General features: G+C 34.9%; 5 protein-coding genes and 1 long non-coding RNA gene across 8 annotated transcripts; 4 read left to right on the top strand and 2 right to left on the bottom strand.

Annotated features, from left to right (window-relative positions):
* Positions 1–3,472: 3,472 nt before the first annotated feature.
* On the bottom strand, positions 3,473–4,460 carry LOC145959133 (uncharacterized). Its single transcript, XR_014434894.1, has 3 exons — positions 4,284–4,460; positions 4,055–4,157; positions 3,473–3,953 (listed from the first exon to the last, which is right to left on the bottom strand). It is a non-coding gene; the product is annotated as an uncharacterized LOC145959133 (long non-coding RNA).
* A 15,794-nt stretch (positions 4,461–20,254) lies between these two features.
* Positions 20,255–23,617, bottom strand: LOC109818146 (uncharacterized). Its single transcript, XM_083070410.1, has 6 exons — positions 23,603–23,617; positions 22,529–22,564; positions 21,750–21,854; positions 21,084–21,570; positions 20,931–20,993; positions 20,255–20,531 (listed from the first exon to the last, which is right to left on the bottom strand). Exons 1-5 carry the CDS (start codon positions 23,615–23,617, stop codon positions 20,983–20,985), a joined length of 654 nt encoding a protein of 217 aa, XP_082926536.1. The 3' UTR covers positions 20,255–20,531; positions 20,931–20,982.
* A 1,986-nt stretch (positions 23,618–25,603) lies between these two features.
* On the top strand, positions 25,604–26,812 carry LOC145955538 (uncharacterized). The gene is made up of 2 exons (XM_083070408.1): positions 25,604–25,789; positions 26,173–26,812. The coding sequence occupies exons 1-2, from the start codon at positions 25,604–25,606 to the stop codon at positions 26,797–26,799; spliced, it is 813 nt and encodes a 270-aa protein (XP_082926534.1). The 3' UTR covers positions 26,800–26,812.
* Positions 26,813–34,896: 8,084 nt separating this feature from the next.
* On the top strand, positions 34,897–36,276 carry LOC145955537 (uncharacterized). The gene is made up of 2 exons (XM_083070404.1): positions 34,897–34,990; positions 35,777–36,276. The coding sequence occupies exons 1-2, from the start codon at positions 34,897–34,899 to the stop codon at positions 36,274–36,276; spliced, it is 594 nt and encodes a 197-aa protein (XP_082926530.1).
* Positions 36,277–36,687: 411 nt separating this feature from the next.
* LOC114915339 (uncharacterized) lies at positions 36,688–50,286 on the top strand. The gene is made up of 12 exons (XM_083062504.1): positions 36,688–36,996; positions 37,371–37,783; positions 38,285–38,747; positions 40,218–40,292; positions 40,763–40,845; positions 40,944–41,020; positions 43,566–43,622; positions 43,759–43,871; positions 44,997–45,076; positions 45,202–45,288; positions 48,467–48,547; positions 50,083–50,286. Exons 1-12 carry the CDS (start codon positions 36,858–36,860, stop codon positions 50,284–50,286), a joined length of 1,872 nt encoding a protein of 623 aa, XP_082918630.1. The 5' UTR covers positions 36,688–36,857.
* A 21-nt stretch (positions 50,287–50,307) lies between these two features.
* On the top strand, positions 50,308–101,111 carry LOC109791779 (secreted RxLR effector protein 161). 3 transcript variants are annotated; one of them, XM_083062515.1, is made up of 17 exons: positions 50,308–50,447; positions 50,911–50,983; positions 51,075–51,193; positions 53,236–53,316; positions 53,422–53,559; positions 89,576–89,840; positions 89,934–90,172; positions 90,256–90,451; positions 90,588–90,669; positions 91,269–91,318; positions 92,195–92,328; positions 92,793–92,859; positions 92,966–93,025; positions 93,111–93,270; positions 98,343–98,432; positions 99,210–99,263; positions 100,251–101,111. In XM_083062515.1, exons 1-6 carry the CDS (start codon positions 50,403–50,405, stop codon positions 89,588–89,590), a joined length of 471 nt encoding a protein of 156 aa, XP_082918641.1. In that variant the 5' UTR covers positions 50,308–50,402; the 3' UTR covers positions 89,591–89,840; positions 89,934–90,172; positions 90,256–90,451; positions 90,588–90,669; positions 91,269–91,318; positions 92,195–92,328; positions 92,793–92,859; positions 92,966–93,025; positions 93,111–93,270; positions 98,343–98,432; positions 99,210–99,263; positions 100,251–101,111. The 3 variants fall into 3 exon arrangements, with proteins under 3 accessions (XP_082918641.1, XP_082918634.1, XP_082918635.1); XM_083062508.1 differs by lacking the exons at positions 50,308–50,447; positions 50,911–50,983; positions 51,075–51,193; positions 53,236–53,316; positions 53,422–53,559 and having other exon boundaries at positions 75,095–89,840; XM_083062509.1 differs by lacking the exons at positions 50,308–50,447; positions 50,911–50,983; positions 51,075–51,193; ... (1 more) ...; positions 53,422–53,559; positions 91,269–91,318 and having other exon boundaries at positions 75,095–89,840.
* Positions 101,112–110,544: the final 9,433 nt, after the last annotated feature.

Here is a 110,544-nt window from a genome sequence, read left to right as displayed (position 1 = left end):
TAAAAGTAAATTTACCTAAACTTACTTCTTCTTACTCTAAAAGTAAATTTACCTAAACTTACTTTATTTAATAATTCATGTTTTACATCAAATTTTAACGATTCAACCATTGAATTTAAAATTCTTAATGCATATATCAAGTCTATAAATTTTTAAAAATTTTGAAAATCATTTTATATTTCATTATATTAATTTAAATTAACGGATAATCATAAAATCATTTTATATGTTGATTTAAATTAATGAAACGAAATATCAAATGATCTTCAATTTTTTAAAAAATTTGTAAACTTAATTTATGCATTAAGAACTTTAGATTCAATAGTTGAATCGTTAAAATTTAATTTAGAACATGAGTTATTGAACATATATATATCTTTTTTTTATCAATTTTATCAATTATCCGTTAGTACCTTAATTTTGAGTTTACCCTTCTCTTGGACTTTTTTTTGCTTAAGCATTTGCCTTCTCGCACTTTTTGAATGCTTGATTCTTAATTATCATGCCACTCTAATTAGGTGACAATCTTTTGATTGCATATTATGTTGTGATGGGAAAATTAAAGTTTTATCTTTTTTAATAAATGGTGCCAATGTTGTTAGTCGAGTTCCACCACAAATATTGAATTATTGGTCATGTTCCTTGTAAATGAGACGTCTACCCTAAATAATGGTAATGACAATTGTAGGAACATGAAAAAAAAATATTTCAATCCTCAAACTATAAAAAATGTTGTAGATATGAGTAATTGAAAAATCAAAATTGAATGATTATATTTAGGGTTTGTCTCTTTATTTAATGTTGGTCTTCATAAAATAAATGAAATAAAATCCTAGACATAAAAAAAAATCTTATCCCTTAAATAAGGATAAATTTGTTTAATTATGATCTAAAAATATTTATTTGGATTATAATATACAACAAAAATATGAATATTTAATAGTTGTTTACTATATATTATTAATTAGAAAAATCAAATTTAAGTGTACTCATGGATAAGAAAGAATAAGGTAAAAGAACAATTGAGAAGAGAGAAAAAAAAAAGTATTTGATTGAAGAGATCAGTCTAATAAGAAGGATGTAGAGAGGAATAAAGGAAGATACAACTAATAGAGAAAATATATCAATGATGAAGTTCCTAATGAATCTTGATCCTTGTTTTAGGTTTGAAAATATTTCAGAAGAAAAATTATAAGCTTACTAAACATATATGAGTATTGACATGTTTGCTCTCATGTCTCATAAAGGCTTACAACATATAGCTCAACTCCAACTAACTCTTAAAATGTTTAGAAAACAATAAAATTCCATTTGAATGCATCATCAAAATATTGGTGTAAGCCTTAATGGCCAATCCAGTTTGCTCAGAATTATTTTTTAATATCATAACTTTCATTTATAAATGTCAATACTATTGGTTATCTAGTTAATAGATCTTCATCGATTGTAATTAACTTAAAGACTCCTTAAGAGGTGGTAAACTAGTTAATTATTCTAGCATATATATTTGGTTGTCTTGTTTATGCTTATGTTAATGGTAGTAAACTAGAGTCAAGGACAATGAAATTAATGCATATTTTTAGGGTATGATATAAGTTAAAGAGTACAAGTTGTGGAGTACTAGAAAAGATAAAACTCCAAAATTTGTTCTTTGGGGAGATGTTACATTATTTCATGACTTTAATATTTTATCCATAAAGAAGAGATTAATAGTCTTGCAAGGGAAAAAGATTACAAAGCTAACCAATAGGTGTAGTTTGATTAATTCAAAGAAGAAAATTTTGACCTATGTAGAATAGTTTAATAAAGAGCAAGATGTGGTGCAAGATGAGTCACGCAATATAACAATAAGGATAACAAGATGTGAAATTAAAAAATAATAATAAAACATGTGAGGTTTGTAGATTATGATGTTATTTATACTAGTTTTGCTTATGCCTTGGTAGTTGGTGAGAGCCTCTATTTTGATGATCCTAAGTCATATAAAGAGGCAATAAGAAGTAAATAAGCATTAGTGAAGTTAATTTCCATGCATGAAGAGATCATACAATCACTTGTGAAGACTCACAACAAGAAATTCATCATTTTGCGGGGGTTTTTTTTTTCATATTGCGGCGGTTTTTGCCCCTCTCAAAATAAGTAACGGCGTTTTATAAAAATGCCGCAGTTACGTTCGCCACTAGCATTATACGGCAATTTTTGCAGGCCTCCGCTACCTTTTCCATTCTACGACGTTATGTTTAGAGGGGGTTTTTGACCTCCTCAATTTGAATGATGTTTTTTTTTATTTATTTCACAATATATTTTATTTTTTGATCTGAATTACATTTAACCTGTATAGAAAAAAATACGGAGGTACTCATAATATATTTTATTTTATTTTACAATATATTTTATTTTTTTAATCTAAAATAAGGAGGTACTTATAAGAAAAAAAAAAGAATTTAAACTTAGCTAGTTCAATTTATTGCACGCCCTTTTTCATTTAAAAAAAAGGATTGTACAGGAAAGATAAATTTAAATATTAACTTTTCAAAATTGTAATTGTATATCAAAACGTATTTTCGGACACATTTGATCAATTTGACATTTACTAATTTTTTGTATATTTTTGTTAATCCACATCCAAGATTATTCTTACACATTCTACAATAAAAATCCGTACAAGGAAAATACAAAATTCAACCCATAATGAAGAGTCCCAATTTAGTGACCTTTACCACTAGCATAAGTTTCAAGTTTAAATTTTCACCAGTATTTTTATATAAGGGAAATTTTCTCTACCCCTTAACCTGAACTCTATTCCTTCTTCCTATTTCAAATTACTCATGAACTCCTAATATGTATCTTGTATCGTACCCTCACCAAACTTGCCGGGGAATTTATAGACACAGTAAAGAGAACAGGTAATATGTTCAACGAATAATTAAGCATAGCAAAGCAAAATAATTTTAAGAAAGGAATACAAAACATAAGTAAAAACTACAATAGTTGTCCACTAATTCTCAAATTGAAGCATCCAAGGCTAATGGAGACTGCAACATGTTTTACATACTCGCAAATTAAAGACTAAGCTTCATTGTTTAGAAGTTTAGATTAATTCACACACACACCAGCTAGCAAAACCAAAACCATAGAAATTTTAAGAATAAAAAAGTCATACCTAGCTAGCAATCAGAGTACGTAGAGCACACTACAAAATAGTCATAAACTTTTGTCAATTAAAATATTATGTTAATATATATTTAAAATCCTATTACTGAATTGATACAAATGTTCATATTATATTTGAAAAAATTTAGAGTTTAGTGTCATTTAAACAAACCTTAAGGCAGTGGATTTTAATTTACTCTATATATATTTATCAGCATATCAATTATATATTTATATGAACTGGTAAAACAAAGAACAAATGCAAATGTATCATATTTTATGTTATTAGCATTACTAATGTAGAAACAGAAATAAAGAACACAAAGGACAAACCAGTATTCATTCTATGTCTATCATTAAGCAGTTCCCAAGCAACACAAAGCACTTTTCAACAGTTGTGGAAGAGAAAACTAGCTTGCTCTTAATTTTCCAGAACAAGACAACATAGAGATATCATGCAAAAGTTTTTCAAAAAGCTTAAGGGAGATTTAGAGGGATTTCGTGTAAAATGGTAATATCAAAACAAACTGACCACCAAAAACAGAATTTATATAAATCTAATCCTGCAAGGGTATGCAGATTGAAGTACAACAGACTAAAAGTTAAATACTACATGCCTTATTTGACACTACGACCAAGATTGTTGTTTTCCTTCAATGGATCAATGATGTTAAGATGTTTCTGGGGAAATGCACGCAAATTTAAATCAGAGCCCCTTGAAGGTACTGAGAATGATTCCACACAGCTTCTAATGAATTCTTCAGTCAGTAGAGTATTCCCTCCATTTTCAGGCACCTTAGCTTCACATAGCAAGAAATAGATAATTAAAAAAAAAAAAACCCATAAAGCTACTTAATGATACAAAAAATAAATAAATTAAATTAAATTAAAAACTGCCTACCTACTACATTAGGCAGAGAAGATTTGCTAATTGGTTCCTTCAAACTAACACAATAATTGTCCCAATCAAATTTACTGAAGTAGTCCAAAAATCTGTAGAGAACCTGGAAAGGCATAGTGTACAAAATTCTTAGCGAAAGGATGCATCACGACCATCATCATGTGTTGCAAATTTGCTTTTCCATTTTTTCAAGAAAAAAGTATGATCCAACTAGATTTGATGAACTTACTGCTAGAGGACCATCTAAGGATACATGAAACTGATGGAAAATATACAGAACCAGTGTTTCCAAAGCATATGTTGAAATCAGACCATGATGGGCACCCAATACACGGCTCTTATAATAGCATAAAGCTTTAATCAGGATGATACTTCGTTTGAAGAGATGATCCTTGGCAACAAGTCGATCAATCTATAAATTATAAGAGCATAATTTACTTAATATCAGATACCAATGGGATGTAATATAATATAAAACAAAAAGAAAAGTCACTGTAATAATGCACAATATTCCAAACTATAATGTCAGTAAGCATATAGATGCTGTGACACAAAATAATTGTTTCAAAAGTCTTGAGACTCAAATAAAATAAAGAATCAAATAAATAAATTAAAATCATTCTGTTTTCTGAAATGTTAAGTGAAAATGCATAAAACTTCAAATTAAAAGCATTGTGTTACAAATATGGCCCTAATGTTGTCGTCTAGGGCGAGAGAGAGGGTTGAGCAGGAAACATACTTGAAACACTAGAAGCTAGGGCGAGAGAGAGAGGGTTGAACAGAGCGAAAATGTGGGAGATTGGCCCTAATGTCGTCGTCTAGGGAAAAGAATGTGGGAGGAGCGACTCACGGATGAACGAAGTCGCACGCTTGGATGAACGGAGCAGCGCGCAGATGAACGGAGCGGTGCGCGGCTGAGCGGAGCGGAGCGCGGCTGAGCGGAGCGACGCGCAACTGAGCGGAGCGGCGCGCGGTTGAGCGGAGTGGAAGTGGATGAGTTAAGTGGTGCGCTTGGATGAAGGAGGGGATTCAGTAAAAGGCAAACCATGGTGAAAATTAGAGGGATTGGCTGAAATTAAATTGCGGGGGAAAAGTAAAAGAGGGAAAATGGTGAAAAGTTTCCTGAAGAAATGTCTCTGAATTACGGACGGCATAAACCTCCTCAAAATATGATAAAAAAACGCCACTATTTTTATGATTTTGAGCGTTTCTCTATCTCGTCGCAAGTTATGTTAATTTGAGGGGTTTTTAAAGCCTCCGTAAAATAACCCCCACTAAATAGCATTTTTTTTGTAGTGACTAAACATGAGATTTAATACCATTAGCAAGGGGTTGAAACATAATGGGATGCAAATGGATGTTCAAGAAGAAAGAAGGGATTATATCAGAGAAAATATTTATAACAACCATAATTTGATCAACAGTTTTAAATACACACATAAAAAATCATACATTTCAAGGCATATATCATAGCAAAATATATATATATATATATCCAAGTAGCAATTGATATTAGAGAAAGAGTAGATCAAAGAGAGAAATCTACTAAAGTAAATACGCTCCCCCTGAAGTGGAGCATTAGTTCAAAGCAATATAAGACTTAAAAAGTTTATCAACAAAAACAATTGTTCATAGCAACGACAAAAATAAGTATATTACTCCCCTTTTGGCACCAGCAAAAACTAATCCAAAATTACTCATCTTCGTATGAGTTGATCTCCATGTTGAGTTTGGTAAGAAACTTTTAATACTTGTGTTCATAACATGTTTTCCTACAATATGAAGTGAGGAGAGATTCAAAAAGGAAAGCAATCATCACAATTAAAGTATTATCGTGTTCTTGTCATGATGGTGTTGGTTTAGGTTCAATAGTAAGGGCGGGGAGGAACCTTCAAGGAAATCATAAAAGAAAACAACATTTATAGGTAAGGAAGAAAAAAATTGAAAGTTAAACAGAGTGTCATAATGGAAATTATGGCAGGGCTAGTAGAAAGTGTTTTATAGTAGAGGGGAAAGTGTTGACAAGAGTTGGAGTCTGTTGGTAGCAAAGACCCATGGTATGGAGGGGATACTCCTTATCTAAGTTGGAAGCACCATATTGATGGCATTGAGCATACATCATATACATCCTTGAGATATTGAGTTTTCTTCTCCTTATCGTTGTAGACAAAGTGCTAAGTAGCCTTGGGTTTTGAATTAACAATGAAGAACTTTGTCCAAGGTTGGATCATGCATGGACTTCGTGGTCCATCAATCATTAGAGAAAGATTATGAGGGGTTCCCTCATAACTTAGCTCTAAATTAGCCTTGAAATGACGTTCATCTTCAAGCTTGTGACTTTGCTAATTGATAAGTCTCAGAGACTATGCATCTAGACGATACAATCCATATAGAACAAGTGGCCTCACTTTTATCACAATGGTAGTTATTGGATGGATGGTAATGGATTGTCTACTTGGTACTTGTGACACCCTCTACCCCACATACCTTATCATATAATAATGATAATGATAAAATGAATAAAAACACTTGTCATAAATAAAAACATCATGTTCAATATAGAGAGTATCACATCTTGTCTTAAACTAAAACAACAAAACTAATTAAAATTACATTAAAATAATGATTGTCTCAAAATGTAACAAATAGAAATAAACTCCTAACTAAGTTCGAATGTCACATCCTATCAAAGCATAACCCGTCGATGAGGACTAACTCTCATCATCAACATCCTTCACAGCATGCTGAAGGTCACTTGCAACAAAATCAAAAGAACAATACAAAATAAAAGGGAGTGAGAAAGGCTCACAATGTAGGTTGTAGCTAGGTAGTCAAACATAAACAATAGACAAAGCATAAACGTAATACTAAAAAAACATATTACAATTATCCTTAACATAATAAGTCAATACAATAGATCATTCATATGCACTATGCAATGGACATGAACTACATTTAATCATACATATGGCGTTAGTAAAAACATCACGTGGTGTATTGCCTCAAGCAAAACACATAGTAACTTAGGAATACATGTCAAGTCACACCTATATGCACTCTCACTAGGAGGAAATACTACCAAGATTTAGTTAAGACAGCAAATTCGCACAAACTTTCCAAACCCATTTGTCCTCAAAGACTGATCCCTGAGCTTTTACTCAAAAGGGCATTCCCTAGTGGTGTATTCTGTTTCATACCCTTAAAAATCTTTATGTATATAATGTATATCAAATATCACATTACATTATCATACCATTTTAATTGTCAATTGTTCCTATTTCATATAAGCCATCAACCATTTTCTCATGTCATACAAGTCATCAACCGTTTTCATTCATATACTATATAAATTCAAATACATTAATTTGGTAGTCACATTTAGTAGCATGAGAATTACATCAAATTAAAGAATTCAATGAATTAACAAAGAAAGGTCGCAACCACATAATAGTGTCTAACAACACTTGTTCCACACCCAGCTTAAGACCTCTAGAGAACCACGTTGCTCTTTCTCTAACCACGTCTAGCATTGTTAAGTTCATGTCTGACAAAAGTATCACAAGGAAGCCCCTATAGCTTTCGCATCCAGTGAGGGTCACCTCATGCTTGACGTAAGTGACTCCGAGTGCAATCTTTGTTCTCGATCTCGATAACACTTGAAAAGCCCAACATGGCATTGAACGTCATATTATAATTATAAAAAACACATATTATAGAATTGTGAATTTGTAAACCAAAGTATCCAATACACATAATTACATTTCAAATGGTAAAAGCATTCTAGTATACACACTAATCATTAACAAGGTGTAAATTACGGATACTAAATACATATTCAATTAATATCCACATACAATCACCAATATTTTCCCTTAGGGCTCTCACAGAAACCCACGGGGTAATAACATCAATTACAACATCCAAGAGCAACAGAGAAGACAAAGACACATTTTTGGGAAAATCCCTCACATACAACACAGACAACAAAGACATGATTGGGGATTAATCCTACTATTCAACATACATCTCATACCCAAAGTGAGACTATTCACTCTCCCTTACCTTTATGAGTGGTACAAGATGGACGTGGATCTCTAGGATGATTTCCCTCATACTCAAGTTTTCTCAAGTATGAAACGTGCAAGTATTCATGAAAAGAATGAGTTATAAAAGAAAACTAATAAAAAAAATTCTTTTAAAAACTTAACTCTTTATTAACCTCGATCGCAATCAAAAATAATTAACCCAAGTTACAATTCCTTCTTTCAAAATAATTAAATAAATAAATCATTTACTAAGAAAACTCTATAATATATCCATATAAGTATAGATAATTAAAACAATTATCAAAACAACCCAATTATTTATAATAAAAAATACAATAATTAATAATTAACAAATATAATTTTAATAGAAAAATTGGAGTGTTACAACTCTCTCCATCTTTATTGAATTTTGCCTTGAAATTATCGAAAATGAACAAATACGAATATGTTTCTCGCATGTGATTGTCTAGCTCCCAAGTAGCATACTCCTCAGTATTCCCTTCCCAAAAAACCTTGATTAAGAGAATTTCCTTACCTCTTAGTTGTTTCACCATTTTATCCTTAGTCCTCAAAGGAACAATTTCATAAGTGAGGCTATTCTTCAACTGAATGTTGTCAGATTCAACAATATGGGATAGGTCATACACATATTTTCTAAGATGGGAAACATGAAAAACATTATACAAGTTTGAAATAAATGGTAGCAAAGCAATTTGATAGGCTACATCACCAATCCTTTTAAGGATTTGGTAAAGACCAATGAAACATGAAGTAAGTTTGCAAGACTTAAGTGTACAACCAACTCTAGTCCAAGGAGTTACTTTTAAGAATACATGATTTTCCTTTTTAAACTAAAGGTCTTTCCTCCTCTTATCATGGTAGCTCTTTTACCTACTATAGGTTGTCCTCATTCTATCCTAGATTAATTTTATCTTTTAGTGGTTTGTTGAACTACCTCAATCCCTAACATGAAACTTTCCCTTGGTTCTGCCCAACATAAGGGTATTCTACATCTCCAACAATAGAGTTCTTTGTAAGGTGTCATTGTAATACTGAAAATGGTAGCTATTGTTATAGGTGAACTCTATCAAAGGTAGAAAACTATCCTACTATCCCTATGCTTAAGGACACATGCTCTCAACAAAACCTTTAAAGATTGAATGGTTCTCTTAGTTTGGTCATCTATTTGGGGGTGATAGGTTGAACCTAACCTAAGCTTTATAGCTAAAGCTTTATGCAAGTTCTCCCAAAATATATATGTAAACCTAGGGTATTTATCAAAAAACTATGTTAGTTGGAATCCCATGCAACCTCACAATCCCACCTATGTATAACTTGGTCAACCTCTTTATAGGGTATTTAATATTGATAAGGATAAAATGCGTAGACTTAACCAGTTTATCCCTATAATCCAAATGGAATATGATTCTTTGCAATTCTAGGTAACCCAACCATAAATTCTATGGAGATATTATCCCACTTCCACACTGGTATGTCTAAATGTTGCAACTTTCCTAAATGTTTCAAGCTTTTTGCCTTTTACTTTCGGAAAATTAGACAAGCATATACAAACTCTTCTACCTCTCTCTTCATTCTAGGTCACCAAAATATATTTTTACAGTCTTGGTACATCTTGGTGGCTCTTAGGTGGATACTAATTAAGACTACTCATATATCCTTCCTCTAGGATCATCTTCTTAAGCTCAAGTATCCTTAAGTCTCAACACTCCATCTACAACCACTTTAAACTCAATATCCTTCCCTTGATTCAACTTCTCTACTTGACTTAACAAAAAAGAATCTACCTTTTGTCCCTCTCTAATCTCATATATTAGGTTATTGGTCACTCTTAAGGTTTCTAATCTAATGCTCCAAGAATTCAACTTAGAAACCAAGCTAAGGTCTCTAAACTCCTCCATTAAATTAAACTCTCGAACCATTAAAGTGAATACCTATAGGGATTTCCTACCCAAGGCATTAGCCACTACATTAGCCTTACCAAGGTGATAGCTAAGTTCAAAATCATAGTCTTTAAGGAATTCTAACTATCTTCTCTATCTTATATTAAGTTCTTTTTTTTATCATAAAGGTACTTAAGGCTTTAATGGCCCCTAAACACCTCAAGCCTCAATCCAAACAAGTCATGTTTCCATAACTTCAGCACAAAAACTATGACAACTAACTCTAGGTCATGGATAGGGTAATTATGTTCATGAATTTTCAACTTCCTAGATGCATATGCTACTACCTTCCCTTTTTGCATAAACACCCCTCTTAAATCCATAACATCACAATATACTACAAAGGTCTCACTAGGATCACGTAGAACTAAAATTGGTGCACTAGTCAATCTTCTCTTAAGCTCTTGAAAGCTCTCCTCATACTTAGAGTCCCACACAAAAGGTTGTTTTTTCCTAGTCAACTAAGTTAAAGGCAAAGCTAACCTAAAGAGATTCTCTATAAACTGCTTATAGTAACTAGATAATTGTAGGAAACTTCTAATCTCAAAAATCGACTTAAGTACTTTCCACTCGAGTACAACTTCTATCTTAAATAGATCTATAGTTATATATCCCTCCAAGATCAAATGTCCTAAGAAGCTAACACTACTCAGTGAAAACTCACACTTGGATAACTTAGCAAAAAGCTACTTATCCTTGAGGGTTTGCAACACTATCCTAAGATGTTTGATATGCCCTTCCCTAGTCTCAGAGTATATGAGGATGTCATCTATGAAGACTATTATAAAGCTATCAAGGTATGGATGAAAGATCTTATTCAAGTAGTCCATGAATACTTTAGGTGCATTAGTCACACCAAAAGACAAAATTAAATACTCATAGTGTCCATAATGGGTCCTAAAAGCAGTCTTTGGAATATTCTCAAACTTCACCTGAATTTGGTGGCAACTTGATTTCAAGTGTATCTTGCTAAACACAAAAGTCCCAACTAGTTGGTCCATAAGGTCATTTATCCTAGGCAAAGGTATTTTATTCTTAATTGTAACCTTGTTAAAATGGTAATAGCCTAGACGCAACGTCATACTCTCAGCATTTTTCTTTATTAACAACATTAGTGCTCCCCAAGATGATACACTTAACCGAATGAATTATTTCTCCCTAAGCTCTTCTATTTATTTATTAAGCTCGACTAATTCCTTAAGGGACATCCTATAAGGTGCTATAGATATATGAGTTGTACTAGGTACTATGTTTATTGCAAACCCACACTCTCTCAAGTGGTAAGCTAAACATATTTATAGGGAAAACCTTAGGGAATTCTCTCACTAAAGGAATTTCGCTCAACTCATAAGCTCTAAACAAGCAAGAATCATGTATACCATTTCATCATCTTTCAAACAAGTTTTAACCTGATTAGCAAACATAAATTCTACACTCTTCTTACTCTCACCAAAAGAAATATATTTTTAAAAGAAATTTAGTAGGACATGATTAAAAGATAGTCAATCCATCTCAAGAATAGTGTCTAGTTAACTAAAAAGCAAGCAAATCAAATAAACTAGAAACTGTTTTTTCAAAAATCACAATGGGACAATTTAAATAGATACTAGAAGTAGTTAAGAGACCATTAATAAGGGTCTCCACAACTAAATCATATTTTAGACAACACATGAAAGTTTAGCTTTTTAACATAGAGAAGAGAAATAAAGAATCATTGCATCGGAATCAAATAATACTGTAACGACCCGCCATGGTCTCTACACTTAGTGGAATCGCACTACTACTAGTGAACTAAGGAAAATATTAAATTGGATAACTCATACTTACAGGTATAGATAAGAATAAAAATAACCAAATTCTTTAAATACAAAATAAAATGCCATATATGTACAGTCATCCCAAAAATAATATTTCCTAGTGCCGGTCAAACAGACAAAAATCGCTACCCAAAATGGTAACCCTAACACGAGGATCAAACTCCCCGTCTCGCAGCGGTCACCTCGACTCCAAGCTAGCCCTGATCTGCTCCCATACCAAGTATGATCATCGCAGTTCCACCACATGGAAACATAAGGGTAAGCTAGAATTCATAAAATGAATCATAATAATCTATACTACACAATCGTATTCATAGAGTCACACCATACACTCTATCCAATACTACTCATGCATAAAATATAATCCACCAGTCATGAAGTCAAACACCACACTTCATCATATTAATAATCATGCAATAAATGCATCTCATGACAGATATCAATGCATATCAATCATCTAATGCGTCGTCACGCATACACCTAGGAGATCTCCACAACAATAGAGCTGTATAAGTGACATTCCATCCTACCGAAACCACCCCAACCGTTTTCACGCCCAATGCGCCCGCTCGGTCACAGCTAAACAGGATATATAATCCTCCCTCGGGTTTACTCGGATGATGTCACTTACACAATTGGAAGTCCAGATCCACCGTCAGGTATAGCACAGCTGGGTACGGGCTTACCACGACCTTGGCATGCATTAACCAAGTCAATTGTGGAGTTCGCCCACCGACTATCCGCAAGGATCCACGCACCTTCCCGAGTACTTGGTTAAGGGAATAACCCTCGACCTCATACCCCGCTCCAACACTAGCTAAGGACTTAGAGGAGACTCACCCAACCCAGTGGCCTATCTGAGCACCACTCTCCCAAATCCAGTGGCCTCCCAGAGCACCACTCTCATATATCAGTGGCCTATCCAAGCACCACTCTCAAGAGACTCTATGTGAGCTCTTCCAGTTCGAAAATATTTTTCCTCTCCTCAAGTCCTAGGCTAGACTCATGCCATAGGCATCACATGCAATCATGCATCATACATCATAATGGTCTGCCCACCATCATGATCAACAATCATACACATGTCATAAGACATCACATGCAATAATGCATCATACATCATAATGGTCTGCCCACCATCATGATCAACAATCATACTCATATGAACATATACGCATGTCATATCATATTCAAACATTCATACGTATCATCACAAAGCATACATATGAATCACACCTCACCATACATCATATATCATATATACATGATCTAAAACTTTAACTTTAAACATGCATAAGCATCAATTCATTCATAAACTTATTCACGCTCGGCGTAGCCTGAGCTCGCCCAGCCTAATCCCAGCCTGAGAGTCCCAAGACTCATCCACGCCTAGCACATTCAACCTGCGCCCGGCCTAAATTCCAATAACAGAGTTCACAAACTCTCATCCACACCAACAAATCCAGCCACATGCAAACACAAAATACAATGCATAGACTTCATACAACTTAAATAAACCTAGAATCAACATGCACCCATCTGATGCATCAAATTCACCAGAACCCCCATTTTTTTCCAAGACTTTGAACAATTAGCGAATTCTCCGATCCAGCCATGGATCCTCAACTTCCATGCATCAATTAAGTTTCTAAACTCACATGCAACTTAAATAACAAACATTCTAGCTTCCCTTACCTGAAGATTGGCTCAGATAGCCAAAGACTGAACAAAAGTAGAATTTTCCCTCGAGGCTCAACTCGGAACTTCAGTCTTCCCAAAACAAGCTTTCTGATCTGAATTTCAAGAAAAGTCAGAAGGAGTTAGTGATCTAGAGGAGAAAAGGAGTCAAACAGAGAAATTTGGGAGAGAAAGGAGCTCACTGACCCAGAGACCTTCTCTCTAAAACTTCTCTCTAAAAACTCCGAAACTCCTGAAGGCCCCCAACCCCCTATTTATAGACTTTCGGATTGGCCCAGAACGGCCCGTACCGAGTTCGGAACGGCCCGTTCCGAACTCCCAAATCATGCACAAAATTAACGCCCAGAACGGCCAGTTCTGAAATCAGAACGGCCCGTTCCGGGACTCATCCGGAACGGCCCGTTCTCCCTCCAGAACGTCCCGTTCTCCCTCCAGAACGGCCCGTTCTCCCTCCAGAATGTCCCGTTCTCCCTCCAGAACGGCCCGTTCTCCCTCCAGAACGGTCCGTTCTCCTTCCCAGAACGGCTCGTTCTCAACCACAATATGTAGTTAAATTCAGTAGCTTGGAACGGCCCGTTCCAATTTGGGAACGGCCCGTTCTGGGCTACTGAATCAGCCTCTTTTTTTTTTTTTTTTTTTTTTTTAACAATGTTACAAATACGACACACACACACATACATATATGTATGTGTGTGTATGTACCCTAAAAGTTTTATAATTTTCTAATATTATCACTTAAAGAAAATTAAAATGATCTTTGAAATTCATGATTCTCACATAATAATAAGGAATAATATGTACCTTTTTTCATAATGGAAATCTCCTTTAATCCTTAGAGCACTTTGATCTTCTTAAGAAGAAAATCATGATTTCATTCCCTTTGACTCTTTTTTCTATCCTTTCTATCTTTCGTGATGACTAGAGTTTGAGAGAATACTTTCTGTTAGGGGTGTGGACCTTGTTTTACATTAATAGATATTTATAACCCCTTAAATATCGTTATTTCTATCAAATAACAATTATTCTCAAAACTACTCCATTAAGCCCATTTATATCATTTAGCCCCTAATTATTTAATTATTTATTTATTAGTCCATTTATACATCACTTGTCTCTCATATGAGACATAATTATATCTTACATATGTTGTATTAGATTCTCAAACACAATAGTTTCAACACTACTAAAAATAAATACTCTTCATGTAACCTTTAATTGGGCGCTCAAATTGAGAATTAGTTCCAACAAATCATGACCTTGGCATCATGACATTTAAAAAAAAAAAATAGTATACATGTTATGTTATCCTTTACCTTATGTTTAAAAAAAATCCAAAATTTTGCATGACATTTTTCTTATTTTAACAATCATGTTTATTTAACTAATTTATGACACGAGCGATAAAGTGTCACAAGGTCGAACATAGTTGGGTTTAGTCTCCAAAGATGAAAAACTTGTGGAGCTAGCCGTTAGTTAAGAAGAAAATTGTAGAATTCTAGTTAATTAAGGTTAGGTGACGAGTCTCTTTCGAGTTTCTAGCAAAACTAAAATGCGCTAGGGAAAAGGAGTAAAATTTTCTCTGACCAATATCAAACTTAGATCGCATAGTCCCTTAGTGTGTGTTTCATAGATGAAGAAAATAAATAGGCGAGAAATAAAAAGTGAATAAAAATATATAAAAAATATAGTAAAAGTTTAGTTGTTTGATTGAAAAAAAATAGGCAAAATAAATAAGTGAAAAATATGAGAAATAAAGTATGTACAAGAAAGAAGAGAGAGAAATAAAAGAGTGGGGTTCATCACCTCTTAATTTCTCTCTACTTTATTTTTCCTCAAAACCTCAATCAAACAACCTTACTTATTTCTACTCTCTTCATTCTTTTTTTTTTTTACCTATTTTTCCTCTATCAAACAGCACATTAATGAAGTTGATGACGGAGAGAGAGAGTTTTTACCTACCAATTGGAAAGAATAAAAATAAATGGTGTTCGCAACAGAAACATTCGATTTTGACCAAAATATTTGAAGAATTCCATTGACCATGAACTAATGGGAAAATGAAAACTCAAAAGGCCTATTAAGGATGCTAAAGAAGCTTCACACTTATTAAATTATAAATGACTATCTAAAGGAAGATAAAATTCGAAATTGAAAATGGTCCTATGGACAAAATTTAGTCGTGAAAAACTGTAACTATAATAGAACTGGAAGAGATATGCTAGGGTTTCACCCAAAAAAAACATTTGCTATTAAAAGCGTATTGAGGTTTAGAAGCAACGCGCAGCACATCCAGCGAACATAACAAGAATTTCCATTAATTGTAATAAATGTTGTTTTACCTTTATTTTTACTCAACAAAAATAACTCTTTCTTTTTTTTTTTCTCCTTTCTACATCGTTACTTCCAATCAAATATGTAAAATATTAGATATACCATCTTAGTGTAGATGGAAAAATGATAATTAAAGAGAAGTACCAAAATGGTCAAATAATTTTTTTTTTTTTATAGAAAAAGTCCAACGAACACATATGTACATATGGGGGATTTTCATACTTAGGTTAAAGTCTCTTGGTCAACTTTACAAGTTACATTGACTATTATCCAATAACTCTCTCTTTCTATATATATATATATATATATACACACACACACACATATATATATATATATATATATATATATATATGAGTTGTTATTATGGACATATCTATTTAATTTGTTAAGGTTGTTAAGAGAATTATTCTTCAGTTTTTAAATATTTAAAAAATTAAAAAGGTTGAGTCAATTTTAACATTAATTTTGGTAACTATTGTTCTATATATCAATAATAACTGAAAAATTAAAAGTAAAAAAATTATAAAAAAAAATATCATTAAATATTATTAACAAATCTTTGTTTCAATTATTTTTTGGTAAAAAATTTATTTACTAATTTGTCAACAATTCCCCTTCAATAAGTATTTGTTAATCCAAAAATAACATAAAATAATCTTATATTTGGGTTTTATTTTAGTGGAAGTTCTTAATTATGTTATTTAATCCCAAAATTATTGACATCAAATAATGTTCTTACATTCTTGTTTTCTTTTTAATTGTTAATCGCAAAATATGTTTATTCGACATTAAATAATCACACAATATTCATTTATGTTAGTCGTCCAAGCATATAAAGTTAAAGTCTTTTTTTTTTTTTGTGGAATTCATTTCCGTATAACAAACTCATTCAAAAAAAAAAAAACTAATAGGTATTTTAACCAGTTTAATTAATTATCCCATTATAAGGCCTAAACTAAAGTTTATATTTAAAATTTTAATTTAATACACCTTTTTAATTTTTTGTTTTTATTATTAAAAAATTTTACCAAAAAATCCTTTTTTTTAATAATAATGAATGTATTCAATAAATTTATACTAATTTCAATGATTTTTTTTTTTGGGTGGAAAGAGGTAGAATTCAAAATAGATGTAAAATATTTTTCTTAATTTTGTACATAAATAATAAGATTGCATTTAAATAATTTACAAAAATATTTATATTCATATTTTATGATTATAAATTTTAATAATAATAATAATAGTAAATAACATTATATCATGATAACATAATATTACCAAATAATTTATATTAATAACAAATAATTTATTAAAATTATAAATAAGATGTGAATATAAGTATTTTATTGGAGACTTAAGGCAAATGCTTTATTGACCTTGGACTTACACGACCTTTGCTGGTTGATAAGAATGTCTTTGAATCCTTTCTTTGACATGTACATTACTCAAGTCAGGCCTGAGTCTTGGAGACAAGAGCAATTGCTCCGAAATATTATTTTTAATTATCTATTTATTTAAAAGTTCTTAGATAATTTTTTTTTAAATAAAACACTTTGTAAATAAGTAAAGTGAAATAAAAACAAAATGTAATGAAATATCTTGCCGTGTATCATACAAAAAAAAAAATGAATTCATAAATATTAATGGCATCTGTAGCTGAATTGTCAACGAAAGGTCCTAGAGAAAAAAACTATTTAATTTCCCTCTCATATTAAAAAGTTTAACACATTCAAACAGTCAAAGATATAACTACTTCCATTAACACAAAACAAAGTCCTATGAACTGTGATACGCTGGCAAATGATATTTCCACGAAAATTAAGTGATTTCGACAACCCAGAGAGAATAAGCACACGGCACTACCTCATTTCATCTGTTTGAATCAATTTTTCTTTTTTCAAATGTAACTTTTATTATTTAGCTTTAGAATATTTTTTGCAAATAGCTTTAGGTGTTTATTCCAATTGGGAAAATAAAAATTAAGATGATTAAATAATATAATTTTTAAGATATTTTTAAATTAAAACGTACTTTTTAAATAAGAAGATGATTATAATAACATTAGTATAATTTTTACTAAGTATTATATCGCTCAACAACTTTATATTAAATGTGAATTTTGTAAATCTAATCGTTAGATTAAAAGCTTTTACTCTTAAATTATATATACAAAATTTTATAATAATTCAAGATGATTTGATATTTCATTCTTATAAAATAAAATTAATGTAATATATTCATTTTAAAATATACTAAATTATCTTCAAGTTATTGTTCAATTTTAACAAAATTCGATATACATATATAAAGTGATATGAACTTTCAATCCAATGGTTGAATTTACAAAATTTATATTTAATATAAAGTTATTAAGTAATGTAATACTTAATAAAAATTACACCAATGTAATTATAATCCTCTCTTTAAATAAATAGAAAAATACAAGCAAAATGTAATGAAATATCCTTTTAATTTACATCATTCAAATTTTGACTTCAGATATACAATAGGAGAATCTATCTGAACTGAATTGTCCACGAAAAAAGACTTGTCAAAGATAAAGCACTTTCCTCCATTAACACAAAACAAGTCCCATGCTGTGACTGACGGTGACAAAATTAAAAATAAGAATTTATCTAAGTTATACATAAACATTAAAGTAGCAAAATATTGTAATTGTGTGTTTTGTTAATTAGTTCTATATAGCAGAAAATATTATTTTCATGAAAATAAATTAAATATATTTTTTAATTAAAGACTCCATATTACAAATATTTAATCATTATTTTCACTTGTTATTTCAAAGCTTCATAAACCTATAATAAAAAAATAATATTTTTATTAACTATATTTTATAGGTTAAATATATGATAAAAATAATTTTATTCCTAAATTGCTCCTTTTCAAATACGTATAACTATAAAATTTTTAAGTGATGAATTATTAAAAAATAGATATATCTTGTTAATATAAATAATACAATTTAATTTCTTTAAATCTTCGTCAACTGCACAATATATTATAGCTAACTTTCATATATAAATCACTACTAGAATTTTCTTTATTATTTGAGGATTTTCATGCAAATTTTTCTCAAAAATTTGCAGGAAACAAGTTATCTGCAAAATTTCCTGCAAATTAAAATTTGCATGTAAAACCTTCGTGGATAACTCGTTTCCCACGGATTTAAAAATTCGTAAGAAATTTCTTGCGAATAATTTTTGCATGAAAATAATAAATTTTTACAGGAAATTTTGGCAAGAAAAATTATATTTTAAATATTTCCTGCGGCTTTTGCTGCAAAAAAATCCGTAGGTAAAGTTTCTTGAGAAAAAAATTGCAAGAAAATGTGTAGGTACTTTTCTACATACCTAAAATTTGCAGCAAGTTTTCCTGCAAATTTTAAAACCGCAAGAAAAGTCGTAGAAAAGTTACCTTCCAATTTTCAAAATCGCAAGAAATTGTTACGGAACTAAAATTTGCAGGAAACTTTCCTGCAAATTTTCTGCAAATTTATTCTGCAGGAAATTTTTGCAATATAAATAAAATATTTTTCGCAGGAATTGTGACCGCTTGATCCTCCATCTGAAATTTCCAGCTGCTTCCTATATATTGGTCCATTCCTATTCGGCCTTCTTCGTGCATCATGGTCCATAAATTTTATTTTTAGCGATGATTTTTTATTTATCAATTTAACAACCATAATGTATAATCGTGCAAAGTGAGCATGACTAGAAACTTAATTAGTATAGTTGTGCATGTTATTTTATGAAGTTTTAGGTTTATCTTTTGTCTCAACATATTTTTAATACTGTTGGGAATGATAGAGCATAAGTTTTTGAGAAAAGGAAAATAGAAAACGAAAAGCAGGAACAACAAAAATGAAAAAAAAATGAACTTGAAGCAGAATCAGGAAATAATTTGAGTAATGTTTTACATAAAAAAAAAAAAGTTAATAAAAAAGGGCTTGGTAGATATTTTTTGGAAAATAAAAAAAAATTGAAAAAGAGAATGATGAAGGAAGCACTGGAAACAATGTCGACATAGTAGATTTTCTCAAAATATAAAATAGAATATATATATATATATATATATATATATATATATATATATATAATACACATATTATTATTTGCCAAGTATAAAAGTTAAAACATGACCGGTGTTTGAACCTTTTCAACTAAACAGACTTCTAGAGAAATCATGACATGATTTATTTATTAAATTGGCTTAGCCTAGCTTGGGCTTAACTAGGTAATGCCATAAACATCCACCAAGTAATTTTATCTATTTTCACTTCTAGGATCTGTTTGAGTAATTTTTTCAGAAACACAAGATAGAAAATAGAAAGGAAATAACTTCTTCTATAAGCTAGAATTAGGTTTGTTGACTACTCTTTTCCCACCTAAACGTGACGATGGAAATAGTATTATCAATACCTAGTGAAATGTGTAGCATCATAAAACCAAGTTGACATTCAGATATTTTTTCAACAGGCAACACATTGATACAACTCAAGTTTTTGAGAAGACAGAGTCATGCTCAGATACAAAGCATATTGACCTCACAGAAGAGAATGTGGATAAAGCATGCCTGAGTGTTTTTAGAGCTATCCCGGTACCTGCAGAGAATGTAGTCCACATAGCAACAGATCAGGTGAACATTCAGGCAGTTGGAGGCAATGAATGGAGTGATATTCAGGCAACAGAGGCAAAGATAGCTAATGTAAGGGAAGTAGCACTTGAAACTGATGGAAACAACTTGGATATTCCTATGGTTAGCCAGCCAGGTACATATATATAGCAACTATTGAACCTAAATATAGCAGGCAATTCATCATATAGCGTATGCATGATAGTAAAATGTCAGCAATTCAAAGATTTATTTAAAATAAATGATATACCATATCCATGATAGTAAAATCAATTTCTATCTACAATTAACCATAACTTGTACCTACAATTAATCATGCCTTGCATAAAAATAAATGAAAAAATGATATAGCGTATGCATGATATACCATGAACTAGAGTCAACTTGTATCTACAATCCACCATAACTTGTACCTATAATCAACAATTCCCTGCATAAAAGTAAATCCTCTTTCATTTAAAAAAATGAAGATATTAAAGCAAAATCCTCTTTCAAAGAATGAAAAGGTATCAAATATCACCTTTAATATGATTACTATATTCATCACCATTGTCTTCATCATCTTCGTCATCACTTTCATTGTTATGTTGAGTTGACAATGGTGAATGTGAACAAGAACCAACAAATCCTAAGTGTTGCATTAGGGCTGCTAATTGTTTCCTAGTCTCGGTCAATTCCCTTCTCATTTCTAGTTTATCTTCTTGTTGTTTATACAATTCTTGCCTCATTTCTAATTTTTCTTGTTCTTGTCTCTGCAGTGATTCATTTAGTGCTTGAATTTGACTTCTTAAAGCACCATCATCCTCAAAATTACTAGAAAATCTTGATGATGTAATTAATGTTCTTCCTACGGACCCAAGGCCAGGAATCCTCCCCTTTTTTTTTCCAACCACATCTACCCAAATGTCTAAGTCAGATGGCATATGATCCATAGATGATTGACTATCTGCTCCATCGTCTCTTGAATTTTGAGATGATATCTCAATTTTTCTTTGCTGAAACTTGTCCTACATACAAACAGTTTTTTAACCATCAATAACAATAGATAAAAATGATAAAATAGATAAAATGATAGTAATGGAAGGATAATTAATAAATCACTATTTGAGAGTGAATTTATCTCTTAGAATATACAACAAAGAATTTAATTTGCAAATGAGATAAAAATTAGTGATTGAAAACTTACATAAGCAAATTCTGCATGAGGACCCACCCAACTATGATCCTTTTTCTGATGTGTACGAAAATAAAATTCACTCAATGATGGATCTATTCCTAACTTTGCCTCCTTCTGTAATTGACAAAAAAAAACTTAAGGAATTATTTAAAAAATTATTTTGGTATATAAATTATTTAAAAAATATCAATAAATTAATAATACCATTCTCTTCCAATGCACTCTATGAGGAATTGATCCACCGGTGTGAAGAGATGAACCATCTATAGATTCACGATTTCTTTTATTTATTTCATACCTGTTCTTGAAACTTAAGGACTCCCAATGTGCCTTTAATTGTGAACATTTACTTCATCTGGGTTAAAAATGACTCATTTTTACATTGCTTACACGGACACCTTATTTTACCTTCACTTGAATAATTTGGTGTTTGACAAGCAAAAGTCATAAACTCCGCGAGACCATTTAAAAACTCAATTGTATATCCCCTTCGACCAGGAAGAAGCCTATTATACATCCATGCTCGATGTGTTGACATTTCTATGTTCAAATTGACTCCAAAATGACTAGGAGACAAGAATCAAACAATAAATTCTCAATCTCAAAAGGTTATAATAATGAAAAACAACAAAATTAAAAGCATACCTCTAACATAAAGTAAAATATATTTTAAAATATATTATTGAATATTTATATCTAATAATAACAATTAAAATAAAATAAAATACAACAAGAGTAAATAAATTAGAAGCAGGACTATAATTTGGAAGTTAAGGAGGGAAACATACCTCTAATAGATAATTAAAAGCATCTAAACATCCAAACTATCATAAGGCACTTCATGGTACTGCATTATAAACTTAGATAATTAGAACTTTATCTTTGAGTACTACATAAACAAAATAAAAGTGGCCTAATAAAAAGGTTAATGACATAAGAAATAGAAAAAAAGTAAACACTCCTTTTAATTACTCAATTTAAAAGATGTTATTATATTAATTTTTAAAATTTACAAGATCCACTACACGAAGGGCAGTGTTTTAACAAGAACATTTATTGCCATATCTTTTTTAAAAAAATTACTTATATCTAGAAGTATAAAGAAAAGAAAAATGAATTAATATAATTTAGCAACTTAAAATGAATAAGTATTCGATATTTTTGTTATTAAAATTGTGAATAAAATGATTAAATAAACTTTATCTTACGTAAATTGAAGAAAATTACGTAGATATGTGATTTATAGCAGTAGTTTGCTGTCACCACTGCCTAGTTTTCTTTCCTATCCATTTAACATTTATTTTATAATGAAAATGAGCTCTCTTCATCTTACAGTGTCCCACTGAAATAAAAATAATTAATGTATTTTTTAAATTAATGATATAAGTGAGATATATAGTTACAAGGAATTATGAGTTTGGTCATAAATCATTCATCCAGTAGGTAAGGAATACAAGGAATTAATCATAATTTATTTTGACAAATTCTAGCTTCTACTACTCAATACCCGGTTCCCTCTTTTAGGCTTTCCAGAAATACATTCAATTAAAATACAACAGAAAAAAAATCATGTAATAGCAAACAGCTCAACTCACAAGACAATCCTAAACTTCTTGCACCAAGGCCAGGATCCAGAAAAACCACCTATTATAACCATTATATATTTAACTTTTCTACTAAAAAGAAAATGAGGAACTATTCTGCAATGGCTCACAATAATAGACAGATATATAATCTAAAGATAAATTACTAAAATTCTCATACAGAATAAAAGTAAAAACATGTTTTGATATTTAATATAGAATTATCGAGAAGGTTTTATTTAGACTGAAGAGTGAAGACAGCCAGAAGGTTACACATACATGATCAGGAGCCATAATTAAGATTTGGAGATCAAGTATACTGAAAACTTACAGGCGTATGACAAATTTTGATTTTCCTTCAACATCGTGTACCAATGGAGTCCTGCAGTTATACAGATGCTTTGAGTCACATTGTAGTGAAACAAAAAAAAAATCTATATTATACTTATACCAATAGCAAAACCATATGAATTATTGACAATATATCATACCTTGTGAATTTTTCATATGAAAACCATATGAATTTTTGTTTCATTTATTAAGAGTGTCAGCTACATGCCATTATTTGTCTTTAACCTTGGTTCCCAAGGGAACTAGTGTGATGAGTTTCCATGCGGATTGCACATGCACCAATCAATTTGGACATTTCTATTATTGTGTTCGATCTGAGATTACAAGCTGTAGTATAACCATTAATTTGGCAGCAATTAAACCTATTTTAATGCAATACTTAAGCTTCTGCTTTGTCAGCATCCCACTTATGTTATCTATGAATTATACTAATGACTTGACAAAATACTCCCCTTATACAACTAACTACGCTACTTTAAGTATGTGGTTCCACCTGTGATCCATGTCAGCCAATTTGGGTTCTTCTAGGACGCGTTGAATAATTATGCAGCCTAGGAGCTATTACAACTAAAGAACATGTAATCATGAACATACAACCACACTAGCTAGTTGGACCGAAGAACAAGAGAAACATGCATGCTCAAGGCAACTTTGTGTTTAGTAATAGCAACTAGTAACGAGTATGGAATATGAATTTGCTTGTTGCCACTTGAAAATTCGTGGTTTCTAAGTTGCATTTATTTTAATGACGTATATATGAGTTATCTTGTAAAACTTGTTACTTCTTCATAATTTACCGAAATTCAAAGTACTGCTATCACACTAACAAAAAACAATCATGATTCAAGAAAATTAAACATGGTACTTTAGCATTACTGACCATTTGTACGCCTTTTCACATGACATATCAACTTATTGGCACTAGTTAGAATACTTTTCTTAAATGATTTACGTTATTTAGGCCTATCACGCTAACAAAAAATAATGATGATGCAAGAAAAATTTTTATTTAGGTTTCCTTATTATTGGTTTAGGAGCAGCCGAGCAGGGTTCTAGTATTATGTAGGAGGACCAACAGAGCATAGAGAAGTTGGCCCCCCACAAATCACAATGCGAAAGTACATGAAGTTGGGAGTTCTCGGGGGAGGGGCGTGGGTGAGGGGAAGATGAAAGCACCAAATTTTTCATTCTTGCTCTTGTACATTATGCAGAATTTATACACCTGTTTGCAGAAAATTCAGAAACAGAGCCCAAGAACTTGGCTCTAGTTATTAACCATCTGCGCTACCTATGCCTAGCTATCAAACACTCCCCAGTCCCAGCAATTTTAAGGGTGCATGGTCCTGAATCGAAATGAATGTGCATGCATATATATTTATGTATCTGTTATCTCGGGAAACATGGAAAGCCCCAGCAATTTTAGAGTTTTAAGGTTTGGAATATGCATTTTAATTTGCTATAGTAGGATAAGATTCTTCACCCATGTTCTCAGAGTAATTTTCTGTTCCAAAAACCAGAGCATTTTCTCTTAAAATCAAACAAGTATGTGTAGTGGCAGTTTCAACTTAGATCAAAATCAAACAGGTTCAGAACATGGAAGAAAGCAAGGAAATCATATCCAACCAACATCTTACCTCCAGCCAACATCTACTTCTACATTTTTCAGATTCCAAATATTGTCTTCTATCTCATTGAGTTGGTATTTCAAATCTACATTCAAAAGCACACAAAAAATGAAGTGTTGTGCGGTGAGAAAAATTAGGAAAAGGAGAAAAAACGAAAACCCTAACAGAAGTGTTATGGTGTTGTGCGGTGCTCTTGTGGAAAAATAGTGTTACCGACGATGTTGCGGAGGTGATGTTGTCAATGCAATGCAAGTACAGGTGCGGTGCGAGAAAAGAAAAGGAGAGAAGACGAAAATCCTAACATATGCATGCGGTGCGAGAAAAGGAGAGAAGTGTTGTGGAGAAAAGGAGAAAAGGTGATGTTGTGCGGTGTTTTGGAGGTGATGAAGAACAGTTAAGAGAAGTGTTATGGTGTTACCGGCGGCGATGTTGCGGAGGTGATGTAGTCAATGCAATGAAAGGAATATGGTGGTGGCAAGGAGAAGACAGCGTGTGTAAACGAACGGAGGATTCAAAAAAAAAATTAAAAAATTTGCAGGAAATATTATTTAAAAAGAAAAACAAATTACCTGCGAATTTATATTTAAAACAAATTTTGTAGGAAAATAAAAAAATTCCTACAAATTTTTTTAGAAATTTTTATTTGCAACAAAAAATTTATATAATTAATATTTTGTAGTAAAATTTGCAAGAATTTTCTGCGAATTTAAAATTACAAAAATATTTGCAATAATTTATTGGAGATTTATATTTACAAGAATTTTTGCAATAATTTCCTACAAATATTTTTTTGCATGAAAATTCTTAGGTAAATATCATATTTATAGTAGTGAATAGAAAATCTTGTAGGTTTGATATTACAAATTATTACAGGAGGTGAAGAAGTACATGCCACCTTGTTTCGTAGAGAAGAGAAACTCCAATGGAAAAACACCCCGTGAACTATTCACTGAAGAACACACAGAGTTACTGACAAAAGCAGAAAGTTGGATGAAGAGCATGGCAAAGTCTTGTATGATCGTTTCAACCCTCATTGCCACAGAAGTGTTCACTGCAGCTTTCAGCATTCCACATGGCGATGATGACAAAAATTGCAATCCCATTCGCAATGCTATCATCTTCATAATATTTGCAATATCAGATGCAACTGCACTCGTATCATCTTCCATCTCCATTCTAATTTTCTTGTCCATGCTTGTCATAGCACGTTATGCAGAGGATGATTTCTTCAAGTCACTGCGTCTGAAGCTGATATATGGATTGGTGACACTGTTTATCTCCATAATAAGCATGATGGTAGCATTTAGTAGTGCCTTCTTCATAACATATTCCAACAGCATAAAATGGGTGCCAATTTTTGTTTCTGTGCTTGCCCTTGCACCAATCACCTTATTCACATTTCTTTTGTTTCCGTTGTGGTCAGACGTCGTCTACTCAGCCTACTTTTGTAGGTCTATATTTCGGCCAAGTAAACACGTTCTTTACTATGTGGATGGCTAAGTGGTTAGGTACATGCGCTTATATCTTGTAGGGAAAATTTGTGTAACATGAAATCTATATTTAATTCACATTAAGTGTAATGACTCATCAAGTCAATGATAATTATAGTACTATAAATAAAATTAGTTTCTAGTTCAAAGAAATAGTAGATACATGTTATAAGACAAAAACACTCTTTATTAGGAAATTTTACCATATATATATATGTGTTCAACAAGTAATTATTGCAACAAGTACTTATATTGCGATATATGTTAAATAAATAAGTACTCATCGCTACTTCATGAATTGTAATTATTGTGAATGATTAATGAGGATTGCAATATATGTTAAATAAATAAGTACTCATGGCTACTTCATGAATTGTAATTATTGTGAATGATGAATAATGAGGAAATTATTGCTAATAAATTAATGTTTTTCTTCTTATTTTATTAACATCCAATATTCCGCTTGTGACGCTTGGCAACAATGGAATCATTTGCGAAAAATTGTTTCTGTTGGATGCATTCTTTTATTTTCTTTTTAACATTATGAATGAAAATAGATTAGATCAAGTGAGAGTTTGTTAAACTTGACCTCAACATTAGTTGAATATGTCTAGTAAGAACTTGAGTTACATAAAAGTTTGACTTAGTCTTACTAAATAAAAGTTTAATATGTTCTACAAACTTATTTAAGAGCCTATATATATTTAATATCAATATAAAAATAAGAACAAATATGGTAAGTTTTATAAAAATCGAATCTTGAATCATCTGTGGTAAAACGATGACACAATATACAATAATACACTTTATGTCCAATAACAAGTGTTGTATAAAAGAAAACAAATTATTTTAACTTTATAATGCAATATTAATTATTTTTATTTATACTCTTAATAATATTTTATAATATTGTTGTTGTGCTACAACATTTCTTATATAAAAAATTAATAATAAATTTGATTTTATAAATATATATTAATTTTTCTTGGATTGTATAAAAAAAAATTTAAGGCGAAACGAAATTTATTGAAAGATGAAAGGAGTAAATGTTGAGAAATAAATAATAATAATAATAATAATAATAATAATATTAATATTAATATTAATATTAATAATAATAATAATAATAATAATAATAATAATACACCGAATCTTGAATTTAAATTTAATTCTTTCCTATTGTTTTTGGGTTATTGCAGAAAATTTTAGGGTGACTTACACAATTTCATGATTAGAATTATATTATTCTATTATATTTTTACAGCATTTTTTCTTGCAAATCATTTTTTCCCCTGCTTTTCTCCACCAAATCACTATTTTATTATACAAAAAAAAAATCCAATATAAATTCTCTTATAATCATAGTCCTATTATATAAATACTAATAATTGGGTTACTCAGGTTTAGAGCTTGCAACGTGAAACGTTGGAAGAATAACTTGTATTTTCAATCATGGTCCCACCATATCATCCCCTCCATATATCTATCCCTCACGGTACGTTCAAGAAAATAAACAGGCCAAAGAAATATGCAAATTAATGAATAACAGTAGTATTTGTCAAATTGTAACTAGATCCTGCTTGATATATTCTTTCTAACCCATAACATTAACAAATTTTATCAGACACCAACTTGCCTTTGCATGGTTTAATATGTTATAGGTTAAAATTCTTATTTGTTCTTTTATAATATATTTTTTTAATTTAGTCTCACTTTAATTTTTAGTTTTAATTTGGTCCCTAATAATTTAAATTATTGCAATTTGGTACTTCCGTCTAAATGATTTAAACGAAGTTAATTGTTGGCCACGTGAATGGCAGGTGGATGTCACGTAGATGCCACGTAGATAGATGCCAAATTTTTTTAATACACTTGGAAGAACGACCCGTTCTGAAATAAAAACGACCCGTTCTGGTTGCACTCTTAGTGTGTAAATTTTGTATCTGGAACGGGTCGTTCCAGATGCCAAATTTACACACCAATAGTGTAATCAGAACGACTCGTTCTGGTTTTAGAACGAGCCGTTCTGATTCTAGAATGGTCAATGCCTCTGGTTCACGGTTGTGAATCGTGCAAGAAAAAAAACCCAAGGTACAAAGTATTTCAAAGGCTAGATATGGTAATATTATCAATGGAGATTGATAACTTTAATTGCTAAATATTTGGGCTATACAATGTATCATTAAGGACGATGTAGTGTATCACTAAGGACAATGGTAGCAGGTTTTATTTCATTGTTAGTCAAACTAGAGTGAACCACTTACTACCAAATTAACACTATACAGTCAAGGATGAAACGAAACAATGTTTCCCCTTGACATCATTGACGATGTACCCCAACAATAACAACCTGTTCTTGAGGAGGTACAACATGAATTTTTGTGGTTTAGGGTTTTCCTTCAGCGTTACCTAGATGATTTCCTTTCTCAGTAATTTCTTTGAACTTTTTTAGTATATGTTATGTTCTTAATTTTTATTTTCAGTTTCTGAACCATATTTTTGTATTTGAATTTATGATATGTTATGAATTTTTATTTTTAATTTTTAAATCACAGTGCGACATTTTGATCAATGCATGCATGAAGTTGGCTTTTGGAACGGGCCGTTTTGAATCCAGAACGACCTGTTCTAAAATTAGAATGACCCGTTCTAATTTTAGAACGGTCCGTTCTGATGCACTCATGGTGTATTAAATTTGCATTTGGAACGGCCTATTCTAATTGCAAAATTAACACATAACATGTGATGCATAATGGGCCGTTCTGATTTCAGAACGAGCCGTTCTAGTTTTAGAACGGGCCGTTCTGGTTTCAGGTGTATTGATAAAATTTGGCATTCATCTACGTGGCATCCACCTGTCATCCACGTGGCTAACAGTTAACTCCGTTTAAATTATTTGGACGAAAGTCCCAAATTGTAATAATTTAAATTATTGGAAACCAAAAAAATTAAAATGGAACTGAATTGAAAAAAAAATATTATCAAGGATCAAATAAAGATTTTAACCTATGTTATATCAAACATAGTAAGTTGTCTGCTCTTTGTTCTTTCAATTATTGGAGCCCAAGTTTGTCCCCTGCTTTAGTGAAGCAACCATGTCCCTTACTGATTGAAAGAATTGACAACAACTGAAATCAGTCAGCTTGCAATATTCATGAAATTGAGGAGAGAGAGCATCCAATAATATTAAATAGAGAATACTAACCCATGGACTTATAATCGCATATAATGTTATTATTTTGAATATTGTTTCATAAAAAAAATTCTATGGCATAAATTATTTTATTAAATTATATAAAAAAAATATTATTTCACATCTATTGAATCGAGAGTTTATTATTAAGTTAACTATCAGCCTGTCTGATTTTGAATATTATATAAAAAAAATGTCATTTTAGGATAAGTTGAAATACACAAGAAGGCCCAGATTGTGTGTTTAAATATTTTTATTTAAAACTTTTTTAACCATGTTAGTTAAATGTGTTAGCAAGTAAGTCAAATGCACAAGTGAATCAGTTAAAAAAGTAAGGAAAAGAGAGAGAACACACAATGAATTTATATTGGTTCACTCTTATTTAAAGAACTTAACATGTAATTTCTTCTTACACTAAAAGAATTCATTACTCAACCATTAAGTATAAAATTAGGCATTTTCAACCTCTCTTGACTCTACAAATCAACTACCAACTACTAATACAATATGATACTTTTAAGTATTCTTTATTACCATGCCTATTTAAGCTTATCAATGCACAATGTTAAAGTTTGACAAGTGTTTAACTCAAAATGGTAGGTATAAAAGTTACAAAAGGTCTCTAATTACACTCATTACCAATAAGATTACTAGGAGTTTTGAGGGATAGTCTAATGAGATTGTCTACTCTGGATAGTTTAAGTATATGTAAGAATGATAGCTTTTTTTGATCAATCGAAGAATGAGCACTTAGCAAAAGATTACTCACACTTCGATTCTACATTCCAACATTGTAGTTCTTTTTATAGGAACACCGAAAAAGATACGTTAGAGGAGAGAACATTATTGAATCAAAGCGCTTTTGCAGGTCTTGCTTTTTGTATGTTGCAAAAGGTACAACAAGTGTCACATAGGAGAGAGCTCTATGATACAATTGATATTTGCAAGTGTGAGTATGCATAATACCATATTTGGTTAAGCATTATGTAAAATGTGTTCTGTTCTTAACCATAACGGTATGACTAGTACATAATCAACCCATAATTTATGCATACAACAAAATAACCCACACTATTATTTTTATTTAAAAGATGTTTGTTGGTAATTAATTGCAAATAAAATAATATACCCATACATTTCACGAAATCAATACATAAGGCATAACACCCATATATATAACACTTATGACTTTTTTTGACTAAGTTTCTTCCAAAGCACTTATATGAGAGAAGAATATGAAAGCAAAATGAAAGGAGTTTCTCCATAATTTAAAATTAGCTTACTCATAAGCTAATTAGTAGAAACTATCTTTTATTGACTTTTCCAAAATCTTATTTTAACTTGTGCATAAGCTATTTTTGATTTATGGAGAAGCTTATATTCCTTTTTCTTCCTACTTTTCTCTCTTAAAAGTGGTTATAGAGAAACTTATCTAAACATGTCCTAAGGGTCTTAGAATGTGGGTTTAAACCTAATTCAACTCTGCAAAATCGGCTTGTATGATGAGGGTTGTCTTTTCACTTAAAATACTATTTGTTTGTCCTTTCTCTAATCTTTTGAAACTTTAGTTTTTCCCAATATATTCCCTCAAGTCTAACACTATTAGACTTGGTGTATGGATAAATGGTGAGTAACTATTTTTAATGATTAGGACAAACGAGACTTTAGTTTTATCCAATACACCCCCTCAAGCAACACTTTTAGGCTTGATACATAGATAAATTTGGTGGGTGACCCTTTTAAAGTGAGTCTAGGATATTTCTGATACTATCTTAGTATGTGAGTTTAGGCCTAATTAAACCTTACAAAAATGAGACAAAGATCATTGGATCCTTGTGTATATGAAGTAGGAGTGGCAATGAATCCATTTATTCATCATCCATCATCCATTCGATCCATCAACAAGTAAATTTATTCAATTCATCAATTACAATAAAAATAAAAATAAATTGAATTCAATCCATTCATTGAATTTTATGGATGGTTACTGATTCATCCATTACTTTTTTAAAATCCATTGGATTAATATGAGATATTTATTGGATTGAGATTTAAAAGAGTACTTTGACATAAAAAAAATCTTATGAATTTTAAAAGACTATATAAGAATGAAATGACTTATAAAGAAAAAAGTGAAAAAAATATTTCAAAAATATTATTTAATTTTTAAAATATTACTTTTATGGATGGATTGAATATCCATACATGAAAAATTGTTGATGGATGGATTGTATGCCTTTTTTTATTACTTTAAATGGATATTGAATTTTATGTAATTTTTTAATAAATCTAAATAAATTAATGAATTATTTTTATCCGATCTATTATGATCCATCTTAAAAAATTATCCAATCTATTTATTTGTCACCTCTATCAAAAAGTTATTGGACGATCAATAGAAAATGTCGTTAGACATCGTAAATTTCTTTATGATAGTTCATTAAAACATCTATTTTATCAAGACTCTTAGAATAAAGTATTTAGACTCAATTTGTTATCATCAAAACTTTATGGAAATAGACTTTTATGTCTTTGGTTCTAACATTATTTCATATGTAGTTTTATATTTATTTCTTTTTATCCTTAAAATGTTTATTAAATTTCTTTTTTACTAGTTTTCTTACATAAATTAGAATGATATTATACTTTCTTTTGTTTATCTTCTTTCTCTCATTAGCTCATCCAACACACTAATCAATTAGTTGATTGTCACTCTTATCTTTTTCATACCTTTTTTTACTAGGTAATGCTTCCATATTAATGATAGCTTATAAATCCTTAGTCTTATAATAAGTGACACCCTAAATTATTTTACATAGATAAAAAAGTTAATAATAGATAAGAGAGAATATTGATTTTACAAAATTAACCTTGTGAATAATTTTTTATATAAAAACAATACAACATAAAAACATTTCTCTATATAATATTATCAGTGGTATAAATGGAAAGGAGATAATTAATACTGCATTGAAAAACTAACAATAAGATTCTTATTTTGTGACTTATTTTTTCTTCTAAAATAACACTTATTATGAAACAAATGAAGTACTACATTATTCTTTTTTAATATAGTATACAAACAAAAAATCTTAATCTATTAAGAAAACAAAGAAACTTAATCTTTTTTACTTAAAAGAAGAATTTAAAATAATCATATTTGTAGTTACATGAGTCATTTATTTACTTATGAGTGTAATAGGCTAGTAGCATGATATCGTAATAATTATTTTATTAAGGAATCAACCCATAATAATGAATTGAAATGACTTAGTTTCCTTAATCTTCCTTATATGCAAAAGAAGACTACATTGAGTAGTTAAGGTTAAATAAGAGTGCATTTGTAAATTCATAAAAAAAAATAATTAAATACAACATCTAATATTATTTTTGAATTATAAAAAACTGTCTAATGTTAAAATTAATTTTCAATTATTAAATATTATTTTAAAGAATTCAATTATAAAATATTTAAAAATAGACAAATATTTATTTTTTTTAATAATTTTTAGACAATACATAAAGTTTAAAATTAAATATTAATTTCTTGAATAAATATTTAAAAATGAAATGTTGCTTATGTGAAAATTGAAGTATTATATAAAAAAAAATAGTTTAAATCCAAAATTTTGAAATTACTCCATCTAAATAAAATATTTAAACAATAAAAGAATTTCAATTAAAAATAAAGAATTTTAAATTATCTAAAATTTTAAATTATCTAAAATTTTAAAATTCCTTACCCAGACACAAGCTTACATATTTTGAAGAATACGCGAGCGCTTTAGTTTTTTTACTACATAATTTTGAGTTGTTTTCCGTAAGGTAAAAAGTAAGAATAAAAATGTAAAATTATTGAATATAAGAGAAGGGTAATTATGACTTATGAGCCATTTAGAAGGCCTGACTCTACTACACTAGTAGACGACGTCGTATCATAAAACCGAAAGAAGTTCATATACCTGATTCGCGCGGTGCTCGTGTAACGGATCGTTACTTGCGAATATTGAAAAATCTCCATCATCGAGTCTACTACACTAGTAACAGCACAGAGTCGTATCATAAAACCGAAAGAAGTTCATATACCTGACTCGCGGTGCTCGTGTAACGGATCGTTACTTGCGAATATTGAAGAATCTCCATCTTCGCAAGAGCACAGAGACTTCTTCTTGTTCATCACTGCAGAAGCTAAAGAGGTCAATTAACTTTGTATTTTAATTTTTGTGAACTCCAATCCTTCACATTTCTTATGCTTTGAGTTTGGGGTTTTCGCATCATTCTTTTCGTATTCTGTTGCATCCTCGCCGATTAGCCATAGCTTTCTAATATAAATGAAATTAGAAAATGAAACTTGATGCTTGCGAGTGTTTCTTGTCTCTGATTCTTTTGTTCTTTTATGTCACGTTTTGCGAAATTACAGTCGGTTGATTATGCGTGATTTAGCAAGTGTGTTATTATTATTTTTATTTTATAAAGGATTGGAATGATTTAGATGATGTATTAGGTCTGTGTGTTCAATTTTGTGTCAGAATGAATTGCGTTTTTTATTTATTTATATAAATGTTGAAGGGATTATCGCATGTGTTAAATTGTGTGAATTTAAAGTTAAATTTTTTTATTTATATAAATGAATTGCATTCTTCTTTTTTTTATATCTTCAAAATTTAAAGCTAAATTTTAGCTGTGATTCACTTTCGAAGAAATTAATCATATTACTTTTCAGACATTGTTGGACTATTTTTATGGGCACTCTCAAAGTCAAAACGATTACATTTTTTTCTCTAGGCAAGACTCCAATGGATGATAAATATTAGAAGATTGTCATTTCGTGCGTATTAAAGTTGCTAACTAATTACTGAAAACTGAAAAGATATAACAATTTTTTTTTTGTATGTTCTCTTAACATTTACAGAAATGGCGGGAACAAGCTCAACATCTTTCCAACGACTATTTCAGAAGGCAGCTTCGGCTCTGTCTAGGACGCCTCCCCCTCATTTAGTTTCCACTCGTAAGTTACTAATCCATGAGATGGTTAATCTCTATAAAACTATATCAAGTTCTTATTTGAATAATTTTTTTCATAATTGAAAGTAAATAAATAAATAAGTTGAGTTTCATTTTAAAATTAACTTGTATAATTTAATTTTTGAGGAGTATTATTAATTTACTATCTATAGTACTATTTATTATTGGTTAAAATTTATTAAAAATTATAAAATTATGATTGAAATTCATTAAATAAGAAGTTGATGTTACAAAATTTTGTAATTTCTAATAAATTTTGACTAACAATAAAAAAAATGTGTTAGATAATATATTGTTAACATTTCTCTTAGTGTAATCTTTTGTATCTAATTTCTCCAAAGACTTGTAAATGATTTTAACATATGCAGAAAACTCAACTTTTTTAATTAGTAGAAAATAACAGTAAGAATCAAACATCAATTCTTATACATTAATCTCAATATCCTTAACCATTATGTTAACCTATAGTAGTTTGTGAAAATTAAACTCAATTAATTTTATATTCTTATTTTCTTCCTATAAATACGTATGAAAAACTTATTCAACCTGAACTAATACTGAGCCTGTCTATTTTGATATAAATTTACAAGAGTTTTTAAAAAAATTTACACGGAAAATAATTTCTAGTAGAAAAGCTTGGAAGGCTCTTTCAAACTTGTACCTAAACAAGCTTTATCAGTGATTCTAATCCCTTGAATGACACACACCAATGACACACTATTCCCTCCAAAATGTTTAGACCCTAGTTGAAATGTTACACTTGTTGCAGAAGAAGAAAGGCAGAGGTACCTGAGCCAGTGTGTTCCCCTCCACAAAGCAGCACTGAAGGGTGACTGGAAAGAAGCAAAGAAAATACTAGATCAAGACACCACGCTTCTCAACTCTGCCATAACAAAGGGTTGGGCAACAGTGCTCCATGTTGCAGTGGGAGCAAACCATGAACACTTTGTGGAGGAACTCGTCAAACTCATGCCACCCCAAGATTTAGAGCTGCAAGATGACAAAGGGAACACTGCTTTCTGCTTTGCTGCAGCAGTTGGTAACGTCCACATTGCTGAGATAATGCGCAGAAAAAATCAACTGTTGCCAACGTTAAGGAGTGGAGTAGGTGTCACTCCTCTTCACTTGGCTGTGTTACAAGGAAGAAGTGAAATGACATGCTATCTGTTTGATGAGTCTAAGGAAATTCTCTATGAAGAGGATTGGATTACACTGTTCTTCATTTGTATAAACACTGGACTCTATGGTAAGCATGTTGTGTACCTATAATCTTATATATTCCCACAATCAAGAAGACTGGATATTTTAGATAAGGAAAGGAAACTTGTATTATAAAAGTCAAAATGGTAGAATGTTTGAACAATGACTTTGGAAGCTTTTGTTAGAACAAATCCTGATCAAAATATAATATATAAATAAAAAATAATCATTATTTTATAAGTTAGTTTTAGAATTGAGTTAGTTACAATTCCACATCTCTAAGAGTTTTAGAATTGTTTCATTATTATCATATTGTTATTTGATTATCCATAGATGTTTAATTCTTGTGATATGTTAAAAATTTTATTTGACTATTGACAAAATAGAATATATAACTGAGGAGTAAACCTAGGTGAACAATCAATTCTAGTAGTTCTTGGAAGAGTTGTTTTTAATTTAATTCTTTAAAAGGCTGAATCCTTCCCATTAATTACTTATGCGAGTGGACCACACATACACACTAATTAACTAAATTAGGAAGTGTAATTTGGTAGATCCGAACAAATGTAAACACCCTCATTAATCTTAATATCATTAGAATTTGGAAACACCTTAATTTGGATCATATTCTTGCAGATCTGGCCCTGAAAATGCTAAATCAGAAGGAATCGCTGGCTTTTTCTCGAGGTGATGGTAGTGAGACTGGTTTGCATGTCTTGGCCAGAAAGCCTTCTTCAGTTTGTAGTTGCGGAAGTCAACTGCGATATCCAAGACACCTCCTGCATTTCTGTAAGGGCTTAATTTTAATCGCTTCTGTCAATAAAATCATGATGACTTTGGATTGTCTTTTCAATTGTTAATTATCTATTGATGTGGTTTTGGCATGTTCATCAGATCCTCGATTGAAATGGATTATTAGTTTTTACATTAATTATTTTAAAAATTATATCTAAAGTGATTTTTTATAATTGATTAATAATTAGAAAATTTTAGCAACATACAAAAACAAAATATTATTTTTTTAGATTGTTATGTTGATTTTAGTTTAACTATATGGAGTTTAATTTTCATACATCCATTGTTATGTTGATTTTAGTTTAACTATGGAGTTAGGCAAGTTACTTTTTCATTATGCAACTAAGTTGTTATATTGTGTGCCCTAGACAAGAAGGACCCTCCAGTTCTGAAACTTACAAAACGCATGTGGGAGATATTTCTTACCTTGGATGATTCAGAGTTTATGTATGCCGTAAAAGAGCCTACACAAGTAACATTCCTTGCAGCAGAAGTTGGAAATTTCGAGTTTCTATCTGTGGTGATGAGCACTTATCCTGATTTGATTTGGGAATTAAACACCTTAGGTCAAAGTATAATTCATGTTGCTGCTTTGCACCGTCATTCTAGCATCTTCAATTTGATACACGAAATAGGACCAACCAAAGATTTCGTATTAACATATATGGATGATGAAGGCAACACTTTACTCCACTGTGTTGCAAAATTAGCACCACAAGAACGACTTAATATATTTTCTGGAGCAGCTCTTCAAATGATGCTTGAGTTGTCATGGTTTGAGGTATGGAACTTATATGTTTTCCCAGCTTCTTAATTAATTTTATTTTCTATATTATTCCCTTTTATTTGTTTCTCCTTTTACGTATCATGATTACTTTACTTTTACATAATGGTAGAATTATATATAATCCATTTTGATTCTTTTAAGCTAGCTAGACATTTGCTTTAAGATATAACATTGCAATTCTATTCTCAAGAATACTACTGACTGACATTTAGTTAATGATAAAAAATTTATAAAAAAAAATTGGATTCAAGTTTACTTTTAGAAATTGATGTTTTAAAACAAACACAATCTTTAATTACCCACTTAGATTGACCTAATAATGGAGAATTTATTGAATGAGGTCTTAAATTTTATTCTTATTGCCATCATTGTACATAAAAAATAAAAAAAAAATAAAAAAAAACCTTAACTTATGCATGTATAGCTTAGTGAAGCAAATATATTATGTAGTTATACATAAATGACATTATGTACATACTCTTGATGTGGCAACAGGAGGTAAAAAAGATAATGCTACCATCATTTATAGAGCTGACAAACCATGAAGGCATTACTCCACGAGAACTATTCATCAAGGATCACCAAGAGTTGCTAAAAAAGGGAGAGTCATGGATGAAAAGAACAGCAAACTCTTGCATGGTTGTTGCAACCCTAATTGCAACAGGAGTGCTTTCTGCTGCCTTCAGCCTCGGTGCTAACAACGACAACTTAGCATTTCCCAATTATTTGACGATGAAACCCTGGTTCATGGTATTTGCATTATCAGATGCATTGGCATTGGTCTCTTCCTCAACCTCAATCCTAATCTTCTTGTCCATCCTCATTTCACGATATGCTGAGGAAGACTTTCTCAAGTCATTGCCATTGAAGTTGATATTTGGACTAGTGGCATTGTTTATCTCAATTATCAGCATGATGGTGTCATTTAGTAGTGCTTTCTTCATGGCGTATTACCATGGTACAATGTGGGTTCCTATCTTCATAACTTCACTTGCGATTTTACCAATAACCGTGTTTGTATTTCTGCAGTATCCTCTCTGGTATGACATATTGTATTCCACCTACATTTGTGGTTCTCTGTATAGACCAAGTAAACGCATGATTCACTAGAGAGGTTGTGGACTCGTGCTTGATAATAAATTTTCATTTTCTTTTGTCTGCGTCTAATTTTTAATTCTTACCATTGTCTTGTACTAGTACTAGAACTTCTAAACAAAGGAATGCGAGCTGATTTTTGTTCCTTATTGATGGTATGGGATTGTTGTTCCCACCTGTTTCACTATACAATATTCTTTTGTTATTGTTTACTTTTTTTTGTTGAGGGTACTATTGCTTATACTTTGTTTTTTATTGAGGGAAGTTTAAGGGACTGAGTCAAACAATTTCATGCATTTGTTTGGGGTGAATTGGTAGGTAAAAAATGTCAAAATTTTGCAGTTTCCGCCTGAATATTATTCATCTTACCTGAGGCATGATTTGACACAGAAAAGGGGTTGTTGGACACTAATGCCCTTCACTAGACAACTATGGCACAAATGAGAAGTAGTCTATCAACTTCTGTCCTGCCTAGTTCATTTTCATGATTAGATAATTCCTTGTGTTCCTACCACTAGTCTAACACCTAATTGCAGAAGTCGAATAGCTTTTCATGTAATGAATTACCAAACAAGTTAATACACAATAATGTATAAGTAAATTATCAAAAGGACAACAGCCACTACATCATAATAAAGAGAACGTGGTTATGGATTTTCCATGATGTAAAATTGATCTTGAATCATTATGCGCTAAGCCGCTAACTAGCTTTCATTGAAATAGCAATGAAAATAAAAGGGGAAGCATTTTAACAAGTGAGGAAACTGATAAATTCTGTTAACTGGTCAATTCCCAAATTATCCGAAATATCCAAGAAACAGAAATATGGTCTTTTACAATTACTTCTTATTTCTTTCCTAAATCCCTTCTTTATATCCATCAATCCAAGCAATATAAATTTTCATTCAAAATGCAATTTAATATTTTATTTCCTAACTCTTATTCAAACATGTGTTAGAAATTAATGTCTATGGAGAAATATTAGCCACTAATTGCTACAGGGTATGGTACCTGTACCTTGATAAAAATGGAAGAGTACTGAGAAACCTCCCCAGTTTTTAAGGTGATAATGTAGAGTGATTCCCCAAAGTGCCGGCGGATGAAGCGATATGGAAATGGAATTGGTGTAGAACTTTTCTTCTTACGAATTGATAGCAAAATTATTTTTTAAATAATCAAGCTAGATCTGAAATCTCCAGCTTTTCTCATGAGATATACGAGTTAAGTGTTTTTAATGATCAATTTATTTTGTTGGCTTGTTTCTATACTGTTGTTTTTATTGATATCTTTCATTGTTCCCTCACATTGTATCCAAAATTTGTTTGTTTCACAGAGCAAATTATACGCCAATATGTAAGAACTGTTCAGAGTGAGTTCTCTGCTTCACGTCAAAGGACTTTAGATAGAGGTATTCTTTGTTATGCATCATTAATAATTTTATACCATGGAATGTGGATGTAGTTGAGTTTCTGGTCTAAAAATTCTTTTTGTTACATAGTATCGTAATGTAAATTGATTTTCTCATTCGGTACATGGTGCCTTGTACATAGGAACTATTGAACATGTTATTATTCTAATATTAAATATTTCCTGTTCTTCTAATTATATGCACCTTCTTTCTTGTTTTTCTTCTTTTGAATGTTTAACATCTGTATTGAGGATTGAGATAAAGTAAAATATGTTATAACAATGATCAGGATAACCAATGTCATTGATAGTGTGAGAAGTTGATGAGAACTATAGGGAAAACATATACAAAATAGAAGTTTGTACATTTATCTTTTCTACACTAAAGCACAATGATATATGATAATTTAATATTTGTAGGTTAAATTTAATGATAACATTCTTATGTGCTAATTTTCTTTGGAATTGCAGCTTATGATGATCTCAGATATGTAAGTTCCAACCTTGGAGTGAACGATGATAATATGGCCAACCAAGCATTAGCTTTCTATAGAGTATGTTACTGTGTGAACTTCAGTGATGTCAGACTTTCTTTCTTTTAATAATACATTCATGTGATATTTTATTGAATCATTGTGTATGCCTAGTAAAGATAGCACTTGAAAGGAGTTTCACCAGGGGACGAAGATCAGAGCATGTACAGGCTGCTTGTCTATATATTGCATTCCGGTAATATTTCTTTTTGCTATAGGTTTGCAGCACGTGGCAGTATCTCTAATTTTCTATATATATTTGTCATTTGATAGTTTGCGCGAGTAAATGTATGAAAGGTCTCTGGTTTATAACTGCTAATCTCTGTTTAAATCATATATATTTTATTGTACAGGATACATTAAACACAAGGCTTGCATTCTGTTGGATATGATTGTCTAGCCTGGTGTTGTGTAGGTGTGTATGTGTATGTATGAATGCTTCCATTTGTAGGTGATTTGTCCAGTGATGTAGGAAACTGCCATAAACATCGAAAATGGTTGTTCCAAAAATACAAAAGGGAAAGAAAACTGTAGCTCAGTTGGATACGTTTGTATCACAAAACTCAGGAGAAAGGTTCTCATGAGGCCTACTAATCTGCAACAAGACATTCATATTACATTCCACTTTCTCAACAAAAGACTTGTCCTTAGTGGGAGCTTTGGAATGGGCTTATCTAGATGAAGTATTTGATACTTTGCAAAGGAGGGCAGGAAGTTAGAAACCTTTCTTGATTGTGTGGTTTCTCTTTAGTGCTATGCTCATGTATGCCTATAGATTTTTCATTCTCTATTTTTTTTTTTGGGGTGGTGCAGATTAGGTTTCCATTTCTGAGATGCTAAATACTGGATAGTGTTGCTGCATTCTTGCATAGAATAACAAATAATCCCAATTAGAAGCCCTAAATTTAAAATTAAAACCCTAAATTAAATTTCTGTAGTAAATACCTTTGATATTATTAGGATTAGATAAATATCTCATTGTATAATTATATATTTTCCTATTTCCCCTTTTGTGTTAGTTTCCTTATCTCCCTTAATAGGATTAGCCATATAGCCTCTATAGAGGGAATTAGATATTGTATTCAAAACACACAGATACAATTCAATTTTTTCTCTCTTCCCTCTATTTTCATGTTGGTATTAAAGTTCCCGATCCAGGGAGCTCTACTTCCACATTCAAATCATTGCCACCTTAATTGCAGTTCCTTTTATGCCAGCCTTAACTTTGTTGTGCCCAGGACAATTCTGTTTGTTGATGCTGCATTGCTACTAGCTGTTGGAAATTTTTTCCAGTGAAACCACCATCAGAGGAAGCCCATCCACCAATATACTAAGGCCCAAAATCTAGGTCCATCTGAAATGGCATGTGCTTGCAAGAGTCATGTCTTTGTCAGTTTGTTTTTTCGGTGTGTGAAACCATCATACCATCTTTCCAGGTTGGATGAATCATAGTGGAAAGAAATAGGGTAGATAGAGATAAGGTGGAGCTGGAGCACTACCCTTGTTTGGATGATCACAGAAATGAGGAGAGAGGGAAAAGAATGATTGTTGGATCCACTAAAACATTTCTCTCCATCTTAACCATGACTTTTTTGTACATAGGATAAAGCAGACATACTTGAACACCATCTTGTCTACTGATTTTTTTGTTCTGTGTTTTATTTTTCATCCTTTCTTTCATTCTTCTTCTGTGCACAACCACTGCCTAACCTCCTCCTCACTGGTTCACTTGACAAGATCATTCCCCTATGTAGATTCAACAACCTTTGTCATGGAAGGAACACTACACAACAGTTTCCTCTTTTTGTTCCTTCTTTCATTTTGCTTATGCATCTTGCTTTTGTCTCATATTCCCCAATCCCCATGATAAAATCCTTCCCAAATCACCTCACCAAGTCTTTGAAAATTTGCATGGTTAGTTGCTACTTGCGTGCACCTAGAAAAATACCCAAATGATGTAATTTTGGAATTAATGTCTCTAGCATGGTTATCTTGAGGACAATAATCTGGCTATCATATCCATTGTGGGCATTACTGATGCCACCCTATTTTGTTGTGGTTGGCAAAGGTTCCTCAGAATTTGGGTGATGGGAAGTAAAAGTGGCATGAAGTTGGGGAGATAATTTTTTTTAATAAAAATATAAAAAAAATCCCAGTGTTGGTGTTGTGGATGGCTCCATGTTCATCATCAAAATATTCATAAAAATAATTATTTTATAAAAAAATATTTTTAAGCATAAGATAGAAATCATAGAATAAGATTTTATAAGTGTTGAAAAATATTTTTTTCTCAATTAAATAAGAAATAATTTTTATGAGGTTAAAGATGTTGATACACAAATTATGTATTTCATTCTACTTTATTTTCAACTTATCCAAATAAGCGAAAAGAAAATTCTGATTCCTTCTTTATTTCTATTCATTCCAATTACATATGTTGTTTTTTTCCTCCCTATTTTTACCCATTTTCCAAACAAAATTTTAGGGCTTGTGTTTTTCAGTGTTTCCAATGATATAGTGGTTGCAGCTAGGACTTTGCCAATTATAGTTGAATTGAAGTGATAAGCTAGTGAGAGTAAATAATGGTCAGTAGTGCATTGTGCCTATGGTTCAAATGCAACATGAGTCTAATGGAATGTATTTTTTTCCCCTTTGTCATAATTTTTATGACTTTGATGTTAATGTATCTGAATTCTTTGCAACATTTCTTTTTTACACTGAAATTATATTTCTTCTTGCAGGGAAAATAATAAGCCATTCCTTCTTATAGATTTTTCAAATAATTTAAGGACAAATGTGTGAGTAAGCATTTCTTTAGTTACTGGATGTTTGATACTTCTTATATATTTTCCCCTTTGGTGTATTTGTATCTTGATTTATTTCAATTTTTCTGTTTCTGAATGTTATTTGTTCCTAACAATAACTGTTATGCAGTTATGTGTTAGGTGCAGTTTTTTTGCAGCTTTGTAAACTACTAAGTCTTGAAGAGCACCCAATAGTTCAAAAACCTATTGATCCTAGTCTTTTCATTTATAAGTATACAAATAGTAAGTAATTTTTTTAAGCTCAATTTATTTCACTGGGTCAATGACATATGTAATGTATGGTTACTAGCGTTGCATTGTGGGATATAGGTTATCTGCAGCAGACTAATACAGTACTTTTCCATACTTTGGAAATAAGATAGATATCTTTTATTGGCAAAGCAAGAAATGTGACTGCTCTTAAGTTCACATTTTCATTTGACATATGAGCTATGGGCTATAAAAGGAGGGAGAATAAATTTCATTATTGTTGGTAGTGTTCCATAATTATTGAGAACAAGGTGCTTTATGCTCTTTTATTCTTTTAGAATTATTTTATAGAAGACTATTTTGTAATCAGTGTTATTGAATCCTTGGGTACAATTTTTTTATAGATCTATGTTTTTGGTTGAATGACGTGATTCTAAACCTATCTAATGGTGTATAAGATTAAGAAGGGAGTAATGTGTGAACAAAAAATATAGAAACTGACTCTTATGATGTTCCTGTGAATAAATGTATAAGATAGAAATGACATATTTATTAAGGCTTAAGTATGTTTTTAGTCATTGTAAAATAAACAAGTTTTGATGTTGGTTCTTTTAAATTTTTTCTCTGTTTTTTCACCTCTTCAAAATTTGAAATTATTGTTTTTGGTTTTGATCTCTATAAATATTGTTTAATTTTCATCCTCTAATATCTAAAGTTACTATTTTTTAGTTCATAACATTCATTTTTAGGTAGAAAAACAGCATTTGTTTCAAGAATCCATAAAGATTTTTAAAAGTGTCATAAGTTGATATGGTATCACAAACAGTAGTGGCTGTCACTTGAGATCGTCACTTAAAGTAGTTAACAAGGATCATACAATAGTAGGGATTGAAAACAATGATTCCAAATTTTAGAGACATGAAATGATTTTTTTTTGGTACAGGATATGGACCGAAATTAAAACCTGCTTCTTTTATGAGGACTAAAAATGTATTTTAAGCCTATTTGTTAATTATTGTGTTGTGAAAACTTGTGTATATGAACTTGTATATATTTTTAGGATGGTATCTTGATTTAATGTACATTCTTTTCTTTTATCAAATTGTGTCCCAATTATTATCTGAGTGAGGAAACATAATTTGAGTAATTTGCATGTAGATTTGTTAAAGCAAAGGAAAGTGTTTGTCTCTGAAACTGCACTTAGTATTATTGCCAGCATGAAACGTGACTGGATGCAGGTAATGCGATGTTGATCTGGCATTTTTCGTGTCTCTCTCTCTGACTTGCTCTTTATTTCTTTCTTTTTCTGAATAGAATTATTCTTCTTATTATTGTGATGGGATTGCTAATGTTTGAAAAACAGACAGGGAGGAAACCTAGTGGGTTATGTGGTGCAGCAATATACATGGCTGCGCTTGCACATGGTTTCAAGTGCACTAAGTCAGATATTGTAAGTTAGGATTTCATTTTCTGCCTTATGATTATATGTTTCTAAAAGGGTTTAATGGGAAAGGATTTGCAAGTCACTGCAAGGGTCCTTTCTCCTTTGTTTTGGTTTTTTGCAGAGGCTTGCTTGTTTGTTCTTTGTTTTTCCCCTCATTTCCTCTGAAGAAGATTCCTTAGCCTTTTATCAGTCTGTGTATTTCTGTCTTTCACCCACCTAATGATATTTCCCCCTTGATTATTATTATTATTATTATTATTATTATTATTATTATTTATTTTATTTTATTTTTTTGGTAAAGATGTAGGTTTTGCAGTTCTCGAGTGTATTTGATGGAATTTCGTTTTTCCACTTAAGTTTACTATGGTATAGGATTGTATTTATGGTTTCATTTTGGGCTTATGCTCATGTCTATATCATGCATTGTTAGAAAAAACCAGACCAGACCACACCAGACCAGGTTGACTGTGAACCATATCAGTTACTGGTCAGGTCAAATGCTATTTAACCATTGTGCTGGAAAACTGGTAACAAACCAGTAAACTAGACAGAAATTGGCCAAAGTAGGTCCTTTGAGTAGGGGAGAGCATTTTTACTGCTACTCCTGCTACTGGTAATCTTAATATCATCCATTGTGTTCATATTTCTTGGGATTTTTTATTTTTAAAATACTAAATATTTAATTAATGTTAATATATGTTGGAGTTCAAGTGTGAAGTGAAGTCCCACATTGGTTAGAGTTGGGCATGTTGAGTAATATATAAGTGAGAAAGACCCACCTACCTAATGCCTTAAGGTTTTAGGTTATGTTGTGGTGTCAAGCTCACTTGTATGACTTACTCACTACTCATTATGTGGAGTGCTCCCCGATGTTAAAAGACTCCCCAACTTTGGTATCAGAGCCGATGGTTCAACCAAGTGACTGGTGATCGGCTCAGACGAGTATTGGCTAGATCCAAGAGTGGGATCTGGCTAGATCCAAGAGTGGGATCTGGCTAGATCCAAGAGTGGGATCCTAAATGGAATTGGCAGGAGATCCAAGTGACTGGTGATCGGCTCAGACGAGTATTGGCTAGATCCAAGAGTGGGATCTGGCTAGATCCAAGAGTGGGATCCTAAATGGAATTGGCAGGAGATCCAAGAGTAGGATCATCCCTTGTACTGAAAGTCTCCCTAGAGGTGTGGAGGACGTGTGTCGTTGAAGTGCAACGAGTAGTGCAAGTAAGGCCACCATTGAATACTCGTGTATGAAGAAAAAAGCTTCCGCTTGAGGGGGAGCGTGACAATGTGGAAGGGATTCACACTTGAGGGGGAGTGTTGGAGTTCAAGTGTGAAGTGAAGTCCCACATTGGTTAGAGTTGGGCATGTTGAGTAATATATAAGTGAGAAAGACCCACCTACCTAATGCCTTAAGGTTTTAGGTTATGTTGTGGTGTCAAGCTCACTTGTATGACTTACTCACTACTCATTATGTGGAGTGCTCCCCGATGTTAAAAGACTCCCCAACTTTCTTAGAATAGTGGATTAAAGCCTAACTCAACCCTACAAAACCGGCTTCACCCCCCTCACATCCAGCACTATTGGGCTTGGTACGTGGATAAATGATAGGTGGCCCTTTTTAATGATCTAGGATTGGCGGGACTTGAATACACCCCCTCATGTCCATGGTGCATGTATCAATGAATGGTAGGTGACCCTTTTTTAATTGACGGGACTTGAAATACACCCCCTCAATGGTAGGTGGCCCTTTTCTAATTGACAGGACTTGAAATACACCCCCTCATGCCCATGGTGCATGTATCAATGAATGGTGGGTGACCCATTTTTAAGAATCTAGGATAACTCTGATACCATCTTAGAATAGTGGGTTAAGCCACATTTTTAAATTTAAACGTATGAATATGTCAATTGTTAAAATTTAAGATATTGTTATATCACTTGATTGTAAATATATATACCAGTTTGCCCATGGTTGGACATGTAAATCATGAACCCGTGACTTCATCAGTTCAGTGCCTGGTCCAATTATTAAAACATTGATTTAAATGATGTTGCATTTTTTTGATTTGTAGAGGCAGGCAACTTTGCTGCATTTTTGAGCTTTTCAAGTTACTTGTGGTATTTATATATGTTGTTCAATCACCTTAGTTGTACCTTCTATTTCTGACTCTTTTTTTATACCTTGACAATGATGGGGACATGCTTTGCAATTGTTTTTTTAGAAACCCTGAAATGGTTCGGAGATTTTAGAGAGATGAGAAACACAGTGATAGGAAAAGAGGAAGGGTATTTTGGTAGTGTTTTATTGAATTGAAAACAAAGAACCTAAGGAGAGAATTCTCCTTTGAAGAGTTTTTTTCTTCACAAAAGGTTTCCCAAATGTACAATACGACTAATGCTCAGTTCTCAAATGGTAACGCAACAAACAGAATGCGGCTCCTCTACCCTCTCCTCCATTTAAGCTAATTCCCTGCCTTTACAACTTCAACAACTAATCTTACTACTTTCTGGTCCTCTCAGTTTTCCATAAAAATAATGCTTCATCTATATCCATTTATGCATGTTAAAACCTTTTGCTACAGTGGGTCACGTATCAATTATCTTTGTGTTTGTTGAATTCTTTTAGACCTAGTATTGACAGAAGAAACAGAAAAATTGCAGAGAAAATGAAATTCCGAAATATAATTTTGCTGTGTTCAGAACTGAATGCTTACATTGTATTTAATAGCATTCATGACTCTTGTCCCAGAAGCTCGTCAACTATCTAACAAATTTACTAACTGTAGTTCTGAACTGTCATAACTCATAACTGATCGTAACAGAAGTTTTCCTTCCATGAAGTGATTAATGAGATTTTTATTTCATGGAGTGGCTTACGTCTATTTACCATATCTGCTACAGTGCAGTGTCATAATTGCTTATTGAATATAAAATTCCTGTCTTCAGAGTTCCAATATTTCATTTTGTTTTCATTTAAGCATTATGTTTCTGAAGAGTTTGAATATTTTAGCAGAGCAACAAATGTTTTGATCTTCTGCACAAACTATTTATAAATTTGCTTATGGATTTTTTTTTTCCCTCTACTGATTTGAAATTTTAAGGATGTCACTCAATCATCTAGTTATTACCTTATTATATCTCTTTTCTCTTTTATAATTTTTTTGTTTGCTAATCTACAATGCAGCTAAGAATCGTCCATGTTTGTGAAGCAACATTGACTAAGCGGTTGGTAGAGTTTGAGAATACAGAGTCTGCTAGTTTGACAGTATGTCTCATATTCCCTGTTATGCCTTTGTATTGTAAACTACTTGTTTATTGACAATATGGTGCAAATAATTACAGTTTGAAATCAGCTCCATGAATCATGCTTTGTGCTCTATGTTGCTCAATAGCACCTTATATCCTAATCCTAGTACTTACTTTAGTGGCATAAAAATAATAGATCAATATGATATCCACCTTGCCTTTTCTGCTACTAATAAAAAACTTGTTGCCTCTATATCAAATATTATTTCACCTCTACAGGAGAAAAACATTGATAATGAATTGCATTCCAAATTTGAAGTCATGTTTTACAGTGATGTGAAGTCATGTGGTTCTTTGAGTAATGAGTAATCATTACCATAGCTTGTTTTTGTTTGAAATGTTCCAAATTCATATGTGAAATGGTCACTAAGCTCTTGAAAATGGTGCTTAGTTTTTTTTCTGCTGCAGTTTTAGGGAATAAAATTTGTGTTTTCGAAAAAGGTGTCGTATATCTATTTGTTTGTAAATTACTTCCAAAGATTGCTCCTAATTGGTTCTATCATATACATACATTACCATAAATACTCAAGATACAAAAAATGATTTATCTCTTAATGAATATGCGGAATATAGGCAACTGAAGTCTGTACCTTGTAAATGATGAGGCGATTATTTTAATTTTTTCTTCTCATAAACCTTAAGTTTTTTAAATTTTCATGATTTTAGACTTCTGCTAATTTTTCTATGGTACTAGATTCCATCTCTAAAATGATTAGTAGCCTTTTTTACTGAGAACATCATTTTTGGTGTAAAAACTCTTATTCCACTATGAATGATTGATTTCATGCAATAGATATAAATAGGGATTGGGTTAATAGATGTGCACTAATATGCCTAATAACCAGGAGAGATATTTTCCTCTTAATTGGCTGCAAAATAAAATAAGGAAAGAACATACAAGAGATCCTAAAATAATTTAAAGACTATTCTCCTAGCTGCACAAATTAGAATCAGTTAGACATATCTATTTAATGCTGTAAATCTGTATGATTATTGTAAAATTAAGGTCTGAATGAATCTCTTGAGTAAAGACCAACCACTGACACTAGAAATATTATTTTTATTGTGCACTAGTTACTTACAAGTGCTTAAGGTTTTCTTAATGATTTTTTCTCTTCCTCTATGATGGAGCTTTTTATGTGGTTATTTGTATCCATCCCTTCTGCTGGTTGAGGCTTGTTTTTTGGATTAACAAAGCTCCAAGATGAGTTGTGAACTTTTAAGTTTACTGAGTGCGTATTATCTATGTATTAGGTGTATAACACACAACTTGTTCATCTCTATGTCAGACTTCAACTTCACCCTAAAGCTTCTTGATCTACTGTCTTTACTTTATGATCTAATTCCCCACCTTGTTTTAATAGGAAAATAAAATGTATATACAAAAAATAACTACTTTTTTAAAAATAATAACTACCCACTTTTTTTTAAAAAAAAAAATTTATTTTTTTCAGTGTAGTAAATAAAGATTTCACCCATCTATTATGTTTACAGATTGAGGAGTTGAATACAATGGCAAAGGAGCATGAAAACAATCCAGTTCAAATACCAAGTGGGGAACTGAACAAATGTACTTCAAAAGAACTACTATGTGAACACAAGGGCGGTTCTGAGTCCTATTTTGCACTTGGATTATGTGAAATATGTTACAAGGAGCTGAGTCATTTCTTCCTGATGCAGATTTTTGTCTTTTATTAAGCACTATTGATTGTTGTCATATATTGTTCAACTAATTGTTCTAGTTTGATAAACTATCTGGTGGACTTGGTGGTGGTTTGGATCCTCCTGCATTCCAACGTGCGGAGAAGGAGAGAATGATAAAATCACATTCCAAGGAAAATTCTAATCAATCACACAATGTAAGTACACCTTGACTAGGTCTTATGCTAGTATGCATTTCCTTTCTGTAAATGCCACAAACTTAGGTGCTCACTGATGCCATATTTCAAACCAGAACACATATGGTCATGCCTCACCAAGAAAAACCCATAGATCTTCCAGTTCTAACTGAATGTTGATAAAGTGAGAATCAGCTGCATAAGATATCATGAGCTACGAGGCCAAAAATCTTGTGCAGTTTAGCACCTATTTGTCATTAATATTAAATATTACTCTCATCAACGCATCCACTACAAAATTCCTGATAATGATATGAATTGTCTTGAACATGACCATGTCACAAGCCATATAGGAGCATCTAATGTTAATCTAGTCAACTGAATTTTCTCTTTTCGGACATGATGCCCATTTGCAATCTTCAAAGTGCTATGAGCTAACTTAGCATAAAATCTCACGTATTTTTTTGAATGTTCTTTTGGTTAGTTGGTGGAAGAGTCAAACAATGAATGCAGGAGCCAAATAGAAGAATTACATACCTCAGTGGCAGAAAGTATTGGTAGGGGCTTTCATTTGTCTTTATCTTTCTTGGCTACTATAATTTCTCTGCTCATAGTTTTGCAATCCTAATTTGCTTAAAATGTTTCCAGTGATTAATGAAAATGTGGCCACTAAAGATGGTGAGCATGATGAGTCACATAAAGAAGATGATCTGAACACAGAAACTCAAAATGAATCAGAAAGTCTTTCTGATATTGATGATCATGAGGTGATTAATACCATGCTATTTCTTATGTGTTGGTGTTATGCAATTCATAACATGCTACTCTGCTTTTAGAGCTGCAATTTACTATTTTTCATTTTTTTTCGTTTATTCTTTTTTTTTGCAAAACTATAATAAGATTTTTTGGACAATTCCTTTGATCCTTGTTTTTAAGGGATTTAATTCTTATGACTTCTATTGAAGCCTGGATTATCAAGCTAAATTCACCTTTATTCTTTGTGTTTTCTAACTTAATTTATTCTAATTCTAAAAAAGAAAAGATATAATATTGGATTATAATCTTCTTCACCCCTTCCTGTGCCAATATTAGAATGCAAAAATAGTGAATATCAGAGAAATATATTAATTTTGTTTGTAAATTTCAGTCTATGTTAGACATCAAATGTTTGAACCTAACTTTCCGTAACATAAGGGGATGACCAAGTGTTGACTTATGGTCGGGAAGACAAGATTAAGATTGATGCTACTCATACCAAAATATCATTTTACATTCATACCCGTCTTTCCATTCTTTGCTCTAATAAGTGGGAATACCTCCTTTCTTTTTTTCAATGGCTCAACCCTATAAGAATTTATATTGTTAGGTGAGGGTTGTCTAAGTCTTATAAGAACTACATTGGTCATATTTCTAGTTGATGTTAGACTAAACATACCTATTTGTGTTTTGCTCTTTTTTCCGTATCCTCCCTTTTTAATTTGTTCTCTTAATTAACAATTTATTTTTTTAAATATTAAAAGAAAAGCTTGTGTGGTATACAACTTTTATGATTTATTACTATTTTAAAGAGTTAAGAGAAAATGAATCAATAATAAAATCTTCTCCCTGCTTTTAATGCTGGCATTTAGCAATAATAATCCCATTTCTTGATGTCGCATTTTTGCTCATCATTCCTAAATCTGAATATTTATTGTTTGTGTTTTAAATGCTTTTATATGTTGAATTAAGATTGAGATTCTGTTATTCTTGTAGCTTGATATAAATCCCTAGGAAATTATAATTTTCCTATTTAGTCATGCCCTTGATAATTTTCTGTCAATGCTGAATTTCAATGTATCTCGTCACTGGATTGCTTATTATGCCTAAAGCAGCTATTGGACTGGATATTGTTTCCTCAAGTTTTTGTAATGGAAAATAAAACCATATCAATCAATCAAAGTTGTTGAATACTTAGATGTGGTCATAATAAATCATAAGATGTACGGTTTAGAATAGTCTACCATTCATCAATCCAAATTGGCATGTATTATGATTATGATTGCAAAAAACAACTATAAACAAGGTTGTCAAACTTGAGAGTTTATGTAAATTTGTGAAGCATCCTTAGACTTGACTTGTAAACTCGTAAGAGTTTACCTAAGGCTGCACTTGCACAGATCCGAAGTTCAGAGAAACCAGTCTAGTTGTTGGATCATTACAGATTTTAAATCACACAACACTGATTGAATATTGTCAGAGCAACCAAGCTTGTCACCAGAGGCTCCCTGATCAGTGGGAGCACTCAGCCTTGATGGAATATTGCTAGGTTGTTTTTGTCAAGATTGTCAGCTAGCTGTAGCAATGGGTTATTGAAGGAATAGGTTGTGGTGCAAATGAGATGCAGTAGTATCATGCTCCGTTTTGAGCATGATTATCTGGTGTGCAGTCAGGGAAGTTAAAAGGAAAGGAAACGTAAGATGAACAAAGTTGTTAATGGAATCTTGGTGGGAAATTTGAAGCACTCAATCAGACTTGTTAAATCATCCTCAGGCTTGTGATTCAATCTAAGTTTGCTGGAGTCCAGCTGAGTTTATTTGAGTTCTATAGGGGTCTGAGTCTGTGAGTGAGTCAGCATGTTCTCCCTACCTGGAAACATAAATATAAACTCCGAAGAGTCTATGAGTCAGCTTCCGAGTTTGAAAACAATGAACATAAGAAATCAAAATATCTTGGTCTAATTCTTTTCTTATGAATCAATCTATAAGTTGAATTTTGATTAGCAAAATAAATCATTGATTATTTTCCTTGTAAAATGCTAAATGCTGCCTAGGTTGATGGCTACCTTCACAGTGAGGAGGAAAAGCACTACAAGAAGATTTTATGGGAAAACCTGAACCGTGAGTATCTTGAGGTACTGAAAATTTAATTCCACTTATTTTTTTTACTTTATATTTTTGGATAAAGTCCTCTGGTGGTTTTTCTGTTTCCTATCATGAGGGTATTGTGTTTTGACCAGAAACAAGCAGCCAAGGAAGCAGCTGCCGAAACTTCTAAGAAAGCTTTTGAGGCAAATTTCCAAAACTGTTCTGAGGATTTGCTCGCAGCTAGAGAACTTGCTGAATATGCTAGTGCAGCCGCAGCAAAGTCCAGAAAGGTAACTTTTGAATCAATTTTTTGGTGAGGTTCTATTTGTTCATGTGTGTTTATTGCAACTAAAGTGATGCTATTGTATAACGTATGAATTTTTTCTTCATGAAGTCCACTATTATTGAAAACTTGATTTTTCAATTTTCATGAAGTGATGATATATTTTTTCTGGTGAGGTTCTATATGTTCATGAAGTCCACTACTTTTGCCAAACATGAATTTTCGTGAAGTGTTGCTATATTTTTGGTGAGGTTCTATATGTTCATGTGGAGTTTCATTAACATTATGGCAATCATATGATTTATTTTTTGCAAAAACTAAAAAATAGATGTTATGCATGAATATCCAGAAAATAAACTCATCTGGTGAATATGAAACTTAATATCTCATATCTATGTCACATGAGATGTGATCATTAGTCTACTCCAATGCTAGTCTTTGTGAATTATCGGTGTCCTTATTAACAATAATACGATAGAACTGGTACCAACCGAATATGAAATTCAGATTTAATAAAAATAGAATGCCGGAACTTTATTAATCGTAATATTGCTTCTTGAGACGAATTACAACTGGACACCAATAGCCAGCTACCCCAAAACCTAATTCTTCCCAATCTTCCCCCAATAGAGGTACAATATCCTCTATTTAAAATAAATCTCATAACTGAAAATAGATAACTAATCAAAACAAACTATTAAAAGATAAACCTAAAAAATAGATAAATTATTTAAAATAGACAACCAATAATGATAAAACAGATAACTCAATTCTGTTCGGCTAACTATTATCATTATTTTCCCTTTTGTGGCGCCTCCTATATACCTTAGTAATAGGAGGTTTCGGTTGAAGTCTATCAATACCCCCCCCTAAAAGAACCACCTTGTCCTCAAGGGGAAAGTGAGGAAAGGTATCTTGAATATCTGCAGCTAATTCCCAAGTATTGTTGCACGAAGGAAGTTGTTGCCATTTCACTAATACCTCCACCTGCCCGGTGTGTGATTCACGACACTCGACAATTTCCTCAGGTTGCACTTCCAACTCATGATCTTCATTTAGCATAGGAGGCAATGATTGAGGTTGTTGCTGCGGTTGGAGTGCCTTCTTCAGCAAAGACACATGAAAAACTGGATGAATTTTAGAATGAGCTGGTAACTCTAATTTGTAAGCAACCGCACCCACTTTACTAATAATTTGGAAAGGACCATAAAAACGAGAAGCTAATTTCTCATTGGGCCTCTTAGCCAATGAACGGAGACGGTAAGGTTGCAGTTTCAAATAAACCCAATCCCCAACCTCAAACTCCACCAATCGCCGATGTTTGTTAACATAAGAACGCATTGGATCTTGAGCTTTAAGTAAATTCTGCTTCAGTTCCTGTAACATTTGATCGCGTTGCTCATTAAGTTGATTCACTGCTGCAACTTTAGAGGGGATGGTTCCAGCCTTAATCAACAAAGGAGGTTCTATACCATATAGTGCCTGAAAAGGAGTCATCTTGGCAGAAATATGATAATTGGTATTGAACCAAAATTCAGCCCAGGGCAACCAATCTGGCCATTGTTTCGGTTTCGTACTAGAGAAGCAACGTAGGTAAGTTTCAAGGCAGCGGTTAACAACCTCTGTTTGGCCATCTGTTTGAGGATGATAAGCGGTACTAAATTTAAGCTTAGTTCCTGCCAATCGGAAAATTTCCTTCCAAAAGTGACTCAGAAAGAGCTGGTCTCTATCTGATACAATTGAAGAAGGAAAACCATGTAAACGGACTACCTCCTTAACAAAAACAGCAGCTACTTCTTGAGCAGAGAAAGGATGGCCCAAAGAGCAAAAATGAACATATTTAGTTAAATGATCTACCACAACAAAGATAGTATCTTTCCCTTTTGTCCTTGGCAGTCCTCCAATAAAATCCATGGAAATATCACTCCAGACTTGAGCAGGAATAGGCAAGGGCTGTAACAGTCCCCCTGGAGCTAGAGTGTCATATTTATTCCGTTGACAAATATCACATTGTTGCCCATACTTCTTAATGTCTCCTCTCATACCTTCCCAAAATAAGAAGCTAGCCACTCGTTTATATGTGCGAAAGAAACCGGAATGGCCGCCTGAAGGGGTGTCATGGCACTCTGCTATAATAGTGGGAATTCTGGGGTTAGTTTTGGGTAAAACTAATTTCCCACGATAATGTAATCTGCCCCTGATTAAGGTATAATCTGCATGTGAACGAGGATCAACCATTAAATCTTGAATAATGAGTTGTAGTTTAGGATCTTGTTGTACCTCATTGTCCCATTTATCCACTTCTCGTGATGCTAGGAGGGATAAAGCAGCGTACATTGCTTTCCTGGATAATGCATCAGCCACCGAATTTTCCCTTCCTGGTTTATATTGAATTTCAAAGTCCATTCCGATCAACTTGACAGCCCACTTGAATTGTTCTTCACTAAATAATCTTTGATTAGTAAGGAATTTCAGGCTTCTTTGATCAGTTCTAATAATAAAATGTCTGCCCAACAAATAATGGCGCCATTTCTGTACTGCTTGCACTAGTGCCATTAACTCCCTCTCATAAACTGACTTTAGTTGTGCTCTTTCGGATAACCCTTGGCTCCAAAAGGCTATTGGTTTTCCTCCTTGCATCAGTACAGCTCCTAAACCCTTACTTGAAGCATCCGTTTCTACTACAAATTCCTTGGAAAAATCAGGTACAACCAAAGAAGGCAGTTCGGTCATGGCTTTCTTAAGGTCTTGAAAAGCTAATTCGGCCTCTTCATTCCAATGAAATTTATCCTTTTTAAGAAGGTTAGTTAAGGGTTTTGCCAATTTCCCGTAGTCCTTGACAAATCTTCTATAATACCCCGTTAACCCAAGGAATCCCCTAAGGCTTTTAATATCCTTAGGTTTAGGCCAAGTACACATAGCTTCCACCTTTTTTTGGTCAGCTGCTACACCTCCTCCTGACACAATATGCCCCAAATATTCCAGTTTAGTCTGCCCAAAAGTGCATTTCTTCTTGTTAACTTTCAAAAGGTTAGCCTGCAACACCTCAAGAACTTGGTGTAAATGTGAAAGATGTTGTGATAAAGTCTCACTGTATACTAATATATCATCAAAGAATACTAGAGCAAATTTTCTGAGGAAGGGTTTAAGCATCTCATTCATGAGGGCTTGAAAGGTTGACGGAGCATTTGTGAGACCAAAAGGCATCACTAAAAATTCATAGTGCCCTTCATGAGTTCTAAAGGCTGTTTTCTCAACGTCCTCCTTTTTCATTCGAATTTGATGATATCTAGATTTGAGATCCAACTTAGTAAAAATAGTAGCTCCACCTAATTCATCCAGTAACTCCTCAATGATAGGGATAGGAAATTTATTGGGTATGGTAATTTTGTTCAAGGCTCGATAATCCACACAAAATCTCCACCCTCCATCTTTCTTCCTAACTAAAATGATGGGACTGGAATAAGGGCTGATACTTGGCCTTATTAATCCCGCCTCTAACATCTCTGAAACTAACTTTTCAATCTCAGATTTTTGATAATGAGGATATTTGTATGGCCTGAGATTGGGAATTTCAGCCCCCTCCTTAAGATGTATTGCGTGATCATGTCTACGATTAGGAGGAAGGTGGGTAGGGTCTTCAAATAACTCCCCAAAGTCTTCTAACAATCTTGAAACTGCAGCAGGGGTATTAAGCTCGGTTGTTGGAATTTCTAGTTCCTTTCCATAATGAATAAGTAGACCCTCTCCTTCATCCTTCAAAACTCGCATAATAGCACTGAAGTTCATCTCTTCCTTGATTAGAGCAGGATCTCCAGTAATCTTGTGCATAATGTTCCCCCTCTTCAATGTGAGTTCCAGCCTCCCAAAGTCAGCCTTTATCTCCCCTAGACTGGCTAACCAATCTAGTCCCAAAACAACATCCACTCCTTTTAGGTTGAACAAATAAAAATCTTGAATAATGTCTAAATTCTGCATATGAATCAGCAGGCCCTTGCATTTTCCTCGACATCTAACCTTGTGTCCATCCCCCACTTCCACCACGTAAGAAGGAGTGTCTTCTACTGATAACTGTAACCTCTCCACCAATTCTGTGGAAATAAAATTGTGAGAAGCTCCACAATCGATAAGAATAATGATTGACTGAGTTTGCAAATCTCCCCCTACTTTCCATGATTTAGCTGTCGTGAATCCAGTCATGGAGAAAAGGGATAATTGTAGTGACTTAAAACTTTCAGGCATAGTTAAGTCTTCTTCCTCCTCCTCGTTTTCCTCATCCTCACACATCACGATCATACGAAACTGTTTATTCTTGCAGCGATGCTCACGATGGTATGGTTCATCGCAACGGAAACATAACCCTTTCTCGTGTTTCTCTCTCATTTCTGCTCCTGTTAAGTATTTAAATTCTCTTCCCCTGTTACGAGACCCTTCTCCTGTCGTCTTGCCTCCAATACTGCCCATGGTATTCCCTGTTGAAGAATCCTCTATTTTCTTTCCAATTAAGGCTTTGGAATCAATCGTAACAACCTTACTTGAAGGGTTACTCCGAAAAAATCCATTCGATCTGGTGTAATTATTAATTGACTTCTTGCTCAACACTAAATTTTTTTGTTCTACCATGATGGCTTTCTGGATAACTGCTGAAAGGGTAGTGAGTTCATATAATCTCACTTCCACTTGAATTTCTTCTTTTAATCCATTCAAAAAAATTCCCTTCGCAAAATCTTGGTTAATTTCCCTCAAGGCCCCCACGTATTTCTCAAACTCCTCTACAAACTCCTCCACCGTCCCTGTTTGCTTGAGAGACAACAACAATTCAAAAGGATTTTGAATCATGGATGGTTGGAAGCGCCTGATAACTGCCAATTTGAATCCTTCCCAAGTAGGTGTTGGGTTGCATCTTTCCCACCACTGGAACCAACTCAAGGCTCTTCCCTCCAATGCAACCATGGTTGCTTGCATTCTTTCCTCGTCTGTGACACCTTTTAGGTTAAAGTAGCGCTCCAATTTCTGGGTCCAGCCAAAAGCATCTTCGCCCGCAAAAATTGGAATTTCCAATTTGCGCCACAGTTCGTTGCCCCTATCTCTGGAGTTGTTGTGATCCCCACTGGTTATGTGGTTGTCTGTTTCGCCTGGCTGCACTCCTAATTTGGCAGCAATTGCCATGAGGAGTTCCTCGTTTTTCTTGGTCCTGGCTTCATTCAGTTCCATTCTAGTCCTCATCTCTTCCCTCTCTTGAGCCCATTCTTCCATGCTTCGCTCCATCCCTCGTGTGGTTACCATGCGCAGCTTTTAGAATCGTGGGTTTTTCAGGGCACCAGATCGGTGCTCTGATACCAGTGATAGAACTGGTACCAACCGAATATGAAATTCAGATTTAATAAAAATAGAATGCCGGAACTTTATTAATCGTAATATTGCTTCTTGAGACGAATTACAACTGGACACCAATAGCCAGCTACCCCAAAACCTAATTCTTCCCAATCTTCCCCCAATAGAGGTACAATATCCTCTATTTAAAATAAATCTCATAACTGAAAATAGATAACTAATCAAAACAAACTATTAAAAGATAAACCTAAAAAATAGATAAATTATTTAAAATAGACAACCAATAATGATAAAACAGATAACTCAATTCTGTTCGGCTAACTATTATCATTATTTTCCCTTTTGTGGCGCCTCCTATATACCTTAGTAATAGGAGGTTTCGGTTGAAGTCTATCACAATAATACTCAACTAGAGATATTTAAGAATAATATTCTATTATCTAATTCAATTTCATGATCAAGTCATATACTTGATCTCTTATTAGCATCGATTATAATAAATGGGATGCCTCATATTATTAATAAAGAAAACAAGATGAGCAAAAGAGGAAAAAGGGATTTTTTTTTTTTTTTTTTTTTTTTACTTTTTGGCAAGTTTGAATCTAAACAATTAAAAGAGGGGTCAGAAGAACCATTTTTAATTAAATGAGACAAAACAACATAGTTTGGATGACCCAATTTTTATGGAATTCTACAAAGAATTCAATACACTAGTACAGGCAAAAGAGTAAAATCTAGGAGAAAATAAATTGGAGCAAAAATAATTTGCTCGTGTTCCTGGTGACTTGGTCTTTTGCACAAAACTACCGGCTGAGAGAAATTAACATTCCAATTATTTGCTACTGATTTTGCCCAATCGAAATAAATTTTATTAAAGTTTGAGAGAGAGAGTTCAAGATGAATGACTGTATATTTCTCACTTTGTATCTAGATTAGAATCCAATATTTATAGAACTAACAGCTTCTTCCAACAGAAGCTGTTAGCTTAGCTTCAATAGAAGCTATAGGTCTAACTAACTAGAGTAAGCAGTTACAACAAATTAACAGAAGGGATATTCTTATGCTACTGCTTTACAACTGAAAATAAAGAATAAAGAAAAGAAATTACAGGAACAGCAAAACAGAGAGAGAATTAAAAACTAAACTACTGCTAAGTTCAGAAAAATATGATGTATATTTTTCTGATTTGGGAAAAATACAAAGGTGGTATAAATAGAATACAAGAGAATAAACCTGCACACTAATCTATCTCTGAAAACCAGGGAAATAATTCTCCCTATAAATGTTGTATCTAAATAATTAAAGGAGGGTAAATAAAATTGATCTTATTAACATTAAATCCTATTATGGAAAATTAGAATTGAATGATTCTGATTAATATGTGTTGATCTCCAACAAATTCTGAGTGATATGATCTGATCTCCAACACTCCCCCTCAATTTGGGTGGTAGATGTCTATCATACCCAGATTGGATCTAATGTTTTCATGTGTTCCTTGGAAGAGCCTTTGTGAGGATGTCTGCTGTTTGTTTGCATGATGGAACATGGTCAACACTTATAATACCGTGGTCAAATTTTTCTTTAATGAAGTGTCGGTCAATCTTCACGTGCTTTATCCTATCATGGTGGACTGGGTTCTTTACAATGTTTATGGCAACTTTGTTGTCACATAATATCCTCATAGTGTAATGGATGGGAGTTCTGATTTCATCCAGCATCTCTTAAGCCAGATTCCTTCATAGATACCTTGAGTCATAGCTTTGAATTCAGCTTCTGCACCACCACTTGCCACCTGATAGAGCCCAATTAGTAAGGCAAGATAGCAGGCCCAAGGTTTGGAGAGTCTACACTAGGAGGAATAAGATTTAACAGTTTATTTTCTATTTGTTATCTATTTAGGAAATTGATAATTATCTTCTGTTTTATCGTTTTTGTTGGATAGAAATCCCAAAATTTATGGGATATTATTATGTTGCAGAATTTCAGGGATTAATTTATGGGATATTATTATGTTACAGAATTTCAGGGATTAGGATCTATGATTTATTATTTATTATTGTTACTGATTTATAGAGATTCCTATTTAATTATAGGAATTTCCTATTATTTGTTTCCTTTTTTTATTTCCCTGTTTTACCTATTTATGTACTAGACCAATCATTTGAATAAAATAAGAAGAATGATTTCTTCCACTTATGATAATATGGTATCAAGAGCCAATTCTTCTTCATCTTAGATGAAAATTCAATAAAGTTTCATGGCTGATGCGCCACCCACACAACCATCCACACCAGAAAATATTTCGCCTTCCAAGAGAAACCTAAACAACCCAGCCCATATGGCTTCATCCTTCCAACCTATTGACCTAAACCCCTCAATTCAAATAACCCAACACAAATTAAATGGGTTAAACTTCCGAGAATGGTACCAGTCGGTCCTTCTTGTCATCAAAGGGAAAGGAAAAAATGGGCTATCTTACAGGGACTTCTGCAGCTCCACCAATGACTGATCCTTCCTACAGTAACTGGGATGCAGAGAACTCCATTGTCATGGCTTGGTTGATAAATTCAATGGAACTTAAAATTGGAAGAACTTACCTTTTCTGCAAAACTGCCCATGAAATATGGACCACTGTTCAGGAGATGTACTCAGACCTCCAAAACTCAGCCCAATGCTTTGAAATAAGGTCAACTTTGTGTAATACTCAACAAGGTAACAAATCTGTAACCGAGTATTTTAATATGTTGGTAGAGTTATGGCAAGAAATGGACTTGTTCTATACTGTTTCATGGAAATGTTATGAGGATAAATTGTTGTATGACCAAATGCTGGAAAAAGAAAGGGTATTTGATTTTCTTCAGGGACTTACAAAAGAATTAGATGAAGTTAGGGGACGGATCCTTGGCCTCAAACCACTACCAACTCTCAAGGAAGCCTTTGCCATGGTTAGAAGAGAAGAAAGTAGGAGGAAAGTGATGTTGCAAAACAATCCTACAATTGAGGATCCTCATCTAAACTCAGCTCTTGTGTCTCGAAAAAATGATCTAAAGACTATCCGTCCTAAAGAGGCCAAGACATGGTGTGATCATTGCCAAAAACCTTACCACACCAAGGAGACATGCTGGCTCATTCGTGGAAAACCTGCAGATTGGAAACCTAGAAGTCAGCGCAAAGCTGCTGCCTCTGTTAATGTTGCTGAATCTTCTGCAGATTTAAAGAAGTAATGTTCTGCTATTTTTTCTAATGAGCAAATGGATATGCTAAAGAACCTACTCTCTCAACTCAAACCTGAAGCTTCTGCACCAGCAAACTCTACAACAAACATTGCTCACAAAGGTAATGGTCAGTTTTCTTTCTTGTCTAGACAGGAAAATACAGGAGAATGGATCCTAGATTCCGGAGCTATTGACCATATGACAGGGTCATTGGCTGACTTTACGTCATACAAGAAAGCTAATAAAGGTGTTACTATTACAGTAGCTGACGGTAATTCATCAATGGTAGCTGGTACTGGTGACTTAAATCTGTCAGGACTAAAACTAAAATCTGTCCTTTATGTTCCTGGATTAAAATATAGTCTCATATCTGCCAGTAAATTGACTAAAGATCTACATTGTGCAATAATTTTTTACCCTTCTCACTGTATTTTTCAGGATTTGTCTTCGGGGATGATGATTGGCAGTGCTAAGGAACATAATGGTCTGTACTTTGTATCTAATTCACCATCAAAGTCGGATTCTCCTCAAACCATCTCCCTATCAACCGTGTCAGATTCAAATGTTTTTCTATGGCACAACCGTCTTGGTCACCCTAATTTCAATTATTTGAAACACTTGTATCCAGATTTATTCATCAATAAAAATATTTCTTCTTTTAGGTGTGAACATTGCATTCTTGCAAAACAATCTCGAACTAATTATCCCTCTCATCCCTATCAACCATCACAACCCTTCCACCTCATTCATAGTGACATATGGGGTCCTTCTCGAATTCCTAACATAAATGGAGCTAGATGGTTTATCACCTTTATAGATGACCATACTCGTGTGTGTTGGGTGTACCTCTTGAAAGAAAAATCTGAAGCTAGCCCAACCTTTAAACAGTTTCATAAACTTGTCACCAATATTTTTGGCTCCTCAATTCACATCCTTCGTACTGATAATGGGCGGGAATACTTCTCTAATGATATTAATGGTTACCTACAGGAACATGGCATATTCCATCAAAGTTCTTGCAATCATACCCCGCAACAAAACGGGGTTGCTGAAAGAAAAAATCGGCACATTTTGGAAGTTGCTCGTTCTCTTATGTTCACCACAAATGTTCCTAACCATTTTTGGGGAGAAGCTGTGTTAACTGCTACCTATCTTATCAATCGTCTTCCCTCCAAACCTCTCCAATTTTTAACCCCTCTTAACTGTCTAAAAAGTTTTTTTCCTGTAGTCAGAATGTTGGAGTCTATTCAACCAAAAATATTCGGGTGTACAGTCTTTGTTCATAACTCAAGTCCTACAAGAGGAAAACTGGATCCAAAATCTCATAAATGTATATTCCTTGGCTATTCTCCCACACAAAAAGGGTACAAATGTTACTGCCCAAAATCCAAAAGGTTCTACATATCATGTGATATTACTTTTCTTGAAAATCAACCTTTCTTTCACAATGATTCGTTTCAGGGGGAGAATATGATTGAACCTCATCATTGGGATCCTTCCATCTCTCTTCCAATTTCTCTTCCTTTACCTGAACCTATACAAAAAGAATCTGAAACAGAATCTACACCAATAACCAGTCAAGGGGGAGAATCAGAAAAGAGGACTCAAAATGAGTTCAAATTTTTTCCAAAATTCTACACTAGGAGACATAATGTTCCTTTGCAAGGTCAATCTTCAGACTTGGAGCCAAATCATGTGGAAGCAATAGACCTGTAACACTGAAGGTAATTGTGCAGTTGAAAATCTTAATGTTGAAAATGATACTATGGATGAATTTGACTTGCCTATTGCATTACGAAAAGGAGTTAGATCTTGTACAAAGCATTCTATATCAAATTTCCTCGCATATTCTAATCTATCTCCGAGATATAGAGCTTTTGTTACAGAATTGGATAGAGTTCAGATCCCAAACACTGTCTTTGATGCTCTTAAAGACGAAAAATGGAGAGCTGCTGTCCTAGAGGAAATGGCTGCACTAGAAGAAAATAAGACCTGGGATATTGTCAAGCTGCCCAAGGACAAGAAAGTTGTGGGCTGCAGATGGATATTTACCACAAAAATGGGTGCAGATGGGAAGATAGACAGGTATAAGGCGAGGCTAGTGGCCCAAGGCTATACCCAAACCCATGGTATAGATTATGAAGAAACATTTGCACCAGTTGCAAAACTTAATTCTATTAGAATTCTCATTTCTCTTGCAGCAAATCTGGATTGGAAAATACACCAATTAGATGTGAAGAATGCTTTCTTGAATGGGAAGTTGGAGGAGGAAGTTTATATGAAATTGCCCCCTGGATTTGAAGGAGAAAATAATGATGTTGTGTGCAGGTTAAATAAGTCCCTGTATGGACTGAAACAATCCCCAAGGGCCTGGTTCACAAGATTCAGCACTACTATGAAACAACTTGGCTATGTTCAAAGCCAAGCAGACCACACCCTTTTTGTAAAAAAATCCAAAGATGAAAGAAGGGCTATTCTTATTGTCTATGTAGATGACATGGTAATCACAGGTGATGACAATCAAGAAATTGACAATCTCAAAAGTTGTTTGCAAGCAGAATTCAAGGTTAAAGATCTTGGGCAGCTTCAATACTTTCTTGGGATGGAAATAGCTAGAAGCAAGAAAGGTATTTTCATCTCACAAAGGAAGTACACTCTTGATTTGCTTCGAGAAACAGGAAACTGGGGTGTAGACCTGCAACAACTCCCCTAGATCGAAATTGGAAGCACAAGATTATTGAAGATGATCCTCTAGTTGAAAAGGAGAGATATCAGCGCCTTGTAGGAAAACTAATCTACCTATCTCTCACTAGACCAGATATTGCCTACAGTGTTAGTGTGGTAAGTCAATTTATGCATTCTCCTAGGAAGAGGCATTTGGATGCTATAAATCAGATTCTTCGTTATCTCAAAAGTACTCCTGGAAAGGGATTACTGTTCAGAAAAAATGAACATAGAAGTGTAGAGTGTTTTGCAGATGCTGATTGGGCAGGTTCAATTGAAGATTCAAAATCTACCACAGGATACTGTACAAAAGTATGGGGAAACCTAGTGACATGGAGAAGTAAAAAACAATCGGTTGTTGCAAGAAGCAGTGCAGAGGCCGAATATAGAGCAATTGCTCAAGGAGTTTGTGAACTGATTTGGATAAAAAGATTATTACATGATTTATTTATTCCCCTTCAAGAGCCTGTGAAACTGTACAGTGATAGCAAGTCAGCCATAAACATAGTATATAACCCAGTGCAACATGACAGGATGAAACATGTAAGAATTGACAGAAACTTCATCAAGTCAGAAATGGAAAATGGTACATTTTCTCTACATTATGTTCCAACCAAATTACAAGAAGCAGACCTGCTGACAAAGGCTTTGTTGAAGTCAGATTTTGAGTCTAATATTAGCAAGCTAGGAATGACTAGCATCTATTCACCAGCTTGAGGGGGAGTGTTGGATAGAAATCCCAAAATTTATGGGATATTATTATGTTGCAGAATTTTAGGGATTAATTTATGGGATATTATTATGTTACAGAATTTCAGGGATTAGGATCTATGATTTATTATTTATTGTTGTTACTGATTTATAGAGATTCCTATTTAATTATAGGAATTGCCTATTATTTGTTTCCTTTTTTTATTTCCCTGTTTTATCTATTTATGTACTAGACCAATCATTTGAATAAAATAAGAAGAATGATTTCTTCCACTTATGATAATAGTTTTAAATTAAAGTAAGTATTAGCTAGGAAGAGATAAGATTATCTAGAAAGTTAGCTAGGAGGGATATAAAAAGGGGATCAGGGGAAGTCTGAGGGGAGGAAAAGTTATTCTTTGAGAAATTGTGCGGAGCCTATGCTCTGGAAAGAAAGAGAAAGCAGATCACTTCCTTAATTCTTTTTTTAATTCAATAAAGTATTCTTAAATTTCCAGGAACCTATCATCCACAGGTTGCTTCTTACTTCTCCAAGTCACCATGTTTCCCCACACAAAGGAGTAACAACATGTAGTTGATTTCTTGTTAGAGGGGCATCTTGCCCAATCCGAGTCGGTATAGACTTCTGTTAGAATAGCTTGTTTAGAAAGCTTCTTCTTAGTTACATATTTATTGTATTTTTCTGATTGGTCCTTTTTCTCCTGATGTAATTGTTTAGGTTTCTAGACTCTGTAGCCTACTCTGTAGCCTTTTTCTTCTTGTAACCCTAATCACTCTTTATAAGGAAAATATACAGATCAGTAAACCTGATCCTTTTTGGTCATTCTATTTCAATATTCAAGTTGGTATCAGAGCGGGGTCGATCCCGCTCTGCAGTCCGCCGCTGTTCGTCGCCGTCCACCGCTGTCCGCCGCCGTTCGCCGCTGTCTGTTACTCTGGTGAACCTAGGGTTTGGTGCGCCTTGTCAAGCGCGACCTAACCCCATCAACTCCGGCGTTGTCAGAGTCTCCACGCGCTCTGACGCGTCGTTTCTCTCTCCAGTTCTGTCAAGCACGTACTATTCACGCGTTGCTCTCTGTTCGTCGGAACCTCCTCATTTTGCCACCGCCTTGTTCGTCGGAGCCTCCTGAGCCTATTTCTGGACTCAGTTTTGTGATTTGACCACTGTTTAGGGTGTGAGCCTGCGTTTCTCTTCTTCGGTTCTTCTCTCTTAATTCCTGTTGCACGACCCATCTTCGTATGGCATCTCTAGGCCCTATTTTGTCTATTTCCGGCACCCCGACCATAACCACGGAGAAACTCAATGGAAAAAATTATTTATCATGGGCTGCCTCTGTGGAACTATGGTTCCTTGGTCAAGGGTACCACGATCACTTAGAAATGGAAAACGTTGAGGGTTCAGAAGAAAGTCAGACTAAATGGAAGAAGCTTGATTTTCAACTATGTGCTGTGTTGTGGCAGTCGGTTGAGCCCAATATTTTAGGGACCCTTAGAGCCTTCAAAACTTGCTGTTCTTTCTGGAAAAAGGCCCAAAATATTTATGCAAACGATATTCAGCGATTATATGATGCTGCTCAGAAAATAGCATCCTTGAAACAAATTAATCATGAAATGACGTCTCACGTTGCTGAAGCCCAAGCTGCTGTAGAAGAATTAAAAATGTTCCTGACAGATGATTCATTAGAGGGAATAAATAAGAAACTTGATAGGCTATATATGGTGCTGATTCTGAGAACATTGCACCTAGACTTCAATCATGTCGGTGACCAGATTCTGACCGGCCACGAGATTCCTTCAATGGACAGCCTAATAACTAGACTTCTTCGTGTTCCTACAGAAGTGAAGAATGAAAACTCTGGTGGAATTGTTGAGGCTTTTGCAATGGTTTCAAGTCAGGGTAGAGGTGGTCGTGGAAATCGAGGAGGAAGAGGAGGTAGAAGTGGTCGTCCTCAATGCTCATACTGCAAGAGGATGGGTCATATCCAAGAGAATTGTTATTCTCTTCATGGTTTTCCAGAGAAGATAGCAAATCTGTCCAAGTCTGAGAAATTAGGAAAATCTGAGATGAAGGTTCCTGAAGATGACTATCAAGAATATCTTCAATGGAAATCTACGAATCAAGCTCAATCTTCCTCTACCACTACTGTTTCTACAGCTTGTATTTCTCATTCAACTACAAATCAAAGTCCATGGATCATTGATTCAGGAGCCTCTGATCACATAACTGGTAATAATTCTATGTTTTCTTCCATGTCCCCACTTAAATCTCCTCACCTGATTACCTTAGCAGATGGATCCAGAATTGCTCCTAAAGGAATCGGTCAAGTCTCTCTGTCATCCTCATTAAATTTAAACTCTGTTTTGTTTATCCCTAACTGTCCTTTCAACTTAATCTCTTTAAGTTAGTTAACCAAATCCTTAAATTGTTCAGTAACCTTTAATGCTGAATCTTTTGTTATTTAGGAATGTGGTACGGGTCAGAAGATTGGCGCAGGACATGAATCTGGAGGTCTCTACTATTTTGAAATGCAACCACCTGTATCTTGTGTTGCTGTTTTGTCACCCAAGCTTTTGCATGATTGTTTGGGTCATCCAAGTCTATCCAAGTTGAAACTTTTGGTCCCTAGTCTTCAAAAATTAGCAGAGTTAGGTTGTGAATCATGTCAATTAGGCAAACATGTTAGGTCGTCTTTTCCCAAGCAAACTGATAAAAGATGTAACTCGATTTTCACCACCGTTCATTCCGATATTTGGGGTCCAAGTCGTGTAACATCTTTTGGTTTAAGATATTTTGTAACTTTTATTGATGAATTTTCTCGATGTACTTGGGTATATTTAACGAAAGATCGTTCTGAGCTTTTGTCTATTTTTATGTCCTTCTTCAATGAGGTCAAAAACCAATTTGGGAGACTAATTAAAATTTTTCGAAGTGACAATGCAAAAGAATATTTCTCTTCTGAATTATCCTCTTTCCTATCCTCACAGGGTGTCTTGCATTAGTCTACCTGTCCACATACACCCCAACAAAATGGAATAGCAGAAAGGAAAAATAGGCACCTTGTAGAGACTGCACGCACCCTCATGCTCAATGCTAATGTTCCTGTACATCATTGGGGTGATGCAATTCTCACTTCTTGTTTTTTAATAAACAGGATGCCCTCTTCTTCTCTTGAAAATAAAATCCCTTACTCCATTATTTATCCAAAGGAACCCTTGTTTCATGTCTCACCTCGAGTCTTTGGGTGCACATGTTTTGTCCATAATGTCTCTCCTGGTTTGGATAAATTATCTGCTAGAGCAATTAAATGTGTTTTCTTAGGCTATTCTCATCTTCAAAAAGGGTACAAATGTTATTCCCTAGAGACCAGAAAATTTTACATGTCTGCAGATGTCACCTTCTTTGAACAAACTCCTTTTTTCTCCTGAACCACTCATGATTCTCTCTCAATACAACAAGTGCTACCAGATTGTTCTCATGATTCCTTTCCACCTCAACTTTCAATTCATGACCAAGAGGTTACTCAGCCTGTTATTCCCACCACTTGTAACGACCCTGCTGGCCATTTCACTCACCACCAAAACACACCGGAAACACTAGACAGAATAGAACAAGTATATAAATATAGAGTCTAGAATATAAGTATATACATATGTCCCGAATCCGACTAGAGTTAGGGCATGCAATTTAAGAATTTCATCAAAAGTCACTATGCCAAGTGACCAAAACAAACAAAACATCCTTAGAAATCAGCTCCATCCATTGGCTCCCGACTCATCACTATCCATCACCTATTCCTGCTCTGCTCCCGTACATAGTACGATCATAGCAGTCCAACCACATGGAAACACAAAGGGTAAGCTAGCATAAAAAGGAACAACGTATAGAAAGATTTAGGAAATATAAAAGCTACAATTTTCAACACTTCATCAACATACATCCTGTCGATTCTCAACATGATCATCAATAAGCATGCAATGCGTCGTCACGCATATCAACTCGGAGATCTCCTACAACAACTCAGCCTTTCGGCCTACATCAACTCAGCCATCAAGGCCTACAGCAACTCAGCCATCAAGGCCTACAGCAACTCAGCCATTATGGCCTACACATCTCAGCCAACATACAACACAGTACAACACATCATCTCACAATATATCAATACATCTTACTACAACATATAATACGACTCACCCATCTTGTTTACAATATTTCTACACTTATTCATTGTCATTAAACCATAAGACAACTCAACCAACAAGCTTTAAACATATAAGACCTTCATCAAGCAAACAATCAACTCATATAGAAAAGAAATTTATCAAACTGAGTTCCTACGCTAAGCCTAGAATCCACGCTCAGCCTCATCCCTCCAGAAACTCAACTCACTCCCACGCTAAGCCTGGAATCCACGCTCAGCCTCAAGATTCTAGCAACATTCAAAAATTTCCAGGCTAAGCGTAGAATCCACGCTTAGCGTCCCAAACCCAGAAAATTCATACTAGTTCATGAACATCTCAAATCTCCCAACATATACCCAAAACCCCTTCGAATCCATTCCATATTTTCATCAAACATTAAGAAAAATACCTCATTTTCAACATGCAACCTCAAATCAAAGAAACCCCAAAATTTTCATCAAAACCCCAAAAGTCCCCAAAATACCATTTTTCCTCAATCTCAACCAAAATCATCCATCAACAAGCAGCTAACGAGTTTCCAAGACTCATTCTCAACAAAAAAAAAGCGAACCTAGCTTCCCTTACCTCGGGTGAAGATTCCGAGTTCCGGGGGCTTGAACGGAGAAGAAGAAAGAGCTTGTCCGGAGGAGAATGTTAAGCTTGAAAAGAAGCACCACTTTCAACTAGTTCCACCTGCCTCTGGCTCAGCACCTAAAACCACCAATTTCAGAGAAAGGAGAATGAGAGGGAAGAAGAGAGAGTTTTAGTGGATGAAAGTGAAGGAAGGGAAAAATAGGGAAGGGGTCTCACAACCTCCCCAACAACAAGAGTTTTCGTCCCCGAAAACGGTCTTACTTGAGAAAAGAAAAGGATAACGCTTCCTTAACAGCTGCTCCACCTCCCAAGTAGCCTCACCGGTAGCCGCATCCCATAACACTTTTACCAGAGCAATAGACTTGCCCCTCAGCTCCTTCAGTTTACGATCAATTACAGCTACCGACAACTTATCAAAGGTCAGGTTCTCCTTCACCTGCACATCATCTAACTCCACCACGTGACTCGGGTCATGGACGTACTTCCTCAGCTGGGAGACATGAAACACATGATGCAGATTTGAGAGAGGCGGTGGCAAAGCCAATTGATAAGCAACCGGACCCACACACTGTAAGATTTGGTAGGGACCCACAAACCTGAGTGTCAACTTCCTTGCCCTCAGTGCTCTTCCCACACCAGAGGTTGGAGTCACCTTCAGAAACACATGCTCCCCTTCGGCAAATTCCAAAGGCTTCCTCCTCTTGTCAGCATACGACTTCTGTCTACTCTGAGCAGTTTTCATCCTTTCCTGAATCATCTTCACTTTCTCAATGGTTTGTAGGATTAGCTCCGGACCTACCACTACCGACTCACCATTCTGGTACCAGCACAGAGGAGTCCTACATCTTCTGCCATACAATGCTTCGAATGGTGCCATCCCAATGCTTGCGTGAAAGCTGTTGTTGTAGGTGAACTCAACCAATGGTAGGACCTCCTCCCAGCTACCCAAGTGGTCCAATACACAAGCCCTAAGTAGATCCTCCAAGGACTGGATCGTCCTTTCTGACTGACCATCCGTCTGTGGATGATAAGCAGAGCTCAATTTCAACTTCGTGCCTAAGGCTTGGTGTAGACTTTGCCAAAATCTTGAAGTGAACCTCGGATCTCTGTCTGAAATAATACTAGAAGGCACCCCGTGCAACCGTACTATTTCCCTCACATACAACTGCGTCAACTTCTCCAAAGACCACTTGATGTTAACAGGCAAGAAGTGTGCGCACTTGGTCAACCGATCTACAATTACCCAGATAGCATCACTATTCCTAACTGACTTAGGCAACCCAACAATGAAATCCATGGTGATGCTATCCCACTTCCACTCTAGAATCTCCATCTGCTGCATCAACCCACTCGGCTTCTGATGCTCCACCTTTGCTTTCTGACAAGTCAGACAGGCCACCACATACTCAGCTATCTCCCTCTTCATGCCAGGCCACCAGAATGTCTTCCTGAGGTCCTGGTACATCTTAGTCATACCCGGATGTATGCTAAGTCTACTCTTGTGGCCTTCCTCTAACACAGCTTTCTTTAACTCAGCATTCTGAGGTAGGCAGACTCTGCCCTTGAACCTCAAGATTCCATCTCCTCCTAGTTCGAAGCCAACAGCCTTCTCGGTACCCAACAACCCAAGAAGCTTCACCAACTCGACATCTTGCAACTGCTTAAGTCCAACCTGCCCCAAGAACTCACTAGTTATGGTGACTGTCCCACAACTAATGTGATCCTGAGCTAACTCCACACCGAGGTTCAAATTTCGAAATTTCTCAATCAGTTCCAACTCCCTCACCATCATACTCGACATGTGAATGGATTTCCTACTCAACGCGTCCGCCACAACATTGGCTTTACCAGGATGATACATCAACTGGAAGTCATAATCCTTTAGAAACTTCATCCATCGTCTCTGCCTCATGTTCAGCTCTTTCTAATCAAACAAATACTTCAGACTCTTATGATCACTAAAGACGCTGAACCGAGCTCCATACAAATAGTGTCGCCATATCTTCAAGGCAAAAACAATAGCTGCCAACTCCAAGTCATGAGTGAGATAATTCCTCTCATGGTTCTTCAGTTGCCTTGAAGCATAGGTCACCACTTTCCCATTTTGCATCAGTACACACCCAAGACCCTGGTGAGAAGCATCACAATACACATCAAAGGGCTCACCAGAATCCGGCAACACCAACACAGGAGAAGTAGTCAACCGTCTCTTCAATTTCTCAAAACTTCTCTCACAGGCATCTGTCTAAATGAATGGCTGCTCCTTCAATGAACCGACGATAGTAACCCGCCAATCCCACAAAGCTCCGAATATCAGTGACAGTCCTCGGACGCTCCCACTGCAACACCGACTCCACTTTAGCCGGATCAACAACAATCCCCACAGCTGAAATCACGTGGCCCAAGAACTTCAGTTCATCTAACCAGAACTCACATTTTGAAAGCTTAGCATACAGTTGCTTCGCCTTCAAAACTTCCAGCACCATCTTCAAATGCTCACCATGCTCTTCCCGGGTTCTTGAATAAACCAAGATATCATCAATGAACACTACCACGAATTTGTCCAAGAATGATCGGAAGATCCTGTTCATGTAATCCATGAACACTGCAGGGGCGTTGGTCACACCAAACAGCATCACTACGTACTCATAGTGACCATACCTAGTCCTGAAAGCAGTCTTCGGTATGTCACCCTCCTTCACCCTAATCTGGTGATACCCCGACTTTAAATCGATCTTAGAAAACACTGATGCTCCTCTTAGCTGATCCATCAAGTCATCTATCCGGGGGAGAGGATATTTGTTCTTGATGGTCAACTTATTCAGCTGCCGGTAATCCACACAAAGACGACTACCCCCATCTTTCTTCTTCACCAACAACACAGGAGCACCCCACGGTGAAATGCTCGGCCGCACCAACTGCTTCTCCAATAGGTCCTCCAACTGACCCTTCAACTCACTCAGCTCGGCAGGAGCCATCCTGTAGGGAGCCACCGACACTGGCCCTGCACTTGGAACCAGATCAATGCCAAACTCCATCTCCCTTACAGGAGGTAACCCAGGCACCTCATCAGGGAATATTTCAGCATAGTCTCTCACCACATCTATCTCAGAAATGACTCTCTCAGTCTCCACACTCATCATAACAAACAGAAGACAACCCTCTGCTCCATCCCTCAACCATGATTCAACTTGACCAGCTGAAATCAATAACTCATCTTCCTCCTGCGGAAAGGTCAACCGTCTATTGGCACAATCTATAAGAATATGATTGACAGATAACCAATCCATCCCCAAGATTATGTCAATATCAACCAAAGGCAAACAAATCAAGTTTACCTTGTACTTCTTCCCATTCACAACAATGGGGCAACCAACACACAGCTCAGAAGCGACTACTGAAGCAGAAGCGGGTGTCGACACTAGCAGTCTCAACCCCAAATCATACACAGGCACTCCCAACATAGCAACACAGGCATAGGAAATAAAAGAATGGGAAGCCCCAGAATCAAACAAAAGCATCACATCCTTACCAGCAGCCTTGCCCTTCCCCTTCACTAGGTCAGAAGAAGTCGAAGCCTCAGCACCAGTCAAAGCGAACACCCTACCAGTCGTAGTGGGTCTGTCACCCCTCTGAGTCTCGGTCCTCTGAACACTACTCCTCTGTGTATCGGCTCTCTGTGCATCGCTCCTCTGAGTACTCCTCTCCGGTCTACTCCTGGTGGGACAGTTGAAAGACACATGTCCCATCTGCTGACATCTGAAACACCTGCTCTCAGTGTGTGGACAATCCCTGATCAAATGGGATCCACCACATCTGTAACACCTAAGGGCAACACCTCCACCCTGTCCTCCTCCTCTAGTAGTCTCAGCAGGTTGCCTAATGACAGGACCCCCTTGCTGTGGCTGGGGCCTATCATACGGCTTCCCCTGACTTCCACTTCCTCTCTTGGACCCAGCTGGTCCCCCAGCAGCTCTGATCACCCGGCTACTCCCTTCCAACCTCTCTACAATCTTCGCCTTCTCTACTAAGGCAGGAAACTCGGTGATGGCCATAGGCACCACCACCTTCTTCAACTCATACTTCAGCCCTTCAGCAAATTTTCTGCACTTCCAGGCTTCAGAAATAGCCTGTGAATAAAAACGAGCCAAGTGCTCAAACCTCAATGCATACTCTGATACAGTCAACCCACCCTGATGCAATCGCAAAAACTCGGCTTCCTTGGCGTGCCTCACGCTCTCCGGATAGTATTTCTCCATGAACACTGTCCTAAAACATTCCTAGTCCACTGTAACTCCCCTAGCAGCAAGCATCTGGCAAGTGTTTCTCCACCAATGCTCGGCCTCTCCTACCAGCATATACACCGCATATGCCAACTTCTTTTCTGGAGAGCACCCCAGAACATTAAAAATCTTCTCTAACTCACGTATCCAGCGGTCAGCTACCTCTGGATCCGCTTCACCCGTAAACTGTGGGGGATGACACTTCTGGAACTCAGCCAGGTCCTGGCTCTCCTGTGACCCCGTGGGTTGTGCTGCACCAGCTACAGCTCTTTCAGCTTCCATCCTAGCAAAATATGCATTTTGCTGCTGCATAGCCATAGCCATTGTTGTGATTCAGGAATTGTGTGTCTTGTTGTACACACACCAATCTTATTTATAGAGTGAATACAATAAATGATAGAGATATGAATCTCTCATATTATAGAAACTAATCTAATCATATCCCTAATTGATAGTGAGGATAATATATGTATCCAACAATATCTGTACAATATCTGTAACACTCCCCCTCAAGCTGGAGCATATATATCATATGCGCCAAGCTTGTTACAAATATAATCAACCCGAGGCCCTTTAAGAGATTTTGTTACAAATATAACCTGGAGCAGGACATGAGTAGAGAGAAAAAAAATCTAAAGGAATAGACCTAAGCTCTGATACCATGTTGTGATTCAGGAATTGTGTGTCTTGTTGTACACACACCAATCTTATTTATAGAGTGAATACAATAAATGATAGAGATATGAATCTCTCATATTATGGAAACTAATCTAATCATATCCCTAATTGATAGTGAGGATAATATATGTATCCAACAATATCTGTACAATATCTGTAACAACCATCATCTCCATGGCACGGGCTATCTGTTCGTTGATCCTAGTCATCGTCTACAAAAATAACAGTATATTTAGTACACTACCACTCAGTCAAACAACAATTAATAACACAACAGTTCATCACACAAATCAACACAGCAAACAACACAATAAGATGGCACAACACAGAGTTAACACAACAAAAGCCTAAAGGAACCACCCCTAAAAAGTGTCCACTAGACTCGACCTGCTCTGATACCACTAAAGTGTAACGACCCTGCTGGCCATTTCACTCACCACCAAAACACACCGGAAACACTAGACAGAATAGAACAAGTATATAAATAGAGTCTAGAATATAAGTATATACATATGTCCCGAATCCGACTAGAGTTAGGGCATGCAATTTAAGAATTTCATCAAAAGTCACTATGCCAAGTGACCAAAACAAACAAAACATCCTTAGAAATCAGCTCTATCCATCGGCTCCCGACTCATCATTATCCATCACCTATTCCTGCTCTGCTCCCGTACATAGTACGATCATAGCAGTCCAACCACATGAAAACACAAAGGGTAAGCTAGCATAAAAGGAACAACGTATAGAAAGATTTAGGAAATATAAAAGCTACAATTTTCAACACTTCATCAACATACATCCTGTCGATTCTCAACATGATCATCAATAAGCATGCAATGCGTCGTCACGCATATCAACTCGGAGATCTCCTACAACAACTCAGCCTTTCGGCCTACATCAACTCAGCCATCAAGGCCTACAACAACTCAGCCATCAAGGCCTACAGCAACTCAGCCATTATGGCCTACACATCTCAGCCAACATACAACACAGTACAACACATCATCTCACAATATATCAATACATCTTACTACAACATATAATACGACTCACCCATCTTGTTTACAATATTTCTACACTTATTCATTGTCATTAAACCATAAGACAACTCAACCAACAAGCTTTAAACATATAAGACCTTCATCAAGCAAACAATCAACTCATATAGAAAAGAAATTTATCAAACTGAGTTCCTACGCTAAGCCTAGAATCCACGCTCAGCCTCATCCCTCCAGAAACTCAACTCACTCCCACGCTAAGCCTGGAATCCACGCTCAGCCTCAAGATTCCAGCAACATTAAAAAATTTCCAGGCTAAGCGTAGAATCCACGCTTAGCGTCCCAAACCCAGAAAATTCATACCAGTTCATGAACATCTCAAATCTCCCAACATATACCCAAAACCCCTTCGAATCCATTCCATATTTTCATCAAACATTAAGAAAAATACCTCATTTTCAACATGCAACCTCAAATCAAAGAAACCCCAAAATTTTCATCAAAACCCCAAAAGTCCCCAAAATACCATTTTTCCTCAATCTCAACCAAAATCATCCATCAACAAGCAGCTAACGAGTTTCCAAGACTCATTCTCAACAAAAAAAAAGCGAACCTAGCTTCCCTTACCTCGGGTGAAGATTCCGAGTTCCGGGGGCTTGAACGGAGAAGAAGAAAGAGCTTGTCCGGAGGAGAATGTTAAGCTTGAAAAGAAGCACCACTCTCAACTAGTTCCACTTGCCTCTGGCTCAGCACCTAAAACCACCAATTTCAGAGAAAGGAGAATGAGAGGGAAGAAGAGAGAGTTTTAGTGGATGAAAGTGAAGGAAGGGAAAAATAGGGAAGGGGTCTCACACCACTACTCCTATTCCAGCTAACCCCCTCCTCTTGTTACATATCACCGTCGACCACGGCAAATCGGCCCGACATTACCTGCAGAGTCACCAGATTCTTGTCCTTCACCATCAAATGCCCCTACTGCGGATCCTAGTGAGGATAGCTCTGAACGGCCCATTGCTCTTCGAAAAGGTATCCGGTCTACTCGCAATCCTCATCGTATTTATAATTTTCTGAGTTATCATCGATTATCTCCCTTGTATTTCTCCTTTGTCACTTCTATATCTCCTCCTCTTACTATTCCTAAAAATGTTCATGAGGCTCTTGGTCATCCTGGATGGAGACAAGCCATGTTTGCTGAAATGCAAGCTCTGGAGCATAGTGGTACATGGGAGCTAGTTCCCCTCCCTCCTGGGAAACGATTAGTTGGATGCCGATGGGTCTATGCTATTAAAGTTGGCCCTGATGGCACAGTTGATCGGCTCAAAGCCAGATTGGTGGCCAAGGGGTATACTCAAATTTTTGGGCTTGATTATAGTGACACTTTCTCTCCTGTGGCCAAGCTTCCTACTGTTCGTCTCTTTCTTGCTATGGCAGTTATTCGTCATTGGCCTCTTTACCAATTAGACATTAAAAATGCCTTTCTTCATGGTGAGTTGGATGAGGAGATTTACATGGAGCAACCTCCTGAATTTGTTGCTCAGGGGGAGTTTGGTTTAGTTTGTAAATTGAGAAGATCTCTTTATGGCCTCAAACAATCTCCTCGAACTTGGTTTGCAAAATTTAGTCATGTTGTACAAGACTTTGGGCTTAAAAGGAGCGAAGCAGATCACTCAGTTTTCTATTGTCATACTTCTCCTGGGAGATGTGTTTATTTGATTGTTTATGTGGATGACATAGTGATTACTGGGACATCTAAAATATTTTCTTGGTATTGAAGTTCCCCAATCAAAGGAAGACATTGTGATCTCTCAAAGGAAGTATGCTTTGGACATTTTGGAGGAAACAGGCATGACAGATTGTAGACCCATTGATAGTCCTATGGATCCTAACCAAAAGTTAATGACTGATCAAGGTGAACCGTTCAGAGAGCCAGAAAGGTATAGGAGATTGGTTGGGAAACTCATTTATCTTACAATCACGAGACCTGATCTCTCTTTTGCAGTAGGGGTTGTTAGTCAGTTCATGCAGGCTCCTCATATTGATCATTGGAATGTTGTTCTGCGTATTCTTAGATATATCAAAAAGGCTTCAGGACAAGGATTACTATATGAGGACAAAAGAGAGAATCGAATTTCTGGATACTGTGATGCTAATTGGGCAGGATGTTCTATAGATAGGCGTTTTACTACTGGATATTGTGTATTCCTTGGTGGAAATCTCATTTCTTGGAAGAGTAAGAAACAAAATGTTGTTGCTCGATCTAGTGCTGAAGCTGAATATCGAGCTATGGCCTTGATTACTTGTGAATTTATATGGATTAAGCAACTCATTCAAGAGTTAAGATTTTGTGAGAATCATCCAATGAAATTGTATTGTGATAATCAAGCCGCTCTTCACATTGCTTCCAATCCTGTATTTCATGAGAACCAAGCACATAGAGGTTGATTGTCATTTTGTGAGAGAGAAGTTGCTGTCCAAGGAAATCATTACTGAATTTGTCAATTCCAGTGAACAACTTGCAGATGTTATGACTAAGTCATTAAGGGGGCCTCGAATTCAATTTTTATGTTCCAAGCTCGGTTCATACAATTTGTATGCACCAGCTTGAGGGGGAGTGTTAGAATAGCTTGTTTAGAAAGATTCTTCTTAGTTAAATATTTATTGTATTTTTCTGATTGGTCCTTTTTCTCCTGATGTAATTGCTTAGGTTTCTAGACTCTGTAGCCTACTCTGTAGCCTTTTTCTTCTTGTAACCCTAATCACTCTTTATAAGGAAAATATACAGATCAGTAAACCTGATCCTTTTTGGTCATTCTGTTTCAATATTCAAGTACTTCAATGCCTCTATTTGAGTTCTTTTTGAAATAGAGCCCTCGACCTGGTGTACCTTTGAGATATTGGAGGATTCTGTTAGCCGTTTTCATGTGGGCCTCAATTGGATTAGATGTATAGCGACTAGCTAAGCTCACAACGAAGTCAATGTCAGGCCTAGTGTGAGTTAGGTAGATTAGCATCCCAACTAGGCTTTGATATCTATCTTTATCAACTGGTGGACTTTCTTCTTCACTTCTCTTTTCCGGTTCAATGGGAGTATTGGCCGCCTTGCATCCAAGCATGCCGGTTTCTTGAAGTAAGTCCAATGTATATTTCCTTTGTGATACATAAATACCATTCTTTGTTTGAGCAATTTCCATCCCTTGAAAATATTTGAGCTGACTCAAGTTCTTGACTTCAAAATCCTTGGAAAAAAGTCCCTTCAGATGCTTGATTTGATCAAAATCATTTCCTGTGATAACAATATCATCAACATAAACAATGAACAAGGCTACCATCCCTTCCACGGAGTGTTTGACAAACATAGTGTGATCTGATTGGCATTGGTTGAACTTGTCTTCCTTGACAACTCGAGTCAATCTATCAAACCACATTCTCGGAGATTGCTTAAGGCCATATAGAGATTTTGGGAGCTTGCACACTATGCTTGAGGTTGTGGATGACTCAAGTCCCATGGGAATTTGCATATAGACTTCTTCTAATTCACCGTTTAGGAAGACATTCTTGATGTCTATTTGATAGAGTGACCAATCTAAATTTGCAGCTAAAGAAAGTATGACTCGAATCGAATTGAGTTTGGCCACCGGTGCAAAAGTCTCTTTGTAGTCCACTCCATATGATTAGGTAAACCCTTTTGCCATCAATTGAGCTTTGTATCGGTTTATACTACCATCGACATTGTATTTGATGGAAAATATCCACTTGCATCCAATCGATTTCTTCCCTTTTGGTAGATTGGTGATTTCCTATGTGCCATTTTTAACCAAGGTCTGGACTTCTTTTGTTATAGCTGCTGCCCATTTAGTTTGTTGGAGTGCCTCTTGAACATTCCTTGGGATATTTGTGCTGTCAAGAGTTGCAACAAAAGACCTATACCATAGTTACAATTTTCTATAGGACACATTTCTCAATGGGGTGTTGAGTGCAAGATCTCACCCCTTTTCTTAAAGCAATAGGAATGTCAATGTCATCAATAGGTTTAAGATTAGGAACGATATTACCTAGGCAAAACTCATTTTCTGGAGCCTGGTTGGGTTCATGGTTTTGCCTTGGATCTGTGCTGGACTCTACTCCCTTCCTTCTCTTCCTAAAGTACATCGTCTAGTTGTCTCCTTGTGTAGTCGGGCCTTGATTTTGCTGAGATGCAATCCTCTCTTTAGCTTCAGTTGGTGCAGTTTCTACTGCATTTTCCTGTTCAGTTTCTATTGCCTTTTCTTCATTTTCTACTATAATTTCCTCTACTGTAGGTGCAGGCTCGATTGGCTATGCATTTGAGGCAGATTCGGCTAGCTCAAATCCAAAAAATTCTGCTGCATTTTCTACTGTAGTTTCCTCTTGTGTAGGTGTAGTATTGGTTGGCAATGTATTTGGGGCAGATTCAACTAGCTCAAATCTCAAAAGTTGGGATTCTACCACTTCAATTGGATAAGTTTGCTCCTCCTGAATGCCAACTTGGAGGTAATAAGGCTGATTCTGAAAAAAAGTGACATCCATGGTGGTAAAATTTCCTGGTTTGGGGTGAATAACATTTGTACCACTTTTGGTGGAGGGAGTTGCCGAGGAAGATGCATTTGGTGGATTTTGGGTCAAGTTTGTTGAGACGAGGTTTGAGGTTGTGGATGAAGGCTAAACATTTGAATATTTTCAAGGGAATGGATGTAATGATACGACTGGTAGGGTATGAGGTTTGGAGAGTAGAGTAAGGGGTGTTAAAGTTGAGGATTTGGGACAACATTCTGTTTATAAAGTAGGTTGCAGAGAGGACAACTTCTCCTCAAAGTTGGTTGGGTACATTTGTAGTTAACATGAGAGATTTGGTCACTTCTAGGAGATGTCTATTCTTTCTTTTGGCGACCCCGTTCTATTGAGGGGTATCTACACTTGAATTCTGATGTATGATTCCATGTTTCTGAAGGTAGGAATTTAGTGCAGAGTGATAATACTCTCATCCCTTGTCACTTCTAAGCACATTAATTCTGCTTTGAAATTGTGTTTCCACCATCGTTTGAAACAACTCAAATATTTTACAATCTTCTGATTTCTCCTTCATTAGGAAAACCCAAGTGACATGTGTGTGATCGTAATGAAGGTGACAAACCATCTTGATCTAGTGACATTGTTTACCCGTGATGGTCCTCATATATCTTTGTGAATTAGGGAGAAAGGTTGAGAGGGTTTATAAGGTTGAGGCGGGTAAGAGTTGCGGGTATGTTTGGACAATTGGCATATTTCACATTGAAACAACTCCTGATTTTTATTGAACAATGTGGGAAATATTTTTTTCAAGTACATAAAATTTGGGTGGCCTAACCGATAGTGCCACAACATTCTTCAGCATTGCCAATCATCTTCCCCGACTCCAAAATTTGAAATTTCATAGGTTAGGGAAGAATTTAGTGACACTTCAAATCTCTTGTCAGTTTGCTAATGGATAGCAAATTACAGTCAAGTTTAGGCACATAAAGGATTGAATTCAGGGTAATATTTTGTGAGATAATAGATGAACCTTTACCCATGACCTTAGAAAGAGTCCCATCAGCTAGCCGAATTGTGTAATTATTAAGGCATGCAGAATAGCTTTTAAACACAGTTAAGTCTCCTGTCATGTGATCTAAGGCTCCTGAGTCAATGATCCATGACTTTGGTTTCCCTTTTGATGGTGGAGTTCATTAAGAAGTGGATGATTTGCTTCTCCTTTCCTTCACCAAGCGTAGGATCAACTTATTTGAAATGTGCACCAATTGAAAGAAGCTTAAGATGATGAAGAAGATAAATTGGAGTTCATAGGCTAGAGATGGAAGCGCCCTAGACACAAAGGAAAGCTCACTTCAAAAGTAGGAAAGTAAAGTAGGGTTTCCTAGTTCTAATGAAGGCTCTCGGTGACCTTTGAAGAAGAATTGGCTGAAGAAAATTCAGAGAATTCTTATTTCATTTCAAAAGTGCAAGTACAAGGCTTAAGGTGTGCATTTATAAGTGCAGATGAACCTAACGTGGCTCCAATCCAAGAGAAGCCAATTGGCGCCAAGTTTGAATTTCAAAATTGAATTTGAAATTCAAACCTTGCCCAGCCATGTGACTAATTCGGATGACACTCCCATCTTAATATAAATTTGGAAGCAATTTGGATTTGAATTTAGAGTTCACATGGCCAGTCCTCACCATGCCAATCCATGTGACTCAAATTCAAATCAAATGACTTCTAAATGATATAAATGGAACCTAATGCACCTATTAATGACTCCTGTGTAAAATCTTTCTAATGACCTAAATACAATGGTCAATCAAATACAATGGAAAGAAAAAATTACAAGAATGAAAAGGAGCCCAATATTGGGTATCAAAAACCCAAAGGCCCATGAAGCCCAAATCTAGGCCCAATAAGCCTAAAGCCCAAAATCCTAATCTAGGGTCCATAATACAAGACCAAAACAATGTAAATTCCTATACTACTAATATGCAATAAAGTGGTGGTCAATCAAGTAAAGCCCAAGTGAAAAGCACCCTAGGCCCACCAAGCCCATTAGGCCCACTTAGCTCTGAAGCAGTCAAATCTTCAAGTAGTCTTCTAGCCATTGCTCTAGTGGTTGGACCCTTGGTCCATGCTCTTCTATCATCCCCTCCCTCTTGAGAAGGATTCGTCCTCGAATCTAAAGACTCATCCTCATCATCACTAGTCCCTACAAAAGGTTTTAAATCACTGACATTAAAAGTAGGGCTAGCACCATAATCAGAGGGTAAATCAAGCCTATAAGCGTTAATCATTGATACGCTATAAGACTTGAAAGGGTCCATCTCCTCTAGGACTAAGTTTGGACTTCCTTTGTTGGGGAAAACGTTCCTTTCTAAGATGGAGCCAAACCCAGTCACCTTCCTCGAAGATCATAGTCTTTTTTCCTTTGTTATTGGATTGAGCATACTTCTCATTTTGTACTTGTATATGAGTGTTAATCCTTTCATGTAATTTTTTAACATACTCGGCCCTTGAAGTACCTTCCTTATGGATAAAATGGTTAACATTTGGAAGGGGTATCAAGTCTAAGGGAGTCAAAGGATTAAATCCATACACAGCCTCAAAAGGAGAAATATTGGTAGTCTTGTGGACTACCCTATTGTAGGCAAAGTCTATATGAGGCAAATACTCATCCCAAGATTTGTGATTACCTTTTAAAATTGTCCTAAGCATAGTAAATAGAGACCTATTAACTACCTCAGTTTGACCATCTGTTTGAGGATGGCAAGTAGTAGAAAAGAGGAGTTTAGTTCCTAGTCTTGACCACAAGACACGCCAAAAGTGGCTTAGGAACTTGGTATCTCTATCGGATACTATGGACTTAGGAAGACCATGGATCTTAACCACATCTCTAAAGAAGAGTTTTGCAATGTTTCTTGCATCATCTACTTTGTGGCATGGAATGAAATGGTCCATTTTACTAAAGCTGTCCACTACCACAAAAATAGAATTCATTCCGCTTTGGGTTCTAGGTAAACCTAGCACAAAGTCCATGCTAATATCTATCCAAGGGGCTGAAGCAATAGGTAAAGGTGTGTATGTACCATGAGGCATAACTTTAGACTTGGCTTGTAAACAAGCCAAACATCTAAGGCAATTCCTTTGGACATCCTTTTGCATATGGGGCCAAGAAAATCTTTCTTTAAGCAAACTAAGGGTTTTATCAACACCAAAGTGCCCCATAAGCCCACCTTCATAGCTTTCTTTTATCAACAGTTTCCTAATAGAACTTTGGGGTATACATAACTTTCCTTCTTTGTATAAATACTCCTCAGTCATATAGAAACTATTGAAAACTTTTTGTTGGCATTTTTCATAAATATCACCAAAGTCAAGATCTTTCTCATACAATTCCCTAATATTATTAAACCCAAGGATTTGAGTTCCTAGCAACATAAGCAAAGTATGTATTCTAGACAAGGCATCAGCCACATTAGCTTTACCTTTCTTGAATTTTATAATATATGGAAATTGTTCAAGGAATTCTAGCTGCTTGGCATGCCTCTTATTTAACTTACCTTGACCTCTTAAATACTTGAGTGACTCATGGTCACTATGGATTACAAACTCTTTGGACACTAGATAGTATTCCCAAGTTTGCAAAGCTCTAACTAATGCATACAACTCCTTGTCATAGGTTGGGTAATTGAGGGAGACACCTTTTACTTTTTCACTAAAGTATGCAATTGAGTGTCCTCCTTGCAATAACACATCTCCTATGCCAATTCCAGATGCATCACACTCTAGCTTAAAAGTCTTTTCAAAATTGGGTAGAGCTAGTATGGGTGCATTTGTAAGTTGTTCCTTTAAGAGTTGGAATGCATGATCATGCTTTTTAGTCCATTCAAAAAGAACATCTTTTTTTACAAGTTCATTCAAGGGTGACGCAATGCTAGAGAAGTTAGGCACAAATCTCCTATAAAAACTTGCAAGTCCATGAAAGCTCCTAACTTCACTAACATTCTTGGGTTGTGGCCACTCTTGAATAGCCTTGATTTTCTCGAGGCCACACGAATCCCTTTTTTACTCACAATGAACCCTAGGAATACCACATAGTCCACACAAAAAGTACATTTTTCAACATTAGCAAACAAGTGGTTATTCCTAAGGATCAACAAAACCTCTTTAAGATGTCCTAGATGCTCATCTTGAGATCTACTATATATTAGAATGTCATCAAAATAAACAACAAACTTTTCTATACATTCTCTCAGGACATGATTCATAAGCATCATGAATGTACTTGGTGCATTGGTTAAGACAAAAGGCATAACAAGCCACTTATATAATCCAAATTTAGTCTTAAAAGCAGTTTTCCACTCATCAACCTCCTTGATTCTTATTTGGTGCTATCCACTTTTAAGATCTATTTTGGAGAAAATAGTAGCACCATGCAATTCATCAAGCATATCATCAAGTCTAGGGATTAGGTGTCTGTACTTAATTGTAATGTTGTTAATATAGCCCTACAATCACAACACATTCTCCATTTTCCATCTTTCTTGGGCACTAACAACACAGGCACAACACAGGGACTCAAACTCTTTTACACCCAACCTTTGTCCAACAATTCTTGTACTTGGTTCTCTATTTCCTTGGTTTCTTGTGGATTTGTCCTATAGGCAGGTCTATTGGGTAGACTTGCCCCCGACACAAAATCAATTTGATGTTCTATACCCCTAAAAGGTAGAAGGCCCTTTGGACCCTCACTAGGAAATACATCATCAAATTCTTTTAATAATTGAGAAACTCCAAGTGGTAGAGAACTAGGTTCAAGATTTAAATTATGACAGCTAAGCATATCTCTACAAAGAAGAATATAAGAAGGTTCAAGTAAAGTTTGTTTCAAAATTTATTCTTGTTGAATTCCTTCTAATGGAAGAGGCTCTTCCTTCTTCTTCTTTGAAGATTTATGCTTCTTTCCTTTTTTTTTTCAACTTTTTTTTTCTTCCTCTCTTTTTAATTTCATTTGTACTTGATCCTCTATCACTTGTGATGGAGACAAAGGATGAAGTATAAACTTTTTTTCTTTGTGTGTGAAAGTTATTTAATTGGTAAGGTTATTATGCATGATTTTCTTGTCAAATTGCTTGGCCTTCCCAACAAGATATGACAAGCTTCCATGGGAACTATGTCACACACCACATGATCTTCATAGTTTCCAATGGAGAACTTTACTTTCACTTGTTTATCTACAATGATATCCCCATTTTCATTTAGCCAATGAAGTTGATATGGTTTGGGATGGGGAATTGGAGTGAGGTCTAGCTTCTCAACCAACCTTGTACTACAACAATTGCAACATGAACTACTATTCACAATGAGAGAACAAACTTTATCAGAAATTTTACACCTTGTGTGAAAAATATTCTCTCTTTGTGAAATGTGAGATTCATTAGGTTGACTTCCTAGAAGCCTTCTAATCATCAACAATTGACCATCATAGGGATAAGCTCTTTCAATTGGATGGTCTTCCTCACTAGTCTCACTGTCACTTGAAGTAGTAGAGCTAGATTCATCATGGCTACTATAAATGTCTTGTCCTATTAAAATCATAACTTTCTTGTTTGGACATTCAGAAGCTATGTGGCCTCTTCCAAGACATTTAAAGCACTTGATTTCACTAGATTTACTACTAGAAGTGATAGCATTTTTATTTTTTTCTTTTTCTTTTTCTTTTTCTTGACCTTTGCTAAAGTTTTTAGAATAGTCATATTTAGAAAATTGACCCTCCCTCTTGTAGTCCTTCTTGACATAAGAGTTAGATTGAGTTTTGTCTTTCTTAAAAGAATTTTTTCTCAAATGTTGTTCCACCCTTATACAAAGTTGGACCAAATCATCAAGGTCTCTATAAGGGAGTAACTCAACTGTATCTCTTATGTCAAAATTAAGCCCACTTAGCAATGGTCAAACTTTTCTCTTCCCTTATTCCAACTCTTATTAAGTACAACTCCATCTTTTGTCTATATTCCTCCACACTTAAATTCTTTTGTTGGAGTCTTTGGAGCTTATCTATAAGCTCCCTACTATAATATGAAGGTATATGCCTTCTTCTCATAACACTCCTTAAATCATTCCAATAGGCTATAGGAGGGTCATTATGAAGTCGCCTTTCTCTCACCAAGGCTGTCCACCAATACATAGCTTGTCCTTGGAAAGCTAAGGTGGCCAAGGGAACTTTTCTTTCTTCACCTACTTGATGACAAGTGAAGATTTGCTGCACTTTCATTTTCCAGTCCAAGTAGGCATCTACATCCTCTTTTCCATGAAAAGGAGGGAGATCAACTCGTGATTCCCTAACCTTTGGTTCTTTAATGACTCTTCTAGGAATAGGTTGGTAGTATTCATTCACATGCAAACTACCTACATCCTCTTGGCTTGTGGAGCCATTGGAACTCTTATGACTTTTTTTCTTTTTAAGTTTTTCCAAAAGTTTTGCTTCTTGTTGCTTAATTTTGTGTATTTCCTCCTCAAGAGCAACAAGTTGTACTTCCCTTTCAATCTTTTCTTTTTCTTTAAGAAGTACTTTTTGTTGTCTCCAAAGTTTTAGTGCTTCAACCTCCTTAACAATTTGAGAAAAACTTTTAGGAGATTCCATTTCACTATCACTTTGAGAAAGGTTACTCATTATTAAGCAAAAAGAATTTTATATGCTATGAAAAAAGAAAATATTTTTGGTCTTTTCTAGGAACAAGATTAACACTTGGAAGTCTAAGTGTACAAATTGCACTATCAAGGGAGGTGAGCTACTAAGAGCCACTTAATAACTAAGCCTTTTCAAGTGGAAATTACTAAACTTCCTTGTGGTATTCTCAATTCCACAAAAAAAATTTCACAAATTTTAATGATGGATGATTTTCACAATTGTTCTTGATTACAACTAGACGTGAGCAAATTAAATTCTACACATGCTAGTCGAATTATCAAAGCAAAATAATTAAACCAAAACAAACAACTCAAAGGAGACAATGTTAATCAACTAGTCGGTTTTGCCCTAAGTGGAAGCTTGAAACATGAAATTTCCAAGCCACTTCCACTAGTACTACACGTGAGTGATTACCAAGGGTTAGATATACCTGACCAGCTTCTTAATACTCCCTCCAAGATTTACAAATTGATTGAACTTTAAAAAGAAAATGCAAGAAATTAAACTAATCCTAAAACAAAGTTGTGACGGTTTTAGTGACCACTTTAGTGATGGATTTTTCAATCAAATTTTCAAGCACTAGTTTGAGTGCTTCAATCCGCCACCAACCCTGCTCCTTGATGCTCCTTGATCCTGCACAAATAACACAACCAATAGATGAACTTAGGTTGCACACAAGATGGATGGAAAGATCTCTCTTGTGATGGTAAGTTTAGTAGGTTTAGGTCACCAATTTAGGTCAAAATTTTAAGTCCTTTTGTCTCAAAACTCCATTCCTACCATTGTTGAGTCAATGTTTGGTTCTTAAGCTAGGGTTTGAGGCCACTTCCAGCACAGAATTTTGATCAAAGAAAACTTAGACAAACAACAAAAGCACAATTTAGAAAGCTTATACCAAAATTGAAGAATCTAAGTGTTTAAGACAAGACTGAAAGAAAGCCAAGGATTAAAGATGAAAATTAAGACTTCAAAGAAGGCTAGCACTCAAAGAGAAAGTTCCTAGATAAGCACTAGAATGGATTAACAAAACTAAAAAGAAATGGAAACAATCATCAAAGAATTTAGGTCAAAGCTAGTAGATCTTTTCAAAACTTTTGGTTTTCAATTCTCGGCTTTTCCTTTTTGTGTTTGTGTTTTTTTTTTTAAACCTTTTTATCTTTCTGGATTTTTAATGTTTTTCCAGAGAAAGTGAATTGCCTTTTACACCAAAATTCCTCAAAATGATTGAATACAATTCGGATCTACTAGAATTGAACCATTTTCAAGCAACAACTCAAATTCTAGTGCACTAGTTTTAGTGAAATGTTTTTGGATCCTTTTGCACTTGTTTTTATTTTTTATTTTTAAACTATTTTGAAGTGTTTACTCTGTATTTTTCTCTGTTTTTATCAACCAATTTTCCAGAATTTAGATCCACAATTAATCATGCACTAGAATTAGGTTTATCACTTTAAAATTTCAAGTAACAATTATGGCAACAAGATTTGCAATGGAATTTAAAAATTTGAAAACTCTAGACACAATGGAAACCTAACTCTAGGAGTTCACCAATGATCTACTAGTGAACATGAACTCAAGTATGTAAAGTAAAAGCACACAAGCAAAGGCACATTTAGAAGAAATAAGTCTCGGCCAAAACTCAACAAAACTTGAATTCAAATTTTTCAGCACATATTACAAGCACATCTTGAATGATTTTGACATTTTAAGCAATTACACTTGACTAGACAAAACTTAAGATTCAAAAATCAAAAGACCACACATGCATATGACTCCAAATGACCGAAACAATTTAAGCAAAAGATGAATGACTCAAATCAAAGAAAACAATAGCACAAGTTGAATCCTAGTTACTATTGATTGCGGATTGAAAATCAAAGTGCAATCAATAATTGGATCTATAGAAAAATTTGTTTTCAAAAATGATAGATCCAAGAAGAAACTCAAATTGTGACACAATGAACACAAGAACACAGAAAATCAATCGGTCAAAAGATGTACTTATCTTCAAAGAAAAAACCGTGCTCTAGATACCAAAAATGATGGTGGAGTTTATGAAGAAGTGGATGATTTGCTTCTCCTTTCCTTCACCAAGCGTAGGATCAACTTCTTTGAAATGTGCACCAATTGAAAGAAGCTTAAGATGATGAAGAAGATGAATTGGAGTTCCTAGGCTAGAGATGGAAGTGCCCTAGCGTAAGACACAAAGGAAAGCTCACTTCAAAAGTAGGAAAGGAAAGTAGGGTTTCCTAGTTCTAATGAAGGCTCTCGGTGACCTTTGAAGAAGAATTGGCTGAAGAAAATTCAGAGAATTCTTATTTCATTTCAAAAGTGCAAGTACAAGGCTTAAGGTGTGCATTTATAGGTGCGGATGAACCTAACACTACTAGAAAAATACTGTTTTACGTCGTTATATTTACATCGATTATCTAAGCAACGATGTAAAAAATATATGCAGTGGCAAACTTGTAATTAATTAGAAAATATAAGCAAATTTACATCGGTTCTTCCTAAAACCGATGTAAATACTTCATTTCTACATTGGTTTTAGGAAAAAACGATGTAAATTTGGTTATATTTACATCGGCTCACGGCAGTCAGGAGGCTCGGCAATGCCGCGAGGGAGTGCCTTAAGGCTGTGAAGTTGGACCCTGCTTATGTCAGAGCTCATAAGAGACTTGCTTCACTTTATCTTAGGTAATGCTGTCACATGAAAATTTGAATTTGGATTTGGATTTGAATTTGAGTTTGTTGACATTGGGATTTTGAATTTGGTGCAGGTTTTGACAGGTTGAAAATTCGCGGCGGCACTTGTGTCTCTATGGGATTCACGAGGATCAATCTGAGGAGCAGAAGCTATTGTTATTGGAGAAGCATTTAAATCGTTGTGCTGATGCAAGAAAATTTGGTGATTGGGAGATGGCGCTTAGGGAATCAGAAGCATCCATTGCTGTTGGAGCAGATTTTTTGCCTCAGGTACTTTTCGAATTTCTCGTTTTAACATTGTTTATGTTAGACATGTAATGTAGAATATAAAATTGTTCACGTGTCTTCATTTGGTAGCGCAAAATTTTAGGATTGTTGATGTGTGATTGATTTCTGTTTCCAAAAGCTGTTTGGAGTTTTCAAAATGCAACTAAACAAGGTTGCTAAGAAAGCTGGTGGAGGCTTGAAGAAGGCTATTGATTTCTACGGTATTACTTTTCCTGATTCCTTTGCTTTTATCATTTCCTACAATTATTATTCAATACTCAATTTCATTTTGCTATTGAATATTTTGTAGTGCTCCATGCTTGTTTATTTGCATATACTTTGTGTTATTTGAGTATTGAATTAACAGCAGGACGTATAGGTTTGAATTTGATTTGTATATTGTCATGGACTCTTAGTCGTGCCTTGTGCTAAATCAGACCTATTTTTATTTAACTCGCTTAGGATGTTTTTAACAGAAGTAACTGCATATACCATCAATTTAGTTTTTAAAGTATTACTCTCTTTCCTAATTAGTCCTTAGAGTAACCAAATTATATATACAGTCCCTAAAATATTAGAAAATATGCTACATATTCCTCAAAACATTTAAAACCTTCAGTTCCTCTCAACATGAGTGATTAGAAAAATATAATTGGGACTAATTTGATGAGTTTTCGGTACATTTTAAAGACCATTTAATATTTAAGAGAGGTGATACTTCAAGGACCAACTTGATTGTTTAGTCAAAGTAGTATCATTGGTTGGAACTATGTCGATCTCCATGTTTTTCTAAGAGTGGTCTTATTTTCTGGTGTCATAGAGGAAGTGAAGGCAAAGCATCCTAAGATTACATATGCAGACCTCTACCAGGTGATCATTTGTCTTAATTCAGTTGTTGTGAAAGTCTATTGAATCTGATAATTTTGTATTAAATTTGTTTGGTGAAAAGTGAAAACTGAAAATCGTTGAATGGGGTTAATAGACTTCTAAATTTGCCTGGGATGTGCATGATAATTGATTCAGGTTTCCGTTTTCTGCCACGTTCAATTAAAATTACTCTTTTTGTACACCATTTTTTATTGAGAGTCATGGATATGCTGCTAGGCTTTGGTTTTTCCGTAGTGTTAGGTGGGGTTAGTTTATGACTCTTTTTCTTTTTTGTTAATTGATCATGATTGAATTTTAGTATGAAGAGGACGAATGAATATTAAGAGTTGCAGACTTAACATGCCTAGTGATTTAGTGCCTTGTTACACTTGAAACTCGTCCTCTTATACCTGCTTTGGACTAGTGATGTAGTGCTTTGTTACACTTAAGACTCACCCTCTCATAGCCATAATGTTTGACAACTCTAATGCGGCCGTGATATGTGGTTCTAATTAACAACTGCATAGCCTCGGACTATGATGGATATCAAAGTCCTCATGCAAACAATCACATCTACACCCACAACCACAATTTAAAACTAAAGACCGCGGTTGCAAATAGATTGACAATTAAGTGTATGGAAGCAATGTGAGTGTATGGAAATGAATTTCTTGAGGTTCCTAACTATTAGTTTTAATATTTCTTTTATTTTACTATATTCCTCTCTTGTCTTAATAATATGATTTTATGCAGCTAGCTTTAAATGCTTTGCTTTCCTACTGAGTGATGATAGCACTAGTGATCTTAAATTTTTGTGGATATCACTTTGTAATAATTAATTGAATGGTCAAAGTCATGATTGTGCTTTGTGTCGTGTAGATGAAACGAAAGGATATAAGCATTGATAAAGTATACGATGCACGTGCACTAAGAGTAGTTGTGGGAAACAAGAATGGAACTTTACACGGTCCTGCAGTTTAGTGTTGCTATAGTCTTCTTGACATTGAACACAGGTAAAAAAAATGGTCAAATTCTAGACTTAATTCAATCCTATAACCTATACATAAGTCATTCAATGCAATCATTGTATGAAGATATAAATATAAGCTTAATAAACCTTTTCTGCATGAAATCATTCAATGCAATCCTATATTTTTAGATTTTTATTTTTATTTTTTTAATTCAAGGAAAGAAATCCTAAAAAGAAAAAATAAATAAAGCAGCACAGAAACAGAGGATGATAAGATATCCTCCTAGGGAGGAACCATGAAAAAACCCATCAACTAAATTAACCTCTTTTATATTTCCATCCTTTTCATTTTTAGTCATTTTTTGGACTGTTGTGAGCTGTCTTCATTATTTAAGAGTGGGAGGTTAGAGATGTATAGATCTTGGGGATCTTTTTCACTTCATTAACCCTGTTGGCCTTGAACAATGGCTCTTAACTGATACGTATATTTTATATTTGACTATACAGGCTTTGGACTCCAATAGATGGTGAATTTGACGACTACATCCTCAATCCAAAGCCTAGTGGCTATCAGGTTAGGCTTTTGGGTTCATATTTTTCTTGAAATAAAATTAAAATGATTTTGTTCTTCTAGTCTTAGGAATTGTGCTCATGATTGTATTAACTTGTAACAAATGCAGTCCTTGCACATAGCAGTCCAAGGTCCGGACACACCTTTAGAAGTACAGATAAGAACACAGGTGCTGAGTTATTTTACATATGTTTCGCAGGTTACTTGTGTATATTTTAGTTCTTGATGTTTTCATTTATCATTTTGGTTGCTAGAGGATCCACGAGTGTGCTAAACATGGACTTGCCGCACATTGGCTTTACAAGGAAACTGGAAATCCTTTTTTATCCATAGACAGCATGGATGAACCTGAAATAGAAGCATCTTCCTATTTCTCCCAGCACTGGCCATTTTTAAGGAAGCAAAACTTGCTAGGTAATCTGTTTGTTTGACATAAATGTAAAAAGCAAAATGTTTAACTTAAAATATAATATGCCTTTTAATTTTAAAGTATGTCGATTTTTAAACTGGTGTGATATTTAGCAATTGGTTGCTATATTAAGGATATTTATAACTACTTTCCAGGCATGTTACATGTATAGACGTATGGGATTTGTATTATTTAATACACGCAGCTTTCTATTTGTTTTATCTGATTATCTCCTTATATGTCAAAATATTTTTGGCACTAAAACTTACAAAGCAAGTATACATTCATATGATTCTTTTATGATATTGAAGATGTTTATGCTTATGAGATAAATAATCTACTGATATTGTCACAGCAGGCTCTCAAGTAAGTTTACCTTCAAGGGTCCTTTTAAAGATTGCCTAGTTTCATGGACTAATTGGCTTATGTATGTTATTTTGTGTCATGCTCTTGTAGAACCACGTACTTCCTTGAATCTTGCAACTTGTAACTTTGATTTGTTTTAATTGGGTTCCATTTTTCTCTCCCATTTTTCTAAATTAGTACTGTTAGTATTTTCTTGATGATGTTGCAATGATGATTGCTCAATGGCTTGAACAAGAGAGAAATGTTGTTGCTTTTTTTTTCCTGATATTCATATAATGGATTCATTGATCTTTTCTATAATGATTTGGCTGTAGATTCTTAATTTAGATGTTTCGAAAATTATTCATTGATTTCCAGTGTCATTCTCTTTAACAATTTAGCTAGATTAAAGGAACAAAAGCTATACTTAATGAATGGTGTGAAGAGGTATTACTATTTATTCCTGGTTATTAGCTTTTGATGCTTTTACTTGTTGTTCATTGACAGGGGAATTGAATCATAGTTTCTCATTCAGGACACTTTTGATAGTATTCTCGATGGCTCAGTACGTTTTGGTTAGTCTGGACCAGTTATGCAAAAAACTGATGTAAAATTTGTACATCATTTTACATCGGTTGTGGGAAGAACCGATGTAAATTGGTGTACAAATTTACATCGGTTATACAAAGAACCGATGTAAATTTGTACATCATTTTACATCGGTTCTTTCCACAACCGATGTAAAATGATGTACAAATTTACATCGGTTTTTAAACCGATGTAAAATAGATTGCATTTACTACGTCACTTCATTCTACATCGGTTTTAGAACCGATGTAAATAATGTTAAAGAACCGATGTAAATAACGTGTCTTGTAAGTGGCGCCAATCCAAGAGAAGCCAATTGGCGCCAAGTTTGAATTTCAAAATTGAATTTGAAATTCAAACCTTGGCCAACCATGTGACTAATCCGGATGACACTCCCATCTTAATGTAATTTGGAAGCAATTTGGATTTGAATTTAGAGTTCACATGGCCGGTCCTCACCATGCCAATCCATGTGACTCAAATTCAAATCAAATGACTTTTAAATGACATATAAATGGAACCTAATGCACCTATTAATGACTCCTTTGTAAAATCCTATTCTAATGACCTAAATACAATGGTCAATCAAATACAATGGAAAGGAAAAATTACAAGAATGAAAATGAGCCTAATATTGGGTATCAAAAGCCCAAAGGCCCACGAAGCCCAAATCTAGGCCCAATAAGCCTAAAGCCCAAAATCCTAATCTAGGGTCCATAATACAAGACCAAAACAATGCAAATTCCTATACTACTAATATGCAATAAAGTGGTGGTCAATCAAGTAAAGCCCAAGTGAAAAGCACCCTAGGCCCACCAAGCCCACTAGGCCCACTAAGCTATGAAGCAGTCAAATCTTCAAGTAGTCTTCTAGCCATTGCTCTAGTGGTTGGACCCTTGGTCCATGCTCTTCCATCACCTTTGCTAGTATTTAGACATGCAAGAAATTACCTTTTTGTGCCATTGTAGCTGTACCAATTGTTTGCTGGAGAATTCTCTGTAGTGCTTCCATTTGCTCCTTGCTAAATGGAGATGGGTTAGAATTTACCTCAGTTGTGTTGCCTCTACTATCCAGGTTTTTGGTTTGTTTTGCCTCTGAAGGTCTGCCATGAATGATCCAGCATGTGTCCTTAGTGTGACCTAGTTTCTTGCAATGACCACACCAGTGCCGATTTTTCTTTGGAGATGTACGCGGTTGGTTCCCCTTTGCTGCCATTGTTGAGCCTTCAATGGATGGGGCTGCACTTGACTTTCCAAGCATCACTTTCCTCCTGCTTTCCTCTCTTCTCACTTCTGAAAATACTTCTCAGATTGTTTTAAGAGGGTTTGGTTCCAAGGATTCTCCCTCGGACTTCATCAAGTTCTGTGTTCAGCCCCTATAGAAACTTGTAGATCCTATCTTTCTCCACCAATTCTTTATACTTCTTATCCTCGGTACAACTCCATTGAACATCTTCATATATGTCCAGTTGCTGCCAGTGTCGACTGAGTGTATTAAAATACTCGTTGACTGAGAAATCACCTTGTCGCAAGTCATGGAGTATGCTCTTGATCTCAAATACTGCAAATGTGTTGTCCACATTTAAGTAGGTTTCCTTCACTGCATCCCACATCTCCTTAGCAGTATCATATTACATGAAATTTTCCCCAATTTCATTAGTCATGGTGTTGAGCAACCATGACATGACTAAACTGTTTTCCAATTGGCATTTGTTTAGATTGGGGTCACCCTTTTCTGGACTCTTGGAGTCTCCTGTGATGTAACCTTCCTTCCCTTTTTCCTTGAAGAAAGATCATAACTGATTGCACCCATTGAGGGTAGTTCTGGCCACAATTTGTGACCAATGATAGGAAAAGCAGGCCCTTCGACCACATTGGTGGCCAAACCTTCTGCCTTGTTCTCTCCCATGGTTGGGGGCGCTAGGTTAGGGATGATTCAGATTGAGCTTTGATACCATGTGGAAAAATATGATGTATATTTTTCGGATTTGGGAAAAATACAAAGGTGGTATAAATAGAATATAAGTGAATAAACCTGCACACTAATCTATCTCTGAAAATCAGGGAAATAATTCTTCCTATAAATGTTGTATCTAAATAATTAAAGAAGAGGAAATAAAATTGATATTATTAACATTAAATCCTATTATGGATTGTACAAATCAGAATTGCATGATTCTAATTGATATGTGTTGAGCTCCAACAGATTCTGATTGATTGTGTTGATCTCCAACACTAAGTATTATAGGTAAGGACTAAGGAGTGAAGTTATACTCCAATACCCCCCGCAAGATCAAGTAGGGTGAGGCGCATTGAGTGAATCAACTTTGGAATGCATGGCATAAAATCAAGTTGTAGAGAGGGATTCAGCGAGAATATCAGCATTACGCCATCTGTAGAACTGCGAGAAATGAGATTTCAAGTCATGTTGAGAAATATTATCTTGTGGCTGTAATGTAGGAGAGTTAGAATTTGAGGATGCCTTAGTGACATTAATGGAGGCAACAACTTTCTTAAATTTATTGAGACTAGATTCATGTGCAAGAAGAAGAGTTTTAATTTCATTAATTGAGAGATCATCAAATTGACCGGTAATTAAGGAAATTATAGACTAATATTCCTCAAGTCATGTTAGTGTATCCACAAGTGTTTGAATTTGAAGAAGATAATCTGGAAATAATTCTAATTCCTTATTTGTACGACTAAAATTAGGAAGTCTAATTATATTGTATACAAATGCAATGAATGGCTTGATTCCTATTCCTAATATAAAAAATATATAATTAGGAAACATTAATAATAACCGATTCCCTTATTTACAGTATGTCTAACTTTTTCTCTAAACAACCTCAAAAGAGATGGTCTCTGACCTCGTGTGCAGTATAATGAATCCACCTTTTGTGTTTCCGTCATGGTTTATCCCATGACCGGTGAAACTTGTGTTGAGATGAGTTCACCATGTTTTGCCGATTTTGGCTTGTATTTGGTCTATATATGCTCCTACTTCTGAGTGGGCTTCTATCCTGTATGGTCTTGAATCCTAAATTGGCTTTGGAGTTCTGGCATTGTTTTGGATGGATTTATCTGTAACAAGCCAGAAGCATGATTGCTTTAGTTTGTGGGAGCGTGTTAGAATATGAAATATTATCTTTTTTTTGTTACAATATATCAGTCTTACCATACTTATATTATTTAGCTACTATTAGGCACAAATTTGCTACTAATTATTAGGCTGTAATTAAATGCCAATTACCTCCGTGATTACTTCACTCCTTGATTGTAATCAAGATATAAACAAAAAATTAAGTGTGCAGTGCACCTGATTTTCTGTTTCAACATATATATATATATATATATATATATTTATTTATTTATTTATTTATTTATTGAGATTAAAGAAAGAAAGAGTGAGAGAGACAGAGACAGAGACAGATTAACAGAGAAAAGGAATTGTATTATTTCAGTCAATTGAATCTGCAATACAATATTCCTATTTATATATGTTCCAATAACTTCTAAAGAAGCTATAGAAACAATGACCTGTTGAACAGGTAACCAAAACTAAAACAGAAAATAACAAAGAATAACCGTATACAATATTATATCTAATACAATATTAAGGAGTAAAGTTATATACTCCAATAATATTCATGTTTGTATATGCATTGTTAGTTCTTCTCTGATCGTGTCAGTGTTTCACTATGATAGAATGAGACGGGAAATTTTCTGAATGTGCCTGAGTGAATTTTCTACTCAACAGATTGATCTATTTATAATAAGAAAGGTTACATAGACAAAAAATGACTACAACTAATTTCAAGAGAACAATTATAATATCAGAACTTTGTAAGATACATTCAGCTTAGCTAAAGATTAACTAAGCTACTTGAAGGGTAATAAACATTAAATGCTCGTTTCCAACAGTCACAAATGAATTGAATCAACCGTTATAGTGTGATTGGTGTGTATGCATTCGAGCATGTTTGTTTCAAAATAATGCTTTTCCTGTGCAAGTCAATGGGTGCATTTTAATAGATAGTTCTTAGTTTAGATTTTTCCTGTCATCGTACATTAATGCTGCATAAGCTGTGAAATGTTTTTCAACGTAATAATTTTTTCAATTTTGTTAAAATGCTCATCTGTAGGAAATGAAACAAAGACGAGCTCAAGAGGCAAAGAGTTATGGTCCTGCTCAATCTGCTGTGGATGCCACTAACCAAATGTTGAGAACCAAGGTGTTTCTATTAAAAAAAAATACCTATGCATGTTTTGATATTCTGTTTGTTAAACTCATTATAATGGCTTTCCTTTTGTTCCAACACATTCATATTTTTTTAATGTAGTTGTCTTTTTTCCCCTTGTGTAGTTATTATTTTTCATTTCGAAAAGGTGAAACAAAAAGGAAGGAATAGGAAAGAAGGAACTTCCAAAAGTACTGATAGTTATGTAGTTGTTGACATTTGTCTTCTACAAAGAAATAATCCCAGGCCTAACATAGTAACCCATCTTTAGGAAGTTGAATGAAAGTAGTAACTAATAAGACCATGAATTAACTTAAAGCTGCCTAGTTCGGTTTGATGGTTGAGACTTGAGACTTGTGCCTTTAAAACTCTTAATAAATTGAAAAGAAATTGGTAAAGCACTGAAGCAAACAGCACCTTTTCTATTATAAATTGAATTTGTTGTAGACTTGTAGTAGTTTCTAAAACATCAAAATTTGGATTTGGAGAGTTATTATAGGACTGATGGCCTACAAGGCTTTCAGGCTGGGTTAGGGCAGTGCAGTTTTCAAGAGATTAAGATCATTGTTTATATGCCTAGATTGGGTGCATAGTGATGGCTTCATATACTATAATTATGTTGTTACCGTGAAATGTTATTATATTGGGAATCAAACATTTTTGGGAGAATTTTTCTATAAAATGATTTATGTTAATTTTGTAGCCTGGGTTTTTCTGAAAATGATTTTATGTATTACTAACATGATTTTCTTTTCCATGATTCATTTGCAGAGGCTCAGCTCCAAAGTCAATTATGATTGCTTGTTAAAATTATTTGACGAACCTGTATGTATTCTCTCCGCAAACACGTTAAATTAAATATTCATGTTTACTTGTGTGTCTCCATCTTCGATATCATTTGCATTTTTTTTGTTTTTAAAATTGTCTCTAGATAGATAAAGCATAGATCTGAGTCTTCATTTGTATGTTTTTTGTTTTTAAAATTGTCTCTAGATAGATAAAGCATAGATCTATGAGTCTTCATTTGTATGTTTTTTGTTTTTAAAATTGTCTCTAGATAGATAAAAAGCATAGATCTATGAGTCTTCAGATTGCTATTGCTGTTTCATTACTTGTATTTTGATATTTTCAATATCAATCTCTTAATGAAAAAATCTGGAAGCTTCTATGCGTCGTTGCATGGGCATATTTGCTTGCATTAGATTTATTTATTTTATTTAATAAATCAAGGATATTTCTTTTTCTTTTATTTTTTCATGGGCTGAAGCTTGTTTAATTAGAGAACAATCCCTGTTGGTTAATGGTTAAGATAGCATTTCTGATTTACCTTTAAGATGATATGCTTTATTCATATGCTCTGGATATCTCAATCTTTATTTACTCGATAGTAGAGATGTCAAACGGGTCGAGCTGGCCTAGTCCAGTCTAATTGTTAGTTGTAGCTACTTCATTGTTGTGTTTAGAAGACTAATTTACTATATGTGCATTACCTTAATTATAATTGTGTTTTGCTAGGTAGTCTTTTTAACATTAAACTATAGGACAAATCAGAGTGATACGTCCTGTGATTTCTTGAAGTTTCTCACAATAATGCCTGCAATAACTCAATTATTTGAAACACATTATACCTTGTATCATTGCTATCCAACAAAACATTGTGTATTCCTGTAAGGAGCTACTCTAGGTGTTAAAAAGGAAATTGCTGTGTGAAATTTCACGAAACCATAAGGGGTGTTAGTGCAATTTGCCTAAACTATATTTTTATATTTTTACATAAAGCCAAATGTGAAATAATCACTTTTTGTTATATAGGAAGCACCAGAGAATCAGAAGAATCCCAAGAAAGTAAGGTTTGAGCTACCCACCGATGATAATGATAATTTTGAGTCAAAGTTAGAGGACAAAATAAAATATGATGAACCGGGATCAGCTGACGATTTTGAGGATGGTGATATGAACGGAGAATATGAAAATAATTTGTATCAAGAAAATCTATACGAGACTTATGAATATGATGATGATGGTTATGGTTATGATGATTACTGAAATGTTGCTTGAAGCTCTTTCACTTTACTTTTCTGTCACCTTCTGGAATCCATATTGAACATGACTGACACCAGTGTTACAGGCTAGCATTACTGATGAGTTTTAGCTCCTGGGTCAATTCTGAGTGAACTACACCACTGCTTTACTTCCTTTCCTTACATCAATCAACCCTCATCCGCATGTGACCTGAGAGCTTAGGAGTTATTGTTGCTTCTCATCATGTATTATTTATTTATTTTTTTTTTTTATAGAAGATATTTGATTCATTTCATTTTTATTTTTTTTTCTTACCCGCCGCATTGAGCTGTGAGAGCTTAGGAGTTATGCTGGCTTCTCATCATGTATTCTTTTTCTTATAGAAGATATTTAATTCATTTTCATTTTTATTTTCTTCTCTTACAAGTAATTATTGAGAAAATTCTCCAATTAAGGCTTTAAAAATTATTATTGTCTAGTGAAACTTTGGTGTCGAATTTCATCTATAGTTTCCTAATAGATTTTGGTTTCCCTTGTTTTTCCCCCATTTGTAAGATTTGGTCTTGTTTGTAGTGTTAAGGTTTAACTGCATGCAATTGCAGTCTTTGTCATTACTTGTGATTATGGTGGATGCATGAGGTTGAGGGAATATATCGTAATGTGTATATTTTGGCACTTGAGAGCACGTAATGAGGGAATTGTAATGTATATATTTTTACATTTGAGAACATGTTACGAGGTAATTGATTTAATGCATACATAGATTGTCACTTTTGAGAACATTGTATAATTTTCACTTCATTCATAAGCGGATTAATTTATTCAGTTATCAGTGATATTAAACTCGTCTTGCTCACCCGATTTGATGTATTACGAGACGGGTTCAATCAGTATAACTAAATATTATTTGATTTGTTCATCAAGCTACATATTCTATTATGAAACTTTGCATTAATTATAGGTGGTGACAATTTAATGTCCTCTCTTTCAATTATTATATACACTTAGTGTATGAGTATTAAATTTTAATTATATTACAAAACCATTTTATTGATAATACTGGTTGGTATAATTTCAATTAGTGTCTTTTCATGGACAAAATAAAGCCGAATAAATTCTTGATTTTGAAAATGGCACTCTTTTTAAATTTCCTTTTTGTTACTAATATTGGAGATTAAAGTGATACATGTATTAACTTTTAAGGACGGTTAAACTATTTATAAGGTTTTGTTGTCATTTTGTGTCTTTATATGAAAAGAAATATGTAAGTTTCAGTCTATTAACATTGTTGGTGAAATGTGATGCATTGTTCTGAATCATTTATTATAGATGACTCGATATGTTTCATTATCTATGTGAACTGATTTGACTCGAGCAAGTTTAATGAAATTCGCTTACCCGGTGCACTGACTTGGCTGTCATGCCTGTTGTAGGAGTAAAATCCAGGTCCTTATTTTGAAAGCTTATGAGCCACTACATCATGTAATTTTCATATATATATTAGACATAGAGTTAATATGAAATTATATATTTAAAACTATACATGCTTATACTGTTCAATTAGTCATTCAGATTTAACTAGTAATTCATTGATTCAGTATTTTGACCAAGTCAATTATCTAGTTCTGATCATACTAGTCAAAAGTGTTATATATTTTCTTTTTTTTAGTACATAACTACTATAAAGTTTTTCTGGTAGTGAAAAATGGTACAATTTTTTTTTACATGTCTTCATTTTCGGGTAAGTTTGCAGCTTGATTTTATTTTATTTTTTATTTTTTGTCGCGGTTAGATACTGTCAATGTTTTTTAGCATTGTAAACTACACTCTGCCTAGAGATTAAAATGTAATTTTTATGTATGCCTAGAGATTAAAACTTGTAGTTTTTTTGTTATGGTGTATAGGAATAAACTTAAAATGAAAATAATTATAAAAGGTGAATAGTTTAACCTTTAAAGATAGAAGTGGAGGTATAGCTGTCCAAAGTAATGTAATTTTTTAGTGGTTACATTTATCATGTCTCTACCAGCAACTATTATTTCTTTTGACCAATAGGGTTGGTTTATTAGAAGAGGTTAGTTCCTCACGTGACAAATAGAGGTTTAAATTTTCGTTCAAACTTCAAAGTGTTCACATTTACCATGCCGGACACGTGTAAGAGATTAAAAAATATATAATATTTCTTTTTTCTTGTATTGGATGATTGGGAGTGGCGGTGTGCCAATAGTGGTTCAGCACTCCATTACCTTAAAGAAAGTGGACATTAATCACTTTTTCAACACACTCTTTTATTATAAGAAAAAAAAAATAACTAATTTCAAACATATAAAAGATACCAATTATTTATATAAATTTACTAAGAATATAATATTTTTCTAAATTCTTTTATTATAAATATTAAGAAAATGTAGCGTAGTCAAAAGATCATACATTAAAAGAATAATATTTTAAGAAAAATATCATTAAATAAGATAAACATAGTTAAAATATATAAATAAAAATTATGTATTATCTTTTTGCTAATAATAAAAGATAGAGAAGTACTCTCTCTCTCTCTTTTTTTTTTTTTCATTATAAGACATGTTTAAATTTACATTCAAGATTCACATCCAAATAAAAATCACATGAATTGATTAAAAAACTTACTCTTTATTACGTGGGTTGGATGTGGAGAGTGTCCACATCATGGATTTGGTTCCAAAGTAATTCCAAATAGCATGGATTTGGCATGCATGGTATTTGGAGTTCCTATCCCAAGTGTGGGTCTGTCAACGCACTAAAATCAACCAAAACTTTTGATTTGGATCCAATTGTCTAGTGCCAAAGGATTTGCTTTCCTACTTACTGGAAAACTTTATAATTTAATATCATGTTGCTAATTATTATCCAAATATAACAATCAAATTACTAGCTAAAATCTAACTCTTTTCTAGTAATCAGTCCGCATGATAATATAGAAAAAGGTTTATATATATTGGCAGTTAATTAAATTTAATTGGGGACTTGGACAATAAAATCTAGTGTGTTGTATATTTTTTTTAGTTTTATTTTTGTTGTGTAAAAAAATAAAAATATATGCCTTATTTTGTTTGTCGCTGCGTACTTTCTGGTATGATTTTTAGCGGAATGGCAGTGTATATATATATATATATTTGCGAGAAAAGTTATAACAATACTTGTATAACTTTTATTAACTATTACATTGTTCAATAAATTTATATTGAATGTGAATTTTGTGAATTTAATTATTAGATTGAAAGTTCATATCATTTTATATATTTATACCAAATTTTATTAAAATTGAACAATAATTTGAAGGTAATCAAAATATTCATCTTTTAGTATATTTTGAAATGTATATATTCTTACCGGAAATCTACTGTAGACCTGATCCGCCAGGTAAGATCGGCGAGTCTCCTTTACTAGTACATTGGTGCTCCAAGATGGGGGTGGTACCTGTAAAAGAGACTCTGATGTTAAAGTTAGTGTTTGTGAGAGTATGAATCTCGTATAAGTAATGCACGTACCTTAGTGTGAATTAAGGTTGCTTTGGACCTTGGGCCTGAGATAAGATATGATAAGATCTTGAGATAAGATATGATAAGATCTTGAGATAATATATGATAAGATTAGATAAGGGATCTCGTCTGGAGCGAGATCCCTTGAGATCTACTTAAATTCCGAGCTGACGTCCCGTAGCGCGTGCTCGAGGTCATCTTGCGTTGTGATGCCGAGCTCGGAGCTCGGCTTCACAGTATGGACAGTCCACTAGCCCCCCGAGCTCCGAAGAACATAGGTCGAGGAGTTAAGACCGAGCTCGCTGGAGGGGAGTGACCTTTCGCGCATGCTTGCCTGTTAAGATGCCTTGTGTTGCAACTGTCACCTCGTTCTCGAGAACGTGCAGGCGGCATGGTAACAAGATTGTATTTTTATCTATTTGATGACGTGTCCTCTTTGGGTCGATGTGGTATTCCGATGTCCATGTTTCATGGCCGAGCTGAGGAACTCGGCAATGATGAGTTTACTGCTTGGTCAGGCTAGTAAACCTTTGATTGAGTCAATGGATTGGTGAGGGGCAAGTCGACAACTTGGCTGGCCAGTACACTTGCCCTCCAAGCACCGAGTGATGTAAGAGCGAAGGGGCTTTTGAGGAGCTCCTAAATTTGTTGTTTGCAGGTTTGAGCTCGACCTTGGTTAAGAAAATATGATCTCAAGGTTCGGACTCGACCTTGGCATATCAAGGTTCGTACTCGAATTTAGTTATGAAAATATGATCTAAAGGTTTGGTCTCGACCTTGGCATAACAAGGTTCGCACTCGACCTTGATTAAGAAAATGTGATCTCATGGTTCGGACTCGACCTTGGCATATCAAGGTTCTAACTCGACCTTGGTTAAGAAAATGTGATCTCAAGGTTCGAACTCGACCTTGGCATAACAAGGTTCGAACTCGACCATGGCATATCAAGGTTCGAACTCGACCTTGGTTAAGAAAATGTAATCTCAAGGTTCGGACTCGGCATTGGCATAACAAGGTTTGAATTAGACCTTGATTAAGAAAATATGATCTCAAGGTTCGGACTCGACCTTGGCATATCAAGGTTCGAACTCGACCTTGGTTAAGAAAATGTGATCTTAAGGTTTGGACTCGACCTTGACATATCTAGGATCGAACTCGACCTTGGCATATCAACGTTCGAACTCGACCTTGGCATATCAACGTTCGAACTCGACCTTGGCATATCAAGGTTCGTACTCGACCTTGGTTAAGAAAATGTAATCTCAAGGCTCGGACTCGACCTCGGCAAAACAAGGTTCATACTCGACCTTGGTTAAGAAAATGTGATCTCGAGGTTTGGACTCGACCTCGGCATAATAAGGTTCGAATTCGACCTTGGTTAAGAAAATGTAATCTCAAGGTTCGGACTCGACCTTAGCATAACAAGGTTCGAACTCGACCTTGGTTAAGAAAATGTGATCTTGAGGTTCGGACTCGACCTTGTCGCCACCCGCCGAAACGGACGTTGGCATTCGCGATGATGGTCGGACTCTTTTTAAGTTTTGAAAAATGATGGATTATTAGAACGACTTATTCTCAAACTGAGACCTCATCGGACTAATAGTTTTATTAAATGATTCACCAATCCATGTTAATCCCAAGCGGGACCCTCCATGGTTTAGTGGTTTTCGCAAAAAGAAGGGGTTCTTGGAGTCGCCACCAATGTTTTACTCAAAACATTGGAAAAAGAGATAAGGCACTTGATTTTCGCAAATCAACCTTGGCCATTACAACCAGAGTTGGGTAAGGGAGTCGGTTACGTGCGAGAAAGGTGTTAGCACCCCACAACACCCCTTTCGGGTTCCCTATGACGGATTATTTCATAAATAACAGCGTAAAATTACTAAATTACCCCTATTTATTAAAACGATTATAAGTAAATTAGCTACATGATGAAAAACTTAAACGTGCAATGCAACACTAAAAAAAAAGCGATAAAGGAAAGCGGTAAAAGAAAGGATTTGAAAGAAACCTTTGAAGCGTGCTTTTATATATTCAAACAGACGTTAGGAGGCTTTTTGGCGCTCCTTCCCACTACACGCTTGCTCGCTCCTTTCCCTAAAGATTAATTTTTACTATGGAAATCAAAAAGATTTCCCTTCGACTTGTTCGAGTCCTCAAGCTAAATGCTCAGAACTCAAGAACTTCGTCGGATCGGCTCTCGGAGAGACTTCTAGGGCAGAGCACTGCTCAAAAACCCAAGAATACTCAGCACGAGGGTCTAGAAGTCTGGAAAAAAGTGTGGAATGACGTGCAAATGACGTCCTATTTATAGGATTGAGGCGCAATACGGCTTGGGAGGTCAATACGGCCCGTATTGAAGTTTTGAACTACAATACGGCCGTATTGAATTCAATACGGCCGTATTGAAGTTCAAAAACTTCAATACGGCCGTATTGGTTTCAGTGTGGCCGTATTGTAGTTCAAAAAGCTCAATACGGCCGTACTGAACCTCTGGGAGGGCGTATTGAGCTCCAATCCTCACACACCCTTATTCTAAGCTACTCTAAGACTCCTAGACCTACAAAGAGTCACCCTAGGGTCTTCCAGGAGTCCTTCTGGCTGACTTTCCTTCGGTCTTTGAGAGTCCTTGAGCTTTATTTCTGACCCGAACAATTTTAGGGGTCTACAGCTGCCCCCCCTTTACTTAGTCGAACGGATTCTTTGGTGTACCGGTTGACAAGTAAAGGAGTTGACCCAATTGTCCGGGGAGCAAGCCACCCTTCCGACTTGTAGTGTCTTCAGGTGGGAAAACTGTTGAGTAGCCTCTCCAGGTTGAGTATTAGTCGTCGCCTCTCCAGGCTCGTTGCATACCTCCGCGTTTCTGACAACCTCGGTAGCGTGAGTTTGCCCTCTCCAGGGTCTGCATGCCTCCATGTTTATGACGATGTTGGCAGCTGCATACCTCCGTGTTTCTGACGACGGGGTAGCTGAGTATTAGTCGTCGCCTCTCCAGGCTCGTGCATACCTCGGTGTTTCTGACAACCTCGGTAGTTGCATACCTCCGTGTTTCTGACGACGGGGTAGCTGAGTATTAGTCGTCGCCTCTCCAGGCTCGTTGCATACCTCAGTGTTTCTGATCACTTTGGCAGCTTGAGTTTTCCCTCTCCAGGGTCTGCAGTTTGCCCTCCCCAGGGTTGCATACCTCCGTGCTTCTGGTCACTTTGGTAGCGTGAGTTTGCCCTCTCCAGGGTTTTGTGATGATTTTGTCTCCACAGTCCACGATGCTGCTTCGACGGTTGTTTTTGATTTTGATGCCGCTGAGGGCTGGATAACACAGGGATCCGTCTAGGGGATGTGCAGTTACTCGTAGGTTCTTGTGTCCCAACTTTCCATTGCGTAGTTGGTGCCCACTGGGGAAATTCTGATTCCTTTGGGGGTGCAGACACAAAGATGCTCTTTCTGAGGTGAGCGGTGCCTTATGATTGGCTGACGTCCTTTCGACGTTGGTGGAGTATCCCGGTTATCCTTATTCGGGTGACTTTTTGATTTTTGATTTTGTTGCCTCTGCGTAGGCTGTAATCCGCTGGGGGATTCTGTCGTATTGATCTTGATTGGCCTCTTCTGTTAGGCGGATTATCTTGACGTTTGGTGTTTAGCTGAATACCGAATTTCGTTTGGGGAATGGGCATTAATCTTTTGGATTTTCTCTTTTTGAAGGAGTGCCTCTGAGTAGGCGAATGGTGATTGAGGATCTTATGTATCCCTGTCGCCACTCGCCGAAACGGACCTTGGCATTCGCGACGATGGTCATGACTCGTTTTAATTTTTAAAAAGTGGTGGATTGTTAGAACGACTTATTCTCAAACTGAGACCTTGTCGAACTAACAATTTTATTAAATGATTCACCAATCCATGTTAATCCCAAGCGGGACCCTCCATGGATTAGTGGTTTTCGCAAAAGGAGGGTTCTTGGAGTCGCCACCAATGTTTTACTCAAAACATTGGAAAAAGATTTAAGGCAATTGATTTTTATAAATCAACCTTGGCCATTACAACCAGAGTTGGGTAAGGGAGTCGGTTACGCGTGAGGAAGGTGTTAGCACCCCACAGCGCCCCTTTCGGGTTCCCTATGACGGATTTTTTCTTAAATAACAGCGTAAAATTACTAAATTACCCCTATTTATTATAAGCGATTATAACTTAAATATCTACATGATGACAATTTTAAATATGCAGCAATCAGAAAGCAGTAAAAGAAGGGATTTTAGAAAAGAAACCTTTGAAGCGTGCTTTTATATATATCAATAAAGTCTAGGAGGCTTTTTGGCGCTCCCTCCCTCTACAAGCTCGCTCGCTCCTTCCTAAAAAATAATTTTTACTATGGAAATCCAAAAGATTTCCCTTCGACTAGGTTCGAGACTCAAGCAAATGGCTCGTGACTTAAGAACTTCATCGGATCGACTCTCAGAGCGATTTCTAGGGCAGAACACTGCTCAAACACCCCAGAACCCTCAAGGAGAGAGTCAAAACTGTGTCAAAAAGTGTGGAATGACGTCCAAATGACGTCCTATATATAGGAGTGAGGCGCAGTACGACCTCTGACATCAATACGGCCCGTACTGAAGATTTGAACTACAGTACGGCCGTATTGAATTCAGTACGGCCGTACTGAAGTTTCAAAAACTTCAGTACGGCCGTATTGGTTTCAGTACGGCCGTACTGAAGTTCAAAAACTTCAGTATGGCCGTATTGGCTTCAGTACGACCGTATTGTAGTTCAAATTGTCCAGTACGGCCGTACTGAACTTCTGGGAGGCCGTATTGGGCTTCAATCCTTCTACATCCTTATTTTAAGCTACTCTAAGACTTCTAAACCTACGAATAATCATCCTAGGGTCTTCCAGGGTCTTCCAGGAGTCCTTCCGGTTGACTTTCCTTCGGTCTTCGAGAGTCTTTGAGTCTTATTTCCGACCCGGACAATTTTAGGGGTCTACAATCCCAGAGTATTATTTAGAAAGCCTCTTCAGGCTTAGCTTCACTCGTCGCTTGAGTTGGAAGGCCATCTTCCACTGGGGAAGTTTAAGTCTTTTGACTTGGATATTTCGTTTGGGTGATCATGCTTCCATCGGGGAATCTTGCTGATCTTGCTCTGATAGCTTTCACTGGGAATTCGTCCTGAGAGTGCAAGTTGAGATGTCTTTGGGGAGTATTATTTCGGCAAGCCTCTCCAGGCTCAGTTATTCTGTACTATTGTTTGGATTTTCTGAATTTTTGCCTTTTTTGTCGATTTCGGCTTTTTCTGTTGACTGCTGTCATACACAAGAAATTTTTCCTATTTTTCTATTTTATGTGACTGCCTCATGATAAGGTCTTTGAATGTGCAAATAATGTGTGTGTGATGCACAAAATGCAAGTTAAATCATTTTGTTAATGTTTTTTTTTTTTTGAATAAACAGAGAATAAGTGATCTTCCAGTACACTTATCATCTGTATGCATGTATGCGGTATGATGCACCTAATTCTATTTGATTTATTTTTCAAAAGAATTAACCGATGCGTTTCTTTGCTTGGATTTTTGCCATTCCTCTAGACGGGCTGTGCGCTACCGATTTCTATAACCGAGGAATGATGCGTGTTATATCGAGTTTGGCGTCATCAACCCAGTGATCCTTCTTTTCCTTTAGAAAACATATCAACCCTCCTATTGATTACTATATCTCCATGTTTCCACTAGATTATTCTAAAATCATTTGGGACAAGAGAAGAGAAGGGAAAGATATTTTTGTTCAGAAGTTTGTATTTTAGAGGGGATTATTTTTGAAAATGGTTTTTGTAAGAATGGCTGGCCAAGGTAGGCTTATGTGTTTAGGCTTGTTTGATTAAACATTTATGAAGTTAAGAAAGTCTTGTTATTGACGTTGCGATTTGACAACTTAGATAGTTTCCCTTGAACCTTTCTTTTGAATTCAGCTCATGGTACCATCATGGATTTATTTTACTTTTTGACTGTCCTTATTTTTGCCTAAAACACCCCTTTGTGGCGTCTTAGCGGACCTTTATTTTTGCAACCCTAATTTTTGCCTAGGTTACCCTTTCGTGGGATTCCTAGCGGGTTCTTCGCTTTTATTTTTGCGCAGCCCCCTTTTTGGGTTTCCTGCCGAGCTTTTTGTTTTTATGATTTTTGTTTTTAAAGAATTTCTTTTTTATCCATGATGGCACTTATCGAGGCCAAGGAATGGTGCTCCAAGCTGTCATACACACTTCCACATAAAAATGATGCGGGTTTATTGTTATTAAGACGATTTTAACCTCATTCATGCTTATTCAAACAGGGTTAAAATGATGTGGTCTAGAAATTTATTATAAGCAAGAAAAGAAGCAATAAGAAAGAATAAAGAACGATTTTATTATAATTATAATAGAAACATGTGCCCTATCAAGGCTCGGGGGTCGGGCTGTCCCCGAGGAGTAATCTCTAATAGTCATCAGGTCTATACATCCCTATCGGAAGGAGAAGAACACTTGATGACGACGACCGGCCTTGACGCTTGTGAACCGGCCTTCCTAAAGATCTGGCTTAAAGAA

Source organism: Cajanus cajan, chromosome 1, assembly GCF_000230855.2.
Source record: "Cajanus cajan strain Asha chromosome 1, NIPB_CcT2T_4, whole genome shotgun sequence".
NCBI classification, from domain to species: domain Eukaryota; kingdom Viridiplantae; phylum Streptophyta; class Magnoliopsida; order Fabales; family Fabaceae; genus Cajanus; species Cajanus cajan.
This window is presented reverse-complemented; position numbering and strand designations above follow the sequence as displayed.

What these genes read in the sequence shown, in the direction of transcription:
- LOC145955538 (XM_083070408.1), top strand. Translation starts at nt 25,604, where the DNA reads ATGCATGCGGTGCGAGAAAAGGAGAGAAGTGTTGTGGAGAAAAGGAGA. An exon ending in GGTGGCAAGGAGAAGACAGC is followed by an intron (nt 25,790 to 26,172) that starts GTGTGTAAACGA and finishes AAATTATTACAG; the next exon opens with GAGGTGAAGAAGTACATGCC.
- LOC145955537 (XM_083070404.1), top strand. Translation starts at nt 34,897, where the DNA reads ATGGCGGGAACAAGCTCAACATCTTTCCAACGACTATTTCAGAAGGCA. An exon ending in CCCTCATTTAGTTTCCACTC is followed by an intron (nt 34,991 to 35,776) that starts GTAAGTTACTAA and finishes CACTTGTTGCAG; the next exon opens with AAGAAGAAAGGCAGAGGTAC.
- LOC109818146 (XM_083070410.1), bottom strand. An exon ending in CTTTTAATTATCTATTAGAG is followed by an intron (nt 21,855 to 22,528) that starts GTATGTTTCCCT and finishes TGTCAATTACAG; the next exon opens with AAGGAGGCAAAGTTAGGAAT. An exon ending in CTCATGCAGAATTTGCTTAT is followed by an intron (nt 21,571 to 21,749) that starts GTAAGTTTTCAA and finishes GTTTGTATGTAG; the next exon opens with GACAAGTTTCAGCAAAGAAA.
- LOC109791779 (XM_083062509.1), top strand. Translation starts at nt 78,114, where the DNA reads ATGACAGATTGTAGACCCATTGATAGTCCTATGGATCCTAACCAAAAG.
- LOC114915339 (XM_083062504.1), top strand. Translation starts at nt 36,858, where the DNA reads ATGCTAAATCAGAAGGAATCGCTGGCTTTTTCTCGAGGTGATGGTAGT. An exon ending in CATTTATAAGTATACAAATA is followed by an intron (nt 43,872 to 44,996) that starts GTAAGTAATTTT and finishes ATTTGCATGTAG; the next exon opens with ATTTGTTAAAGCAAAGGAAA. An exon ending in TGAAACGTGACTGGATGCAG is followed by an intron (nt 45,077 to 45,201) that starts GTAATGCGATGT and finishes TTTGAAAAACAG; the next exon opens with ACAGGGAGGAAACCTAGTGG.